Source organism: Cricetulus griseus (genome assembly GCF_003668045.3).
Source record: "Cricetulus griseus strain 17A/GY chromosome 1 unlocalized genomic scaffold, alternate assembly CriGri-PICRH-1.0 chr1_1, whole genome shotgun sequence".
Taxonomy (NCBI): Eukaryota; Metazoa; Chordata; class Mammalia; order Rodentia; family Cricetidae; genus Cricetulus; species Cricetulus griseus.
In genome coordinates this window covers 273116165-273238060 of record NW_023276807.1, presented here as the reverse complement: position 1 = coordinate 273238060, position 121896 = coordinate 273116165, and the positions used below count along the sequence as shown (strand labels likewise).

Genomic DNA, 121896 nt, shown 5'->3' with positions numbered 1-121896 from the left:
CATGCCCTCCACTTGTGGGGGTACAGGAGTGTGCTGCCACCCCTGGCTCTTTCCATGGGTTCTAGGGATCTAAACTCAAACCGTCTTGCTTGTGTAGAAGGCAATTTTCTAACTGAGCCATTTTCCTACCCCTCAAAATGACATTCAGTACAGATTCTCACAGTATTCTGGAAGATTATCAAATCAAGATTATCTCAGCAGTACTTTGTTTTGTTTACTATGATTCTGTTGTTGTCTGTTGGTTTTGTAAAGAGTGAAGTGTGAAGTAACTGGGGGACGTTACCCTTCATCTCTGTGAAGTAGAGTTCCTTCCTGAGCCCCAAAGATCTTTCTTTTCCTCCCTTTGATCAAGAGTAGAACATATTTAAGTGCGTGCTGCCCCGAACCACTGAACACAGCAAGGGCAATAATAAAATGAAATCTAACAGCATTATTTTGTTTTCCCGCTCCTGTCATAGGCAATTGGAAAATAGAGTGTTCTGGTTCTGAGGACAAAGGCATGACAATTGTTTTTTAGCCTTATGAAGTGTCTGGCAGATGTTTAATCATAAACACACACATCCATGGCTGTGTTATTTATTCTGAGGCATTAAATGAGTTTTATCCTAGACAGACCTAAGTACTAAGCATTCATGTTGGAAAGGATGTGGTTGCCTCTGTGGACTGGCGCTTCACACAGGCCATCTGCTTCTTTCTTCTGATCTTCCAAATGTATTTCCATTTTTACCAAAGACTTTCTAGTTTCTGATTGTTCATTTATTCATCAAATAGTTGGATCCTTACTATAAACAAAAAAACTGCATTAGGCTTAATGGAATCAAGAAAATGAAAATAACTTCACCACTCTGGAGTCTAATTTGAATACAAGCTGCATATCTCTTGTGAAAATGCATGAAGCCAGGAGCATTTCACACTTTGAAGTTGCTAGGATTTTGAAATATTCACATAGACTTTACTACATGAGTATCACTAATTTTCTCATCCTGTATCTCTGGATGTGATGTGACAATTTCAATTTGATGGCGTTGGTCTTAACCCCTGTGTGTTGTTTGGTGTGATTGTTTCCTCCTTCTTGATTGGCATCTATGCAATCTTTCTGGTCCCATAGGAATTTTAGATCCAGACTCTCATAAGGTCTTGGCAGATCTGTTATTATCATCTGGGAGTGAGTGAGAAGCTGGAATCCCTGGGACTGGATTTAGCTGTTCCCACTGATCCCAGGTCTATCCTTTATGCCCAACCTCTGTTCTCTTTTGCTGTTGCTTATTCTATATAGATTTTTAAAAATAAAAACCTTTAATATCTCCCTTATTCATTACTGGGTATATGCTGACACCTCCTACTTTCTCAAACCTCAGTACACAGTGCAGACAACATGACAGTCATCACCATGGGGGAAGATTTGACAGCCAGTTTAGGATGAAACGCTGGACCATGGATGTCCCTGGCTTGCTGTGACTGAGCTCTGTGTGAACAGCAGTTTCTCAGAACAGCATGAGTTTGCCGATCTTTAATTTTCTCCTTAATGAAAGCCTAGGTTGTATTAATAGATGCTATGAGACAGCTTACTTTCCATTTGAGTGTGGGTGAAAATGAACATGAAATTCAGCAAAAGCACTCATTCCTTTCCATTTGCATAATTTGCTTTCAAAATTCACCAAAAGTTCTGGAAATGAATTTCATGACTACTTGAATGCTCATGTGTATTTTTGATCGGGTCATTTTATCTTACTCCGCTGTGACAGGAAAGCTGAGAATTAAGTGCCTGGCTCTCTTGGGTGACCTACACCTGATGGGCATAGGCTTGACATTGCTGAAATGACCAACATGCTCTCATTCAGTTCATAGGCCTGGATGACCCTCCTAGTTGAGAGAAGTGACTATCAGGAAGGAAGGTGTACAGATAAGCGTAGGGAGTGCAGTGGACCTGTGGAGAGATGCTTCTTAGCAGAGGCAAGTGGCAGAAGAGCTTAGAGAAAAATCACTTCATAGATTACTGTGAAAATAAAAGGCTGGTTATATGGAAGCTTGCTGAGCTGGAATGTCAGTATCGTCACTGGATTAGAGCAAAGTAACTTTGCTGTTCAAAGACATTGACATCTTCCTTCTGGAGAACAGTAGATGAAGGCATAGTCATCCTGCCACATGTAGCCTAGATGTGACTAAAGATAAGAGCCCACCCAGAGCATCAGCAATGCTTGAGAAATAAACAACAAATATTCTAAGACTAGTCCTGGGAGGAGGAGGAGGAGTCTCTTCTAGTTTTATCTTGGATGGCTCAGAAGAGTTCTCACTGGCTACTGTGAAAAATGCTAAATGGATGTGGGAAGCCAATGGGCTGGTAAAGCATAGGGCAAGAGAGGATCCAGACAGAAAAACCGCTAGAGGAACAGCCTAAGTAAAACATGACCCACTGTCTTGGGAAGTCTTTGCTGTAGAGCATTGCAATGATAATTTCCATCATAGGGCTGGGGAGTAGAGAAGGGAGAGAACGAAGCTATGTTACTCCATCAGCAAGGCTCATCTCTTTGAACAGGGTTACACCCAGACCAAACCAGGAGGACTATTGGGACATGTGTGTAGCTTCCTGATATGATTCCTTCCCCCTACCCCTCAAACCAGGTCTCTACTCTGCAGGAGATAGAAATCATGAAAGAGGAACATGTCCCTTCCACAAACCAATACTATGAATCAGGCTTGTACCTGAGTGGGATGTGTGAGAGAAAGTTTACATCAGATAAGAGACAAAAGGTCACTAATTTATGACAACCGAGACTGAACGAGGAGCTACAGGATCTGTCTGCCAATAATAACCACTCTTTAATTTCCCCTTTACTATCATTCAGCTCTCCTGTAATAGAGGACTGATGACTTCATTGTTGACCTTTCCTCGTATTCTAGGTTAACTTGCTCATTATTAAACATAATAGGCAAACTGGTCCCTGACTTTATCATGCATGAATATTGTGTACTCTGATATTAATAAAAGAATATCTTATAGTGTTTCTCAGAAATAAGAAATATGCATGTTGTTTTGTTCAGTGTTAGCCCTATTTTCATTCTGTTTTGCATAAAATATGTTGATTAATGTAAATTTTCAGAGTGCATCTAATAAAACCTTTTATCAAAGGATGCAAAACTTTTTAACAACTCTGCCATAGACAACAGGCACTCTGAGGAATGATATTTGGAAATGTGTGATTGATATGTGAAAAGGAATTAAAGGGAAAGAGTAGTGCTAGGGTCCAGGTCAAATTTAATGTGCTTTGTTTATGTTTGATGAATATCATCATTGATATAACTTTATAGGAATGCTAAGATGAAACAAATCAGGTAACTTCCTGAAGATCAAGAGAGACAGAAAAAGAAGTTACAAATAAGCAAAGAGGAGAGCTCAAAAAGTGAGTTTGAGCTAGTGATGATAGAAGATAGATTGTAGATAGATAAGATACGTGGATAGATAGATGTTAAATGGGTGGATGATATATATATATATATATATATATAGAGAGAGAGAGAGAGAGAGAGAGATGATAGATAGATGCATATAGATATTTATAGGTAGAGATAGAGGATAGATAAATAGGTGGATGGATAGATGGATGGATGACAGATGATAGATGAGAGAGATAGGTGATAGGTGTTAAATGGATGGATGATAGATATAAAGATGATAAATGTATATAGATATAGATATAGATATAGATATAGATATAGATATAGATATAGATAGATGCATATATGCAAGTATAAGGTTCTACACTTCTACAAGATACATGTGTAATTAAACAAAAACAAAACTAAATATAAACACATGTGCATGGGGCATATTACACATATGCATGCTGTAGTTCTCCTGAGAAAAAGAAAACTTAAAAGTTTTTTTGGTTGTAAGCCTAGCCTTTTCTTTTTCTTTTTCTTTTTCTTTTTAATTAGTTCAAATTAGAAACAAGCTTGCTTCACATGTCAATCCCTTCTCCCTCTCCCTCCCCTCCTCCATAATCCTCCCCTCCAGCCCCCCAACTGTCCCTGACCCCATTCCCCCTCCACTCCCCAGGGAGGGTAGAGCCCATGACTGGGGCTCCCCAAAGTCTATCACATCATCCTGGGCCAGGCATAGGCCCTCCCCCATGTGTCCAGGCTGAGAGAGCATCCCTTCACATGGGATGGGCTCTCAAAGTCCCTTCTTACACCAGGGAAAAATACTGATCCACTACAGCCCTCATCCAGTGGCTGATGGAAGCAGAGGCAGACATCCACAGATATACACTGAACTGAACTCTAGAACCCAGCTGCAAAGAGGGAGGAAAGAAGATTAAAGGGGTCGGGACCAGGCTGGTGAAACCCACAGAAACAGCTGGCCTGAACAAAGGGGAGCACATTGACCCTAGATGCAGTCTGGGAGGCCAGTACAGGACCCATCCAGACCCCTGAACCTAGCCTGTAATGGCTGAGCCATCTCTCCCGCCCAGAAAGAGAAAACTTAATAGCAGTAATAGAGTATTCTTTCAGTAGTTTCTCTTCCCTTAATTTGAGTTACTCAAAGTCAACTGTAGACCAAAAATATTAAATGAAAATTCCCAAAATTAACAACTCATAAGCTCTAACTTGCTTGATACTCTAATGTGATAAAGTCTCTGGCCATCACACTCTACCCTGTCGTCATTCCACTGCAGGCATGGACATCCACTAGTCCAGTGTGCCCAATCTATATCTATATACATTACCCACTCATCAATCATTTAGCAGCCAATTCAGTCTTCATATAGGCCATAGACTGTTAAGGAACTTCAGTGCCTATGTTCAAGTAATCCTTACATATTTAATCAGAGGCCCAAAGCACGAGTAATGATGTTGTCAATTCAGACATCCAAGATGATCTGTGAAGTGCTTCCTCTAACTGAAAAGATAAAATGCAGTAAGATATTTTGAGTGACACTGTTGTAATTTTAAAAAGTGGCACTCGAGAGAAAGATGCCATGCAACAGAGCTTGGATGGAGGGGTTTTTATTGGGGGACGTGAATGGGAGAAGGGGGTAGAAGAAAGGGGAGACAGGCCTTTGGGAACAGGAGTGGCAGAAAGGAAAAGAGGGGCAGAGAGAGAGGGAAAGAGAAGGAAAGACAGAGAAAAAAGGAGAGAAGCAGAAAGAGAGAAAGATGGGATGTAGGCAGGGGCTTTTTAAAAGGTAAAGTAGTTAATGTGCACAGGTGGTGCTCTTAGTGGCTGCAGCTGAGGGCTTATCCTGTCAGAACCCTAAGGACAGGGCAGTACAGATGCCTAAATACTAACAGACACAATTTATACAATTTTTATACAATTTTTATTATAGTGTATTATTTTAATTGTTCCATTTCAATATTAGCTGCTATCATTTGTCTCTTATTATACCTAATTTCTAAATTAAACTTTTGCATGGGTGTGTGTATGTAGGAGAACACACTATATTAGGGATAGCTTATAAATTGACTAAAGAAGGTCTTGAAATGTATTTCTCCTTGAATGAGGGGGAATTGTGATTACTAGTAACAAAAGAGGAAACCTAATGGTAAGGTCTGGCCTCAGCATTTTGTAATATAAGAAAGTAAGAAAGAGAGAGAGAATATGAATGTGGGTAAGAAAATATGTCAGAAGAGTAGAGAATACCACTGAAGGACCCCCACACACACAACACACACACACACACACACACACACACACACACACATACACACACACACACACTGTGCCAGAAGGATGAGTGCTTTGAGCATTAAAATAAATTAATAATACTGCTTTTATCCCTAAGGGTTGAACTAAGAGTTCATGTTCATAGTTAGACTCAGTTTCAAAAACACTGAATGAATGAAAAAGCTATAGGTCTATAATTAAATAAATAAATAGAAGAGATGGCCTTCTTCCTTCTCAGAAGTGCCGAGAAACAGAAATAACCAAACAAGAAGCAGGAAGTCCTCAGGAGGATGCTCCAGCTGTTGCTACAGGCAAGACCTGCTCAGCTGGTGGATGCAAAATTCAGGGCAAAAACTCTAAGGAAAAGCCATATTTGCATGGCCTAAAAGAATACCACTCAGATTATTACAGCAATCTTCACTAGTGTCTGCAAATTCTTTGCTGTCCCTACCTTCAAAGACACAAAGCTAAATTGATCTATTCCAAGTAACAGCTAGAGTTAGTAGCTGACATATGCAACTTTATAGGGAAGGCACCTGGTTGACATCAGTTTACCCAGGTGACAGTAGATTATACCATCTATAATAAGGCATGTTAGTTTCATAGTCCTCCAAGCATGGTGAAAAGGGTATACCATTCCCATAGTATTCTGCCAAAAACAATTAAAATATTAGCAATGTCATGAGAAAACATCAGATACCCTGAAATTAAGAGGCAGGCAGATCTCTGTGAGTTCAAGGCCAGCCTGGTCTACAGAATGAGTTTCAGGACAGAGAGGGCCGTTTCACAGAGAAACCCTGTCTCAAGAAAAACTACCCAATTGGTGATCTTCAAGTCCATCAACATCAATAAAACAGGGAAAATTAGAGCGACTGATACAGCAGTGAGGAGGACAGAAGACATGGTGGTGGAAGAGAGTGCTATTCCCTGGATGGAATTCTAGAACAAGAAAGAGGCCTTCATGCAAAAGCATGGCAAATCCAAATAATTCCTTCATTGTAGTTAATGTACATAGATAGTTAAGGCTAACTTCTGGCTTTGGGAAGTATCCCATGGTTACATAAGATGCTAGTTTAAGAAGAAGATAGTTCAAGGGCATACAGAAGTTCTTTGTGCTTTTTGCAATTGTTAAAAATCATTTCAAAAATATAGTGGACATCCAAAATAGGGCAAGAATTTTCTATAGTAAATAATATAACATGACATGTCAAAAGCAAAATAATATTGCCTTGTTTAATGATAGTATATAAAGCTTTATATAAGAAGCTTTATATTGTACATGGGTCCCATTTAGTTTATTTTTTATGCACTTTTAGTCTTTAACAATGGGAATACATACTTCATTGAAATCCAGTGCTTTAGATGATCTTGTTCCTGAAAGAAAATCCAATGATTTGCCATTTTTCCTCTGACCTTTTAGAGGGATTGATGGCACAGGTCAGGCTGACTGATTTCCCATTATAAGGAAGAATAGCAGAGTGATGAGAAATAGCACAATGGCCCACCTCAGCCTGCTCATGGTCATTACTGATGTTTCATTCTCTACTCTTCGAGTCACCATTGTGTTCTTCTCATCTTCAGCATGGACAGGCTAATGTGAAGCCATGTGCTACAAATAGTTCTTCATTAAAAAGTTGTTATCTCAGTAAGAGAAAGGCACAGATTTTTAGAAAGATACACTGCAAAGCCCAGGCCAGCAGGATGGGACTTAAGACCACTGAGAAAGATGTGCCTGACTCAGATTACACTTCACAAGCTTGAAGAAATGTCAGAAATGATTACTTTTATTATTTCTAAATAAAGGGACTGGCAGGCATGAAATCGCAGAAGCCTCAGTCAGTCTGTTATGTGGGATAGTGGTTTTGAGGGAACAAGTTAGTTTGGGGAAGTTCACGTTCAGAAATCAGGAGGTTTGTGGGTGACTCAGCAGAATTGATTTGATCTCCTTGGACCTGTGCCCTCACCCACAGCATGATATGACAATGGCACTGATTGTGAATCCTACTCCTGGGAGCTTATTGTAAGGATTAAATAATATTAGCATGCAAAGTGCTGGGGCGGTATCTAGCCCACAGGGTTACTGCCCAACCCCCAATTGCTTCTCTGAGAACTATTCCTGTAGGAGATGGTTTGGGAAGGAGTTCTGAGACTTACATTAAGGAAGGAGCAGCTGCTGTAAGCAAGTGACACCCTATGAAATCACATGGAAGGAACTGAGTGGGAGATACAGCCAACAAGGTTAGGGCACAAAGGGCGCAGCATTGGAGGACATTTGAGGTCACGCTCAGTGGAGTGGCTCTTCTGCATATAAATGTCAGTCCCAGGGTTTACTTTAAGGGCCAGAGAAACACAAAGTTGTTTCTTGTAATTTGGGAGGTTCTGAAGGAGAAATTTAAAGGGACACGACTAAGTCAGAAGCCAGTGGGGGTGCTTAGGGAGCTTCATTTGGGAGTCTCTATTGCATAATCATGTGACCCAGACGCTAACTGCAAAGAAAGAGCCTAGATGAACCCTCCTGAGGGATATGGTGAGACCAGAGTGAAGAGCAAAGCAGATGGCATGTGGGTATCTCCTCAAAGCGGTCAGTTTGGAATGGTTAGGAGAATGGTGAAGGAGACAAAGTCAGGAAAAGGGCTGTTTTTGTTTGTTTGTTTGCTGTTTGGGGGTTTTTTCCATCTTTGAATTCATGTCAACAATTAGGAATCTTGAAAAATAAACCATCCAACTCATCCAAGAGGAAGAAATGGGACAGGGAGGGGAGGACGAGGAAGAGAGACAAGAGCAAGTATCCAGTCTTCTCACCTTCTTATAAAGTCCACAACTGCTTTGACACAGTGATGGTTGGTATAGAACGTCTCCCCTGATTCAGATTACAGACAACGTGCTCTCTCTCTGATGTCTCTGGCATTCGTGTAAAAGAATGATGGTCTTCACTTTCCATCTGAGAGCACTGAAATCCAAAGTTCAAAAGCTGAAGCAAAGCTCAATTCCACATGCTCTTCTTCTGCCCTTTACCAGGAAATGCTATTGCCTGTGTGACCTAGTTTATGTCTCTGCTGTTGCTGCTGCTGTTGCTGCAATAAACACATGACCAAAACCAATGTGGAGAGGAAAGGGTTTATTTCATCTTATAGGTTACAGTCAACTGTTGAGGGAAGCCAAGGTAGGAAATTAAAACAAAAAAACAGAGAGGAAAGCCACTTACTGGCTTGCTTTCCTCTGGCCTGCTCAGCTGCCTTTCTTATACAACCCAGGCCTGGTACTCTGCCCAGTGGGCTGGAGCCTCCTACACCAATTAGCATTTTTAAAATGTCCCTACAGACATGTCCACAGGCCATTCCGAAGAAGGCCACTCCTCAGTTAAGGGTGGGAGGGAGAACTTTGGTTGGAATGTAAAATGAAATTTTAAGAAATCTAATAAAAAAGATTACTTCTTCCAAGGTGTTGACAAAAACTATATTATATATTTTATATCAAAAAATGAGATAACAGTTGTACAAACACCTTCACACAAGCTCTGTGTGTGTATGGTTGTCTCTCTCTGTGTAGTACACGTATAGAGACTTTACCTTGGTTCTCCTGTCTTACTGGAATACTCATCTAGTAATATGAACCAAGTATCTCGATTACATGAAATTCTAATGTAATTTCATCTGAAGTAGAGGAAAGCAGTGAATTTTTACCATAAGACCATATTTCTATGACTCAGTCAGTTCCTCAGTGGAAACAACTGTGTCTCAGTTGACTGACATAAGAGAAATCTAATGTGAAATGGCGGTGTTAAAATTTGTAAGAGAAAACATACAAAAGCCATCTTGACTTATCAGAAATTCTCTAACAGATGATAACTAGTTGCATTAATGGGTTTTTAATGAATGATAATCTAAGGACAATTTATGCAGTCCATGTAACAAGGCAGTCTACTCTTTTAAAGTTCCCTTTTCCTCTTACCAACCAGTAAAAGCTGCTGAAAATATTTTATATGTGGTTGTTCAAAGCGACCTTCTGAAGGGCATTTAAAGTTTGTAAGATCTGAAGTTCAGTGTGAAGAGCATGAAAGTAACCATTTCAGAGATGCCCTAAGGTGATATCAGTGTCACTGCCCTTCCTAAGTGCTCCAATGGGCTTTTAAATCAGCAAGTGAAGAACCATGTTTCAGTCCCTGGTGACCCTGCCCCTCCCAAATTACAGTTCTCTCCACCTCTTCCTTGCTGGGCATGCCATGTGGATGCATGGACAACCGATCAGAACCTCTGCTGAGATAGAAAAGCAAACAATCACATTCAACTAATTAGTCCACATTATGAAATTACTGTGAGCATTCTGGGGTGCCAGCTTTACATAAAGGAGTTGCAGAGATGGCTCAGCTGGCTCAGCCATTAAGAGCACTTGCTACTCTTGCAGGAGCTCCCAGCACCCTTGTGGTTCAAAAACACCTGTAACTGCAACTCCAAGAAATCTAATGCCACTTTCTGGTCTCTGCGGGTAACCACATGCATAGACACACACACACACACACACACACACACACACACACACACACACGCACGCACGCACGCACGCACGCACGCACGCACACACACATGTAAAAAGTAAAATCAATATTAATTTAAATATATATCACATACAATTAATTAGTCTGTTTTTTAAAATCATTGTGAACATTCTCAAGTAACAGCTATCATACAGAAATGTCACCATAGGCCAAATGAGAAATGAGCCCTCCAATTTAATATGGATGGCTTGAATTCATGCATCAAGGTAATAAAAACCCCAGTTTGACCTTCGGAGTATTGAATTTGTTAAAGATTTTGTAAAGGAGAGGAAATTAGCCGAAAATATAGTTAGCACACATTTGTGGTATGTACAGTACTGCTGCCTTGTGTGTGTGTGTAAATTCATTGCCCTTTGCTTGCAGTACAAATAAAAGCTTCTCCCTGGGGGTGCTCCTTACTTCACAGAACAGGGAAAGCAAGGTAGTCCTCACATTTATATCAAGTATTTATGATAACACATATTATTAAAAGCCAGTATGTTTGTTCTTTACCCCAGCTAAACCATCTGTTTTATCCCAGAAGCCTTTTCGTTTGGGTTGTAAAATTTGTGTAAACAAATTAGTTAGAGAAGACCCTTTGAAAAATGATGATGTGTAGTTCACAAAGATTCTGCATTCTGAATCTCCATCAGTGTAATGTAAAAGAGCCAGATGCCGGGGCCAGGTAAGATGCATGGAGAATCCAGCCGTAATTTAATCACATAACTAAGAGGAGGGACTCCTTTTCATTCTGGTATAAACATAGTGTGATCATTTTTCATTCCCTGAACAGGTAACAGTAACTCTTCAGTTGTACTTACTCACACATCTATGCGCAACCCCCCTCACTGAGCAAGGATTTGGTTTGAAAATGACAATATTTTACAAGTCTAGGTATTTTCTAAATGATTTTCTTTTAGAAAAAAATCATGCCAAAAGATTACAATGAGCATTAATGTACTCCTCCAGTTTCAGCTATTCATCACGGCATTCCGAGAGGAAACGGGGTCAAATAGTATTTGAATATGTTAGCGAAAGAGAACACAGGCTGAAACAGGGAAGATGGAAGCAATGAGGCAGAACAGGGTATGTGCCATGCAGCACAATTATGCCAGTACCCTCTTGAGAGGTCTGGGAAAGCAGACTCGCAGCCACCCAACGTGTGTGCAATGATATCTCAGCGTAACAGATGCTGAGCGGTGGAGGAGCCCAAGCTTAGATTTATGTGGTTTTGGTTTTTTGTTGTTGTTGTTGTTCTTTTGTTTGTTTTTTTGCTCAAGTTTTGAAATTTGTTTCTTTCTTTGGTTGTAATTTCTCTTTTGAAAATGCACTTTTGTTTTTCTTGTGTTGCCCTGTGAGCCTGTCACAAAACAATCATCTGGTCTGTGGGCTGTAGGCAGACTTCTTGCTCGGCTGAAGCCATTATCCACTCCTCCTATGTGCCATTCTTTACGTTAAGTTCTTCAACATGAAGAGTAAAACCTTCGTGTCCTCTGCACCATGTCTTCCCCAAACAACTCCAGATCTTTTAAATTTTACCAGATACTGCAATTATAAATACTTTATTGTAAAAGCCTTGCATTGGAGAGGGAGTAGTTTAATGGCCTTAAATTCATATCTAGTCCTTTTATTGACATTAGTCATTCATCTGCATCAAAGTATACTTGCTTTTAGAAAATGTGTGTGGAAAGGAGAGAATGAGAAGTTAGGATAAGAGGTAGAATATCATTTTGCCAAATGTTAACTAACTTTGTGAAAGGTTTCAAAGTACCATGAAGTACTGCTTTCTGATCTGGAGATCCTCATCTCCTTGGACCCCAGTATACCCTGCCCCCAGCACACCCCACCCCCACGTTGGCTCCACTTCCTACCTTGTTCCTTTTTACTTTCACTTGTGTTTGTGTCTTGCTCAAGCTTGTGGATTGGGGAAGGCAGAACGGTCAAGGTTGTGATAGAGATGAAATAGGAGTTGTGTGATTTTGTTCAAATGTATCATCTATCTGCTTTTAAGCTTTTCAATGAACTGAAATAAACATAAGATGAGGCTGTTTTCTGATGTTTTGCAAAAGTAATACACCCCAACTGAACAGATCAAGACAACTCTACCTTGGAAACCATTGACCTTATGCCTGTCTGGCCATTGCTTTTTACTTGCCCCAAGAATACTGACCTCACTGAAAATTAGCAATGTAGAATAATGTTGTTACTTGTGAAAGACCCCCGGAGGCTCAGGCCCCCAGGATCTAGGTCCAGGACTGTGATGACCCCAATTACCAGGTGGAGGCGAAAGCTTGATGCAAACAGCAAGAGGCTTTATTGCAGTTGTTTAAGGAGCTAACCCCATTTTAGCTCGGGCCTTTCATCCATCCACAATGGTGGATGGCTAGGGAAGACTCTTCGAAGCCACAGCATAGAGATCTTATAGGGCAGCATAAGGGGAGTGTCTAGGGGTGCGCACAGGCTCAGGAGTGATGTGCCTCCAGGCTTGGAGGGCTTGCCCTGTGTTGATTGGTCAACTGGTTGTTATGGCCCATAGGCCCTCCCAGGGTGGTTGCTATGCTCTGCTCATCATTGCTGTGCACTTGTCCGTAAAGCACACCCAGAGCTGTAAAGCATAGTACCACCAGCTAACTTCTGATTGGTTCCTTGCCACCAGGCAGGCATCTGACCTCCTAGTGACCAAGGTCAGGCAAGCGCCTGTTAGCCTGTTATGGCTGCCGAAATGGAGAGCTGGTCCCTTCACTTGTTGACCTTACAACCTTGTCTTCCAGTATATCCTCTTTTGTTATGTCTGGCTTCCTGCCCTCAATACTGTACTATAAAATTGAACCACATTTTATATTAGGGTGCATCTCACTCATTTCAAGTGTTTAAATAGATCAAGATCTGTTTTTCTATTCTATTCATGGATAATTGAGTGATTTACAGTCAAGTCTCACAAATATCATTGCCATAGACATGATGGCATGGCTGAGGTATATATACTCCTGCCAGAACAGGCCCAAAGAGGCGCATAGGAAAAGGAGATGATTATGGAATTTCTGGAACAAGGCTGTTACTGCTCGTAGGAGGCAAAATTCACTGTGCCTATGCAAGCAGCCACTCCCCTCCCTCTCTTTGCCCTACCTGTCTGCATATCTGAGCAGCCATGGTTCTCACTATTCAAGAGAACAATTTGCAAGACCATGGAGAAGCCATTCACAAGAACTTTGCCATTGTTCTTTGTAGTTGTGTAGCTCGGTAACTACTTCCTGTTGAGCTTTAATTTGTTTCCAACCATATTCTATTTCACTCTCTGGGGGGTGCTATGAAAGGAAATTTAAAAGTGGAATCTCTTGGGAATATTAATATCCCTAATGCAAATTAGAATTTCACAAGATCCATTTTAAAAACATGGAAGTTTTTCTAAAAACAATATTACTAGCCTAATGTACTGATCACTGTATCCTCGGGCATATTTACATATAATCTGACATATTCCCATCATGCCACTGGTAGGTAAAAACGTGTCAGTCTACACACGGTCCAAACATTCATTAGCTTGTCAATGGCAAACATGGTAACTAGTTAAATCCCATAGAAGTCTAACTTTATGCCATTCTGAAAATAGAGAATACCTACACACTACACCAGAAAAAGTTAAGCTGCCCAATTAACAAATAGATACCATCTACCTCTCTGTTTGCCACACCAGGCTTTCTTTTGCTTCTATATTGTCTGTGAGAGTTTCTCTCTATCACCTACTTAGTGTCATTTATTCAGTGACTATTTTCCTAGTTGACTTCATGGTAACCACTATGCCAGGACAAGGATAGGATAAGTGTGAGGTAAGAAGCTCCACCTGACTCCCAGCCCTCTGGGCCTCATACTCTTGGGGAAAGAGCTTATGTGAGACAAAACTATTTGAGATGTTGATGTGTAAAATGGGTTTAAGTGTCTCCCAAAACCTACTGAGCTTTGAAATGAGACTTTATGTGGAAATTGGGCCGTTTGCAGAAGTAAACAGTCAGTCATTCTGGTTGAGAGTGAGTGTTGAATCTGATGTTTGCAAATCTTATTAGAAGAAGAGGAGGGAGATTCAGGGACAAGCACTGGGAAGAAGACCAGTGGCACTGGAAACAGAGGTGGAGAAATGAGCCACAAGCCTACAGAGAATTGTAAGAAGTTTTCCCTGGAGCCCTCAGAGGAAGCAGGGCTCAGGGGAAGCCTTGATAGAGAAGTTAATTCATTGATTCTGGAGGGGTTGGTACCTTCTGATTCATGGAGATACAAGTCTTGTGATAACTGCTACAGCAACCTAGAAAACTGCTAACAATGTGCATTAGATTGAACCTGAAGAAACTGAAGATTTGTCACTGTTTTGACCCTTGTGAACAGCAATTCTGTGGTTCAGCCCTGTATGCTATGAGATCCTAAGGCAAAGACTGTGGTGATCAGAGAAGGATTATCTGAAGAACTACTTGAGGAAATAAAATCCCGAAAACAAGTAGAAGTTCAAGAAAGAAATAGGGCAAGAGATGCCCAGATGAAGGGTCTGGCAGGAATGAGGGTCTGTGCATTCATGGGCATCTAAAAGAGGAGATACAACAAGAACACCCAGTAAACTAAAACTACAGAGGTAGGGAGGAGGGAAATAAGACTTTGAGACCAAATGGAAGGTTTTGATCATTTTTGTTTTATAAGAGTAACAACAAAAAGGTTTTAAGGCAAAAATTGAGATTTCTGTAACCATGGAAAGGAGAAATAGATGATAAGGGGCTAACTTGGGAGTAAAGAACAACTACAAGGCTTGTAAAAGCCCAGTCAGGGAGATTCTAGTGAGGACAGAAAGAGTTGACAGATAGAGGGAGGTTTAGGAAGATCTCAGAATTTTCATTTTGGTGAGATGTTCCAACCAAGACTTTGCTCTTGCATTTCATACTAGACTAGCATAATATACAATCCAGTCCCTGCTGGTTAGACCCTCCTTGGTAACGATCTTAGTCACACACAGTCATTCTGCTTCCTAAAAAGTCTGTAAGAGCACAGGAAATAATACCTTGACTTATTTTTATTTCTTTCTTCACTATTCTTGCCTTGTGATCCCAAGCACTCTGGTCATATCTCTTCCATGGTAACCATTATCTTTTATGGATAATTGTTTATTTAACTATCTGGGTTATGATGAGGGCAGGGGTGAGGAAAAATGCATACAGCCTTTTATTTTTGTAGCCCCCGTATTTTTTCACTGAATCTGACTCATGGGATTGGTTCTAGAAGTGACAGCACAGGAATCTAAACAAATGAGTCAGCAAACTCAATGGAGCAGGCGCCTCTCTGTGCCGTCAATCTTATCAGTCTTTGACATGCTATCACTGACTGTCTTGCTGTCTGGCTGCCTTAATAAGTCAGCCGCTTTTTCTTTCTCTGTGGACCCAAATTCCCAATGGCAGATATTTCCGCAATTGTACATCAGTGACCAGTTAGAAATCAGTGACTTTTTCTTAAGCCTTCACTCATGTTCAGAGTCATTTTTCTGATTAGTCTCATGACATAGAGATGTCTGTGCTTTTTGTTTTGTGGCCCTGGGTACTATGGCTTTGCCATCTTCATCATCATCATCATCAAAAAAACATCATATTATATACATGTCCTCTGAGTACATTGCCGTACCGAGGGACAACAAACAGCAATAGCGTCTGCCACCTGAATTGAGGTTTAGTCTCCAAATGCAGCATTTCTGCTCCTCCAGAATGATTTTCATTTCTATGTGTGAGTAAGAGGTACCTTGTCTGTCCCCTCTGTTTACCAAAACTGTCTTGACTTTTACTGCTAATGTCCACAGTCCCAATAAAAAACCTTGTCATTTTAAAGTAAAAGGACTTTTCACAAGGGGGCCATAGCAAATGGCTTTTGATGGCCTGTTAGCCCATTTGTGAATTAGTAGGACCAATCTTGGAAAGGGATAGAAATCAGAGAAGGTATATGAAGATTAGCTGCAATCCGCCTCTTAAGAGGCAAAGAGAAGTGAGGAGAATCCACAAGAAAAACTAGCATTGGAAAGATGGGGGAAAGGTCAAGAAAGCATGGACTGAATTGTAGCCAAAAACTTGTTTGTAATCCACACAAATTTTTACTGTGAGTCCATGCTACTTCTACCATGTCTGTGTATACAATTAATTTGAATATTTAATCATAAGTAAAAGGCAAAAGATAATGTGTGGGATGAAAGGAGATTTATCTTTGGGAGCACAGTAACAAAGCCTTCCTCCAGATTTTTTTTTTAAAAAAACTGGTTTAATTTGCTGTTAACGTTTGTCCTTTCCCTGCAGCAGAGAGCAATCTGAGATCCTGTTGTGTGATGTGTTGTGGGCCTTTTCTGCCATCTACCGGATTAATATGCAATTGCATGTTATTCTCTGACGCCTAAATATTCATTCCTCTTTTCTTCCTCTCTCCCCCGGCCCCCCCTTCAGCTAAAGCAAAGCGAAGCAAATGCAGACACCAAAGAAAAACTCCCTTTGCGCCTGAGAATCTTTGAAAAATTCCCAAACAGACCGCAAATGGTGAAAATCTCAAAACTTCCTTCAGATTTTACTGTTCCTAAGATCAGGTATCGAATTGATTCTTTGATTTCGTTATCTTCACTACAGGGCTCACCATCGTAAACCTACCTCAGCCCTTCTTTCAGGCTGGGTTTGGGGTTGTGCTTGAATTTGTTGTCTCCTGCTCTCCCCGCTGCCTTTGTCATAGGAAGCCTGAGTCCCAAGCAACCTCTTAAGAGGAGAGGCAGGTGGGGCACGAGCTTCTGTCCCCGCCTCCCTCAAGGGACTCCTCGGCGGCGATTACACCTCCCAGGTATAGACAGAATGGACGTTGCTCAGAGCGTGAAGGAGGGTGGACTGGGGTTCAAGCACTGCCTGCATCTGGCACGCAGCTCTGAGTGGTGTCTGTATGACATCCGCCTTTGTGTATGTGGCAGTCTTGTCACAGTGTAGTCTGCCTCCTACTGGTTAGAAGAAGCATGGCGTTTGTACCCACACTGATTCAGTCTGTGCCAGCTTCACCTTCCTACTAGACAAACACGTACCGAAGTTGCTTCGAACTGCCTGCTTTTAATAATTAAAGGCTAGTCTTCCGATGGGTAACTCCAAAATCTCCAATACAATCAGAATCATTAAAATTTTTCTATTTATTTATTTTTAGTTGTCTTTGTGAGGGATTATGAAAGTAGAGCCAAACACTGTAAATTCAAATCGATAAAGAACGTCCAGTCACATGATGACTGACATAGGTCCTGAGCGATAACTCTTTATCCGTTTTCACCCTTCTGTCAACATCAAAAGACATACTGATGCAAATCTGGGTGGTTATTACACCACTGCGGGTTTAATACAGTCTTAAGGGTCTGTTGGCATGAGGTCTGTTGGTGACCCAAGTGTCTCTATGTAGTTCATGCATATTTGTACTTCTAATCTTTTTTAAAGTTAACTGACTTTGCTTATTTGCATTGATGTTATTTAATTTTTTTCCAGCATATTTTGGAGATCAGATGAAGTCTTTTTCCTTTTGAGTCTTTAAATGTAAAATTATCTCTCAAGGACTTTATAATGAATAGAAGTTTGGAAAGATGAAGACTTTCAAGTCTTATCGGAAAGATAAAGTATCTCATTACCATACTAGGATTCAAATCACACCCTTGGATTTGATACCCTTGCTTTTAAGCTATTTCAGGGACATTATGCTTTTAAACAAGAGTTTGCAAGGATTCAGGAAGCTTTCTCTAAGTTAAATATTTTGATAATTAAATCTAACCACCTCCCTTGTTATGACACTTTATTTTTTTGTGATCTTCTACACTGCTTCATGGTCTCTATGAAATGCCACCTCTGGCTCCATTTCCTGAATAACGCCTGGTGTGTGTACTTCCTTTACAAAGGGAAAGCTTCATGAAGCAGTTCATTGACCGCCAACAACAGGACACCTGCTGTCTCTTCAGAATCCTCCCTTCCACATCTTCCTCGTCATGTGATAACCCCAAGCGGCCCACGGTCGAAGACAACAAATACATTGATCAAAAAGTAAGAGCCACTGTCTCCATTGCCAAACATCTCTAAAGCATGCATTAGAGAAAAACACGGGTCAATTATTTAGGGTGCTGTGTTCCTGTGTCTCAAGATAATAAAAAGAAGAGAAAGGTTTTATTTGCAAATAATAATAGATATTTAGGAAGATGGAGTTTCTTTCCCACCTGGTCCGGCTGCCAATTAGCCCCAAATAAACACACTGAAACATATTAATTGTTAAATTGTCTGGCTGATGACTTAGGCTTCTTATTGGCTAGCTCTCTCTTAATTATTAACCATTTCTATTACTATGTATTGCCACAAGGCTGTGACTTATCCATAGTCTGGCATGTTTCTCTTTCAGCAGCATGACATTTCTTGACTGCCTCTCTCTGCTTCTCTCTCCCCAGCCTTCTTCTTATCTGGTAGCCATGCCTGGCTACTGGACAATCAGTGTTTTATTCATCAACCAATAAGAGAAACATATGTACAGAAGAACATCCCACATCATATTTGGGTATATGTGCATACACATATATACTGTTTGTGATGCAATTCATACTTCCATTATATTTAGAAGTAGAATGCCAGAGTTCTCTCATGCTCGGGCTCCCCTGTTCATCCTCTATCCTACAGAGCTGAATATACTGTGTCTTCTGGCTTAGTCATCTTGCTCTAGCCTAGGTTATAACAGTGACTGCTGCCTTTGCAGTATGTCTCTTCTTTTTAAAGAATTTTTACTCATTTACTTTCTCTTCATCATCTACAGATCACATTCCTCATTCTTATGGGACCCAGGATTGTAGAGAATACTCTGGTGCCAATATCTTCTTTTTCATTTATTTTTTTTGTCAGAAAATAATTAGGTTTGTTCAGGCTGGTTGGATTTTATTATCTCTGGAGAAGCCTTGAGATGTTATCTATATTCTTGGGGTTCAGAAACTCTGCCAGTATGTACCTTCTCTGTTGTTTCTCACCAGAATTGCCCAAACTGGGGAAGGGACTGTTTGCAGAACAAGATACTTGCACAGGGATATTTCAACCTATGACATGCTCAAGGATGATATATTCATTTTAGGGCTGCTTTTTTCTCCCTCTCAATTCTTGTCTTTACTTTTGTCTTGTGCATTAATGTTTTCCTCCTCCCACCCCAATTTTTTTCTTCCTGGTCACAAATTTGACTTTAGGTGATACCATTCATGGCTTCCACTTTTGTAATGAAAAGTCATGCCATGTGTATGGTACTTTTGACCTCTTTTGGTTTGTTCTTGGCTGTGTTTGTTCCAACTAAGAGCTTGTGGTGTCTACTTACCAGTCACTGGTACTTTTGACCTCTTTTGGTTTGTTCTTGGCTGTGTTTGTTCCAACTAAGAGCTTGTGGTGTCTACTTACCAGTCACTACCATAAACAGGTAAAGAGCCAAATGGACAAAGGAAAGGCATGTGGAGAGAAGGCACCATGGTCCAGGCCAGTCTGAAGTCTCATTTTGCATGTTGGAAAGCAGACTGGCATTGCCATGCCAACATAATGAGATTTGTCTCATTATATTTACAAATTTGGCCATAAACCAGCAGTGAAGCAGCTAACTCTATACCCTGCCTGCTGTGGTTGTATCACCTGCCTCCAGGAGAAAGAACAAAAAGCTGAGGTTCCCAAAGTGCACAGTGTGGCAAAACCAGAACACACTTTCTAATCATTAGGAACAATGTCACACAGAAAACTGAAAATCAACCCCTTCCTTAAAAGAGAACGTGAATTTCTCACAACTCCTGGTAGAATATCGATCACTTCATGAGGAAAGGACTAAGAAAATGCTTAGCAGGTGTGGGGTGGGTAGGGGAGAGCTTGGCTGAGGCGAGTCTCCATGCACCCAAGCCTTTCCACCATGTACTATTTAGTTTAGCACTGAAAATGCTACTTCTCATTTTCTGTATGCCCTTTTTTTGGATGTGACTTCTTTTTAGCTTAGCAGACACATTGCACCTCAGGTGCCATCCATGTTGCTTAGCTTAGGGAAGCTGTAAGATTTTGAAGGTGATAATCAGTCCCCAGCCTCTGGAGCTGATTAAAGCCCATCCTGTTTGTTAAACAAAGCCAGTCATAGATAACGGTGTGTTTCTCTACATCTTGTCTCAGCCTGATGGACCTTATGCCATTGAAATGTAGGTGAGGGGGGTGCTGTTCTTCTCCCATGGCATTTATTCTAATCTGGGCAAAAATACTCAGATTTGGAAGTAAAATGTAAGTCTGCCTCCAGGTCTCATCACCTGATCCTGGTGAGAGAGAGCTACCTATAGTGCCATGTGTCTGAGTTTGCTTTCTGTTGCTGTGACTACCGAAAACAATATGGGAAGTAAGGGACTTATTTCATCTTCTAGGTTACAATCCATCATAGAGATAAGTCATGCAAGAACTAGAGGCAGGAGCTTGAAGCAGAAACCAGTGAAGAACACTGCTTACTGCCTTACTCCCTCTGGATAGCTTTCTTACATTATGCAGGTCCACCTGCCCAAGGATGGCACTACCCACAGTGGACTGGACCCTCCTACATCAGTTAGTAATCAATAAAATAACACACAGATGCTCACAGGCCAATTTGATGGGAGCAACTCCTCAACTGAAGTTCCTGCTTCCCAGGGATGTTTAGATTTGTGTCAAGTTGCCAAAAACTAATCCAGATACCATGCAACCAACCTTCAACCTTTGGCTCTATTTCAGTGATAGAAAATTAGATTTCTTCCTTTCTAAAAAAAATTGTTTGCAGCAACAGCTTCCACCTGTTTCTCGAGCTGTTTATAAATTCTTAAGATTTCTCATCTCTGTTTGAGAGTCTTTGTCCAGGGCAATATGAGACAGAAACTCCAGTGTGAGTTAGTATCCATGGTGAGGACTTCCAGTGTAGTAGAAAAACTAAAAGACTCAGAGAGTAATATTGGGGTTCAAGCTTCAAACTGAATATCAGAAAAAGAAAAGCAGCCGGCCACTAACTCTTAGCTCCACCTCAGCTCAGACCAAAGGGGTGATCCTCAGACTGCTCCAGACTTTCACTGCTCCTCAGATTCACTCAGACTGCTGTGCTGTCCCTCAGTGTGGCTAGAGACAATTCCTAGGCTGAATGCAAGCTCTGAGATCCTGCTCCTGTTTTACATACCTCCCTAATGCGGGGATTAAAGGTGTGTGATCCCAGGTGCTGAGATCACCTTTGTGTGAGCTGTTTCTTTTAGGACTGAATCAATTTTGTGTAATCAGTGTGTCCTTGAACTAACAGAGGTCTGTCTGCCTCTTAATCCTGAGTCCTGGGATTAAAGGTGTGTATCACCACTGCCTGATCTCTATAGCTTAAAACTTGCTTTGTTTTCTGAATCCTCAGATAAGCTTTAATAAATCATAAATAATGTATCATCACATTCCAGGAAGCAAAAGTGGAAGGAAAAAATGGTCCAGCATTGATATTTTAATTATACAAGTATCTACTCATGTTTCTTCATATTATTGATATCTAGGGCTTCTTATACAGAGTGCTTCCTAATAACGCCAGATGTGAACTTGACATCCTAGCAACCCAGTGATACAACCAGTTCACTCAGCCTGCAGCAATGAACTCTTCAATCCAAATTCTTGATCACTGCTCTGCAGTCTTTGTCACCTTGATGTTTCTGCCTTACCCCTAGCCAGCATGCTACTTGCTGGATCAAAACCTGCCTATGATCTAGAATCATAAGTGAGCGTTGCAGAACCTCAAAAGCTGGAACCCAAGTACAAAAATGGGAGTAAAATGATAAACATTAATTTTAATGTATTGTTAATCCTTTCCATTTCCATAAGTCTTCCACATTCATTCAGTAATTCTACAAAAATGTGTGGAGCTCCACTATTTGCTTATCTACCATTCCTCTGGATGAGGAAAGTCAAAAGAAATCAAGATATGTACTTCAGAAGATGATGACACTACGAAGAATCATAAGCAAACAGGTTAAAGTAAAAGCTATTATGGGAACAGGAGCTAGAGAGATGGCTAGAGTACTTGTTTCTCTTTTAGAGGACCCCAGTTCAGTTCCCAGTACTGACACAGTAGCTCGAACTATCTGGAATTCCTGATTCGATGCCTTCCTTTGACCTTTGTAAGACCCAGGTATGCACTAGATGGGATCTCCTGAGTCCTCCTTCCAGCACAGTTGAAAAGTATCGAAAGGGGCTTCTGGCAAATAGGGCCCTACAGAAGGCGACGCCCCATTGTCTACCCTGTGTCTTACATTCTCATGGAGTAAATTAAAGGCTTCTAGGAGATTTTTCTCTTCACAAAGCTTTGTTGATTGCCATGCAGCATTTCAGGAATTTTCTGTATGATTACAGACTGTCATATGGTTTGTTCTAGTAACTCTGCATGTAGCAAGTTACTCAACCTGATCTATAATTTCCAGAGTGAGCATTTATGCACTCAAAAAATAAATAAATAAATAAAGGCAGAGGGGGTGGGGGAACAAACTGCTTTGGTCTTTAGGGGTGTTGATTTTCTTAAATAATTCTCCCAAGTAATATTTTAGAGGCAGCTCTAAAAATCTATTTAAAGATGTGGGTGGGAGAGATAACAGGATGCTAACAAACAGCCATGTGTTGTATCTCAAGGATACCAGGCAGGGTGGTCCAGGAGGGATAGCCAGGGCTGGTGTTCACAACACCAAATACAAAAATCACACGCAGGTATCTCTCTGATAACTTAAAACTGCCTTTGTAGGTAACAAACTGACTGCTTAGTCATAATAATGAAAAGAAAACAAAAAGGTATACAATATAAAAATGCAAAGCATAGTTTCTCACTTTTATTAATCTTTTAACTTGTTGGCCTCAAAGTAAGAGGTGCTGTGTTTGGATGCACATTCTTCTATTCAATAGCTCTGTTTTGAGGACCATTACACATCCAGAATGTTCTGGAGGCAGTGGGAAAGTTGTTTACTGTCTTCAACTAGTAAGAGAGGAAATTCCTAACAAATATTCTTCAAAACTGCATTTTTTACACATGAAGATTGTATGCAGTATGTTTATGTTTCTTGGATGTATATTCATGGAGGTGCAAAAAAGAGCTATAGACAGTTGTCCCCTATTTGAAGATTTAGTTTTCCTCAGAAATATGGCCCGTGCTCCAGTAGGTTGCCGATGCTCCCATGGGCAGCCCTATACCATAACCATATGGGCACCACTACTTGAATTCAGTACCTTATATATATTTTAAGAAAAAACAATAAAAGGGTACATAAAATTGAGAGAGGGACAGGGGACCTAGAGGAGTTAGAGCAGGGGGTGAAGAGTGGATATTATCAAAATGCATTGTCATGTGTGAAATACCCAAAAATCTTTTGTAGCTAATGCAGGATTTAGACATTCTGAACTATCTCTAAAACAGGCTTCAAGGAACTAAGGTTGCTGCTAAAATATGTAGGGTACTGATGTCAATCTATTTTTTTCTCTTTTGGCTAAAGTTTCACTTATAGATCTTATCTTTCAGTAATTGCTAGGCCAATTGTTGTCTCAGTTGTTGCTAAGGTCACATTCTTGTTATTTGCACGTGAAGTTCAAATGCATTTGAAACCTAGGATCCTAGGGCTGCTTGGACTCTGGATTTAAATTCCTAAACAAATTAATGGCTCGAATCAAAGTCAATCATCTGTCTCTCCAGTCCGCATCTGTTTATAAGAGGTATAAATGTAGAGCCGTTTTGTCTTTACATCTATAATTCAAAACTTCCTGGCATATGTTTCTCGTTTTTTTTGTTGTTGTTGTTGTTGTTGTTGTTTTATTGTTTTTGTATATAGGGGTGTTTGCCTGCATGCATGTCTGTGGTCCACATGTATGCAGTGTTCTTGGAGGCCAGAAGAGGGAGTTGGATCATCCGGGAAGAGAGTTACTGATGCTTGTGATTGAACCTGGGTCTTCTGGGAGAGCAGCCAGTATCTTAATGCTATGCCATCTCTCCAAGCCCCCCAGCATCTATTTGTGACTTACCAGTTAATACCATGCATTAAACATTTTTACTTGTTTTCAGTGGATCAAGGTGCCTCATGCTGTGCATTGCAAGTCACTGTCATATAGTTGTGGCTGACTTGGCCAAATCTGTGGTGACCACCCCTCCCCCCCCAGCCATTGCTTGAGGATGAAAGCACTGTCATAAAATTCAAGTCAATTAAATTTCCAGCATTTAGTTCCCAGCGTTGTAAGATATACACATGACCATCAATGTGATTCCCTTCCAGATAAATAGTCCTTCATAACATTTACCTCATCTACAGTTATCTCATGGATTAACAAATAGGAAAACACAAACCAGAGGAGGCCTAAAGATTTAAAGTAATATTTTAGTGTAATGTTACTTCATTATCAAAATGCATTTCAGACAGCAGCTGTGTACATTGACTGTGCGTAAGTGTAGAATCTACCATCTTCAGCTTTTACAGCTTACATGAAACCCACATAAAATAGAGTTTCACACAAAATAGCAATCAACTTACATAGCACTTCCTAGAGTCCCAGGAAAGAGTGATCTCTCCCTGTCTCTGTCTGTTGTACATATTTTATTTTTATGCCTGGTGTTTATGAAGGATTCAGAATATAAAATGTGGAAATAACTAAGATTAAATCTCTCTTTTTTATTTATTCTTCTGTCATACATTACATCCAAACCAGTTTTCCTTCCCTCCACCCCTTCCTGTTCCCTCCTGCCTCCCCTCTTCGCCCAGACCCACTCCTCCTTGGTTTCACTTCACAGAAGAGCAGGCCTCCAAGGAACAGCAACCCAACATGGCAAACAGGCTACACTAAGACCAGGCACAGACCCTCATATCAAGGTTGTACTAGGCAATCCAGTAGGTTGAAAATGGACACAAGAGCAGGTGAAAGAGTCAGAGACTCAACTCCCACTGTTAGGAGTCCCACAAAACACCAAGCTACACAACCATAACATACATGCAGAGGACCTAGAGGAGTCCCATGCAAGATCCTCTTGGCCCATCACCTGAGGTTCCCTTTGCACATCCTAAGACACATTTCAAAGCTTCATAATGTGACATTATAATGGAATTCACCTTTATATGCATTGGAACATGACTATTTTAGTCTTACTGCCACCTACATTAGTCACCTTTTAAATTCTTTCTTTCCAAGCATAATGTCAACTCCATAAAAAGTTTACTTTAGAGAAACCTCTTGCTGTACACATGATCTGCCACACTGGCTCCAATATTAATTTGCAGCTCATGGGTGCATGATAAATTCAAATCTAGTCAAGTGAGGCACCACCTTCCACCTATGTAATTTTAAGTAATTGCTTATTTCCAATTACTATGTTTTACGTGGGAGCCATTCAATAGAGTGGCTCATTACAATAATTGCACTGTGCCTTCCCTGCAGAAATGATGCTCATCAAGTCCTATTCATCTCGGACCGCGGTTTTGTTTCATGGTCAGATGTTCATGTACCCACTTTCTCATATCTTATTGCTCTGTTAGTGCCTTCAAAATGAGATTAAAAAAATAAGTCCATCTGAACTTTCCATATTAGAAACAGATTTATTATTAACACTTCAAATAAAAAAGAACAAATCTTAGTCACAAAGTATAGTTTTGTTTTGCTTGTCTGTTTTACTTTTGGGGACCCTGTGTCACACCATACAGCAGGACTCACATAGGAGATTTATTGGAAGAGGAGAGAGAAGGGGCAGAAAAGGGGGCAGAGACTGGTTCCTGGGAACAAGGGTGGTGGAATAAAAAGAGAGGGAGACAGGGGAAGAGGAGAAGAGGGAGGGAGGGAGGAAGGGAGGGAGAGAGGTGGAGAGAGAGAAGGAGGGGAGAGGGAGAGGAGGGGAGAGGGAGGGGAGGGAAGAGGAGGGGAGGGGGAGGGAAGGGAGTTAGGCAGAGCCCTTTTAAAAGGGAACCTAGTGAATGTGCACAGGAGGTGCTCTTAGTGGCTGCAGCTGAGGGAGTATCCTGTCAGAAAAATCAAGGGCAGGCCAGTACAGATGCTTGAATACTAACACCCTTCACCCAGCTCCCAATAAATACAGGGAAACTTACTCTATAAATGCCAACCTTAGCTTGGCTTGTTTCTAGTCAGCTTTTCTAACTTAAATTATCCCCTTTCTCTTTAGTGACATTTTACCTCTGGGCTTTTTACATTTCTTTATTCTATGTATCTTTCTTTCCTTACTGTGTAGTTGGCTGTGTGGCTAGGTAGCTGGCCCCTGGTGTCCTCTCCTCTTTATCTTGCTCCTTGCCTGCCCCTTGCTCTTCTCTCAGGTCTAGATTTCTCCTATTTCTTCTCTCTACCTGCCAGCCCTGCCTAATTCTCTCTCCTGCCGAGGTCTGGGTTAGACCAATCAGGTGATTTAAATAGGCGAATTAACACAGCTTCACAGAGTTAAACAAATGCAACATAAAAGAAGGCAGCACATCTTTGCATCATTAAACAGATTATTCCATAGCATAAGCAAATGTAACACATCTTAAACTAATATTCCACAACAAAGTTAGTATTTATGATGTCTCCTTCTCAAGCCAGTCTCGTCATTCTGCAATCAATTGGTCCCAAGAATGAAGTGATTATTGGGCCTCTCCATTGCAAAAGGGGAATCTAACATTCCCTAAAATGTTAGTGGCTGTTCCCAAGTGACTCAATTAATTGAATTGTTCTTCTGATTAATGAAAGTCATGACAGAGCTCTGATTTGGAGGGATCCGTAAATGTAAGATGTAAGTGCTATGATCATAATGGTCCTAATGAGTAAGAAAGTCATTCTTTTTAGCTAGAAAACATCCTTTTCTGTGTTTCAGGGTTCTTATTCTAATCATTCATGACACACATGTAGAAAAGCACAAATATTGGCTCTTACATTTTTACAGTAAGATTCTGGACAAGTAAAAATTTGTCATAGGTGTGCTAACCTCATCTTTCACAAAAAGCAAGCAAACAATTTTGTTTGTTTTTTTTTTGTTGTTGTTTTGTTTTTCAACATAGTTTAGAAAGCTCATTTTATTTTCTGGGGACATTTACAAAGACATGATGTGTTGAAAAGACTTGACCCCCACACCTGTGCCATTCAGAGTTCTAATGACAATTGTAAGTTGTGCATCATTCATGACAACAAGCAACCCAATTTTTATCAGTCTCAGATTTCTCATTTAAAGAGAAAACACTAATTTTTACCCATGAGAATTGATTTGCAAATGAGGCTCAAAATATGCATATAATATCTCAGCAGAGATATAGGCACAAAAATCAATAATGATACAGAGATTTTTGAAATGTACATATAATAGTTATTGATACAATTCTTAATTTAGTGACTAAAGAACAACATTCTTTTTGTTTTGGTTTGGTTGTTTGGTTTTTATATCCCAACCAAGGTTTCCCCTCCTTCCCCTCTTCTCATCCCCCTCCACCTCCTCTCAACACCCCCTGCCCCATTCATTCCTCCACTCTTTCTCTTCAGATACAGGTGGGCATCCCATGGATACCAGCCAGTTGCAGTGAGACTAGGCACCTCCTCTTCTGTTAAGGGAGAACAACATTCTTACTCAGGAAAAGGAGAATTATCGATATAGCTTGAATATTTGATTTCTCATAAATTCTAAATATATTCCAAATAAATATACTACAGAAGACATGATTTAACCAAGGTATAATGAAATTAAAATTCCACTAACATACACAAACAAGATCTGCAAGAGTTCAAACCAGGCGCACCCCTAACCAAAGAGTTATGTGGAATTGACTGTGCTGGCCAAGGGAAAATTAGTTCTCTTCAATGGTGTGTCACTGGATGAACCAACCACACTCCAGAGCTCCGTGCCTCAGAGTAGTTGCCAACACAAAACGTGTGTGTGTGCGTGTGTGTGTGTGTGTGTGTGTGTGTGTGTGTGTGTGTGTGTGTGTCCATGCACACGTGAGCAAAAGCTTTTTGTGTTGTTTTGGTGTTTGTTTGTTTTTTGTCTTATTAGATTTTTGTTTGTACCTTCATTTTATTTATTTATTTATTTATTTCATTTAGTATTAAAGTTTTGGGAGTTTTTGAGAAAGAACTTGAGCACTATGGGTAGGTAGGTGGAGAAGATCTGGGAGGAATTGGGATAGAAAAAAGAATATGGTCAAAAACATATTGTATGAAAAAACAGTTACAAAAATTATCAGTTCCAAAAAGAAAAGAAAACATATATTTTGATGCTGAAAATTCACTTCAAATAATTCCTTGTTAAAGAAAACAATGCAAATATAATTTACAAGGGGAAGGTAATCGGCATAATGTTTATCAAGTTTGTGGTAGACAACTAATGGATCTTTTGACATTTTATTTGAAGAAAACATTCCATTCATGTGAACTTTCAAGATTATGAGCATAAAATTATTTTCAAGTCTGTGAGATCTATGATAAGGCCCAGTAAATGTTCTTGTATCTTATGACTTTGCTTTCTTTTCTTGCTCATTCTGGCTTGATCCTTATTAGGAAAGTGTCATCTTCAATTTAGGATTATATTAATTGCTATTCTTGAAGCAGTCTTTTTTTTAATTAGCAGGATTTTAAGAAAGAAAGCTATAGTTTGGGGTGCATATAATAAAGGAATAAATATTTAAGTTAACTTTCTAAACATTCAACTCAAAAGTTTACTTTGAAAGTATATCATCAAGAAAATGAAACAATCCAGTGGAGGAGTGATGAGGAAAACAGCAGATCCAGGTAAACTTTGAGGGGGACACAAAGGGCAGATGAGGGGTGGGCTACAGAGCCAGGGAATCCTGAGAGAAAGGATCCATGTTCTGCCCAGGCATTCCAACAATGGCAGGAGGAACAGGAGCTTTGGAGTTGGGAAACACTAAACTGTCTGGTGAGCCCAGTGCTAAGAATGAGCAGCAGCTAATCATCAAATATCCTGTAAATCATAATAAAAAATGAGTAAAAAATTCCATAAAGCTATATCTATAAACACTTGTACCTGGGGCACTCTATTACAAAATGAGTTAAAAGAGCTAGAAACCACATAAGGGTAAACAAGCAGCATAAATACGTTTCAGTAGAAGTCTTAAGTGAGGTACTGAGCTCAGGTAAGAATCACAAGAAAAATCAATAATATTAAAGAACTAGATGTGTTGGGTGAGCTCCAAAATGTCATAATAAAGAGAAGCCTTCTAAAATTTTTCTTGTGTATACGTGTATGTGATGTGTGTGCTCGTGTGTGTGTGTGTGTGTGTGTGTGTGTGTGTGTGTGATGTTTGTGTGTGTATTTGCATGTGTATGCACATGTGTATGGAGGCCAGAGAATCTGAGTATCTTGCTTGAACATACTCCACCTTATATTTTGAGGCAGTATCTCCCATTAGAGCTTACTGATTTGTCTAGTGCAGGCAGGCAAGCAGCTTGCTCCCAGATGCCATCTCTGCTTCTGTAGTGCTGGGGTAACTGGCTGGCTGTCATACTCACCTGGCTTTACGTGGGTGTTAGTCTTCATGTTTGCATAGCAAGCAGTTAGCTGCTGAGCAGTCTCCCAAGCCCCTGGGAAAACCTTAAAAATCAAAATGAAATAAAGATAAGGTCCACATTATTATTCTAGGCATTTCTAGTGGAGAACACCACAAGGAGATACTAGAACAAGTGACAAATATTCTAAAACAGAACATTTGAAACAAATATGGAAAGCATATGCACGTCTCTGGAAATATTGCACAAGAAGGGCCAGAAATACAATCTGTACCACATATGTTATAAGACTTTGAACTTTAAAACTGTTTGTGTATGTGTCTCCCCAAGCAGCAAGTGACTTTTAAATTAATGAGCATCAGATCATCATCAGACATTTTAGCAACAATCCTGTGGATCAAAAGAAACTAGAGTATCACATAGGAAAGACTGTGAAAGACAGGCCTTTTTTTACACCCAGGAAAACTGAATTTCTTGATTAAAGAGACAGAAAAGCTGTTATCAAGATGTCATTGTCCACACAGAGCTCTATGCAATAGTGTTCCCATGAGCTCTTCCCAGAGAAACTTGTGAAAAACCATACCTCTGACAGACATGCCACCTGCAAAAATGACTCAGACACTAATGGAACTACCAAGACACAGTGGGAGGCACTCATACGGAAGAGCTGAGATGATGTGAGGGTGGAACTAAAGAAGACATAACACCACAGCCGCAGGCAGTGCCCTTTCAATGTCTGCCAGTCGTCTTGGGTCTGTGGGTCTGTCACTCTTATAAGATTATCTGTGAACTGGGATATAAAACTAGTGAGTAATTATGAGATAGTCAAATCTGGTATCACTTGTATGGAGTATCAAGTCTTGAATTCAAGAGCGAATACACAGAAATGTCACACAGGAAAAGCAAGCAAACTTTCCTGAATCTAAATAGAAAACTATCAGAGTCAGCTCAGGTAAAGTTCCATAATAGTGACCATCTTGGTAGCAATGAACAATGCTGAAATTCTGATTATGTGCCTGAAAAAAAGTATTTCTGAATAAATGCATCAAGGCTGCTTGGAGAAAGTACTGTTGATTTGAATAGAGAGTACACATAATTGTGGAACACCTTGTCATTTCTGAGAGCCAAGAAACTGTGGCAACAGCTGCTAACATCATGCCAAAAGAAATTACAGGCCAACAGACAGTTGATCAGTCAACCTATGATAATAAAAGGAGCGTAGAGTTGAGGGAAGAAGAGGGGGACTTTTGAAGGAGTTGGAGGAGATAGAATGTGATCAAAATATATCACATTAAATTATCAAGCAATAGACAACAACATTAAAAGCAGCAATTGTAATGGAATAAAATCCCCAACAATTGAATGTCTTACCTTGAGCTCATAGTGATACTCTTTTGTAGTGATATACTACTTATGATTTATTAAAGCTTGCCTGAGAATTCAGAAAGCAAAGTCAGCCACAAACCATAGAAGCCAGGCACACACTTTTAATTCCAGCAGCCAGAAGCTAGGAGGTGGTGCTACACAACTTTAATTCTCTAGGATTAAAGTTTAGATGGATCTCTTTGAGTCCAAGGCCACCCAGATCTACACAAGATTGAATCAGTCTAAAAGAGAATTATAGCTCACACCTTTAATTCCAGGACTCATAAGAGGCATGTAAATCAATATCAGGTATTTGGTAGGAGACATTCATTCTCCAGCCACACCGAAGAGAGGCAGCAGTTTGAGACTTTTTGAAGAGCTCATTTATGGATCAGCCCCTTCAGCCAAAGCTAGAGGTGAGAGCTAGTGGCTGGCTGCTTTGCTTTTCTGAACTTCAGCTTGAAGCTTAAACCCCAATATCAGTCTCTGGGTCATTTATTCTTCAAGTTACAACTTTAAAGATTATATACAATCTATTAACTATTAAAAACTGGTATGAAAAGGTCAAGTGTCATAAACTTACCTTGAGTGTTTTCCCTGTGGACTATACTAGTAGATAAAAACTTATACAGGAGGGGCAGTTAGTTCCCCATGAAGAATCATTTCAATGAAATGCAAAGAAACAACAATTTTGGGAGTACGATGAGTCTATACAACAAACATTAATGCTATTGGTATCATAAAAAGACAAAGGGCAGTATGTGTTTTCTGGTGACAGAACATGACACCAAAGGTGGTCCTGCCAGAGAGATCAAACCAGAGCACAACTTTTGAGACCTTCGGATCAACCATTGATTCACAGGAAACAGAGGAGAGTGAAGACCTGAGAGCCACCCTGCCCATTGCCCTCAGTAGAGCCCATACTACCAGAAATGGCAGTCGAAATGCCACCATTCCTTGACTAAAAGACTTTTCTAAAAAAAAAAAAAAAAAAAGCAAGAGCCACCAACCCATTGTAGTGTCATTCCAATCCAAATTACAGTAACTGCAGAAATTGAGTTGAATTTCATGGCTTTTGAGTTCTGTGTTAAAGTGCACAATTTAGGGAATATCAGTCAGTGTGTGTGTGTGTGTGTGTGTGTGTGTGTGTGTGTGTGTGTTACTGGGGGCTGAACCTAAGATCTCACACAAGCTACAAGATTTCTACTTGATTCAAAATGTGGACATATCTTTGAAATCAAAAGTTTAAGATGCTATTATAAAAAAAACTCTATGTTTTACTTTAACACTTAAATGGAAATTTAGTGTATTTGTTTTTGTTCACCAATTCAGTCAAGGAATTGCCATTTGGTGATTTGAATACGTTAGGTTTGCAAATAAAACTAAAACATCAAAATCTTTCAACTAATCATTTGTTTCCAGTGCAAGCTCTATCTAAATGGGTCCCCTCCATTTCTTCTCATTTTCTACATATTAGGTGCACTTAGATTCAGTATGAGCTGTTACTGACTCCTTTCACTGCTACGGTTTATAAAAATGGTCTGAAACTAGATATTTTTGAAATGGCTCTGTGAAGTGCTTATTTCAGGTGACTAGCAGTATCTTTTGAAGCCAGAAGAGGGCACCGCAGAGCAGTGTAGCGCCGAGATCTTTGTGACAAACACAAAGAATATCTGTGCTAAATGAAAAAAATATAGTTTTACTACCACAGCCAAGGACTAAAGAAATAATTTAAATCTACAAACCTTTATTTACTATGAAAAGAACAGCATATATACAGATACACACATACACACACAAAAGAGAGAGAGAGAGAGAGAGAGAGAGAGAGAGAGAGAGAGAGAGAAAGAAAAAGAGAAAGAGATCTAACATATCAAATGCACATCTTATTTCAGAACAAAATAAAGCTTGATCTGCAGGTCTTGTTTTAGAACAGAAAACATACTGCTACTTCTGCTGCTAATTGTAATGCAATTTCTCAAGGACAACCTTGAACACATGACCACTGCTTTTGCTTTAATTGAGTCAAGTTTATTGTATTAAATAGTGTCCCAGATATGCAGAAGGTGTGTTTGATACCAGCTACTCCATTTCAGGGCAATTGACAAGTGATTGAATTCTAGTTGCTGCCTTATACAAAAGAAAGTTAAGACACACTGTTGGTTTTGAGCATTCCAGTCTTTGCCCTCGTTGCCCACCTTGTGCCACGACTGTACCCTGGGCCTGACTTCTGACTATATCTTTCTAGAGTCAGAGCAGAAGCCCTTCCCTGATAAGACCTTCAGCTGTGACTCCTGAGTAGCACCTTCTTGAGATGTGCTAAAAGCTCAAAGAGTTTGTATCACTTCTTTAGGGGGTGAGAGATGCAGGAAGGTAAAAGTCCTTTTATATGAAAATATACCTTCTAAATAAATAACATCCACTCTAGTCTCTATCAACATGTGATTAATTTTCCTGGGAGTGCTAGCCAATTAAAAAACAATTCAGTTTTTTATTACAAAAAGATAAAATTTTCATGGAAGTAGGTAAAAAGGTCGATTTGTTCAGTGATCCAGCACTTCATTTCAGATCTGCTGGGCAGCATGAAAACTGCATTGCACCATGATGTTACCCAGGTAGTCAGTAGTGATAGCAAGGACTGGTTTATGAGGTTAGAGAGACAGACGGCTAGGTGGGTAAAGTGCTCACTGTGCGAGCTTTCGAACCCGAGTGCAGATCCTTATTAGCCACACAAAATGCTGGGCGTGGCAGTTAGGATCTGTAAGCCCAGTGCTGACGTACAGAATAGGAGAGTCCCCAGGCCAGCCACTCGAGTTCCAGGTTCAGTGGGAGATTCTAACTCAAAAATCCAAGGAAGACACTGATAGAGTAAGATGCTTGAAGATGGGTTTGTAAATGGGAGCTCCTGTCCTGGTCTGCCTTACTGAGTTATTCAGTTCCAGAATTCAAAGACCTGGCTCCTATCTGTCTTTCGTCATCAGTGGTTACCAATATTGTGCCAAGTGGTTAGAAAGAGAATCCGATGGTGGCAGACGAGGGCTCACATTGCCATCACTGATGCCCAATGCTGACTACTGAGTTTGCTCGCTCTTAGTTCTGGGGGGTCTAGCATGGATGGAGCATACCCCCATTCTCTCTCTCTCTCTCCATCTCTCCCCCTCCTCATCTCTTTGAACCATTAGTCCCCTGTAAAGAGGTTCACCAATCTAACAGGCAACCAGTGAGCAGGACAGAACTGAGTTTACCCTCCCAGATGTTTTCTTGTTCCTCTTTTCTGGGATGGCTTTTATCATCATCACCTAGAGGCGAACTTTGGCCTTTCCTCCTTGTCATCTTCCCCTGTCCCTGAAGTTAAAACACCTCATGAACTCATGTTCAGATTAGTATTGGATCACAAACCAGGAACTGGCAGAAGTATAGTGTGGAATGGAAAACATCTCACCAAGCCGTGATGAAGACAGGTTCCATGTGTTAATTTGAACATCCAGTTCTTTAGAAAGTGGAGCACTTAACTTCTTCAGATGATTGACAGGGTCGTGACCAGCAACATACACACCATGCACCATACCATGTGGCATGCAGCCTCATAGTTAGTCAGAATCTCTGCACAAGGTTAAAAAAAATTAACACAGGAAAGAGCCTTGTCATTGTTAAGTGAAATAAGCCAGACTTGGCAAACAAATGCCAGTTTTGTCATACATGCAGCCTAGGTGAAGCAGAAGCAGACACCCACAGCTAAGCATTGAGCCAAACTTCTGGAATCCAGTTGCAGAGAGGGAGAAGAGATGAGCAAAGGGGTCAAGACCATGCTGGAGAAACCCACAGAAATAGCTGACTTGAGCACATGGGAGTATACATACCCCAGCCTGACAGCTGGGGAACCAGCATTGGACTGAACCAGGCCTCCTCAATGTGGGTGTCAGTTAGGAGGCCTGGGCAGTCTATAATACCTCTGACAGTGGAACCAGTATTTATCCCTAGTTCACAAATGGACTTTGGGACTCCATTCCCCATGGAAGGCGGGGGGGGGGGGGGGGGGGGCGGGGGGTGGAGGTCTAGGCCCTCTCCCAAAGTGACAGACTTTGAAGACTCCCCATAGAAGGTTCACCCTACCTGGGGAGTGGATGGGGGGGAATGGGGGGGGGTCGGGGCAGGGGTCATGGGATGGGAGGATGGGAGGGAGAGGGAGCTGGGATTGATATGTAAAATAAGATTGCTTCTAATTTAAGTAAAAAAGGAGGAGTAAAAGAAAATTGTATGTTTATGGAGGGGATGGGAAAGCTGTAAAGAGGATCATAAGATGGGAAAAAAGAGATAGTAAGAGAAATGTACCCTGTGACATAAAGGTCAAAGGAGGAAAGAGAACCGGTGTCTTGTGGGGTGTGAATATAACATCCCTTTACCTCCCAAAACTAAACTGGTTCTTACTTTCCAGCTCCGCAAGTCTGTTTTCAGCATCAGGGCCAGGAACCTTCTGGAAAAGGAGACTGCAGTCACAAAGATCTTAAGGTAAAACCAATAACCTTACTATAAGTGGAATTACATTAAGAATGAAACATAACTTTTCTCAAATGAATTCATTTCCTGGATGGTGCTATCTACTTTCTGCTCAGTTGTAGGACTGTACATCTTTATGCTTACAGATAATGCCAGAGACATAACTAATGTCTGTCTAGAACAAGTAGTATTTTATTATCATAATATGCCATGTTTATTTTGAATGTATTTAAATAAACTATACTGGCCAGGCAGTGGTGGCATATAACTTTAATCTCAGCACTCGGGAGGCAGAGGCAGGTGGATCTCTGTGAGTTTGATGTCAGCCTAGTCTACAAGAGCTAGTTCCAGAACAGGCTCCAAAGCTACACAGAAAAACCCTACATCGAAAATAGATAAACTATACCTCGAAGCATTTGCCAAAACAAAAGGTGAAAAGAAAGTGTCATTATTTTTGACCTTCTACATCTTTTGTGGTATCTAAAGGGAAATAATCTGAAGAAACATAGCAAAAGTACAAGTCTAAAACATAATTATGATTTCTTCTTCTATTACTAGGATCTGTTAATATTTGAAAACTGGGCTGGAAATGTGTAAGCATCATATGCTCATGCAGTGTCCATGGAGGCCAGAAGAGGGCATCCAGTCTCCTGGGACTGGCATTACAGCTATTTGTGAACCTCCATGTGGGTGCTGGAAGCTGAACCTGGGTCGTTGAGAGCACAGCAAGAGCTCTTAACTGCTCAGCCATCTCTCCAGTCCCACATAGCCACCTTTGAATGATCAGGAAATCATATTATTTTGTGTTACTTTCTAAGATATGCCTTAAAAGGAAGTAGCAATAAGGAAAATCAAACTGACCACCTAAGGATATCAGACTGTGCAGAGAGTGATAGAGAGTGAGAGGATTCAAAAGTGTATAAGCATCTGGGACTTCAAGATTGTTGCGTGTGTTATGCATATGTGTAAATGATAAAAGTGGCATGGCTGACAAAGCCAACAGGCACCTTCATATGGCAAAGTAGTCTACAAATTTATCGTAAGAGGAAGGAATTAGGCTCCTCTACCAAGTCCATTGCTCGGAATGGAAGTGGGCACATTACTGTAGCTTGGGAAGCTATGATAAGGAAATACAATGAGGTATAAATGAGGTGAGAAGCTATTTAGCTTCATAACAACTTCTCATGAAGACACATTCCATTGTGTTCTCTTTCTCTGTGGATGTCATTCAGGCACATAGTCATGCATGTATTGCAGTAGCTTTTTGAGTTGAAAATATATATTGCTGGAGCTTGAGTAGTCTCAATACAATTAGATAAACATGAAAGGTCTCAAGGAAAGAGACTTGAGTCTCGATGTGGTCGTGCTTTAACTAGGTAGGCATTCATCTCAGTGTCACCCTTGGAGTATGCCATGAGGCTGCATTTGGACAGCTCACAATCTCCAAGATTCTTGGTCAAGCTAATTACACCAGCAAGTTCACAGTAGGGGTCTGCAGAAATGCAGACACGCTTAGTAGGGAGAAAAGTATCCATCAAATAAGGAACTACTCACAGGGTAAACATCCTACTCTGAGTCTGAGTCTAATTCAGAACCTAACCTTTTCACTGCTCCCCACCCCTCCCTGTACAACTGCCCTCAGCAAATCTTCTTGCTGTGTTTGGGGTATAGAGCAAACATGCCTATACATAGATACTCAATTTTATTTCTTTGATGGAGCTACACAATGAACCAATTGTGTCCAGTTAATGACTCTGTGCTCCGGCTACCAACCAGCAAGCCGAGACCAGGGTTCCCAGTGAATGACTGCCCTTGGTACCCAGCAAGCAAGCCATGGCCAGAGTACATAGTGAATGACCCTGTTCCAAGAATATCTCAGTACTTTGGGGCTTAAAGTAGGATAGCATTATAAGGAAGGAGTCATAGACCTCACCTTCTTTGTATTCTGTGCTGGTTAATGTTGGTTGTCAATGTGACAGGATGTAGAATCAACTCGGGGCGTGTCTGTGAGGAAGTGCCTAGAGTAATACCTGAGATAACAATCCCCACCCTGTGTATGAGCAGACATTTCCATGGGCTGGTCCTGAACTATATAAAAGGAGGACGCTAGCTGAACACCATCACTCATCTCTCTTTGCTTACTGGCTGCAGATACATTGTGAGCAGCTGCCTCCAGGTTTGGCCACCACACTTACCTGTAGTAATGGACTATAACCTCTAAATGTGAGCATGAACACACCGTTCCATGCTCAAATGCTTGTAACTAATGTGCACTATTATAAAGGATGCCCAGCCACCTCCTTCCACCCATGTGCTGCTTCTTCCTCTCCCATCTGGGAATGGTGGTGAACATTGATCTGATATTCAGTCTTGAGGCAGCCAAACAAAGGGACATGGCTTTTCCTGTGGGCCAGTACTCTATTATTTATCTAGATGGCAAAATTTTCAAGGCCTCCCAGGAAATCATTTCATTTACAATTAGGCCTTGCAAAGCATCATGTCATAAGGTATATGTGAACATGTCATTCGAGTCGGGAAGAGTCACACTTTTCCCGAGAGCTGATCAGTTTAACAACGGAAAGTGACTTAATGGGTACACACTGTCACAAACCTGAATGAATTAGATGGGTGGAATTTTCATAAAATTCACACATCCAGACAATGCTGTGAGGGGTGGGGGGGTTAACTTTTTTTAAATACATAGACATTGGGGCTTTTATTTGAAAAGAAACATGATATGAGAAAAAAAAAATCTTTAAACTGCCAGGCAACATGGACCTTCATCAACTTTTCCCAAATGTTGTATAATTTGGGGACACCAAAACCCAATAGTATTTCACTACATTCCAGAAAAGCACCAAATTAAAGGACTTGTCTATATGTTACCTTGTGAATTACAGGAAATAAATGGCTACAGTTTGGAAATAGTAGGATTTTTAATGTAAATTTTTATTAATTTATTTTTTGCATTCCAATCCCAGTTCCCCCTCTTTCCTTTCCTTCCATCTGCTCCACAGAGAGGATTAACACCTCCCATGGGAAGTCTCCTAAGTCTGTCCCATCATCAAGGGACAGGCAGAACCAAGGCACCTCTCCACCCCTACACCTCTGTGTCTAGGCTGGGCATGGTATCTCTCCATATAGAATGGGCTCCACTAAGTCAGTTTGTGTATTAGTATTAGATCTTGAACCCACCACCAGTGGCCTCATATATTGTCCCAGTTGCACCATTGTCACCTATATTAAGGGAGTCTAGTTTGGTCTTATGCAGGTTCCCCATTTGTCAGACCTGAGTCAGTGATCTCTCACTAGCGGGGGTCAGCTGATTCTGTGGGTTTCCCCATCGTGATCTTGACTCCTGTGTTCATATTTTTGCTCCTCCATCACTTCGATTGTACTACAGGAGCTTGGCCCATTGGTTAGTTGTGGTTTTCTGCATCTGCTTCCATCTGTTTCTGGAAGAGGATTCAAGCTTCTCTGGGGTTATGGATTGTAGGCTGGGTATCCTTTGCTTTATGTCTAGTATCTACTTTTTAATGTAAATATGATCTTTACAAAAAGCATTCATTTTTTCTGTTCTACAAAAATGTCCTTGCTTCTCTGAGTACTGAGAGCAGAGGTCCATCATGTCTAGAAGACACGGCTTTGGCTCCAGCCCTTGCCATTCTCAGCTCTGAAAATCAGATCTTTTGTAAGAAGCCAGCTTGGCAGACTGCGTCTGTAATCCGAGTGCTGAATAAACAGGTTGATCTCTGGAACTTGCTGACTAGCCCGCCAAGCCTAGTCAGAGAAGTCTGGGTTCAAACAGAGACCATGTCTCACAAAGAATAGTGGAGAGTGACTGAGGAAGATACCAGATATCGATCTCTGACCTACACTTGCACACAAACTCATATGTGCACGTGTACTGATACACACACACCACACCGCACATACACACACTCATTTAAATCAAGAAAGAAAGAGGGGGGTTGGTGTGGTTAGATGTCACTGAGAAGGAGCTTAGCTGGTGTCTTGAAGTATTCTGATCATAGCCCAGTAGATTTTTATCAAAGATTCTTTCTGCATCTATTAAAATGATCGTGTGACTTTTATCTTAAAATCCATACATGTGGATTTTACATTTTAAATCCATACATTTAGTGACTTGTGAACCAACCCTGTCCCCCTCTGATAAAGCCAGTTTGGTCATGGTAGATAATCTTTTTGATGTACATCTTTGTTCAGTTTGCAAGTAATTTGTTGAGGATTTTTGAATCTATGTTCACCAGGGATATTGTGAGTAATTTTCTTTTTCGTAGTGCTTTCAACTAGTTTAGGTATTTGAGTAAACTGCCTATAAAAGGAGTTTGGGGGTACTCATTCTGTTTCTTTTCTTTTAATAATTTAAGAAGGATGGCTGTAGACATTCTTTGGAATTCTGGTAGAATTCTGCTATAAATCTATCCAGTTGCTTTTCCTTTGATTGGAAGATTATTTTATTACTGTTTCAAACTCTTCCTTAATTATGTCTGTTTAGGTTGTTGATCTCTTCTTGGTTCAATTTGGATGGTTTGGATGAAACATGTCCATTTCTTTTAGATTTCCTAACTTAATGGAGTACAGGTATTTTAAAGTATTCCCTTATAATCTGAATTTTTTGATGTCTGTTGTGATGTTTCCCTGTTTATTTCTGATTTTATTGATTTGGGTCCTCTCTCTTCTGGTTAATTTGGAAGGGTTCTGTCAATCTTGTTCATCTTCTGAAAGAACCAGCTCTTAAACTCATTGGCTCTTTGTATCGTTTTCTTTGTTTCTATTTCTGTTAGTTTCTTCTCTTATTTTTATTATTTATTGCCATCTGTGGGACTTGAGTTTGGCTTGCTCTCATTTCTTCAAATTTTTGAGTGGCATCATTAAGTCATTTGTTTGTGCTCTTTCTAAATGTTTAATGTGGGCACTTAGAGCTGTAAATCTCCCTTATAGGACTTGCCTTTAATGTGTCCCAGAGGCAATGTTGTGTTGTGTTTTCACAACCAGAGAGACTGATCCTGCCGTCTACAGTGCAGATAAATGAGTTGAAGGAAGGAACCTAGAGCTAAGGAAGCAAGGCTCTGACTAAGTGTAGCAGTCTCCCCTTCATAGACATGTTACTTCTTGGTGGAGGGTCTGGGTTTGCAGCCCTGGTAATCAAAGCGCTACTGTGGCCACAGTTCCCATTAGACCTACATTTCAAAATAGCCATCTTCTACCAAACAACAGATCTCTATAACCATTGCTACTAACAGGAAATTCCATCTACCAGAGAAAACATCTGAGAGCCCTGGAGGCCAATGGGAACTCCACTCTTGGGTGATGTCACCCATTCCCATCCCAAATCATCTTTAACTCCTGTCCTCTCACTGGATATTTTTATAAATTTAATTCTCATTTTGGGTAATGGAAATGTAGTTCTGGCTGTTCTGATGGGAAGAACTTTGATCATGTCTTCAAGGCTCCAAGTCAGGTAACCAAATAGCACCCACACTGTTTCCTCAAGGTATTCCTAAGGAAAGTTGGGAGAGGGATGGAGCATCCGTCCACCTCAATCACAGAATCCAAGGTTGCTGCTCATACCCAACTCCACGGCCATTCTGAATTGGATGCTACCATTCAGCTCCACTGAAGACCACGCCATTCCAAATGCCTGTGACCTTTTCTCAGCATCAGAGAAAAATAAATGGACACATGTTTTCAAAGTACTGCTACCTTTGTAGAGGCTTGCTCTAATTCAAAGCCCCCAAAACAAGCAAAAGTACACTCCCATTCTCACAAGCATCTATGAGCAGAGAAATATCACACACAAAATGTAATTAAGCATTGTTCAGTATTCCAAAAAGGTCTGTCCTTTTGTGATTTTTCCATGACTGCCTCATTAGCCAAACAACATCTTTATAATGCTGGCAAATGATCAGCTTGAGTATTTGTATCCTGATATTTGATTAAGGGCACTGTGCACTTATAATAATTGTTATTGAAAGTCTAAAAAACACCTTAGTCTCTTTAGTTAGAGCTAAGATAAAGTGTGCAAATGATAATGCTGAACACTGCCTTTGTCCCTGAATATCATTTTAAGGGCATTATTTACATTTTTAAGTATCTTATTTTATGTATATGGCTGCTTTTCTTGCATGTAAGCTTGTGCATCGTGTGTGTGTGTGTGTGTGTGTGTGTGTGTGTGTGTGTGTGTGTTGCCTGTGGAGGACAGAAAAGGGTTTGGGATCCCCTGGAACAGGTTGTGAGCCACCATGAGGATGCTGGTTGTTGAACCCAGGTCCTATGCAAGAGCAGCCAGTTTTCCTAACAACTGAGCCATCTCTCCAGCCCCCGAGATAGATTATTTTTCCTGAGAGTGCGCCTTAGTCACCCATCGGTCAAGGATTTCTATAGCGTCTCCTACATGTCAGGCATTGAAGTCTTACTTTTCTCCTTTCAGTCTTGATGCCTTACAGAACACCATCTTGTTGGCTAGCCTGTCATTCAGCGAACTTGGATGCAGCTGTGCTTTGCTCTCTGTAACTCCCAGCACATTCTAGGCGTGTCTAGCAAGGCAGCCTATAGAGCACTACAGAGAGAACTGAGTGTGTAGCTGCATCCCACCCATCCTATCTACCCACTCCCTCTGTAGCCTCAATCACTCCTTGAGACAGCAATAATTATTTGATAACCAACATTCATCAAGAATAAGTCAAAGTTTTAAGAAGACAGTATTGGGAATTAATGACATAAATATTTATCTTCATGGTCCTATTAAGACTGCCAACTTGTGGTTTTGCCTTAGCATTTCTTGACACTAGTCTTGCAAATAATAAGACACTATTTATAGATAAAGAAACTGAGGACATAGATGCAAATTAAGTTTATTCAGAAACTATAAAATAAAAAAGATAAAATGTGAAGTATGTCTGTATATTTGTGTAAAACAAAAATAGCAAATATTTCAAAGTGATAAAATGCAAATACAGTTTTTCCCTTCTGCAGTCACATGGTTTTCATTTGGAATATCAGTCACTACAATCAAAGATAAAGTAGAAAACTCCAGAAATAAGCAATTTTTCAATTATAAATTCTTCTTAATCCCCTGTTGTTCTTGCTGTCCTGCTCCATCCTGCCTGGGTACACCCATGCTGTAAATGATACCTGTCTGTCACTATGAAGTTGTCTCAGCTGGTTCTCAGACTGATGATCCCAGTATTACTGTGCTTATCACATTTACCATTAACCCCAAACCATAATGATCACACATGACACAAAGGATGCAAGGGATGCAGCAAGGCATAAAACACAGAAGCAGGATAAATTTTGGACCATGGTAGCATGACTGATGAGCATGCAGGAAAAAAAAGACTATCTGGAATTTGTATATCAAGAATCTCCTAGGCCTCTGGGAACATACCCTCCTTGTGGAAGAGGTGGTTACCACAAGTTGAATGAAAAGCATTTATTCTAAAGATATTTTATTGGGTAGTATCTTACCTATGGTAACCAAAATACTGTATTTTTCTTTTGAGATCGTGTCTGATGTGTAACTATTTGGGGAAGTCCAAATATGATAATAATGATGGTGAGATTATCAGGGTTCTGTTGGCTAAGGTCACAGAGATTAGATCTTGATACTGGTGGTTTTATTTTACTTGTAGACATATAGGGAGACATATTAATATAAATATCTGTAGTAAGTGCAGATATTTATGGTAGATTTATTCAAAAGTCTCAAACTTGGAAGCAGCCAGATGTTCATCTACATGTGAGTGGATAAATAAACCATGGCGAACCTGACCTGTCAGATGGCTCAATGGGAAAAAGCCCTAACTATGAAAACCAACATGAATTTTGAGTCCCAGAACCTGAGTAGAAGTGAACCAACTCCTGAAGGCTATCCTCTGACCTCCACACATGCACCATGATGCTGGCACACACAAAACCACAAACACTATGCATACATACATACACATATGATAATAACAACAAATGAAGTAAAACAAAAGTAAAATAAACTGTGGCAAATCCCAGCAATGGAATATTATTAACTGCTGAAAAAGAAAGACCTTTTCGGGACATAGAGCAAATATAATTGCATACTGCTTATGAAAGAATTTGGTCTGAAAAGGCTAAGTGATTCTGATTGGATGATTCTAGCTATACAGCATTCCAGGAAAGGTAGAGTTTGGATATGAGAGTTATTTTAATAGGATCTTGCCGGGTGTTGGTGGCTCATGCCTTTAATCCCAGCACTTGGGAGGCAGAAGCAGGTGGATCTCTGTGAGTTCAAGGCCAGCCTGGTCTCCAGAGCGAGTGCCAGGATAGGCTCCAAAGCTACACAGAGAAACCCTGTCTTGAAAAAAAAAAACAAAACAAAAACAAAAAAACAACAAAAAAGGATCATGCTTTAACTGTTTTGCTTTGGAGTGTGAAGTAATAATGCAGAAAATTAAAAATTTATATCTATAGGAAAGTTGGACTGTACAGGTTATATAACATTTTCAAATTTTTTATTTGTATTAAATTATAAAACATCCAGGGGATTGGCTCAGTGAATAAGAGTGCTTACTTGCAAGCATGAAGACATAAGCTGAAATCCTCAGCACCCATATAACTATCTGGGCATGACTGTGAATGCTTATAACCCAAGTATTGGAGAGGTAGAGACAGCTATATCCTGGGTAAATAGTGTAGACCATATGAACATCTACTGGTTTAGTGAAGACTTTGTCTCAAGGTTGTAAACAGTGATAAAGGAAGTCACCAGCACACTTAGATGTATGCAGCACACATATACAAGCATCCACATTCACCACACACACACACACACACACACACACACACACACACACACACACACACAAATAAGGTTATACCATTACATTATAATATGTATGTTTGTGAGATAGTAGTTGGGCTACAAAATTTGAACCCCAATAAATAGTTTGGGGCTTATTTATTTTATTTGTTGGACTTCAAAAGGTCCACCAAACACATGGATTTCACATGAGTTGATTTTTCTTTCTTGTTTATGACACATTTGTAAGATAAAGACATTGAAGTTTTCTTTTCCATTTACAATGAGGCATTGGTTGCCCATGCATTTACTTATCTATCTGTAGGAACATTTTTGTGAATGATGCAGAAATAGGAAGACTAACCTGCTGCTTCTGTTAAAGAAAATATCCTTCCACCCTGGATGGGACTGAATTAAAGAGTGGGGTACTCATTCCAATAGAAAAGGCAACTGTTCCTCATCTCAGCAAGAGCCCATCACCAGGGGCTCACCCATTACCATCTGCTGTTGCCTCCACCTCGGATGATCACACTGTCACCCCAATGTTGTCAGGTAGCAGCCAATCCCAGGAAATACCCACTTTCTCTTCTCTTGACTGTTACTCACTTGAGATTTTACATAATTGCCACTAGAGGACCGTTTTCTCATAGTCCTATGATGAGGTTACATCACCTTAACCAACATCTGATAATACTTTAATGTGTATTACCTTGTGGAGCTCAGAATGTTAGTAAAACCCCCTAACTTGAATGCCCTGAAAAGTCACATTGAGATTCCTTTGGGTGGTAATTACATTTACTACAGATGGATTTACTACAGATGGTCTCATGTAATCTAACTTTTCTATAATGAGTAAAAATAATTTGGAGACTCCTAGGCCTCTCTTTTATTACTCGGAATGTGTGGGCTTTTCCCACACCCTTGCTCTGGAACATTAAGAAAGAAGACATGAAAACAAAGAAAGGAACAGAGGACCCCCTGCTACTGTGTCTATAAACAACTAGTGGTGTTTAAAGGCTAATAAAACTCCAAAGATCGCTCTTATACCCATCATCTTTGGGCCAATTTAAAAATATTTTTGATGGAGGAATGTCAAGAAAAATAGAGACAATTTCTTAAGACACAATTCTCTACTCTGAGCTCCTAGAAAAGATTATATATGTGGCTGTCATATGAGGGGCAATTGAAATTCCACACCACAAAGGCAATGCGAGGAGGTGGAGAAAAGAATCAATCTTTCATATGTTTTTTTCAAAGGCTTGGCAAGAAACCAGGGGTAATATTTTTGCAACTGGGAATGTGTGTTTGCTGAGGAATATTCCCACATTTGAGTCATCATCAGGGGTCCTCATCTTGTTTTACTTTCAAAGGTAGAGAGGGCATAACATTAACCCCAACTGGGGAAAGGAAAATGCCTCTCTGTAATTCTCCTCCAGGGAACAGGAATAAAGAGATTACATATGCCTGCATAATGGAGGGTCTCCTCACTCACACAAGACAAAAGACTTCATTATTTTTCACTAGACAGTGTCTTGTGCCTCTCATTTCCAGAAGCCAGGCAGGCAGACTTGGGCTTTTTGTTGTTGTTGTTGTTTTTAATATTAAGCCACTAGATAGACTTTCTATTTGCAGTTTTCCACCAGTTTGCACAGAAACTTTCACAGCCTTCTTGGACTTTCCATTAGGAAAAGATTCAGGGAATTTACAGAGACTTTGGCTTCTCCACTCTGTCTAGTGTTTCCTCAAAGAAGCAGAGACTGTGCCTGAAAACTAAAATGCTTTCTTAATACCATCAGCTCTGCTTTTGCACTGAGCAACAAGTAAATGTATATTTTCTTCCTGAGACTGTTCTGCTTGTGTCTTTCAATGAGGCCAGCACATGCACACACAAAGATTAATTAAAATTTATACTGGCAAATTATAGTTTGGCATTCAAGGACATCCATCCCTCACCTAGAAATATGTGCACATTCATTTGTCAGGTTGGGGGTAACCATCCTGCATTCCTGAGTCATTTGCTTGCCAACAGATTCCTGTAAGATGAGCTACATGGGGATCCAGTTCCCAGTGATTGACCTGCTGCTCTTAGGCTGAGAGACTGAAATGAACTCAGCTCTTAGAGTCTCAACTCCATATTTGCTTTTATGTCCCTCCACCAGTTTTCACAGACAACACAGATGAAAACAAATTTTCTACTTGTGAGAAGCAACATCTGAGGTGTTCTTTCTCTTATGACTGTCTTCATGCCTTATCTACTCTAGGTATGCAGGCTTTTCATCTTCAGGGATGCGTATCCCAACTTGAAATAAAGTTAAGATTATTATTCCATCAAAAGTACCTATAAAAGCATTCTATTTTGCTTGTGACTTTCATTCTTTGTAAGTATGAAAGGGTCAAACAAATTAAAATATTTGATCTTTGCAGCATTTCAAGGTTCCATCATCAAGTATTTATGGAGCCCTTTCTTTGTTCAAGTGCTGAAAAAATAATACTCAACAACTTTAAGTACAACCTTGTTTTTCTGTCTTGGAGCTTTGAGGGTCTGTTCTATGTGTAAAGCTGAATGACCAAAGAAAATGGCATGAAAGAATGGAATCCTTTCTGGTAAAAAAGAAGAGATCAGAAAGGGTAAGATTAGGAGGAGGCTAACAAGACTTTGGAAGCTACACTGAGGTTCTGAATTAACCTTTTTCTGAAGAACAATAGGAAATTGAGGGGTTTAAGGCAGTGGAAATAACTGTTTGATACCAGTTTACTGCAAAACAAATGATTTCAGACTTGGAGATTTAGACACTATATTTTATGTCTTACATTTTTGGTGAGAAATCTGGGCACAGCACATAGCTGATTTCCTAGATTTGGGCGTCTGACAACCCTGCATGCACTTGGATTGATGGATTGTTCTCTTCCTAGGTCATTCCTATGATTACACCTACGAGTCAGATCCTCACAAGGTGTTAGATAAATTGAGATTCTTCCAGAGCCATTGGATGGTTGTTTATCTTGATTGATTGTCAACTCGATGAGACTTAGAATCACCTAGAAAACAAACTTTTGGTTGTATCTGTGAGGACAATTTTAGAATTTTAGAAAGCATTTAAAAAAAAAGTGTGTGAAGACCTACCCTGAATGGAGGTGGTACCCACCATGGTCCAGGGACTTAAACTAAATACAAAGATGAATGGAGAGTAGAACAACATCCTTCATCTTTCTATGTCCAATTGATAGAAACACCTTTTTCCCCATTATTACTGCTTTCCTTTTACAAAAGGAAAATAACAAGACCTTTTACAAGGCCAACAAACATGGCACAGATTAAGCTTAAATCTGTTTGATAAAGAAACATGTTAACATGGCATGTTTTCATCCAGTTTCTTTATTCAAATGGTCTCAGGGCCAAAGTATTGTTCTTCATGTTTTCTTTCCACCCCTGTGTTCCTACTCTACCCCCTGTTCCAGACTCATCTCCTCCTGAGGGTCTTCCTCCATTCATTAGTTTGGCTTCTGTTTTATTGTACAGTGTAATTATGAGTTTCTGTGTGCTTTTAGATGAATTAATGTATCTACAAATAAATAATTTCCTCTATGTCTTTACCTATTTCCTGGGACAATGCTGAAAGATAAATAGCCTTTATAAGCCAGAGAAGAGCATGCCTTGAAGAGACCTTAAAGAGAGTTTCACTTTTTAGTTTTAATAGAATCCTGCCATTACACTTGGGTGGAAGTATATTCCTTCAGAAACCTTCAGACACACTTCCTGTAATCTTCCCCAACCAGTGCCTTTACTCAGATGCATATTTTACAGTGCATATCTGCTACAAGAATATTAGCTCTTGGTTTTCAGCTTAGAAAGACTGACTTTTACCTTTAGTTTCTTAATTCAAATGCTATAGTCATGCCCTATGAAAGGAGTGTGATGTCAAAGCATTTAGACAAGCAGTAGGCTCAACAAAAGAGTGATGATGGGGAGGCATTAATTTTAATTTTACACAGGTGTGGAGAAAGCACAGTTGGGGAGACCAACCAGAGAGAGAGAGTGTTAGGGTCAACAATACACAGACACTGAAGTGCTGAAGATGACCTCTCAACACTGGGTGGGGGTGGAGGTGTCTATGAGCCTGGTTTCATTGTGCTCAGATTCTGTGGTAGCCTTGGAGTCAGGAAGAAGTTGAGCAGGGAACTCTGCTCAGGGGACAAGAAGTCTCAGATGGAGACTTACCACTGGAGAACCAAAAGCCTATGCTGGGCTTCAAAGAATCTCTTAGAAACTCATAGTTACTGGGCATTGAATTCTTGCTTAGTAAATAGTGCTGTGAACATAGAGGGGTATTGGGGGAAAGGAAATTAAATAAATGTTTGGCTCCTCTAACACATTTGAGCAAAGGTTTTCTGATTGAAATAGGGAACTGAAAACCAACACCCATGTTCAGTGTATGAATCATCCAGAGATCATAAGTCCCACGTGTGATGAATCTCCAGCTTCCTCTGGTATAGTTTTCTGAGTTTCTTAGATCCAAAGAGAAAGAAATTAGTCAAAAAAAGGAAGTAGGAGTCTAACTTTCTCCTTACTCCTTCAGTCACATTTTTGGGGGGAAAGAGAAAAGGGAGCCTAGTAAAAGGGCACCATGGAGAATTGGCTTCTCTGTTCAGTCAGGGAGGGCACAGAATCCTTCATAGAGGCTACCAGGGCCTAGAGTCAACAGGCACTTCCCAGCAAGTATGTCCACCACTTTCAGCCTGAGACTGAAAGTGTCAGACTGTGTGAGGCACAGTACTTAAAAGCCTGAGACTATTGCTTTCTTTTGTTTCCATTATAGCAAGGACCCTCACGTTTAAACAGGCATGTTCTAGTTGGGTTGGATGTGTTTTGTATTTAAGGCCCATAGGTCTCAATAACTTAGGGGTTGAGTATTGTGATAAAAGAGTAAAAGTTGCATGATAGTGGCTGAAAGCTAAATCCTATGGTTTACACAGATTGCTGCGCTGGGGGGGGGGGCGCATCTAGACATCTAAAGGAACATAACACTTACTCTAAATCAGAGTTCTCAAAATGATTTTATGTTTTTAAGTCTATTTTCCAAAAACACACTCTAGATATTGGGGACTTTGCTTGACTTTTGTTAGCTGAGCTGAACCTAGGAACACATCTTTTTATGCAGTATCATTGTAGTTCTAGAAACACTATAATGTGGGAAATTACCAATATGGAGTCAGGTAAAAATACCAGGGAATTTAATAGGGAAAAGCCTTATTTACAGAGCGACCTAGCCAGCGGGTGGGGCAGCCATCAGTACAGCAAGCCAAAGATGAAAGCAAAAGCAGGCTGCCATGTGAGCGTCCCTCACTCTTAAACCTTCCCTACGTCACACTGACCACGCCCTCACAGGCGTGGTCAGGCACACCTACCTATAGCCAGCCCCTAAGCAGGCGTGGCTACAGCATCCCCTACACATGTACAGTTTCCCTCTACCATTCTGGAGATCCTCTTCTGTGGTAAAATGTCAACTTGGGTGTATCCCCAGAGTGATCCCTGCTCCTCTCTAAAGTAACAGCAAGAATCTATGGTCTTTTCTCTGGTAATGCATTTATATTCATTGGATTATGAAAAATTTTTTCAAGGGTATACACTGTGTTATCTTCCTCTGAATCGGAAGCATTTTTATTGTGTGTGTGTGTTTGGTTGGGTGTGTGTGCATTGAGGTTTGTGGGTGTATTGGTGAATGCGTGTGTACAGGTGCATTGCATATGTGTGTACATGCATGTAGGAGATCTCATGTCTTGCTGAGACCTGGAATAAGAGTTGAGCTGCCATGCCCAACTGGCTGGCATTCATATGGGTCCTAGTAATCTGAATTCCCATCCTCAAGTTTACATAACAATTGCTTTAATCACTGAGCCATCTTCCCAGCCCCATCAAATTCACCCAAAGGCTCAGGAAGCATTGCAAAAGAGGAGGCAGACAAATGCAAGAGCCAGAAATAGTGGACATCTTCAGCGAAACAGTATTTTCAGGATATAACAGGGCTATTGCAATATGAATTCACAATAGCTGGGGAATACATGTGCAAGACCTATATAGTAGCAAGCCAACCATAATCCCAGAATAGATGGGGAAGGGCTTCATGAAGGTGCACCCTCACCTGAGATGCTGTTGGTAATTGATGGGTGCTGAGAAAAGGGTGGTAAGCTTTGTTCAGAGATATGAACCCCAAAAAAGCTACATATGCTCTAGTAGGTGATCCTACACCCATTTCACATATAGGCAACACTGAGTGGCATTAAACACCTTTTGAAGATGTATGTCATCATTCCAAGGGTCCAGCTGGGAAAAAGAAAAAACCTTTCCCTGAGGGCTCATAGAGACATCCATGTTTCCATGTTTAAGTTTAAAATCAATAGCGTGACTGGTCCAGCTGCTGACTGAATTCATATAGAAAGCTGCCATGGTTACTGGGAATTTGAAGGAAGAGGACAAGGAGAAGGGGCCACTTTCTGTTTATCTTTTAGCTCTTCTTGGCTTTGGAACTTCTGCTTTGTGTTTCTGACACAAAGCCTAAAGGTCATTTTCCTCTACGTGTTGTTGGCTGTATTCTGCATTATCATTGGTGTTTCCTTAAAATTAATAAGAGCCATGAGCAGTAATGTATTATTCATCCTGAGTGTACAAACCATGCATTTATCTAGGGTTTCTTTCTTTTGCAAGAGCTTGCACTCGACAGCGCATGCTGAGCGGATCATTCGAGGGGCAGCCAGCAAAGGAGAGGTCAATCCTTAGTGTGCAGCATCACATCCGCCAGGAGCGCAGGTAAATACTCCAGGAAGATGAACTCCAGAGGCACCCAGGAAAGGACTTTACATGTGTGTTTCAGTACAAAGCCCAGGTCTCTACCCTAGTTGGCAGGCAGGCATGGTTAGGACCCGTTTCTAGCTGCTGGTGGTAACAATAAAGAAATTCCCTATCTGATTCAAAGATTTAAAAATCTTCACTTCAAAGATTCTTCCTTGGTGATAGCCAACGTCTCTCTTTTAAGATCAGAAAGAACAAAAATCTGAAAACTTGTTAGATGGGATCAAAGACAGGTGGGTAGAACACAAGCTTATGTTTTACAAAGAAATGGGTCATTTCTGATATATCAGGAAAATTAATCTTTTACTCATGATTATTGACTACAAGTCAAAAGTTGGTCTTGAGATGTTTTGACAAGATGACTGTGGTTGTTCTAGGTCACTAAGACATGGATCCAACAGCCAGAGGATCAGCAGAGGCAAATCTCTTGAAACTTTAACTCAAGATGTGAGTTCTAACCTATGCCTTGGATTTTGAGAGCTTGATTTTGAATGTACATTTAAATGATTGCTTAGACAGTTCTCATGCCTGAGTTTTTCTGTCATCTTTAAATGGCTTCCTATCAGAGGGAATCAGGAAGTTCAGAAAGCAAATTGCGTGGCCAAGTACCAAAAATAGATCATTACCAGAAAAAATACAGATATCCCATGTAGAGCACATGCCTCAGTTTTAAAGAATAACACAAAATGCAGAGAACACTGTCTGTGAGTTCCTGGCCCCAACTGATACATCTACAACACAGCTCCTACAGCTAATGTGCAGGAACATTTCAGAAGAAACAGCAGAAAGATTCTAAGAGACAGAGAACCCAGATGTCACCTGTGAGATTGTGTCTTGTACGTAGGACAGTGAAACTACACCAGTGGAGTCTTACCAATGAGGTGGCATAAACAAGAGCTGAACACAATACCAGTTGGCATGCAAATGTGTATGGGGGAAATCTCACAAGGCCTCACCCTTGGATGAAGAAACTACATGCAACTAATGGCTGCTGAGAGAAGGAGAGTCTATCTTCTCTAGGGATGACACCACAGTTACTTACCCAATGCTAAGGGTCGTCCCTAAAAGCATATGCATATACTCAAGACTGAATGGGCCCTGTGGGTTGCATGTATATACTCTAGTCTGTTATGCTATGTCTCTTTTGTTGTGGAAATTGAGATCAGTAATACTGAGAGCTAATAATAAGAAGTATTTATTGATTCTGTATTTTTTGTTTAAGTGGTCTGGTAGAAATGTACAGTATACCTAAGAGTCCAGTAAGAACATGGATTTGGAGATGTATGTTGACACACACTCCACAAAAGGACTCCTGTAGCCCAGGTTGATCTAAAACTCTCTATGTCACCAAGGGTTACCTTGAACTTCTGTTCCTCTGGAACGGTGTTACCACTCTGCTGAACGTATGCAGTTCTGGAGATGGAACCCAGGGCTTTGTGCATGCTAAGAAAGAACTCCAGAAACTGAGCTACAACCTCAGCCTCTCTTTTTTCTTTTATAAATTTTATTTAGAAACAATCTTATTTTACATATCAACCCCCATTCCCTCTCCCTTACATCCTCCCATGCCCCCCACCAACCCCATCCCCCACCCACTCCCCAAGGATAGTGAGGCCTTCCATGGGGGATCCTCAAAGTCTGTCACATCATTTGGGGGAGGGCCTAGGCCCTCCTTCATGTATCTGACCTGAAATAGTATCACTCTATAGGGAATGGGCTCCCACAGTCCATTTGTGTGTTTTTTTTAATTAAAACTTTACACACCCTGTAACTTACTTATTCTGATTTAATTTTTTAATCTTTTGTTATAACCTCAGCAGTATGATAGGGCCTAGTCCACCATGAAATTTCAATATGTATGCTAAGCATTTTGTATTTTAGAAGGAAAATTCAGTTGTCAAGATGCTAATGGCCATTAAACTATATGCATATGTCATGATATATATGTATATGTAACAGTATCGCTATCACATGTTATAGTCTGCATATAGTGTGCATATAGAAATAGAAATGATTTTAATTTAAAAATAGTGTTTTAAGCCTTTAAAACATCTTCAATTATACATACACCTTTTATTTTTAGCATTCAAATACAGTGCGATACAGAAATGCACAAAGAGAAGACAGTGAAATAAAGATGATTCAGGAGAAGAAGGAACAAGCAGAGATGAAAAGGTACCATGTGGCTGTATCCCAAGGGTCTCTTTTGGGAGTTGCCTTTTCCCTTGGCCTTCTTCTCATCTCATAAATATTCCCTTGAAGGAAAGTGCAAGAAGAGGAACTCCGAGAGAACCACCCATACTTTGACAAGCCGCTCTTCATTGTGGGGCGGGAGCACAGATTCAGAAACTTCTGCCGTGTGGTGGTCCGAGCACGCTTCAATGCGTAAGTATGCGCCACTTACCACACTTGGACCAGGTGTTTGGCCTGAGACCTGTGAACAGCAGGGAGTTTGTCACAGGAAGAAAAAAAAAGGTCTGTGTATGCCTAATGGGGTCACAAAATAAACCATGGGCTAATTAATCATCTTGCTCCTCTTTGCTGATCATCTAACCAGGTGGGAAACAAAGGTTTTGAGCAGATAGCATTTGCAGGAAGCTCCCGTTGATAAAGCATTTAACAGCCCTGTATATTAGCACATTTTGGACATTTGTGTATGTCAATGTTGTTAAGTCTCAATTTTCCCTCAAAAGGATTAAACAGAAGGAAAAACAATGACATGATGAAGGATATTGTTCGAGGCTTCTGTCAGACTTGTACTTTCTGATGAAAACCTTTACTCTAGAGCAAAGTAGGGAGAAAATGTTGTCTAGTGTTTGTGTTACCAGTTGTTATGAGAAGAAAGACCACTATCCACTGTCTCTACCCCACCAATGTGGAAGAAATGGGTTAAGAACCTCTGTCTGTGTAACTCTGGGGAGACCTAAGCCAACTGTCACAGCCAACCAATCGCTAAAAGGACCTTTTGTCTAATGTTACTTTAAGTACAAAGCACAGATATTAAGAGTCCTGGCATAGGACTGGGAAGACAGCTCAGTGGATAAAATACTTGCACTTTGGGCCTGAAAACCTGCAGTTGTTTCCCCAGCATCATGCAAGATGCTGATGTGATGGCACAAGCTTTTGTAATACCAGCAACCAGAGCTGGAAATGGGCAACTTCCTGAGGCTAACTGGCTAGAGTCTTAATCAGTGAGCTTCAGGTCCCAGTGAAAGTTTCTATATCAAACTACAAAGTAGATGGCTCCTGAAGAATGATACCTGAAGTTGAACTCTGGCTTTCACCTTCATAAACACAAGTGTATTCCCCCCACCATACACACACACACCTTTATACATGAGTGATCTAGGGGAAGTGTGAAACTTTCTAGTCTTCTCTGTGTCCTCATTAAAGTACTTGGATATATTCTTTGTTAATAATTAACACCATACAGTATCATTACCTGTTAAATTCTTAACTGTTTCTATCAAAAATAAAAATCTGTATGTTGAAGTCATAACCTCTAGTATCTCATAATGTGGCAATGTTTGGGAACAGAAACCTAAAGATATAGTTAAATTAAAATGAAGCCTTCAAGATGGTGCTAATCCAATGTCTCACTTCCTTCTAAGAAGAGGGAGTTTGAACACAAATCCACAAAGAGGAAGCCCATTTGGAGACATGTAACCTGAAATAGTCTCTGCACTGCAAGGAGAGAGGCCTGGAATGGATCTTTACCCCACAGGACCCAGAAGGACACAACACTACTGACACCTCTAACTTGGACCTCCAGTCCTTCATAACCACAGCTTACACCACCTCTATGTATAATTACAGCACCTCTACAAAACCAGCATCACAGGAGACTGTGTATCACCATATATGCCCTCCAGCAATGATTAATACTGGGGGTCAGCTGGGATTCAGAGTCGTCATGGAAACAAACCTTGGGCATGTCTATGGGATGGTCTATTGGTAAATTAAGGTGGGAGATCCACTCTAAGTGTGAGTTGGCATCATTCTGTGGGCTTGAAGTCTGAGTCAGAAGTAAGTAGAGAATTTGCATTCATTGCAGCTTCTTGCAGCTGCAATGTGGATAGCAGCCCCAATCTCTTGCTACCATGACTTTCCCTCCTTGATGGTCTACACCTTGAATGAGCCCTTCATGTCTAAAGTTGCTTCGGTCGGTCATTTTGTCACAGTGATAAGGAAGTAACTAATAGACTTCCCCACCAACCTAGGAAGAAATTTAGATCTGAGGAGGCTGAGGGTTTTACTCAAGGACCCCATCTAGGGTGTGTCTCCCTCCCAATCACCACTAAACTGTCCCTCTGCTGTTCTAGAAAGATCTTCACTATTTAAAGTAGGGAATAATAATTTTAAAGCTTCCCTGAGAGTTGGCTAAGTGAAGAAAGATGGTGGAAGTTGGTCAATGCTCAAGTGAGGTTTTCATCTTGAATTACCCTGTTGGCTGCCTCCATGTTAACATCTAATTACTAATTCTCCATATAGTGTAATTGCCATTTTGTCAGCAACACAGCTGAATGGGCTGATGAAGGCCTTGTTGTAATTGGAAATGAACATAAAAAGACTACTGGGTCCTCACTGACAACCGCTCACAAGATCCCTAAAACTAAGCCTTAGGAATCCACCTCCAGTGAAATGAGATATTAATTCTTCCACAGGACCGAAGTGACGTGGGAAGTGAAGAACTCTCTTTAATTGATGGAGTGTCTAGATAAATAATTATGAAAACATCTTCAAACCAGTAACACAAGCATCTTAAATTAGTGTTTAACTTTGTGATGTCATGGCAGAAATCCCTAAATGGAGTCTCAAATCCAAAACCAAGAATTTGAGAATTCTTTTCATTTTTCTTTTAGCCAGTGTTCTCTGCCCTTCACAGTGATGTACAGTTAGCATATTTCATCAAGTAATTTTATAGAAGTCATAAAAGAAGTTCAGATACTTGTGATTACTAGCATGCTTGTTGTGTTGAAGAATTTTATATGCTGTTCTCTCTTACAGATCAAAAACAGATCCTGTCACCGGAGCTGTGAAAAACACCAAGTACCACCAACTTTAGTAAGCATGACAAGCTCTCTCTTCCCTGTGCACTTGAACTTCACATGTGCTACTTTCTGTTTCATAAAAATATAAAATTTTAGGTTGGGGAGTTGACACAGTGGGTAGTGCAAACACAAGGGCCTGAGTTTAAATCCCCAGAACCCTTATTTTAAAAAGCTACATATGGTGCCATGTGCTTATAACCCTAGAATTGGAGGGCAAATAAAGGTTCAGTGAGAGACTCAGGTTCAAGGATATAAAATGGAAAAGAATCCAGAATCTACCTCAGACCTTCCCATGTGCAGGCACATGTGCACATAGCTCTCACACACATGAACACATAAGCATGGTAACACAAACACATACACAAACAATACCATCAAAAACTTGTTTTTAGAAACACCAGTCGTGACAGAGCCACCAAATCCATGGTCACTGGCCCTTGCAGACATGGGTGGAGCCTTTGCCCTTCTCAGTTATGCTTGTTCTTTGACAGTGACTTACTGGGACTGGTCACTTACCTGGACTGGGTCATGATCACCGTGACAATCTGCTCCTGCATTTCCATGATGTTTGAATCACCCTTCCGGAGAGTCATGCATGCACCCACTTTACAGGTACTGTGGAGAAATCTGAGCTCCCAGCTCAGCAGAAAAACACTGCCTTGTTTTTCTGGTCTTGTCACAACCAAAGTGTCATTTGCTCTTTTCAGATTGCTGAGTATGTGTTTGTGATATTCATGAGCATTGAGCTTAATCTGAAGATTATGGCAGATGGCTTGTTTTTCACTCCAACTGCTGTCATCAGGGACTTTGGTGGTGTCATGGACATATTTATCTATCTTGTAAGTTTTTATTCTTTTCTAAATATAAAAATGTGATAGTTTTCTGCAACCCCTAGTTACAAGAGTAGGTTTCTGAGGTCTAGTTGTTGTAACTTAATTCTTTAATAGATTATAGTAACCTACTATGTGTAAATAAGAGGAATAATATGAAATCTAAGCAAATAATCTATATAAGAGGTATTACAATATCTAAAGATGTAGTTAAATATAACCATCACGGTTTTATGTATGGATGAGACTGCCTTAATAAAATCTAAAGCATCAAACTAGTTTGCATTCCGTAATTCTTATGGGTCTTATAATACAAAAATATTTTTGTCTAATAAATCATGATAGTAATTATTGAACCTCTTGTTATCAAATCCTTCCCAATTCTGGCTGTCACTGGTAGCCATCCAAGTGTTCTGTTCAGTTAATTTGGGAGTTATAGGAATGGGCTTGGAAACTTCATAGATTCAATGCAATAAAAAAAGAATTCCTTTGAGTGGTTGCATGTTGATAATCATCAACAACGTAGTAATGTCCTTGGTGAAAGGAATTCCATCATGGTATAGGATTGGGACAAAGTTCAAAGAACACTAAGATAAAACACAAGGTGGAATTAGGAGGGAGTACACAGACACAGAGGGGGTACCCTCTACCCCATACACCAGAGGCCTTTCTATGGAACCCTCTGCAGGCATAGGATCAACTCATTGTTGAATGGAAGGAAATGTGCTCAGCAGAAGAGACAGTATAAATTCCAGAGATTGTTTTTCCCTCTAGGTGAGCCTGATATTTCTTTGTTGGATGCCTCAAAATGTTCCTGCTGAGTCAGGAGCCCAACTCCTCATGGTTCTTCGGTGCCTAAGACCACTGCGGATATTCAAACTGGTTCCCCAAATGAGAAAAGTTGTTCGAGAACTTTTCAGTGGCTTCAAGGAGATTTTTTTGGTATGTGAAGCTCCCATCTGCTTCTTGTTCACTACAGTATAGTTGTCATTGACTGGTTGATAAAGGGATACTTGGAGAGCAAGGGCAAGTTCACACAGCTTTGTTCATTGCCAGAAAATTAGAAAGGAGACAAGGAAACTCCTTCTGAATCTCCACCCACGGATGTTCTAACTTACTTTATTCTAAAGAACATATGTAGGTACAATGCATGGCAACCCAGAGAGCTAGGATTTACTCTTTCATTCCACATTTGACTCCAATTTCTACTTTGGGATTTCCTTTATATTTCTAAACATTAATGATAACACAATGCAATCCCATCTACTTCATGAATGCAATAGAGAATTGGTGCATTTGGGTTCTGTGTGTCCCATCGAGCGTAGAAAACAGAATCTGTCCCTCCATCTTAGAACTGTTCACAAAACAACACTTAAAAACACAGCATATAGATTACTTTCATCAGCCTCAATAAATAGCATGTAACACTTACAAATATGATTCATGGGGGAAAGTGATCTTCAGACGGTCAAGGATCATATCAGTGTCTTCTAAGAACGGGGCTGGAGAGAAAACAAAAAGTAAGAGGTTCATTGCTCACATCTGTTTCAGAAATATCTTCATCTTTCAGAAGAATGACCACACAATTCCTTTATTATGGATGAGTTTGGCCTGTGTGTGAGGATCAGGGAATGATGGACAGATGTTTGTTTTCTACAAACAGTAGTGTTAGCTCAGCTGCAGTTTAGGTTGATATGAAAGCACCGGACAAGTATGTTGTGATGTTTCCAGAGGTGTGTAGCTGCTCATATTTTTAGAGGTGTGTTTGTTTAAAAGACCCAGTTTCTTTTGCACAAAGCTGTAACACTGTGACTTTTCACATGGATTCATGAGAAGGAAAAGACATTGTCACCGCACCAGGCAGTTCACATACATGAGTCTGGATTACTGATAGGGTTTGGAAGGGAATCTCACTTTGTCTTTCTCCTGAGAAGGCCTTTGTACAGCTTTAGATTACTTAAGACATCCGTTTAGATTATCCATCGAGTACAGTTCTACAGGTGCTGCAGTTAACCTTTTACCTCTTTTCTCTGCTTAGACAAAAGCAGCAGCCAGCAGAGGGAGCCCAAGACAGCTAATAGTTTTAGTCATGGCCCAGTGTGCTCTCTATCACAAGTGCCCTTGCTCATAAGAGAACAAAGCCACCATCTCTCGAATTTATGCTCAGCTAGTAAAGAAGTGACTCCATTTTGGGAAAATGTATAACGGAATTACTTTAACATTTTCTCTTGTTCTTTTAAATGAAAAGTAATGATTTTAAAAGACATATAAAAATGCCTTGTCTCATTCTCCTGCATGATAGCCATATGATTTTACTTTAAAATTTAAAAGCTTGTTGTTTCTCCTTTTCTCATTTCAAGAAGATGAATGGTCAAAAGATATCATTAAAAAGCAAACAAACATGAATTTTACACAATATGCTCTAAAATGTCCCTTTTAAAAAATATATGATTTAAACCTAATACTTAACCTAACTTTCACCAAGACACTTACTTTTTCATCAATTTCTTTCAGGTCTCCATTCTATTGTTGACACTGATGCTTGTTTTTGCAAGCTTTGGGGTTCAGCTCTTTGCTGGAAAGCTAGCCAAATGCAACGATCCCAACATTATTCGAAGGGTAAGACCTTCTCAACTGTCTTGAAATTAAAACCAAGGTAGTTTTGCCATTCCTTGTAATACATGTGTACTAGTGGCTGCCAGGAGCTCCCTCACAAACTCTAAGCATTCTCTTCCCACAAGTTCCTTTTTGCTGTAAGCATGTAGTATGTATGCCTCTTCCTGGTAGAAGGTCTGTGAGATTGTAAACACATCTCAGAGGATCCTCCTCCTTCCTGTTCCTTCCTGTCTGCTTCTGACAATGAACATGCCCACCCAGGATTTAACGTTTTTATAGTTAAGATCCTCTGAAGCTTCTCTTTAACTTTATCCTCCTCTCTGGGCATGCAAAACTCACCAGCAAATGGCACTCACTCCACCCAAGATACCTTTCCCTCTCCCTTTCCCTCTCCCTTCCCCCTTCTCTCTCCATCCCACACTCCTTTTATTTCTTTTCCATTCTGGGCATCCTATCCATGAGAAAATCAGTGTAAACATATTCACAGGTAACTACCCAGAGGTGTCTTATTTATGACAGTCTACAAGGTCCCCAACAAAGATCTTATCTTTCATAACCTCAGAACATTATTGTTTTCTCTTTATTCAGTCAGTGCCAATAAGTGGAAATTAGCTGCAATTGCCTCCTATCCTGGTAACATTAAATAATGATATGTATGTATTGCATTTTGGATAAGCTACACAGCTCTTTTCCAAAGTTTGAGTTCCTTCTATCTGATGGATCTATCCTTCACTAGGTCTTATCTGATATGGCAGATAAGAACAAGATATTAACTCTGTCATAAAGGGCTTTGGGTCCACATGGCTACAACCTATATTCTGATAGAAACAGCATAACCTTCCCATGCATGACTAAAGGCTAGGAAATGTAGTCTCATGTGTTCTAATAGAAAATAAAGGGACATAGTTTGGTTAACTTTAGCTCACCTCTGCTATGCTTCCCATGCCCCATTCTCTTGAGAGATAATTTTTAATGTGACAAGTAGATGAATAAAGCAAGCCAAATGCTGATGGTGTACTGTTACGATAAATCTTTCTGCCAAAAGCCGCCGAGCCCCACCGCCACGTGTGAGCTTTTCGCCAACCGCCCACCTGAGTTAGGCCCAAATGAATACACAGAAACTGGTTTTAGGTTCAAAGCTGCTTGGCCAATGACTAGGATTTCTCATCTGCTAGCTCAGTCTTAACTATCATAAACCTATATATTTTATAAGACTTATCTTATCGGATGCCTTATTGGCATCCCTCTTTGCCAGTGAATCACATTGTGCCACTGGAGCAGGAGCTGAGGAGAAAAGAGGGATGCTTCCTGTTTCGCCTTCTTTAAATATGAGTTTCCTTGCTATGTCACTTCCTGCCTGGATCACCACTTTTCTACTACATTTCCCAGAATCCTCTTTGACTCCTAGTCCTGCCTAACTTGCCATTTCATTGTCCAAGCAGAACTTGATTAAACAATCAATAAGATAAACTTACACAGAAGTACTTCCCCCATCAGTGTACAAACTAAAGCAAAATTATTTTCTCTCTCATCCAAATAAAGTGGTGTTTTCACTCCATTAACGTGTATCTCCCAAAGGTGTAGTAGTACTAAATTTGGCATTATACATTCTAACAAATATGGCCAATATGGATTCAATATGATAAAAACTATAAATTCTCTAGTGTAAACAGATGTGTCCCTCCTGCTCATCAGCTCCAAGTAACCACTCTGAGGCTTACATTAATTGTAAATGCTTGGCAAATAGCTCAGGCTTATTACTAACTAGCTCTTACATTTAAATTAACCCATTTCTATTAATCAATGTATTGCCATGTGGATTGTGGCTTACCTGTCCTCTAGCATCTTGCTTCTTGGGAAACTCCTGGTGTCTCTCATGATTCTGCCCTTCCTCATCCCAGTCCTCAGTTTAACTGTCCTGACTAACTTTATCCTGCTTTGCTATAGGCCAAAGAGCTTTATTATTAACCAATGAGAGTAATACATATTCACAGAGCACAGAAGGATTATCCCACAGCACCCTAGTTATTATCAAATGTAACAGGAGTCTTGTCCAGGCAAAATATTATAAAATATACTAATATAATAGAATTTTAGACATGCCAGAGGGATAGAGGTATTCTAGAAGCGTTCATTAACCAGAGAAGACATTACAAGGAGCATGGTACTGGTATAAAAGTCATGATGTACCATATCAGCAAATGAAGGAATTAATGAAGAGCTGATGCTTTCATCCACAGTCTTATGTAAGGATCAAGGGTTATTTTGGACTCAAACTGAACAAAATCCAGAAAGATAATAACAACATTTCAAGTTGAAGCATTGTAGGAATCCTGGGTGACTCACTGTATTAATGATGGCCTCAGAGCACCATGATATTCTATTATGTACTTATATGCAGCCCAAGCTAGGACCATGGACTTGTAGGGGGATGGAAAGAGCTCTGTAGATGAGCAAACACAAAGAAAATGCTTTTGTCATCTTGGTGAAAGCAGTGAGGTCCATGGGAGACTCAAACAGAAAACTTAAGGATACAGCCATTGTGCAGGGAAAAACATCCAGAAGGAACTGGCATCATGAGAAGTATTCTCTCCTTACATGTTAACTGATTCTAGAATAAATGACTATGGTGGTTTGAATAGGAATGTACCCCAGAGACTCATGTGTTTGAATGCTTAGTCCTAGAGAGTAGCATGGTTAGGAAGTGTGGCCTTGTTGGAGGAAGTGTGTCACTGGGGGCAGGCTTTGAAGTCTCTGAAGCACAAGCCAGGCACAGTGTATCTCACTGTCTTCCTGATGATTGCTGATATGGATGTAAAATTCTCAGCTACCTCTTCTGCATTATTTCTGCCTGCATGCCACCATTCTGGCTGTCATGATGACAATGGGCTAAACCTCTGTAAGCCAGCCCCAGTTAAATATTTTTCCTTTTTAAGAGTTGCTGTGGTCATGGCTTCACTTCACAGCAATAGAAACCCTAACTAAGACAAAAGTTGGTACTAGGAGTAGGTATTGCTGTGCTAGGCCTGACTGTGTTTTTGTTTGGAGGAATGTATATGATGTGGTATACTGCTCTTGTTCACTGTAAAGATTTGTCATTCATGTTTGTTCAATAAAACACTAATTGGCCAGTACCTAGGCAGTAAGTATGGGTGGGGCTACCAGACTAGCAGAATTCAGGGAAGAGGAAAGGCAGAGACACAGTCGTCAGCCAGATGCAGAGAAAGCAAGATGAGAATGCTTCACTGAGAAAAGGTACCAAGCCACATGACTAAATACAGATAAGAATTATGGGTTAATTTAAGTTGTAAGAATTTGTGTGTGGGGGGCCTCTATGTAACATACTACAATACAGCCCTTAAAAATAATGATGTAGATAAAGAATATTATAAAAAGTAACCAGTATATTTTTGGCTTGAAAAGATTAAAAAAAAAAAAAAACTGTGTGACCTCATGTGTGCATAGGAAAAAGACTCCCTCCTCAAGAGAATGTTTCAATTTGAAGGAAACTACCATGCAACAGAAGGTTGCCTGTGCAATAGGTAGGAAAACTGTGATTCACCTGCAGGCATCCTGTCCCCACATGCTGTGCTTCCAGCTAGGCTACTGGGGTGCCTTGTATGGTGAAAGGTGGGCTCAGAAAGACAAAACTGGAAGGGCAGCAAGGTCAAACACATTGTGGGGCCTCTATGTAACATACTACAATACAGCCCTTAAAAATAATGATGTAGATAAATAATATTATAAAAAGTAACCAGTATATTTTTGGCTTGAAAAGGTTAAAAAAAAAAAACTGTGTGACCTCATGTGTGCATAGGAAAAAGACTAGAATATAAGGAGAAATTCAACTGTGTGCGTCTCTGGGCAATTATAGGTAAATTTTCCTTTCCATTATTTTTCATACTTTTGCAACTTAGGTCAAAAGTAGTCTGTTTTTATTTTAAAGAATTTCACTGGAAAGAAGTAATATTGTCATTACTAAACTAACTGAGATAAAAACAGAGATGCGGGTGCTAGGGAAATGGTTTGGTTGGTAAAGTGCTTGCCGTGTGAAATGAGGACCTAAGTCCAAATCCTAACTCTCAGTTAAATGCTAGCCAGAAAGCCTGCATTGATCATCCCAGTGTGGGGGAGGCAGAGACAGGAGGATGCCTAGAGCTTGTTGGCTAACCAGAGTAGCCTCCTTGCTTAGTTACTAGTTTTGTGAGAGACCCTGTCTCAAAAAATAATGATTATAGAAGACACTAGATGTCACCCTCTGGCCTCAACATTCACAGGAACACACACACACACACACACACACACACACACACACACACACACAGGAGAAATGGTCCACAGAGGACTAGAAAATTGAGACAATTCCAAATCATGATGCAGAGAGGAATGGCGTGCTAACCCAAGGACATAACGCAGATCCAGGAAGAGATGTGTTTTACAGTCCAATGATGATAAAAAATGTTACCAAACACAGGTTTGGGCTCAAAATATAAACCAAGCCAAAAGTAACCAAAGAAAGATTGAGCAGAAAAATGAATCAAAACTTCAAAACTTATGTTTTTTTCTTTTTATAAACCTTTTTAACAGCTCTTTATAGAGACATAATTCAAACGCTGCATAATTCACCCCATTAGAGTGTGCCATTGAATGGATTTTGACATGTTGAGAGCTCCGCTACTGGAGAGTGTGGTCACTTTTCTATCATTACAAAAAGATTCCCTGTACATGCTTGAAGGTGGGGTTTACCCAAAGCTCCTCTTTCTTAAAGGGGCCCAAAGGGTGTGGCCACTACTGCAAGTTTGCTGGTAGGCAAGATGTCACTACACATGCTGACTGCCTCATCACTCTACCTCCAGTCTGACTGACCATTGTTTCCTCAATAGAGTTTCCTGCCCTAGACCATCATATGAAAGGAGTCATATCATGCACTGTCTTTTGTGACTGTCTTCTTTAACCTAGCATATCTGTGTTGACAATGGCCATCTATGTATCACTTAGTACTCCATCCTGTTCTGTGGCTAGTCCACTGTGAGAATGAATATACTATAATTTGTTCTTGTGTGTCCAGTTACAGACATTTGTGCTCCTACCTTCTGGCTATTATGAACATTATCAGTTTAGACATCCCTGTAACAGTTTTTTTTTTCTTTTTATAAATGTGTTTCTGGATATGGTGTAATAGTCTGTATACCATGGCCATAACAAATACCCAATGTTGGATATTTTTTAAAGAAAATATCCAATAGTGGTTTACTCCACTAACACATGTGCAAACTAGGAGTTCACAATTGGACAACTCCATCTGTTTAATCTTTGGTGAGGGCCCTCCTAGCTAGTTACATAATGGCAGATGACCGTGAGAGTATATGAAAGAGAGGCATGCAAACAGTGAGACAGAAACCAGATACCAGGATAGGACCTGCCTTGCTCTTTTTTAACAGCCTTTGGTTTTTGTTGTGGGAACTAGAGGTCAGGAATTAGCATGTATGCCTGTGGGAACAGCATCCCCACTGACCTAACGACTGACCATCACTGGGTCTTGGCTCTTATAAGACCCTCTTTTTCTCACTGCGTGCTCTGGGAACTAAGCTGCCCACATAGGATCCTCAAAGTATGAAGACAAACCACATCCAAAGCATAGTACCCACTGGTCTGTTAAATCACTGAAGAGAAGGCTAGACTATTTCCAACAGTGGCTGAACCTAGTTTTATGGTTCGTGTTGGTTCCAAGTGGGAAGGTCTCTGTTCCCCAAAGCCTTTTTAACCTTTTCACCACAGAGTTCTCAGTGAGTATAAAATAATAATTAACAGTGGCTTTGAGTTGCATTTCCCTGGTGACTTATGTTAGTGAGCATCTTTACTGGTCACTGTGTGACTTCTTTGAGGAAACATGCATTTAGACCCTTTGCTAGCAGCATCTTCTTTTACCTCCTCAAAGCCATCATTAGGATAGTCATAAGCAATGAATCCTGTCTTTGCTCAGACTTCACTTCTGATCAGGTTTCCCTACTTCCTTTCTTTTTCCTACTTTAGGAAGACTGTAATGGCATCTTCAGAATTAATGTCAGTGTGTCCAAGAACTTAAATTTGAAATTAAGACCTGGAGAGAAAAAGCCTGGATTCTGGGTGCCCCGTGTTTGGTAAGCTCATCAGAAATGCATCCTAAGCAATGCTACACTTATTCATATTGGGATTTAAATCAGGATAATTTGCATGAGACTAAAATAATCCTGTTTAAAATACTGAATTATTTTAAATAATATATGGAAAAGCATTGGGTTATAGCATGTTTTTTGTTTTTTGTTTTTTTGTTTTTTGTTTTTTAAAGACCAGTAAGAACCAAGTGGTACAATGAGTCCCATTTCTGTTTGTGAAACTAACGAAACAATACTTTGGAATTTTTCAAATGAATTCAAGTACATAGCTGGATTCAAATAGCTTTCAAAATTAATGAGGCTTTAAAACCAAATATTTCCAATCACATTAAAGCTGAATTCATTCTGGGCTTATATCTTTAAGAGAGGCATGCAAACATGCCTCTCTAAAAAAAAAGAGAGAGAGAGAGAGAGAGAGAGAGAGAGGCTGATGTCCTTACAACAGTTGCCAAAAACTCTAAATTATAAAGCTACTTCAATTACAAAGCTCATGTACACTGATGATGGATCTCTGTCACTGGCACTAAAGAAGAATAGTTGGTAGTGTAGTTGATTAGACTCAATTCTTTTCTTAAAATCCATTTTTCAAGGAACTGAGTTTTCAAAGTATTTGCATCAACATTGGGGCCTGCTCATTGTCTTCTTTCTTGTCTGCTTTATTAATTATTATGAATAGGATTTTTTTGCTTCATTGATAAACTCAGTGTTGCACCTATATCCCTTGACCTTTCAATTACCTTTTAAATTTCTTTTTACCTTAAAAACTGATTATTGATCTCCAGAAACCCTGTTTTTGTCATGACAGACTTTCTTTTCTATTCATCAAAACTTTTTCAAAGGAATAACTTTTCACCCAGCTATAGCCCTGACTCAATTCTATCTTATTCTGGCACTTCTCTGATATAAAATTCACTTTTATAAGAAATTCAGTATGATTGCTATTGGTTTCTTTTCTTTTTTAACATCTAAAAACTGTGGAAAACAGTTTATTTAGGATGTAGGGTTTGAGCATGGAAAAGAGGGATTTAACTCATGGGGAAAACCTTACCCAACACTCACTTAGAAAACTGGTCTAATTTCCATTAAAATAAAATTCTGAAGAGGTATAAAAGATTTATTTTTGGTGAGATGAATATTCATTTTACCATAAATAACTTATTTATATCAAGACATCAAATGGGATTCTCCTCCCTGCTGTTTTGAGATTTCAGCTAAAGCCTCAAACTGATCTTAATTCTAAATACAGAAACTCCCCAGAACTCACCAAAACCTTGTCACCCTCAGCAGCCAACACAAGCAGAACATCCTGAGAGTAAATGAGTCTGGGGAAGAATGCTATAGTGCCCTCACTTCTCACTATGGAGGAGACCAAGGTGCTCCCCACCCAAGTTAAAAGAGACCCCATAGGAGGACCCTTAGTATTAGAGCTTGGCAGAGCAGTGAGAGGCTTCAGGGCAAGGCTGCCTTTCCCCCTGCCAAAGCCAACTATCCCATCTACCTGGTGGACGATGTGGTCCTTGCTTAGAGCCACATGGACTGGACTATCTTGGATGGAACTCTATTGCAAAGGGCTATGTGTAGGGGAGAGGAAGGCTCCACTGAAGGAAGCCCTGGTGTGTTTCTAGGTACAGGAGCTGAGAGTCATAGCAGGAATGGAGCCACTGAGCATTCTTGTTTCAAAATGCAAGGGACTAATAAGAAATTTGAACTGTAAAAATAGCCAATTGATCTGTTGATGGCCACCATTGAAAAGCTAGCTTGTCCTTAACAGTGTTCAAGAGGAGAGTTGCCACACCTTGCGGAGGTACACTCAGGGAAACACCAAGGCTAGTCACAGGCAGAAGAAAGTTGTAGGGAAAGGCTATGTGTTGGATTTTCTGGTTCCTGGGAAAGCACAGGAAGACAAGGCAAACTAATGACAATCCCACAAGGATCTGGAACATAGATATTAGAACAGAGATATATAGAACCCCTAGTGTTCCCAAACTAACCTTAGGGTGATAGGAAGTATAGGTTGAATGCTTCATACATGAAAACCACATCCCCATGAGAAAGACTCTAACCTTTTGACAATGTGATCAAAAAGCTTTGCCGCCTCTGAAGATGTCAAAACAGGAGCCAGAACTTACTGGAAGGCAATGTTTAGAGACAAACAAACCTGTCCCAGGTAGTTCTATGCAGAATTCAACTTGTCCATAAAAGCTGCTATATGGTAACTTTAAAAATCAACTTTAGCTTAAATGTAATATTGCATTATTGCTGGGTGGTGAGGGAGGTCAAATTTAACACATTTTTAAATCCCAAGCAAATAGAAGGGAATCACTTGGACATCATTACACATCGTTACATTTTTGTCTGTTTGTCCTGGATTGTAGCTTGGGTTCACTGTGAAACAAAAAAACTTTAGTCTAGTAAATACCAACAGTAGTTTTGATAATTTTAAAACTCTCTTTCTTTAATCAGAGTTAAAAGCTGAAAATTTAATTTCATACCAGCTAAATTATAATTAAGAAAATAACTTAATCTGAGACTATGCCTGGAGAAATGTTTTGATGATTAAAATTAAGATATAAATATGCACTGTCTAATTCAGGAAACAAACTAACTCCATAGTGTTTCTTCAGATAAATACATGCATTTTCCTCTGAATCACTCAGAGTTGATGAAATTAAAAATCACCTTAGCAAAAAGGATTAAGCATACATTACATCATGAACATCCTGTGCTTTATTTTAAACTTGGACCTATAATATAGGAAGTAGCATGCATAGGTGGAAAAAAACCCAAAGTATTCTGCTTTTTGTTACTTGTACTTACTCATTGCTTACAGTCACTAGGAATGCTTGGCATTTTCTCAGCTGTAAGTTGTGGCTTTTGTGCTTTCAAAAGCAAATTACAAATAATTTCATATAACATGCTAAGGGTTTTGCTATGTATCAACAAAAGATGTTGGGTCTTATGGGGGCTCAAAATCAAAATCTAAGACACAAGGGTTTGAGAAGTGATCAGTAGTAAAAAGACCAGTTCTCAGTTTTGTTTTCTGCACTATCTATTGCTGTTTTCTACAAATGGCAGAAGTGCATTGAGTGCCACACAGGAGAAGAACCTAGCCCAAAATGTCTGTTGCCAGACTGAAGGGTCAGAGGAGAAAGCACATCAGCTTTCTCAATGACATAGGACAGACCAGGGACAGGTGACTAGGGAAAGGGAAGGGCCAGGGATAGGTGGGTAGGAAAGATGGAGGGGCCAGGTATGGAAGGACTGGCACAGGCCAGAGGCGGTCAAGACCACATTTTCCATTGTGCCCATCTTCCTCAGAGGAGGCTCTGGTAGCTTATCCTGATCTCTAGGACCCTGGATCCTGTTCTTCAGGAGACAAAAGAATGACCAAATTCTGAGGTTGGAACCAGTCTTAGTTTTATGACTTGGATAGACAACATTGAAAATTTTAACCAGAAATTTTTAAAAATTTTAAAAATTAACCAGAAAAGATTTTTTAAACAGCTTTTCAATTCAAATGAGGACAGCATACGAAATGACGATCATGGTTTATGTTCAGGACTTACCGAAACCCTCTGAAGTTACAGATCACATTACAAACTTGGCATTTTTGATAGCACAGCATAAACGAATACTTCATGATTATACTGGAAAAGTCTTATTTTTCTAAACGTGTTATATTCTTTCAACTGTCTGCCTTGTTTTTCTTGATTTAGCCTAAAAATATTTTTCTTAGCATTTTCCAACCTCTAAAGTATGTGGGACATGAAAGTAGTTTAAGTTGCTGGAAATTTAGCTGGGAAAGCACTTTCAATAGAGAAAACAGATGAGTCAGAAAGACTGACATTGGATCTGAGAGCTGGCTCCCTTGATTTTTTTTCAGTCCTTATGCAAGCAAACCTTGAGTATATATAGTCCTTAAAACCACTGTCCACTCTAAGAGACGGGAAATGTAATTGATACCCTCCCCAAGGAAAGAGTATTGTGAAAACCCAGGATGGTATATTTGTACTTTCATGCAAAAATATCAATCAGAATTCTAAAATGTGAGTATCTGAGTGGAGCTTCTACATTGATACCAACCTCAAACCCCGAGGACCAAGTCAGCTACAGACTCGGGGTTTCTCATTAGATCCCATGTATTACAGAGACATGTCTTACAATTGTTCCTAGAGTTAAGAAAGTGCAAAAGATAGTTGAAAATATTGAACCAAGTGCCTCTCTAAGGTGCTGACTTCATGAAGGTTAAATTTTGATAGACGAGGCAGCATGGGAAAAACCTATGGAAACGTAATACAGAAGGAGGCAGTGGGACTGACTGTGTTCAACAGCTCAGAGCTACATTCTCCATCAACCTCTGAATGGGTAGCAATCATCAAAATCTTTTAATTCATTAAATTCATTAAGATCTCTTGAATCTTTTAATTATATAAGATAGCCTCTCATAAAAGAAATAGGGTGGAAATACTGAAATGTATTCTACTAACAATGAGAGTCTGTTAGCTAAGACCCACTAAGGTAATAAAAAGAAACACTTTCACAACTGAGAAACGAAAGGTATAAATTACCAGAAAACACAGATTTGGACATCCTTCCCCACAAAGAAAATGAAGAATGATGGGCCAAGTGTTTAAGGGAACATGTGTCAGTGATGGATACTGATAGCAAGCTAACTAACACATTGCTGTGACTTAGAAAAGGAATGCTGAAGTGCCCAACTTCCCCCAGGTTAAAGACTCCTCACCCAGAACTGGAAAAGGTTATAGGGACTGTCTCACCAGGTGTGCCTTGGCCCCTCATCTAACATCCTTCTTTCCTAATTGCAGGGCGAATCCTCGGAACTTTAACTTTGACAATGTGGGAAATGCCATGCTGGCATTGTTTGAAGTTCTGTCTTTGAAAGGCTGGGTAGAAGTGAGGGATGTCATTATTCATCGCGTGGGGCCGGTAAGCAGCACATAGAATTTTCTAAGTACATCCAGTGTGGTTCCCATTGGCTCTGATAAATGACATGTTTCATTTACACAGATCCATGGAATCTACATTCATGTTTTCGTATTCTTGGGTTGCATGATCGGACTGACCCTTTTTGTTGGTGTAGTCATTGCTAACTTCAATGAAAACAAGGTAAGTCTTCTCAGATTAACAGCACAGACTTAGTTTTTGTTCTTGCCTTTGCTTTAAGCTAATTTTTTTCATACACAGCATGGAGCCACATTAAATTGAAATGTAACTCATGTAACTAACCTGTATAACTCTTTTACAGTCCACATCAATGCTGCAGCTAGGGTCCATTACTTAGGAATATAATTCTTTTGCTAAATTTACCCTATGGTAGCAGTAATTCACCCAGTTGAGAAGCACATCTCCTATTGTTCAGATGGGAAGGATGTACAGTGGGTTGTTAAAATGTGGTAGCTTGAAGTCATGCTCTGATTGTAGCCCATACTGCCTTTATAAAAATGTAAATTGTGTGCTTCTTTGTCACTACTAAGAATTTTTGACAAGGTGGGTAGCATCCATATAAAATGGAAAGGCCAGTTCATATAATAAAAAAGTTTTTTCTGAATTAAATAAACTTTACTTTCTTCCCAAATGCAGGAAGTACCCTCAGTTTTAACAGCTGTCATGATGGATACAAGATGGTGGTTAGTAAGACAGCAATGTGGTTTCCTACAGAGCACAAGTTTAAGAGGGAGCATTCTATTAGTGTCCCCTGGCTACTGTTTTTCTGGAAGAGACTGGTTGAACTATCTCTTGGGGGAGGTTTTGTCTGCAGGAATCACACTGAAATGCATACATACTTTGAGAGCCACTGCACAGAAAAGGCTTCTGCCAGCTTCCCAAATGCTGTGATGTGTGGATGAGAAAGCCACCACTATGAGGAATAAACACTTGGGCCCAGACTTAGACTCTCTTCCTATAACTGCAGGGTCTGTGATTCTTCGAAGGCAAGGGCATGAAAACCTCTAAACTGCAAAGCTCCATTTGCCTGTGAAGCACCTGCTGTTCACTTGTGCACAGTGATGACTGATTCCCATGCATTCATGCCAGAGCTCTTTGGTTTGTGTAGCTTACATGTGAGACGATAGCATTCACCGTCCCCAGGCTCAACGTGTGTGGTCCCACTGACTCAGTCGATTGCCACCTTTGATATGTGCCTAATGAGCATTTCATTCCAGTCAGCCTTTCAAAGACTACAACTTAAAAATCCCCCTCTGGACCCCAGTGCTACTCTAACCCTCAGAATCGTGGACTCCTAGAGCAGTAGCAATCCTGTCACCCACCCCTCTATTTTACTTCCCAACACGTTCATACATGAGACACTCTAACCCTTCAGTGTGTTCAGTTTAATATCAGGCAGAAAGAGAAAGATGTGTCTTTTTAGGTACCTTTGAGACGTGTGGTGGAGCAGACACTGGGGATTCCAGAATACAGGAAGAAGTTAATCAGTCCATTACTAGAGAGATGAGTCACTGCTGGTCCAGGATGGTTTACAGGTCCCTTTGCAGGCCCCTGGGTGCAAGAGGACTGGTCTCCAGGGCAGCTCACAAGTCAGCCGCATAAGTGACCCAGCATACAATGCTCAATAATGGGAAGAACTGTATAATTAACTGTCAGTCTTGAAACAGCTGTGAATTACTGAGGATTGTTTGCCTCCAATACCATAGTTATGTCCTAAAAGAGTCAGGAAATGACAGCTTGTTTGGGAACATGGTGTGTTAGTCCAAACAGATGCCAAGAGGGAGGCAGAAGTTAGCAGCCACTTTACCAGATGTCACAAACTTGATTTTTTTGGTTGGAGATAAAAGGCTCCTGAGAGAGAGAGAGAGAGAGAGAGAGAGAGAGAGAGAGAGAGAGAGAGAGAGAGTGTGTGTGTGTGTGTGTGTGTGTGTAACTCAGTTTCAGGGGATTCAAACCTTCTGAACCTCATGCGCAATGCACATGCATGATTTACACAACTACAACATACAGGCAAAACAAAATAAAATCAATCTTTAAAAAAAAGTGGGCAGGTGAGATGGTTCTAGTGAATTTCTCAGAATCCATCAGGTAGAAAAAAGAGAACAGACTCTGGCAATGTTTCTGGCCTCTAAGTTTGTGCTGTGGCATGTGCTTGCACATGCTTGCATGTGCGCACGCATGTGCGCGCGTGCGCGCACACACACACGCACACACACACACACACACACACACACACACACACACACAAATAATAATTGTAATAATAAGACTTGGTTTAAAGACAAAAATTCATAAATAGATACAGAATGGATACAATTCATACTAATTTAAAAATTCCAAACAAATTTATTCTTAGGTACTTTTATAGTCAGAAAGCAAACATTTCTGAGAAACAAGTTAGGAGGTTATTCTCTGGAAGGACAGCCATTATCTCTACAGAAGAAAATGAAGAAAGGGAATGATATTCCCCCCACAACCCTAGTTTCTTATATTATACTTATGCCCCAATAACATAGTATAATAAAATCAAATGTAGAATAATACAATGCAATATAATTCATGTGCATTTTTATCAAGTACTCTATAACACAGAATATCTGATCCCATCTAGCAAATTATCATAGCATTCATTTCTGAAGAAGGAAAATTCTATGACTTCTTATCTTCTGAAAGTAGCCTTGCAATTGTATATATTGGAGTATCTAAAAAGTGTGTAAAGGACAAAGTCCCTCATCCAGCATGCCCTCATCTGGCAGCCGCACTGCAGACAAGCTGTGGTTGGCTACTATAAAACTAAACTAGCTACAGTTTGTCACTATCCTTTCTGGAGATGTAATTATGTAGCAAATATTCTTGAAATTTTCTCAAGCCCAGATGTTACCTTTCTTCACTCACACACACTGGAGGCTGCTGAATGCCCTGGGCATGCACCTATCCCTGTTGGAAATAACTCTCAACGTGAGTTGCTAGTTCTGACCATGTGTCTCCAACTGCTATGGTTCTTTCGGACTGTCTTTCTGTCATGTCTCCACATTGGTCCTTTCCTTTCCTTCCACTGTTTCCAAGGGGACAGCTTTGCTGACGGTAGATCAGAGAAGATGGGAAGATCTCAAGAGCAGACTGAAGATTGCACAGCCTCTTCATCTCCCACCGCGGCCTGGTATCAAAGAAGCTCTGATTTTATTCATGTTGGGCACTAGTGTTCCTGATTCCCTAAGAGCCTCAGACTGAAATTAAAATAATAATCGTGAGGCCACTAGGGGGTTGTGCATAAGTTAATACAGAAACAGACTCCAAACAGCTGATCTCTCTGTAAGGTTGTTAAAATCAGCCACCTAAAGACTGTGCTTCATCGCTCTCTGAATAAGCCTTAATGAAAAAAAAAAAACTAAATTTTTAAATAAAACACATTTGTGCTTGCCTTTTAAAAATATGAAGGAAATGTATTAAGCTGCCAGAAATTGAATGATACAGTTCTCCTTCTAATATGGATGATGCTGTGTGCTGTCATTTTAATATGGAGTGCCAGCCATTCCTGCAAAGCACTTCACAATAGAAAGAATTGGAGGGGGGCTGTAATGGGTTTAAAGATGAACATTAAAGAACACGAAAGACAAGAAAGTAATCTGGTCCATGTCTAAAGTGCCCTCACCTATACCTTTCTCTTTCAGATAATGATGGCTTTAGAGCTAAGATGTATGACATAACACAACATCCCTTTTTCAAGAGGACAATTGCATTGCTTGTTCTGGCCCAGTCTGTGTTGCTCTCTGTCAAGGTATTGCTTCACCCTGAGACTTTTGGAGTAGATTCCACACCTCTGGTGTATCCAGGAGTATTGCCATTGGGCATTGCTATTTGCAGCCTCTGACCTTTAGTAAAAGTAAAGATTGGTATGTGTGCTAGGATGAGTAGCAGGGAGGGAAAAGTCATCTGTCTGGTGCATTTTACAGTGACATGTGCTCTGGTTGCAGTGGGACGTCGAGGACCCCGTGACTGTTCCTTTGGCAACAATGTCAGTGGTCTTCACCTTCATCTTTGTCTTAGAGGTACAGTAATGAGTCTCCTGGAAGCTAAGGACACCGAAAGCAAAACAGTCCCCTCCCTTTAATGGCACCTACTTCCAGCTCTGTGTTCTCTTGTTTTAAGGGGTGGATTTCATGGGCATCTCCTTTCTGGCTGTACTGCTTAACTTCAGCAGGGACTTTGCTTTATCTTCCCAATTTTTCTAACTGCTGAAACATCCCTGACAATTGTTGCATCTGAGTGTTGGCCTGCCTAGTAATGGGGTTTTTGTGTTTAGAGCACAGGACACAAGCTGCTGTTACTCAGGGATTCAGATTACAGCACAGATGCAAGCATGCCAGCCGCACAGCCTAGATTATCTAAAACATTTTCCCTGTGTCATGTCTATCTGCCATTCAATCTCCTTAGAAATTCTAAGTGGATTATCATTTTTCTGTAAAATGGCTGATGTTTCCCAAAATACAGTTATTCATCCAAGGTAGAAAAGTAGCCTGCAATGAGGACTTAACTATCAATCCAGGAGAAAGAATATGGAGAATAGAGATATGCAGCCTGTGTGGCTTTAAAAACATGTATCTTTGTGATTAACTCCTTTATTAACTATGTCCTTAATTATATATATATATGTGTGTGTGTGTGTGTGTGTGTGTGTGTGTGTGTGTGTGTGTGTGTGTGACAACTCAGCTAATTGATTTAAACATGCCTAAGCTCTTGCCTATGTCCTTATTGCTTTCTCTAGGTTACAATGAAGATCATAGCAATGTCACCAGCTGGGTTCTGGCAAAGCAGAAGAAACAGATATGATCTCTTGGTGACATCTCTTGGTGTTGTATGGGTGGTGCTTCACTTTGCTCTGCTGGTAGGCACATCATTAAACTTCATTTTAGCTGATAGCTCAGTTTTCCTTAGTTCAGCTGTTAGTATTCAGGCATCCGTACTGGCCTGTCCTTGGGTTTCTGACAGGATATGCCCTCAGCTGCAGCCACTAAGAGCCCCACCTGTGCAGATTCACTATGTTCCTTTTTAAAGGGGCCCTGCAAATATCCCATCCTCCTCTCTCTCTCTCTCTTTCTCTCTCTCTCTCTCTCTCTCTCTCTCTCTCTCTCTCTCTCTGTGTGTGTGTGTGTATCTCTGTCTCTCTCTGTGTCTCTGTCTCTCTGTCTTTCTCTGTCTCTGTCTCCCTCTCTCCCTCTGTCTCTCTGTGTCTGTCTCTCTGTCTCTCTGTGTATCTCTGTGTGTGTGTCTCTCTGTCTCTCTGTCTCTGTCTCTCTCTCCCTCTCTCTGTGTCTGTCTCTCTGTCTCTCTCTGTCTCTGTCTCTGTCTCCATGTGTCTGTCTCTCTCTCTGCCTCTCTCTGCCTCTCTCTGTCTCTCTCTCTCTCTCTCTCTCTCTCTCTCTCTCTCTCTCTGCCCCTCTTTCTTTTCTCCTGCTGCTCCTGTCCCCGGAGGCTGGTCTCTCCCTCTGCTTTCCCCGTTTTATAGTCCCTTTTCTTAATAAAAAAAAATCCTCTGCTTGAACCCTGTTGCATGGCATCTTTCTATCATGGACTGCTTTTCTTAAATTACAACACTGGTCTGTTTCCAGTCTCTTTATTCCACATTAGTTGCTCTGGAGTGCAATATCAAATCCTTAAACCGCAGCTTTGATCATGAAAGTCCTGGGGCATGCTTGGAAATTGCAAATGCAAACACATATATGTGTGCATGTGTACACACACCAACACTTCTCACACAGGCAAATCCTGGATCTTCAAAGGCCTATGGCGTACAGCTCTGGAAGAAGGCTCTTAAAGACAGTCTAATTTAAGTCTTCATTTACCAAAGGAGACACTGAAGTAGACACGAAGGCACCTGCCTAAATTCACACAGCAGACTAGAATCAGAAGAGTCAGATCTTGCACTCTGAGATAGAGCAGCATCCACCCCACCCCTATCACAAGCAAGATTTACAATGTAATCCTTGTGTACTTAAGGCACTCTTCTCTCTCAGACATCTCACACTGATTCTTTGAACCCATCAATCTCCATTTGTCTGAGGTCCAGCCCCAAATCTACAGCCATAGGAAAACTTGGCTCATTTACAGTCGTGTTGCACAGTGGATATAAAACATGGTGCGTGGTTGATGCTGGCTCACACTGTACACTCCAAGCCAGTGCTTCGCAACCTTCCTAACGCTGCAACTATTCAATTCAGTTTCTCATGTTGTTGTGACTTCCAACCGTAAATTATTCTCATTGCTACTTCATAATTGTGATTTTGCTACAGCTATGAATCATAGGGTAAATATTTTTGGAGACAGAAGTTTGGCAAAGGGGTCATGACCCACAGATTGAGAACCATTGCTCTAAGCTTGACAGCAGCCTATAAGGTGTAAGCTATAAGTACCATCTTTTCATTAGTCTTCTACTGGCCCAGTGATTGGTGTTCCACATTCTCCCATCCTCATTAATATCAGAGGGCTCACAGGAAGTATCCAGGACTCATAGAGCCCACTTGCATATCAGACAGGGCTTGCTCTACTTTGGATCTGACATATTCATAAGCATGCTGAATGGCCTTCTTAAACCAGTGGTTGCCTTCAGCAGTAGAAGCTCTTTAGGTCCCCAAACACCTGTACTCACCTCTCAATTAATAAATGACTTACAATATGCTGATGAGGAAAGCGCTGTCAGAGGATTAACAAGGAAGTGATAAACAAAACAAAGACATCCACAGGTGTCATAAGCCTGAAAAGCTAGAGAGACCTTCACAGTGTGCTCACTAACTGGTAAGAACTATGGGTGTGCTGGGAAGGATGAAGGAGGTCCCATGTTCCCATGACAACAGCAAGGAGTGGGAAATGGCTTCATCATAGAGGTCCTGGAAAGCATTCTCCTGGAGAAACTGAGCTCCATTTACAGAGCGTTTCAGTTGCCTTGGGTAGGATGAAATGATACAGGGACTGGACAAAGGTGAGGTCTTGTGGCTGAAGTAGACGGAACCAGGGCATATAATACAGCACAGGGTTTGGAGAAACGGAAATATAAGTCTTTCCAGGTCTTTTGGGTCCATGTGAAAATCACCCAGTCATTATCCCAGGGGAGGTGGTTGACTTCTAGAACATAGGGACTTACGGTGTCTACAATAAATCCTGAACTGGTGTGGAGAGAAGAGGCAGAGAACATGTTCTGATTGTATTTACATTACCTAGAGAAACTTGACTAAATGCTACTCACTCTAAATGGAAGAATACACGGCTTCCTAATCTCAAATGCCCCCACACACACACACCACAGAGGAAATTCTAAACCATAAAAACATCTTCCCTCTTCTGCTTGACTGCCTTTGCTCTTCCCCTAAGAGCATCTTGGTCTGAGAAAAGCAGCCGTTCTTTGCCGTGTTTCACAGTGGACTGCTGGGAAGGAAGGCACAGTCCTTGTATTCCATCCAACAATGCTATGTGCCCACATTCCTGTCCTTTTGCCTCACCAAGGAGCTCAGTGGACCCCCTTCCCAGGGACCCATCTGGGACTGTTGTCATTTGGCTAGGCAGCTCCTGGAGAATGCTCAGGCTTTGGCATCAGCTGAATGTCACCGTTGTTATGGTGTGGCCAGTGGCATCTTTGTTTCTCAGAAGAAGCTTTGTGAATCATAAGGCACAGAGTGGTCTCTGGCCCTCCGCACACATTTGAAGAGCAAGCTGATGCAATCCTCCAGAGCTGGGGGATGGGTGCTTTTCTAAAATGAACAGAGGAGTGATCTCAGAAAAAGCTGCCTTCAAGCATTGCTGTTATTGAAGTAAGGCCCCCTGTAGCCCAGGCTGGCCTTAAAGTCACTATGTAGTCAAAAGCATGACCTTAAAATTCTGATCTTTCTCTACTTCCCAAGTGCTGGGGTTATAGACATCAACACTACTCTGGGTTTATGCAATATGGGATATTGAACCCAGGGCCTTACACACTTGGCTAGACTTCTACCAGCTAAGCTACCTTCCCAACCCCTTCAAGCACTTGTTTTCAATATCTGACTACTCTTTCCATGATGCCTTTATTCCCTATCTCACTCTGCTTCCTCCCATATCATGATTACCCTGTGTTTTTCTTACCTTGTCCTCAAAAGGGCTGGTCACTGCCTTATGTGAAATCAGTTTCAAAATACAGAATTCATTTGAGCAAAACAGAACCCAAAGTTTCATCTGAGATCTGATTTTAAATCTAATATTTATTCATGAGTTTTTGCAGTGACCTTTTCAGCACCTTTATTTTAGATAAATTTCTTATAGGAATTTTCACATTTTATTAAACTAATTATTCAGTAGACTTCACAGAAGACAAAATGAAAAATGGAACCATAACAAGATCTTTTGTGCAAATTGTAAACACCTGTCTTCTGTTTAAATTTCAGAATGCATACACCTACATGATGGGAGCCTGTGTGATTGTCTTTAGATTTTTCTCCATCTGTGGAAAGCATGTAAGTCTATGATGCAGAATCTTTTCAAAGGTCACATAAGCATTGAATCACTGGTGCTAACTGACCTCAGCCAACCTGGTTGTTACAGCAACAAAATACTAAACATCCTAAGCCAAGATTAATAAATATTAAATATTATTGAATTAATAAATATTAAATATCACAAATTGTCTTAGACTATGCTTCTTGTTGTTATTCTTGTTTATCATATCTGCTGAGTAAGCTCATTCATAAATGAAAGCCAAAAGCCAATGTCATTCCTAATGTGTCTGAATTTATGTTTACTTAAATTAACTTTATTGCAGAGAAAATTCATAATTGATGATAATGTTTCCATTATTCTGGATTCCTTGTCAGCACTTATGAACACTACCTGTGTTCTCCTTTATAAAGGGATATTGTTTCTTTTTTGTCATTATTTCATATATGGATTCCATGTATCCATGTAATTGGTAGACTTAATAATTGGTTATTTAACACGAAACCATTATTGCATTTAGTGTTTTAATATGTCTTTGGGGGACAAATAAATTTACCTGCTATAGATCAAAAGCATGTTGACCTTACAGAGGTCTGGGCAGCAAAGGAAGAAGTGGAAGGCTGAGAGGCTTGTGATGCTAATTCAATTAATGTCTCTGCAGTGATGAACTGTTTGAAGTGTGAATAAGATTTATCAATGCCAGATGGTTTTTGAATAATATTTAGATTTAATATCTAACAGGAAACAACTTTCAAACAATGTACTTGGGAATCGCTACACAGACAGCCTGCTTTTAGATTGTTCACCAGGCAGTTCCTCTCCACAGTGAACTGGCTCTCCCTCCCCTTCTCCTCCTCTCTCCATCTGCCCTGACACTGCACCCTTCCTCACCCACAGGTGACATTAAAGATGCTCCTTCTAACCGTGGTTGTCAGCATGTACAAGAGCTTCTTTATCATCGTAGGGATGTTCCTCTTGCTGCTGTGCTACGCCTTTGCCGGGGTTGTTCTGTTTGGTACTGTGAAATACGGAGAGAACATCAACAGGTCAGCATGTGTTTCTCCTTCCTATTTATTTACTAAGCAAACTATTTCATAATAAAATCATGGACTTGAACTAAGTTTTTTGACTGTTAAAGACTTAAGTGTTGTGCAAAGGGGAAGTAATCTGTTGAAAAATAAAATAAAACACATATTTTAAAAGACATTTTACAATTGACAAAGGCAGGCATTTTTATTTTAGAATCCTTAGAAAATGCAAAAAACAAAACCACTCCTAATTTCAGAAGTTTTTCTCTCATGTATTTCTCTGAAATGCTCTATTACTTTATTGAGAGTGAAACAGTTTTGAGACGACTTTCTTTTTCAGCAAAGTGTAGAACATTAGAACCTACGAAATCACTCTCTATGAGAAAATCATTTCCAAAAGCTCATCTTCCACATATGGAAGTGTCTGCTGTTGTTATCTTAAAGGTTCTAATACAACAAAACGCATGCAAATGCCTCTCTGGCAGGTGATTTATTTGGTAATGGCTGAGTCTTCTTTTATGACCAAGCAAAGGGAAGGATGACTTCTTAGTAGCCAAAGCTCACTCAATCATTCAAGATGAGAGCCAGTAAGTTGGTGACCCTGTGAGAGCTGGCTTGTCAGGCAGCCATACCGCCAGCAAGAGGCTTTAAGCGTTGGTAATCGGAACCTGGTAACCAAGCTTGCAAAAGCCACCTGTTTGGTGGTGACCACCCGTATTGCTTCATGGCAATGACAACTCATGCAATCCCCATTCTGTTTTCTTTTCTTAAATTAGGCATGCCAATTTTTCCTCAGCTGGCAAAGCTATTACTGTATTGTTCCGAATCGTCACAGGGGAAGACTGGAACAAGATTATGCATGATTGTATGGTAAATATCCCCTCATCATTTTCAGTGCCACAACATAAACTCACGTGCACATGGCAGTGGTATCCTTGTTAGCATAAAGGCCTTGTGTTTAAAATAAAGAATAATCTGGCCATCTCGTCCATAAGTTGCACTTTTTAACATTACAAGATCTGAATATAAAGACCAAAATATTCACGTAACATAACTTATGCTATTATAATAGTAATTAACAGTGAGCATTGTTCTTTGACATGGGATAATACTCTTGTACACTCTAAAGATTTGTCACTCCCATTGGTTTATTATTGTGCCTGGGCTTTGACTGTGAGTTGTCACATGAACTCAGGTGTGAGTTCTTCCATTTGTGGTATTGTGTTGGTACTAAAAAGAATTCAAAGACTGAAGCATTATTTTGGACTAGGGATACTAACCTGTGCCATAAGTACCATTTCACCTTGATGGGTTGCCCCTCCTTTAGGCCATAAGATCTATGAGCACAGGAACCTTGCCATTTGGGAATTGCTTTACCTCAGTGCCTAGATTAGTAGCCAGGCAGGAAGTATAGGTGGGGCTACCAGACTAGGAGAATTGTGGGAAGAGGAAATGCAGAGATGAAGTTTCCAGCCAGCCACAGAGGAAGCAAGATGAGAATGCCTTACAGAGAAAGGCATAGAGCTAAACATAGATAGAATTATGGGTTAATTTATTAGTAATAAGCCTGAGCAATAGGTCAGACAGTTTATAACATGCCTCTGTGTGTTTATTTGGGACTGAATGTCAGCTACAGGACCAGGCAGGACAGAAACTGTGTCTACAGTTCTTTCCTTCCTATCCTTCATAGATTAGCCATCAAAACAAGGACATTTATTTAACACATTTGTCAGACACTCACCAAGTACCTGGTTTGTCCTGGGCAAAGGCCTTCTGCTGGTCCAGAGGTTCCTCAAGGCATGTGTGCCTTGTGGTCTGAGCCACTCCTCCCTTTGGTAGCTGATTTTCTGTCCAATAAGTCTGTATCATCCTCTGGTCATGGTATTAACACTTGCTTCTTCATGCATTTTTTGCCCACATTTAAAGCTATGGGTCATATATTCTTACAGCATTCTAGTATTTCTTGTTTGGACATGCATAACAGTTCTAGGGAATCATGGAGTTAAACTTTCTTCCTTTCCCCTCCCTCTCACCTCATAGATATCAATGATGCCCTACAGACATCCAGTGAGGGAGCCTGTGCTGTCCAGGCAGGAAGTTGCTAGGCATGTGTGGCTCAATATTGAGCTACTGAAATGTGACTAGTTGCATCTGAAGAACTGTTTTACATTCCATTCATCTTCGTTTAATGTTAATTAATATAAATTAAATTTAAATTATCACATGGAGCTAATGGCCCTTTTGCTGGCAACTGTGATGTTAAAGTGTGGTCAGCATTCAGGGAACAGGGGTGTGTCTTTGTTATTAGTCTGTCCCTAACCCTTGGCACAAATATAGCACCTAGTAGTGTAGGCTTAGGGAATTTTAAAAATGAAAACTAGAATCCCAATTTATCAAGTCAGGTACAACACAAGACAGAGTTCAATAAATCCTACACAGGAGACCCAAAAGAGTATGTAGGAACACAGAAGAAAGAGCCAGTTATTCTGGTTAAGAGAAACCAGGACAGTATCACAGAAAGGTTTGTGGATCTGACAGAATGCACGGCTTTTCATTACCGAACCTAATATGTTTCTGTAACATTTCATTTTGGTGCCTCGGATGGGGGATTAGTCCTTACACAACTTGAATGTGAATTTGGCATGTGCATTCTGCTTATGTACAAACTGATCCCATTGCTTAAGTCAGAAAAAAAATTAAGTTTCTCTTTATTTGACTCTCTAAAGTTTGACCCTAGGGACTCCTGGTGAGGATGGGAAGGGTATCTCCCATGGGAAGCCTGTTCATTTCCATTTTGCTTCTATCAACAGCACTGAACTGGGGCATCTACAAGACCAAAAACCTAGCACAGATGAAACACTCTTGTGGAGTCCTGCTGCAAATGGTCTGTGTGTGTGTGTGTGTGTGTGTGTGTGTGTGTGTGTGTGTGTGTGTGTGTGATGGCTTTAAATTAACCACATCCCATACTGTCAAGAATATGTTCACTAGGTACTGCAGTCAGAAGACATCTGTGCCCTTCCATTCCTTCACCCTTGCCTTCGTGTCCCCCACTGCCTTACAGGTTCAGCCTCCATTTTGTACTCCAGATGAATTTACATACTGGGCAACAGACTGTGGCAATTACGCAGGGGCACTTATGTACTTCTGCTCCTTCTATGTCATCATCGCCTACATCATGCTGAATCTGCTTGTAGGTAAGAGATGTTCGTGGAATTATTTTTTCATCTCTTCAAACTCAGGTACTTAGATAATTATGTACAATTTTCAAGTAATTATTCTGGGTTGCTTGGGGCGGGTGTTTCATGGCATTAATTATAAATTGTTGCCTCTCAACCCAGGAGCTGAAAAGAGCTTTGAAAGGCATGGAAATGGCAGTTGATTGCAGTTTTGAGAGTTGTCCTATTTATTATGCTCATTAATTCCCAAAGAGCTTTTCCTATGGATTGGGCTGAACACAAATCAGGGAGGGCTACTTCCATAGCCTCAAAATGTAATATTTTTTGTTTTAAAAGATATATTTTGTCCACCCAGCTGTGGGGCAACCCAGATCCCAATATGACCTCTTAAAATGCCCTGGAATGCTCAAGTAAGAGCAGAGGCAGATGGTATGAATGTCTACACAGAGTGTTTTTGAGGTGATAACCATTCTGTTTTGGAAAGGCAAGTGTCAAATAAATAGCTTTGTCCAACTGAGAGATAGGCCAACTTGGAAACTGTACTGAAATCACTTTGGAAAAAATTGGCTTTATAATGTGAGTGATAACATCTATTATTTATAATAGATGTTTTACTTTTTCTAAAAAGTGACATATTAGCATACTTGTCTAACCCCTGAATTTTTTTCTCCTTAGCCATAATTGTGGAGAATTTCTCCTTGTTTTATTCCACTGAAGAGGACCAGCTTTTAAGTTACAACGACCTTCGCCATTTTCAAATTATATGGAACATGGTGGATGATAAAAGAGAGGTAAGAACTATGGGTGTGGCTCACTTGCTTTCCAAGCACACATAGGATCCTGGTTTTGGTCCCCAACACCACATAAAATTGGGTGTGGTGGTTCATGATTGTATTCCCAACACTTGGGAACTGGAAGCAGGAGAGTCAGATGTTCAAGGTCTTCCTCAACCTGGAAACCTGGTCATTGTTTCCTGCTCCATCTCAAAGAGAATAAATGACCTGTTTCAAGAGCCTTCAGGCTAAGAACTGATGTAGACTAAATTTGGAACTGTCACCGCTGCATTGCAGAAACATGCTATTGAGTCAGGATGAGTACAAAAGGACCAGGAGCAGAATGGCCTCATCTCATGTTCCTTCCAACCACGAGCAGCCTAGTCTTCAGACTTTCAGGAGGTCAGCAAAGGAAGAAAGCTAAACGGCATCTGTCCTGGCCTTGAGCAGAGGGAAGGAATTTGCAGCTCCCAGAGGGAAAGCCTACCACAGACTTACCATCCCCTCAGCCTTCAGCAGCCATCTAGATGAAATACACATATGAGTTACAAGTGATGTCTGAGGATGTAGCTCAGGGGTTGAGTGTTTGCTGAGCATGCATGAAGCCTGTCTTAAATAACCAGCACCAGCAAAATTTAATTAGTTACATGGAGGCCTGTTTATTTTGAACAGTTTCTATGTTAGTATGTAAGTATCTTAACCAGTATTTCCAAGAATTAGACAACATACAGACAACTTCCTTGTTCTCACTTTCCTTCTTTCCCTCCCCTTCCTTCCCCTTTCACCTCGTCGGCATTCTGCATGTTCTTCTCTTCTTCTTCCTGTACCTCCTTTTCATCTTTACCTTACCAAAGTCTGGCACAGTTCTAGGCACTGAGGTAAGGCAATTCCCAAATGGCAAGTTTTCTGTGCCCACAGATCTTATGGCCTAAATGAGGGTGACCCACCAAGATGAAATGGTGCTTATGGTGCAGGTTAGTATCCCTAGTCCAAAATAATGCTTCAGACTTTGAATTCTTTTTAGGACCAACACAATACCATAAATGGAAGAACTCATACCTGAGTTCATGTGACAACTCAGTCAAAGCCCAGGCACACTAATAATATTATACAAAATTACTTCCAGGATATGTGTATAACGCATATTTGAAACATTAATTCATGGCACCTGCACCTGTAATCATAGTACATGGCAGGCAGAAGCAGGAAGATCAGGAGTTTGACAACCTTAAGTTTAAGGGTGACCTGGGATACACAAGAACTTGTTTTGAAAAGATTAAAATTTAAAAAAATACATGAATGAATTTTATGAATAGACTTGAATCCTATTCCCAATATCATTCATTCTGTAGATGAAAATATTCCAAAGTCCATAAACCCAAAATTTGAAACACTTCTGACCCTAACATTTCGGTAGGAGACATTCAACTCAATTAGTTCCAGAAATTCTGAGTGTGTTGAAGAAGGCAAAAATCGGATGGGTTGGGGTAGATCCTTTAACTAAGAAGGTCATGAATGTGTGGGTGAAGAGGAGATGGTTGAGCTCACATCAATAAATAAGGAAAGTTCAACCGTGGAAAGATCCATCCTGGGAAGACCCAGACATAGTTCAGGAAGACTTTCGAGTAGAAAGGCAAGGACTGGCATAGTTGACATAAGTAAGGGTCTGGAGGACAAGGTGTGGTCATGACCCAGGGTCTGCAAAACAAGGTGTGGCCTCTTCATCCCACTTTACTTTCTGCCTATGTTAGTACTCCTTGGCCCCCAACTGAGCTCCAGTTTCTTGTGAACTTGTAGAGAACAGGGATATCTGGTCTGGTTCTTCTGTGTCATCTAGATATGTATTTGTCTCTGTAACTGTTACCCACCCAAACTTGATCTCACCTGATAAGTGCAGGAAAGACCCCACACCCATTCACACTGACATCCTAATGACTATTAATAAGCCCTAGACCACCAGGTTCATTCAAAGATACAGTCAGAGTTGGTGTATTCGGCTGTGTTACATGGAATAAAGTGATAGCTTTTAGAGTCTCAGTGTCCAGATTTATCCTAGAAGGAAAGCAAAACTGAAGCCTCATTGTCATATATGAAAGTTGTTCAGATACTTCCCAAAGAAGCCTTTCAGTGGGAACAAAATAACAAATGTTAAGAAGTCCCTAAGTCCTAAATTAAGTGAGGAGGGTTGGGTACATGTATACTGCCTACTCTTAGGAAGATAATTCTCCAAGGTTTCATGTGCAGAGGTGGGTAGAATGCCAAGCATACGGACTAAGGGCTGTCCCCAGGGAAAGCTGCATGGGTTTTCCTCACCCTCACTGGCTGAAGTTTACACTATGAAAACCCATTGGGCCAGAGGAACAGAAGGCTATTGACCAGTACTTCACATCATATGCTTAGCACACATCAACTGCCCAGCTTTCAAAGAGACTAATGACTTTCTTCCTATCTGGTGCTATTTACCCTAGTGATCCCCCTGCCTCTGCCTCCTTGATATTTGGATTATAAGCCTGAGCTACCAGTCTTGGCTCATAGATTTATGTTGTTGTCTGGGTTTCCATGTAAAAAAGATATCCCTTCCCAGTGAATCCCTAGGATCTCCTGATGACTCACTTTGCTGGCCCTTGTGCTGCCTCACTCAGGGTGTGATCCCCACTTTCCGAGTGAAGTTCCTGCTACGGCTGCTGCGTGGGAGGCTGGAAGTGGACCTAGACAAAGACAAGCTCCTGTTTAAGCACATGTGTTATGAGATGGAGAGGCTACACAATGGTGGTGATGTCACCTTCCATGATGTCTTGAGGTATGCAGCTGGTTTTATAGCCCAATGTCACAGAGATTTTCTGAGGTCAGAAATGAAAGATGTGGCATACAGCAGCCCACAAATTCAGCTGCCAATGATGTTTAAAGCCTTTGCTGCCATAAAGTCATGGTGATAAGGCAAGTAGTCTTCTCACTGCCTCATAATGATCATGTCTGATCACTACCTCACATGAAAAGTATAGGAAGCAGTGGCCTGCTGTCCCAGAAGGAAAGAAAGAGAAGACCCGGAGGGAGTGGTTCTGTGTCTTTGCTTTGGGATGAAGGTGTGATCCTGTAAGAGTTAAGTGACTTGGTCAGGGTCACTTGGTTCCATGACAAATATGGAGCTGAAATCCTTATCTTCTCATTCAAAATGGTCTGGTAAGAATCTGTCCCACCTGCTCCTTCACAACTGCCCCTGCTGCTTAAAACTTTACATTTTCTACATATTTTATGAGCACAAAGGCTCAAACTCAGCTCTACCTTTCAGTATTTCTTAGGAGTCCCTCTGTGTTATCTTGCTAGAGCCAATGTTCTCAAGTCCCAACAACAGAAGTTTATTGCTCATGACTCTAGAAGCAAGAAACCTGAAGTCAAGGGCAGTGTTGGTTCTTTGTGAGACTGTGAAGAAGAATCCATTGCAACTTTCTCCTAGACTTTGAGGGGCTTCTTGCAATTTTTATCTACCAGTGTGATCTACATTGTGATCTCTGCCTTCATCTTCAAAGGCCATATTCTCTCTCTCTCTCTCTCTCTCTCTCTCTCTCTCTCTCTCTCTCTGTGCGTGTGTGTGCGTGCGTGCGTGCGTGCGTGCGTGTGTGTGTGTGTGTGTCTGCCACATCTTAACTGGGTCTTCGGTGATCTCCACACATAAGGTCACAACCTCAAGCTCTTGACATATATCTTAAAGTATCATTTATGTTCCACAAGTCCTTTCAAGTTACAGTGTCATTTGACCTCAACTGAGTATTATTTAATAAGCTAACATAGAACTTATGCCCCATATCAAAGAAATATAGAACTTATGCCCCATATCAAAGAAACTAGTGGAAAGATCTATTTCAATATAGCTGATTTCCTTCATAATAGCATGTAAAACTTCATTGTAGGACACCTTTCACAAACTTCCCTGTCAGAGGTATCTGTGACACAAAAACTGGCTAGAACATTTGACCGACTGTAGCTATTTTACTCATGTTGCATGTACCTGTCAGGTTCAATGTTGGGTATTGTCACAAATTTGGGGAGTCATTCAAGTAAATAAAACTCTACTTATGCCTAAAAGTAGAAGGTCAGGCCAGCAAAGGAAGGGCTCGGGGAAAGTTCCCTAAAGTTACCAATTTTGCCTCTTGCTGTCATTTTGTCGATGGGTAAGCTAAGGAGCACAGAGAAAGATGGGGCAGGATCATGTGTGAGAAAGAATGCCATCCCCTCAGAATGCTGATCTCTCCTTGTGGTGGCACAGTGTTTTTAGGTTGACCATGAAGCCCCCAGACCTACAGTTGTATTAATACTTAACATTTGGCCTCTCTGGAGCATTGTAGTGCATCTGATTACAAGGGCAAAGCCAATGGTGGTGACGTTGGTCCTCCATGCCCCACAGAAGTTAAGTAATAGTAAAATTGCTGATGAGTCTGGAGGACTTAGAAGCATTTTATGAAACACAATGCACAATTTTCCTCCACAATGGGAGTTCACTTAGCAAAGAAGAGAAAGTCAATGACCCAGTACTCCTGAAGTTACTATGCTATGATTTGGGATCTGGTGGTGGCCTCAAGCTCACAACAGAGGTTGTATGAGAGTCCAAGGTGCTGAAGCTACACTCAAGTGTATAGTACTACAAGATAGGTCTATATTCCCCTTTGGTCAGTCCCTGCTAGGAATTATCTAACTGCCCCTCCGCACAAAAATGTTAGTTTTACTTACCATGGTCTGGACCTGTTGAGCCAAGGTCTAAATGAGAGTTGTGATTAGTCAGCTTTAGCTTTGTGTCTTCTGAAATTAATAAAGAAGACACAGAGTGATAAATGAAATAGACAGGGAAGTGCAGTGGGGCACACACAACTCACAAGCAAGGATATCAACCATCTGTAATTAGAGCTAACCACAAAGAAACAGTGGAAGGAATAATCTTCTTTCTGCAGAGAACATTCTAGAGTATGTACTTGACAGCTAGAGCTGTCAGAGTCTTCTTCAGCATAGGCACTTAGATACATTCACTGTTCGAAGTATCTCATAGATATTAGCTTGCCAGATTATTCAATGAGATAGGTGCCAAGACCATCCTCAGCATTCACACAAGAGAAAGGAGCCACAGAGGTGACACAACCAGCCCCTCATCCAATTACAGATGGCATCAAATGTTACACTGAGTGTCTGGAAAGATGTGTTCTCTGCATTTTGAACACCAGAGGCTCTAAACACCAGAGGACTCTAACCAGTGTCGCTGCTGTTCCTGTATTCTAGCATGCTCTCCTACCGCTCTGTGGACATCAGGAAGAGTCTGCAGCTGGAGGAGCTGCTGGCAAGGGAGCAGCTGGAGTATACAATAGAGGAGGAGGTGGCTAAGCAGACCATTCGCATGTGGCTGAAGAAGTGCTTGAAACGCATCAGGGCTGTGAGTGAACCACGAGCACCAGGGCTGGTGGCTTTCCTTTCCTGTTGCTGTGATAAAGTACTCTGGCAAAAGCAGCTTAAATGAGAAAGGCTTATCCTGGCTCACAGTTCAAGGGTACTGTCCATTATACAGGGGAAGTCAAGATGGTAGGAGTTTAATCACATGACATGTGTTATGTAATCACATCACATCGAGGATCAGGAAATGGAGGGAATGGATATATGCCAGTATTCAGCCCACTATCCACATTTTGTATAGTCTGGGATCCCTTTCTCATAGAAAGGTCCCACTCACAGTTATGGTAAGTCTTCCCACACCAGTAATCAAGATAATCGCCCACAAGCATGCCCAGAAACCCATCTCTCAAACGATTCTGGCTTCCATCCAGTTGACAATTAACACCGACACACACACACACACACACACACACACTCAGAACAAGAAGGGCAAAAGATAAGAATGTCCTCAACAGAACAACCCTCCAACAACTGGCCTGATACCCCTAAAAGTGCACCATCTTCATCCACTCAGGGTGTCTGGTGCTGCTACAGCCTTAACTCCACTCCAGCTTCAGGCTCATTCCCCTCAGCAGGCTCCACCACACATCTCAACTGAATCAAATTTGTATAGCATGAAGGTTTAAAAAGCAATTTATGGATATTAAAATATTTATGATCTCCATTTATTAAACTCAACTGTAGAAAATCCCAAAATATCTACTGGGATAAAATCTGCAAAACTACTTTTAAATTGCTGCAGAAAGTTCCAACATATGGTTTATCATGTTGCCTGGTCTCTGAAGACCATCTCTTATGGAATTTTAATGATGTGCCTGCTGCCTCCTCAACTGTAAGTTTGTATGAGACTCTCACTTGTTAGTGACTGTATACTCCATTAGAATATACTGTGTTTCTAATGAGTACTTCTATTGGGCAATTAATGTTTATGAATGCTTTTGACTTATACTTCACATACAGAGAAGAAAGGCAAAACAGTCAGTAAATGCTTTTTACAATGCAATTAATGTTATGTAAGATTTGTTTGATCCTGTCCTTCAGAACAACACCCACCACAGAAACATGCACTTCTGTTAGAGGAAAATTAACTCTAAGAAAATAAACACTCTAACCCAACCTTCTAGAGCAAGGCCAGCTGCCGACTGCAACCCAATCATAGCAAGGCCACTATAGCTCTGCTGATTATATGGATTACAAATGTCCTGCTCAGACCCTACGAGAGAAGCCATGGCCAGGGAAAAAAAAAGCTACTGCTGAATTGGCCTACCAGGCTGCCCTATAAAGTCCAGAACCAAGACAGAAGTACGAATTTCCTCCTCATCTACTAAAGACTCTCTGGTGCTTACAACTTTCAGGAAAGTGGGGGAAGGAGGCTGGTATTGGTTAAATAAGGATAGAATTAAATAAGAAGGGAAAATAAAACACATTAGTGATTTTAAATGACATATAAACTAGCAGAGATGAGCATAACAAGTCCAATTGTTCTACAAATATAAAAGGTGGGAGATGCCTCTAATCTACAGGGCTCATATGTCAATCTAGCAGTCTCAAAACTAGTTTGAGATTCTTACTTGGAACTTACTAAAAGGGCAGCAAATCCATGGGTCTTCAGAGAGGGTAGAAAACACTGTGATGGGTGGGAGTGGGGCAAAGAAGCCAGGCACCTACCTTTCCTCCTTATGAAAGCACAGCATCTTCCTGCAGAAACAGCAGCAGTCATGCAGCATCATCCACAGCCTGAGGGAGAGCCAGCAGCAAGAGCTGAGTCGATTCCTGAACCCTCCCAGCATCGAGACCACCCAGCCAAGCGAGGACACTAATGCCAACAGCCAGGACCACAATACGCAACCTGAGGTAGGAGATGAGGTACCCTTCATCCAAGGATCTTCTGTGGCAGTTGATTCTGGCCACAGACATTTCAAAGTGACAGCATTTTTTTTTTTTTTTTTTTTTTTTTTTTTTTTTTGGTTTTTCGAGACAGGGTTTCTCTATGTAGCTTTGGAGCCTATCCTGGCACTTGTTCTGGAGACTAGGCTGGCCTCGAACTCACAGAGATTCGCCTGCCTCTGCCTCCCAAGTGCTGGGATTAAAGGCGTGTGCCACCAATTCCCGGCCAAGTGACAGCATTTTTAAGGCGACCTTTCGTTGCAAAAGAACCAAAAATAATGAGAACATGTACATCCAGATATTTTTATCACTTAGAATCCAGTTGAGGGTTTTGCTTTGTTTTTTGTTTTGGTAAAATTGTGATTTGTATGGTGTGTTAGTGAACTTTCTGTTAATAAACAAAATACCTGAGATAATCAACTTAGAAGCAGGGAAGGCTTTCTTGGCTCTCCGTTTGAGATGTTTCAGTCCAGGGGTGGCTGACTCACTATATAGGACTATAGTAAAGTAGTACACCATGATGACAGTGTGTGGGGAAATGTGGTGTCCAGGGAGCATGAGAGAGAGGAAGGGGATGGAACTCCAAATTCCTCAAGGACAGCCCCCACCCCACCCCCATAATAACTCAACTTTCTCCCACTAGGCTTTACATCCTAAACATTTTACCACCTCCCATTAGTATCTTAGGCTGGAGAAACAAACCATCAACTTATAGGCCATTCAAGATCCAAACTACAGAAAACATATACTAAAAGCAGTTAACATCCTGAGTGTTAATTACTTGTTTCTTTTTGTCATAACAGCTAAGCTTGAGCATAGAAATATGTGCTTTAAATGATTATGATTTAAATGAAGCTTTGCCATAAATATTTTCTTCCCCTCAGCACACCATGGAAATTTTCAGTAAAATGAGCAAAATACATGCACTTGGCTTTCAATCTTCTTCAATAATCAAATGCATTTGGAGATTTATCCTTTCTTATTTGGGCAGCAGAGGAGCATATAGAATTAAGAAAAAAATATTTGAGTAGCTTCTGTCTACTAAAACACAGCTAATTTCATTTTCAAAGTTTTTCTACATGTGTATTCAGAAACAAAACAACAACCACAAAAGCCAGAGAGCCTTGTGCTATGAGAAGCAGCTGTCAGGGAGACCCCACACCTTTATGTGGCTGCAATGATTTGATGCTAATCACCTGGAATCCATCCAGCACACTGTGCAGTGCCTCCAGTTTCGATGAGCCCATGATGCTCAGCAACATAGGGACAAATTGGAGCATAAGGCTCCATGGCCCAGAAGAGGCTCCAAATGGACCTGTTATGTTCTGGTACAGTTTTGTGTGAGTTTCATGATTCTCTACAAGAAACCAGGAATCACTCTCCTACTTCTTCACAGACTCTATAGGAGGAGTCAGTGGCCCTGCTGCAGGTCTGACCCAGAGACATCTGGCAATGCTTTATGAGGAGGAGCCAGATCAGGTTGAGACAGACACTTGAGACAGGACCAATAAAGGGGAAGTAATTATTTCAGAGCTCTCACAAAGGTATCCAAAAGTCGAAGTGGGGGTTGGTGTTTAAGGGTTTAAAGTATTGTGAAAAACCAAGACCGTAAGGGGCTGGAGGGGCAGCTGTCATTCCAGATGACCCAAGGACAGTTTGCTATACCCACATCTGACAGCTCAAGAACACCCATCACTCTAGCTCCAAGGCATCCAATGCCCCCTCCTCACCCCTATGGGTACCTGTACATGTATGTCATTCAGTTTTGCAGATACACACACACACACAGAGAGAGAGAGAGAGAGAGAGAGAGAGAGAGAGAGAGAGAGAGAGGGACGGACAGACAGACAGACAGACAGACAGACAGATAGGTAAAGTAAATCTAACAAAAAGAAGATGACAGTGGTTAGGAAAGAGCAAGGTATCAGGTGAGTTAGAAATGGAGGCAACATGCCTACAAGTCCTCAGCACCAGGTAGTCATCAGTTTGGGCTTCCCCAGGGCCATCAAATTGACAGTGAAGATAACTGTCACATGTAGTCTCTGGTATATTTCAAAACAACCAGAAAAGTCACAGGTTCCAAAAACACAGAAATGGTAGATATTTGAGGAGCCAAAAGTGGGAATTATACTGATTTCATCAGTGTATGTTATAAACATGTGATAATTACCATACTATACCCTATAAAGCTTTACAAATATTTGTGACAAATTAAATTGATTTTTTTAAAGAGAAAGACCCACAACTGACTAACTCTTCTCCCATGTAGACAAGCAGTCAGCAGCAACTCTTGAGCCCTACTCTGTCAGACAGAGGAGGAAGTCGACAGGATGCAGCAGATGCGGGGAAACCCCAAAGGAAGTTTGGGCAATGGCGTCTGCCCTCAGGTAGGTCCATCAGTCATCTCTCTACCTATTAGGGGCACTTAAGAGGCATTTGCTCTCTTTTTAAATTTTGGGTCTTAGATTTTATTTAATATGCTGATCCATATCAGTCCGTCTTCTGTTACCATAACTTACATGGGAGAAAAATCCACTTTAAAAAGAAGAAAGGTTTATTGGCTCCCTCTGTTGGAGGTTTCAGCCCAGAGTCAGTTGGTCTATTGCTATTGGGCCTGTAATGACACTGCATAGCATAGTGGGAATGTATGATGAGGGAGCCTCTCACCTTATCACAACCAGGACAAAGAGTAAGAGGAGAAGATTGGTGTCCCACAGTCTTCTTCCAGGGCATGTCCCCAGTGACCCAAGACCTACTAGGTACCACGTTTTTAAAAGTTCTACCACTTCCCAATAGCATAGGCTGGGACCAACCCTCCAACACCCAGGGCCTTTGGAGACATTTCAGACCCAAACAGGGTGTGTATCTGATTATCATTGACAGTGAAACAATGAAATGTATTCCCTTATCAGAAACATTCTCCTCAAAGTAACTTCTCTAAACATAACTATATCGGCCCTCATTTTCAGCTGCCATCGCTGAGAAGACGGCACCTGTTAACAAAATGAGATGTTACAGCCAAGATCCAGAAAGAGAGGAGGAAGAGGTTTCCAAGGGCTTCCTGGGTACAGTCAAGGCATCTCAAATATGGGCAAAACTTACCCAAGAAGGAATGGGTAGATATGATCTTCAGAAAATGCCATGGAGTTATCAGAAAAGGCTCAGGTCCCACTTCATCCCAATACATGCAGTGTAACTGAGCTTGTCACCACCCTGACATGAGTTTCTTTATCTCAATGACAGCAAGAATGACGACAAATCTCCATGTACTGCTCATCACTGTGTGCCAGTCACCAGTCCTACGGCAGTTCTATTATTTCCCACATTTCACTGATTCAGTAACAGTTTTCTTCCAAAGACATGTGAGGTACTAAAAAGCAAGGAACACTTGGGAACTGGGGAGGAGAAATTCTGCACACACCCCAGTCTCCTCTCCATCAAGATCTAAGCCTGTGGTGAGACATTTTCTCCTTTCACCGTGCTGAGCTTCAGCCCCACCCAAATGAGAATGGGTGACCCTGGGGCATCTTCTGCCACATGTCTGTTCACAAAGCAGATGGCAGTACAGTTTACATTCTGGGTCTTAAAGCCACCGGTAAGGAAGGACCTGATGAGAGGTCAGAGAGGTCTAACTTTTGTCTGGTCTAAGCAAAGCTAGGAATGGCAGGAAGCAAGGTTGAGGAGGCACAGGGGCCACAGTGTGAAAATCTTTAAATGACAGACTGGACAGTTTCAATTTCATACTGTGGGCAAATAGAAGGGAAGAAGTAACATCTGAAACCAACGCTTTTGAGAAAGACTGGTGTGGCAACACAGCCAAGAGTGCGCTTGCCTCTGGCAGTGACTGGCAGTGACCTGGAGGCAGGTGACAGGCTACAGAATATTACAACAGGCTGGACACAAATGATAAGGGCACGGGTCCAACACTACAGGGCAGATATGAGAGATGACCCAAGGAGAATGTCCCTCCTTGGTATTCACTTACATGGGTGACAGAGGAATGCTGTCATGATATCAACAGTAGTGCTTGTCTGTGTAGCCTCACTGTGAGAAATGGTGATAAGCAGAGACAAGCTACTAGGGGCCTACAAAGTATGAGGGGGGGGAGGAAAGTGTAGAGCACACTTTAAGGAGGTGTCATGTATCACACTGTCCACTTTGTCAGGTCATCTCAGAAAACCCATCTTCAGCCTCCCAGCACTACAGTGAGCACATTCGCATTCTCTTAATTTTACAGTGGAGAAAATTTAAGTTCAGAGACATGAACTTGCCGGTGACTTCATATCTACAGATTACACATGGGACACACTTCCTCTTTCCACACCTGCCCTCTACCCATCTCTCTACCCCCCTTTAGAACTACACTGTCACTCTTTGTTTCCCTAATGAGCATCAGCTTAAACATACCACTGTAGAGCTTCTATTTTACACAAATTGGGACTGCTTGTGGTTTCTACATTTTCCTTAAAGTAAAAGGCACCCACAGTATACTTTCCCAAGAGTGTCTATTAACTTCCCATGAGCATAAGTTTATTGGAAAGAATCAAACACAGAAAAGGTTTCTTACTTAACATCTGGAGATAGGAATGGGGAGAGCCAAAAGCAACACTTCTCAGAGTATCATGATTTTCCAGGAATGGCTAAAACACACTGAAACAACAACCAGTTAATAATGGGACTCCTCTTAAATCCACAGCTCCAAAACCACTAAGCCATTCGGTGTCTTCCGTTAACCTACGGTTTGGAGGACGGACAGCTATGAAGTCTGTGGTGTGCAAGATGAACCCCATGCCAGACACAGCTTCCTGTGGCTCTGAAGTTAAGAAGTGGTGGACCAGACAGCTGACTGTGGAGAGTGATGAGAGCGGAGATGACCTTCTGGATATTTAGACAGGAAGCAAGACAAAGGCAGTCACAGGGTGAAAACTGTTGTCTAATAGTTTCCTTCATCATCCAGAGAGCAATGAACTGAATTTCACCTTGATAGGGGATTCTCTCCATTGATTTTTGTCTGTTTGTAGGAATGGGCTACCAAAGCAGCATGTGTTGTGGATTACTGTAATATATTCAAGAAAATTTGGGACTAAGGATACAGGTCAGTAAAAGATCACTTACCCAGTATGTGCAAAGCCCTGTGTTTGAATCACAGAAACACAAGAAAAGGAAGAAAATGTATATAATGGCAGTGTTGCTAATATTAGAGTTGCATCAATAGCAGATTATATCAAACATTTATGTGTTCTGTGTGTGAGAGCTAAGATGTATTCATCTGTAATCTTGTATGCTGTTACTTCCCCTCCCAAAAAGTGCTAAGTCCATATTCACAGTACAGGGGATATAGTCTGATTCATGCTCCCTCCCTCCCCCATTTCCAATAGAAATACTTCCCTTGAAAGAAACTATTTATGAGTGATCTAAAAAAAACGTCAGCAGTGAACTCATGATATTCTTTTTCTCAAGTCATTTTTTTAAAAAAATATGCATGAGGTGTTCAGAAATCAGAGCAACTTCTGTCTTTGAGTACTCTAATGAAAGTGTTTCCTGCTTCCAAGAAAATTGTGTGTGCAGGTCCCATGTAAAGGAATTGGCCCCGATGCTAATTGATGTAAAATAAACCAGTAGGCTGATTACTTCAGGTACATGAGGAGATAAAAATATTTTGAAATCTTGAAAAGTCCTTTGGATTATGGAGTCTAGAAAACAGAAAAAAGTGCCAGACTCAACTTAGTTAAAAGGTTTGCATTTGAGAGGTTATCATGAACTTCATGTTTTATCCTTGATGCAGCCGTTTTGCTATGAGTCAACAGGGCATTCTGAATTGGCTCTGATACACAATTACTATTCTAGATTCAAAATAATTTCCCTGCTACCAGAATTATGTATGGAAATAATAGGAGGGTGGGAAAAAACACCTCACTCTGAACCCATTTTGGGAGTACCACAACTTAATTTATTTTTCCCCCACATCAATGGTCCATGTCCTCAGGGAAAAATTAGAAACACAAAGTCGCTGGGGAACATTAGTGGACCCTAGGATGGACAGGGCCTCCCCTGAGTTGTCACTTTTAATTGCAGATTTGGTGTTCAGATTATTTTAAGAAATTGAGTATGTAAACAATTATCCATCTCCTATGTTGCTTTATGATATCCTTGTCTCCATTTAACATTCTTCAAATAACCAAACATTGCATCCCTTCTATATAAAAGGTGTGACATTATGTGACCATCCATTGCTTACTTGGTTACTTGTGCCTATAAGATAATAGGTAACTCAAGTTAGTGTGGGGGGATTTTTATTTGATTTTATGTTCATTTGGAATTTAAGTTTTGTATATAAAGACAAAATAAATATTGGATTTGTAAAAAAATTAACTGTGACATGGTTTTCCTTTTTAACCCCTTTCCTTGTATGTGTTTGGGATGGAGCACTGTGTAGTTGGCATTTTGCAAACCCTATATGGAATATTTAATCAGTACTTAGTTGGCAAACACTCCATCCTTGGTAATCATTTTAGGTTAATTTCCAGAACTGGAATGTTCCTTTTTAAGGTTGTTCTCATAAGGTTGGGTGAGCATCACATGTCTTTCAAACCCATGGTGAAACAGAGAAGGTAATCATGGCCATAGTCTGGTTGTCACTAATGAAGAAAGAAGGAAATAAACTTTTTTTTTTGGTTCATTACATTGAGTAATAGAGCTTCACTCCCACTAGGCACTGGGCCCTTCCTGTAAAGTCTAGAAGGAATACTTGGGAAAGTATCATCATTACTCATTCTGTGGCGAAGCAAAAACAAAATAGCAATGTATTCAAAGCTACAGCACCCCTAACACTTAGTTAAACTAGCAAATGCCTCCTGGGTAGCTGAAGCATGTGACTTACCTGAAGCAAATGGAGGAAAGTTCAGTTAAAAATAGGTACTACTTCTTATGGGTTTTACCCAATGGACTATGCAGGTTGGGTGATACAGATGGAAAACTAGGGCCACCCATGTTCCCTAGTCCTCGGGGAACCAGTCACAGTGACAAACTTATCATCATACCACCTACTGTCTTTAATTAAGGGAGCTGTCGGGTCCAAGGACACAGGAACTCTTGAGGGGTGCAATACTTTATGCAGAACCCCTGAGAGAGAACAGACCACACAGACATTGTCCATATGGCAACTCAAAGGAGCTCAGCAGGAATAGGATGGGACAGAAAAGCTGTGTGATGACATTCAGATATTCCTGGTGATATTTCTAGAACAATATTTCATGATCAGTAGCTCTCTAATTACACCCAAGATGGTGTATTCCATAAGAGCACATAGAGTGAAAGTGACTATTAAAAAGCCTTGCACACATGTGGTGTCTAAGCCAGACATTCCTGCCTGTATTTCATTGCTGGGTGTGGCTAAATTGGTGGGTTCAATATCTTATGTGTCAGTGGTGGTCTTTCTCACAAAGCTATTCAAAGTATCCTAAAATTTGAATTAAGCTGTGGTGATATATTGTTTATGATCTAATAAAGCCACTGAAGATTAGAATGCAAAGTTAGCCACAGCCATAGAAGCTGGGCAGTGGTGGCACACACCTTTAATCTCAAGACTCAGGAGACAGAGGCAGAAGGATCTCTGTGAGGTCAAGGCCAACCTAGGCTTCACGAGAGTGGATGAGTCTAAAAGAGAAACAGAGCTCGTGCCTTTAATCCCAGCACTGTATAAGGAAGAAGCAAAGGGTCTCTTGTAACATTAAGTCTCCAGCCATGTTGAGGACAGGGGAGATTTAGTTTTCAGTCACAGGGAAGAAAGGGTCTCCGTTTCAGCTTTGGTAGAGGTAAGAGCTAGTGGCCAGCTGCTTTGCTTCTCTGATCTTCAGCTTGAACCCCAGTATCTGTCTCTGGGTTTGTATTATTCGTGCTACAGTAAGGAAAAGGAGCATTTCCCTAGTTGAAGTTGGGGTGATGATAAGGGGTGAAGAAAACCCTTTTCCTACCTACTATTAAAGGCTGGAGTTTCCCACAAAAACAAACAAACAACAAAATAACTGAGGTTGAAATCTGAGCCTTTGGAACCTGTGAATGTGATCTCTTTGGGAAGCACAGTGTTTGCAGAGGCAATTAGTTAGGACCTCATACTTGAGTAAGGCAGCATGTTTTAGTAAGACTGGTCTTCTGGGAATAAGAAACACACAGTGAGCAAAATGCACTGTGAAGACACAGACGTACAGGGAAGGGGGCATGTAAAAATGCAAGAAGAGGCTAGAGGGATGCTGACATTGGCCAAGGAACACTTGAAGCCATGAGAAACTGCAAGAGTAGAGGAAGCTGCTCCTAAATGGGCTTCACGAGGAGCCTAAACTACTACCACCTCGAATTTTCAACTTGTAGACAGCAGAATTTAAGAGAACCAACTACTTTTGTTTGCAGTCACCTAGTTTATAATGTGTTATGATAGTCACCCTAGAACATTAACACACAACCTCCATTCACCCCAGCCCCCCAAGGTTGCTCACATTATCCTAGTGTTCCAAGAAACTCAGTTTTGAAAATACCAGTATAGATCAAAGACTTTTTGTTGTTTTCTTATTCAGCCAGAGTCTTATATAACCCAGGATGACCTTAAAGTTTACATGTAGCTTAGGGTGACTCTGAACTCCTGATCTTCCTGCCTCAGCCTCTTGAATGCTAGAATTGTCAAAGATAGTAAGTCTTGGAGTACCGCTGATCTTTCAAGCCCCACATTTACTCATTTCCCTCTATGGAATCTTTCGTGAATTTCAAACACACTCTAGGCTGCAATTTAGTATCTTACCTTTTAAAAAGGCAGTAGAAGAAATTCCTTCACTTTGTTTACTTAAGGGTTGACAAGTCTATTAGATAGACTTGGTCTGGGCTGACTTGGAGCATCCTCTGAATCCTTAACCAACTAGCTATTCTCCCTTCTAGGATCCTCAGTGGGCCAATAATTAGCCTTTCATTTCCTCAGCGAAGATTACTGTCAGGTTTAGCTACTACCTCAGGTTGACAGTGGATTTGGAGGACCACTGTTTTCTTTCATGAGGCTTAAACCCAAAGAGAGCACTTCTATAAAATGATTCTCTGGCACCACTACTGAAATATAACGTAAAATTATTGTTAAGAGTTCTTTCCCTTATTACTTTGTCCTCTTTTTCATTCACTCTTAGAAAAAAAAGCAGATATTTTTATAAAGGGAAGTGTCCTGAAACCTTAGCATTCAATTTACTGTATGAGCCCTTCAAGTCCTTGCTAGAAAATCCAAGTTGCAAAACCACCTGCATTGATCTGTCCAGGGACGGGAGAAACATTGATGCAGATGACAAGTTGGATGCTGCCTCAGCCTGTGCTAGGCTAGGGTGCAGTTGCAGAAGCCATCTCACCCTTCCCATAGCCTTACTGCTCAGCTGGCCGGGGCTAGGAAATGTTCAGGGTCCTTCTGCCCGGAGAGCCCATGAGACATGGGTTCAGGTTTTGTGCTTACTTTATTCCCAGTTCTTTGTCCAAGCTGGAAAGTGTCCTAGTGAGTGACTTTCCAAGATTCCACATCACGGAGGCTGTGAAGGACGGAAAGGAGAGCATAAAGAACCAAATGGCCATGCTTAGGATGAGCAAGCTGTCCTGCTTGCCCTCACCTTCCCAACACATCTTCACATTTGAACTACACTGAATTCCTTGGAGCGTATGGTAATGTGAGTCATGTGGGGTGGGGGAGTGAGTTAGAGGGTGTGTATTAGAGAAGACAATGTCTCTTTCATAAGCCATGTGAGGACGTAACCATTCCTACCTCACAGTGGAAAACTGCCCCCACACAGATGTTCCCTCCTTGAGATTTTTTTTACGAATCATCTTCCTTCAGAGCACCTCCCTCAAATAGACCTGGCATTTGACATATCCTGGGTGTAAGCTCTTTTTACCCACCCCACTGCAGCCCTGCTGGCTGCCTTTGATTTTCCTCCAATGGCAAGCTACTAATAACTCTGGGGACCTTCTCTTATGTGGATCATCTTTCTCCATATCCTGGTTTAAATATCTCCTCCACCCTTCAACACTCAACTCAATTTCATTGCCAGAGAGAATCATCCTTATCGGCCCATATGTCTTTTTTTTTTTTTTTTTTTTTTTTTTTTTTTTTTTTTTTTGAGACAGGGTTTCCCTGTGTAGCTTTGGTGCTTATCCTGGCACTCGCTCTGGAGACCAGGATGGCCTTGAACTCACAGAGATCCGCCTGCCTTTGCCTCCCAAGTGCTGGGATTAAAGGAGTAGGCCACCAACGCCTGGCTGGCCCATATGTCTCTACAGTATTTGCCTATCTTGTGCAATCACTTGTGTGAGTTGTCCTCATTAGTGATTGCCTTCATAGGGCATTGTCTTCATTACTTTGACTGTTATGACAATAAAATACCCTGACAAAGTCAACTTAAGGGAGAAAATGTTTGTTTGAGTCCACAATTTGAAGTTACAGCCAATTGTAGTGGGAAAGTCATGGCAGCAGATCACATTGCCTCTCTGGGAAGTGAGCAGTCCTGCTTTTTCTGGTCCCGACTGTTGCTCCTCCTATGTGAGGCACATGAGTCATCTGGTCACATTGTATCCTTAGTCAAAGGCACAGAACAATGGGTGCTTCAACTTAGCTCTCTTAGCCTAATCAGGATCCCCCCCCAAAAAAACACATGCTCAGAGGCCCATCTCTCATGCTGCTCTAGATTCTGTGAAAGCGGCAAATGAGACTAATTGTCATGGGCACTGAGATACAGCATGTCCAGGCACTATGCTTGTTTTGTCTGTTAGTGCTGGCAAATGTGAGGTACTTGACAAAAATTTGCTGAAAGAATAATTAAATAGATGGGTGAATGAATGTAAGGACAGGTAATCTCATATGTACCACTAACTGACAATCTCTCCAAAATCATAGTAGATGTCCTGACATCGATGTTTGTAGTGATATATTACGATTTAATAAAGCCACTGGAGATCAAAATGCAAAGCCAGCCACATCCATAGAGCCAGGCAATGGTGATACACCTTTAATTCCAGGACTCAGTGAGTCCAAGACTACCCAGCGCTACACAAGAGTGAATCAGTCCAAAAGAGTAACGGAGCTCACGCCTTCAATTCCAGCACTTGGGATCACACACCTTTAATCCCAGAACTAGGGAGGTGGAGACAGGAGTGGTATGGCTGGGCTGAGAGAGGATTATAGGGTGGGAGGAGATAGAAACTGGGAGCATTTGCCTCTGAGGATTCATGAACACATGATCACCCATTTAGGTCTGAGGTAGAAGTAAGAACTAGTGACTGGTTGCTTTACTTTTCTGACCTCCAGGCAAGCTTTATTAAATCATAAATATCACTATAACTGCTTGTGCTTATTCCCTATGAATGTATTTACACAGCTCATGTGCCTCACACAGGAGGAGCTACAGTCCAGGACCAGGAAAAAGCAACCCAATTTAATTTCCCATTGCCTTTACTAGGAAAATTGTGGTCTAATTATAACATATTAACCCCCCTCCCCGCACACACACACACACACACACACACACACACACACACACACACACACACACACACACACAGGTCTGATGAATCAGCAGCTTGGTGTCTGTTTTCTAACTTCTACTCAAGAAAACAGGGATAAGTGTGACTTAGATGCTTGTCAAATTTCATGTTATGTGTATTTTATCATAATAAGATTCTACATTTAGTTTAAAGGAATCCAGTTATATGAGTCCCAAAAACTAGTGAGCAAATTGGGATAACAAACCATTCCAATGCCATCCTTAAATCATTTTTCCACATCTTTTTATTTTCTGTATGGTACCAGTTCTCCTGATTTAAACTCTGTATTTTAATGGTCTGACTAAAAAGATACATATTGTCATATAAACTCTTATATAGTATTATTTAATTACTAAATTCCATTTGAACACTAGAGGGCTGGCAGTCCTATCCTTTGAATTCAGACATGGACTGTCTGTTAGCAGTAGAATTGAAAATTATTCTTTTGTAGTCTCCCTTCATGGGCAAGTGGCTTGATGTCACTGTCCACTTTTTGCAGTTGCAAGAAGGATTGTATAATATTATTGTGTTGCTTTCTCAAAATGATATTGGTCACTCTGTTTCATACACAATATGGCTAGTGACCCACATAATAACACTGTTGGAAACTTTGTTTTGCACAACTTGTTTTTTAAGATTTATTTATTATGTAGGCAGTGTTCTGCCTGCATGTATGGCTATACTGCAGGCCAGAACAGGGCACCAGAATGCATTATAGATGGTTGTGAGCCTACCATGTGGTTGCTGGGAATTGAACTCAGGACCTCTGGAAGAGCAGCCAGTGCTCTTAACCTCTGAGCCATCTCTCTTTGTTTTGATGATCATTCCTGGCAGGTGCTAGTGCCTGACGAACCACTGAGATGGGACACTAGTTATTTGGTTGTTGCTATGACAAAAACAACTTAAGGAAGATAGACTTTGTTGTAGCTCACAAGTTTGAGGGAACTTGAGTCCATCATGGAGGAAAAGGCATGGCAGCAGGTCACATTGAGTCGACAATCTTTTTTCAGAAACCCTCATCATGTGCATTTATTATTCTTTTCACTTTTTGTAATTGGTGAATATCTTGTACAGAGAAGTCTTTCTGAGGTTAATTTGCTTAATGTAGTAATCTCCAGAAGTATCTACTATAATATTAAACAGCATATTCATGTTCCCCTTTGTAGCCAGATAAAATTCCATTTTGAGTATAAGCCAAATTTTTCCTATCCATTTATCTATAGATGAATGCCTGAATTGGTTCTATACCTTAGCTACAATAAACATTAATATGCAAAGGGCTCTGTGATAATATTGATTTAAAGTTTTTTAGGTAAATACCTAGGCATTGTATAGCTATGTCATAGGGCAGATATGATTTTAGAGTTTTGAGGAACCTCCATATTGATTTCCATGTTAACTAGACTAGCTTACATTACTATCATCAGTATGTAAGGAATAGTTCCTCTTTCTCCACATCATCAGCAGCATTTGTTGTTATGTGTTTTATTAACAACTACCATCTGACTGAAGTAAGATAGAATCTCTAAGAAGTTTTAGTTGGAGTTTCTCTGATAGCCACTAATGTCAAATAGTTTTTCACTTAATCATATTCAAACTGTTCATTGTGTTAGCCCATTTATTGTTTGGGTTGTTTGGTTTCTCTTTATCTAGACTTTTAAAAATTCTTTGAATGTCCTAGATATTAATCTTCTGTCAAATGTGTAGTTATATTGATTTTAAGACTGATTTGTCTAGTTTTATGAAGATTGGCATTGGAATTTTAATGGAGATTATAGTAAATATGTAGATTGATTTTGGTAATATAACATTTTCCTAATATTAATTTCATTGATCCATGAAGATAGAGTTCTCTCTATCTTCAGTGTTTTCTTTGACTTCTTTCTTTAGTATTTAAATTTTTCATTGTAGAAGTCTTTTACTTCCTTGGCTTGGTTTAGTCTAATACAGCCATTCTCAAGCTGTGGGTCATGCCCCTTTGGAGTTGTATAACAGATATCCTACATGTCAGATATTTACATTATGATTCATAAAAGTAGAAAAATTACAGTTATGAAGTAGCAATGAAATAATTTTATGATTGGGGTTACCATATAAAGAACTTATTAAAGGGTTGAAGCATTAGGGCAGTTGAGAACCATCGGTCTGAGTTTTTTTGTTTTTGTTTTTGTTTTTGTTTTGTTTTTAGACAATTGTCAATAGTATTATTTTCCTGATTTCTTTCTCAAAATGTTTGTTACTGGTATATGTGCCGGCTATTGATTTGTTAACCATCTGTGCTCCCAAAGTCTTCTGTTATGAGGAATACTAACATTGACTGCCACCTACTTCAGTCAGAGTCTACTGATTTAAAACATAGCCATATCTAAATATACTATCACATTTGCATGTAGTGCATGAGAAGCAAATAGGTTACACAACCTAGCTGAGTAGATACAAAATTAATAAATGGCTATCATGTTATTTATGCCCTATAGTTGATGGTTAGTGCAAACTTTGATGAGGATATTCTTCTCCTTCTTTTCCCCCTGATGAAAGAAGTAAAGAATGCTGGTGTTTCTTTTCTTCAGGGAAGAAATAAAATCAAATTTAAAAAGAAAGGAATTGTTGTGTGTGTGTGTGTGTGTGTGTGTGTGTGTGTGTGTGTGTGTGTGTGTGTTTTAACATGTCTGTTGTTTGTCAAGGCTGCCAGTGGCCTTGAGAGATGTGTCACCTACATCAAGCTACAGTCTTAACCTTGGTGGCTTTCCTATGTGCAGAGGAGCAAACCCATCTCGGTGCCTATGTGGGCCAAGACGTGTAAATGTGTATCTGTAGGAAGGGGTCTTGGTACTTGAGTCCCTCGATACCATCCATGGAGTTTGTGTATTAACTGAAGTACCGTGGGGACTCACTGTGAGATGTATCAACCTCTTCCCAGAAAGTTTCTCTTCCTGACTTTTATTGGGGTCACCGCATTGCACACCAGGAAAAGCTTCTTTGCCACCATGGTGATAGACACTCACCCTTCCTGTAGCCACCACTCACGCCAAGAGTGCATCGTTCTGATTTCTAACACCTTCCCATCGACACCAAACCCCTTTGTATTCTTTTTTTTTCTTTTCCTGTCAGTTCTCTTCTCAAGGTACTGGAAAGATGCCTGCTCCAGACCAGGTCAAAAGATAATTGGGAATTTTGTGAAGTCCTAATGAGTGTGCCTGAAGGGTTTGCTGCATTCTCTCTTCCAATAGCCACCACTCAACAACATGTCACACCAGCAGCACCGGCTTCCCTATCCAGGGGTTTCCCAGCCCAGGCAGGGTCTCTATTTCCCTTCTGCAATCGCCTCACACCCTTGTCTAACTGTTAATTAGACGCCTCATTTCTTGGCATGTGTATGGGCTTGGGCCATCTGCTTATTGATCACATCTTTCAGAATATATTGGATTTTAAGGAAGCCAGTTACAAAAGCTGATGATGTTGTAAGTGGTCCTCAGAGAAGGTTTCTCTAAGCTTGTGAATGCATGATGGTGTTGACCCGTGGTCCACGCACACACAAATCAACAAGCTACAGACACATTGGCTGCAAAGTTCATGCACTGTCATCAACATAACACAGTGTGAAAACAAAATTCAGAATTTCTAGCAGAAGATCTATTCACTGTAGTCCACAATGAACAAAGGACACGAGTGTAAGGTGGGCCAGCATGCTGTGTGGATCCTGACACCTCTGTGAAAGTCCTAAGGAGCTGACTCCCCTCCCCTTGCAGATGGTGCTGAGGCTTGTGGTTATCTACTCTGTAGTGCATGTCTGGACCCTCTACCAGCCCCTGCATGTGTGGCTCTCAGAGCTACTCTTCAAACCAAAGAGCTGAAATATTTCAGTGAAAATGTTTTTTTTTTAAGTCATTCTCAAATAAAAATAGATAGTATCATTGACATTTATCAAAAACAAAATGATAAGGCCTGGGGAGATTTCTCTCTTTTTTTTTTTTTTTTTTTTCTGTCCCGAACCTGATCCATCCTCCTTTTGTTTTACATCTTGAGGACCATACACTACTTGGTTTCAGGCTAAGGTAAAACACCAGAATAAAGACAGCAGCATACACTTTCCCAGAACACATTCCAACCTGAGCTGTTGTTCTGATCGAAGAGCTTCATTCCAAACCCTCCAATGATACTGTGGGAACTCACAGAGAGCAAATAAGTAACCAGGAGGGGAATGAGTAAGTCCTGAGATTGGGACCACAGTTCAACCACTCACCTCCTACAAGACACAGAGTGGTCACAGCTAGGGAATAGGAGACTTCCTTTTGATCCCATCCTATGGCTTACGTCAGATGAAAAACTAAATCCCAATTTAAATAAGGAGACTGCAAGATTGTATGAGTTGCTTTTCTCCTCTCTGTAACCAAACACAGGGTAGACACAACTAAAGAGAGGAAGAATTGATTTTTGGCTCATGGTTCAGAGATTAAGTTTGAAAAACACCAATGTCATTATTAGTTCTGACCATGGATGTTTGTCTCTCCTGTCCACAATATGTTTCAGATATGGATCTGTTTCTAATTATCTTCATAAAACTTCTATACTTTGATGAAAGATTTTAGCATCAGTAAAAGGGTCTCCATTCTTGGAAAGCATCATTCTGCAATCACTTCTCCTCCAAGGGTTTTCATGGCCAGTGTCACTCAAATAAAGGAGCACCTAGCAGCAGGTGTGACACCGGCATGGTCACTGGAAACGTGTGAATAATGCTTTGGTCAGCATCCTAAATGAAGATGCCCGGGGAGAAGAGCTCTATCTGAAACCCAGGTAGAAAATCAATGTTCCTGGAAAGATGAGAGGGGGAAATCTATAGGAAGGGAAGTGAGTGCTGTGTAATACAATTTGGAGTTTTTTTTCCCTCCCCCATGCAGTTGGCCTAATAGAAAGTAAAATCTAAAAACTGCTTGTTGGAAGGTGAAGGCTTAACTAGGAAGAACCAGCTGGCTCTCAATCGACTGATTGCTTGGCTTACGGGGCCACTGCTGGTATCCAAGCCTGCATTTTCATTGCTTTGTGGGTTTTTTTCTTCTGATTTGTAATAACAATGTTGATATGTATATTTCAAAAATGGGACATCAATTTCAGAGTTGGAAAGACTTGTATGTCAATTTATCAATTCTTTTCTCTGCTATAGTTGGATAGATTTTTGTCTGAATTCACAAGTAAATAAGCAAGCAACTTTTTCAAATGGGTTATGAGCAAATCAGGACCTGATTTTTAGTACAAACATTCTGCTGAAGATTGAAGCTTTTCATTTATGCAAATTTCCCTCTGAGATGTATATTATGACCTCATTTAAGTGAACAGAGCTAAGATATTAACATAATTATTATAATTATTATATTGCTATACTAGATATTATGATGTCATATCTTTGTATACTGTCTACTAAGAATGGATATATTAATTTTTCAGGCAAGGAAGTAAGCATTCCCATCATCATACAGACTACTGACCACTCTGGTTCCCTGTTTCCCCATTCACACCCACATTGTTCCTACAACTAAATGTCTGTCAAATAGATGACTGAAATACATCATATACAACTGGGGGGACTGGAGCTTTAGCTTAGTCTGTAGTGGGCTTATCTCACATGTTTGACCCTGAACAATGCATAAAACTTGGTGTGGTGGTGCAGACCTGTAATCTCAGCAGTGGGGAGATGGAGGCAGGAGAATCAGAAGTTCAAGATCATCTCCAGACTGTAATAAGGTCAAAGCCTGGGATATAGAAGATCTTTCTTCAAACCGTCAAGCCAATAAACAAACAAAAATACATGCAGTGTACATTTCTAGTACTTTTTATCCAAAACACTTTTCAATGACAGGATTTCATATTTTGTGGTTGCTGAGATTTTAGAATCCTTGCATATACATAATAAGTGATTATGGGAATGGAACACTAGTCCTCATATACAAATTCACCTGCTGCACATATATCCTGTACATTCAGCCTAAAAATAACTCAGTACAATAGCTTTAGTGGGCCTGCATTTGTAATGTAATCTGTTACTAGAAGTCAGATATAGAATTTTCCATTCATGACTATCAGCACTCAATGTGGGTTAGATTTCCAAGCATTTGAAATTTCTGAACTTGGGTTAAAGATGCTCACTGTAGATAAAAGGCACAAAATCACTAAGCTCTCGATTTCTCCCTCACATCTGCCTGGCTTTACTGCCTGTGAGGCCTCTGTAGTCTGTGGAAACAATGGGCAAATATCACTCACCATCAAGTCTACTGAAAAATCCCCTCTCCTTCAGATGCATGAAGGTTAAATCATAACTCATAGATTGAATGCTAACTGTTGTTAGCAACACTCAGTGTCCCAATAGCTCACCCCACAAACAATAGAGGACAGGCTGCTGGGTAAACGGCTGCCATGGAAGACAGTTACCAATCCTAACTCTGGCATGATTCTTACTTCACATATCTGCAAGTCCACTGAGTCCAGCCACATTCAAAGCTGACCAAGGGAACAATGGCTTTTAATTCCGATTTCACTTTGATGTATTTGCTCACCACCCAGGAACCCTGTGAGTTAATCTTTCTCTGGTGTCTATTGATCCTCTAGAACTGAATACTATAAGTATAATTTAACAAGCTCAGATCTAATTTGTATATAGTTTTATTAAACATGGACTGCATCTTAGATTGTTACAGAACCCCATATATTAACAAATGATGACAAAGAAAGAAATGCAATTCAATATTGAGTTTCTGATTGTTTTGTATTTGAACAAATAACCAGGCTATTTTTTAAGCAGAAAGTTGATGGGGGAAGTCCTTTCGTGTATATGTTTGTCTTATTGGTTGATAAATAAAACACAGTTGGCCAATAGGGAAGCAAGTTAGGTGGGGCTAGGAGTCGAGGAGGATTCTGAGAAATGTAGTAAAGAGGACAGTCGCCATGTGATCCCAGGAAGAGAGGGCACATGTTGCTGGCATCCTCGATGACATAAGTCTTTATAAAATATATGGATTAATGGTTATGGTTGATACTTAAGACAGAGCTACTATTTGTAATAGCCAGAAACTGGAAGCAGCCTAGATGCCCCTCAACTGAAGAATGGATAGAGAAAATGTTGTACATTTACATAATGAAGTACTACTCAGTGGGGAAAAAATGAAATCTTGAGATTTGCAGGAAAATGGATGGAACTAGAAGAAATCATTCTGAGCAAGGTAAACCAATCACAAAAAGACAAACGTGGTATGTACTCACCCATATGTGGATTTTAGACATAGAGTAAACGATTACCAGCCTACAATCCACACTGTCAAAGAAGCTAGGAAACAAGGAGGACCCTAAGAGAGACATACATTGTCCCCTGGAGAAGGGGAAAGGGCTCAAGATTCCCCTGAGCAAATTGGGAGCACGGGTAGAGGGGGGAGGGAGCTAGGAGAATGAGAAGGGAAGAAGAGGAGGGATGCAGAGGACATGAGGGAGCAGAAAGGTTGAGTCATGCGAAGAATAGAAGATAACAAGAATGGAGATGCCATAATAGAGGGAGACATTTTAGGTTTACAGAGAAATCAGGCACTAGGAAATGCCTGGAGATCTACAAAGATGACACCAGCTAACAATCTAAGCAACAGAGAAGAGGCTACCTACCTTAAATGTCCTTCCCTAATAATGAGATTGAGATTGATGACTGACTTATATGAGGCCCGATGCCCTTATCCAGCAGCTGGTGGAAGTAGAAGCAGACACCCACAACTAATCACTGAACTGAACTGGAATCCAGATGCAGAGAAGGACAAGTAAAGAGCAAAGGGGTCCAGACCAGGCTGGTGAAACCCACAGAAACAGCTGATCTAAACATTGGGGAACTCTTGGTCCCCAGACTGATAGCTGGGATACCAGCATGGGACTGATCCAGACCCCAGGAACATGGGTTTCAGTGAGGAAACCTCAGAAATATATGGGACATCCTGTAGTAGTTCAGTACTCATCCCTAGCATAGGTGTGGACTTTGGGAGCCCATTCCACATAGAGGGATACTCCCTGAGCCAAGACACACAGGGGTGGGCCTAGGCCCTATCCCAAAGGATACTATAGGCTCTGATGACACCCTATGGAAGGCCTCACCATCCAGGGGGAGCAGAAAGGATATGTGATAGGTAGGCTTTTAGTTGGGGGGGTGGTAGGGGAGGACGGGAGGGAGAAGAGAACTGGGATTATCATGTTAAACAATCTTGTTTCTAATTCAAATAAAAAATCTGCAAAAAAAAAAAAAGAAAAACAAAAAAAGACAGAACTAGCAAATAAGAAATCCTAGTCATTGGCCCGCAGCATTGTAACAAATATTAATCACTGTGTGTTATTTGGGGGCCCTAACATGGAGACTGAACTCAGGCAGCTGGCGGAAAGGGTTATCATTATAGAAAGTAACTTCAGAGTTTCTCACTAGCTCTGACTTTTGCCCCAGTAATAGGGAGATGACTAACGGTAGAAGCCTCAGGTGAGGTGATGGAGGCTTCATATGTGGCCTCTTCCCTGACCACACCAGGAAAACTCAAGCTTCCAAGAAAATACAAACTTCTCGATTTTAGGTACATTTCATCAAACCAGACAGGCTGTTCTCCACTAGAAATAAGAAGAAAATAAAATGTGGGTTGTCTCAGTAATATGAATGACTCTAGAACTTCTGCTTAAATTTTATCTTACCTGCATTTACTTATTTAAAATAGATAAACTCTAATGTCCATATCACACATACAAAGGTATCCCTACAATCCCAATGATTTCTCAAAACTCATCAAAACATTGACTTTTCCTTTAGCAAAACACTGCTCTCTTTATGAACTTGCTTTCTGAATGATGTTTAAGAATCCAATAACAATCTTCACAGAGAACAGAGGTTTGTAAGAAGAGAGAGAAGCTTCTGCTCACAGGAGAACTCATCTATCAATTGACACACCGTGTCTGTTCTGCACAGGGCTCACTGAAAAACCCATATCTTCACCTTCCACCTAAAATGACTTCCTAGTTATTATTATTATTATTATTATTATTATTATTATTATTATTACTATTATATCCTGGAGAGTATACTTCTTAATCAGATAACAACAATGAACTAAGTAGACTTTTAAATAAAGAGGCTTCTGTGTTGTAGAGGGATTTAAAATTAAAAGGAAAATCCTGAATTGCTGGGGTTTTGCCTAGAATATCTGAACAAATAGTTATATATTCTTAATCTCAGTGTAATCACCCTTCAGAAAAGAGTAATAAATCCTGTAAAGTATTTTTAATGAGGCTACATGAAAGTTTGATAATTACAAAACTCTTTAATACATCAAGTGGGTAAAGTATGTTAATATGTTTTTTATTGTTAGACAAACCTAGTTGCAGAATTATGCTCTAAGACTGCCATTATACTGTGAAGTCTGAGGCAGTGAGAAAGATAGAATTTTTAACTGCCCCACAATGCATTTAGCCCTAATTCCTGGGGCTAGGAATATGATGGGACAACATATCCAGACTGAAAAGGATGTTGTATTCCATTTCTTCTAGATTGAAATGTTTTGTTTTGTTTTGTTTTGTGTTTTGTTTTGTTTTTGTAGAGGGATGTGGGAAGACAGGATGAAGGTAGGAAGGAAAGAGACTTGTAGAAGACAAGTAACAAATCTCTGGAAATGTGGAGGATTCACAAGCCTTTCCCTGAGGTTACATAGGCAGCAAACATCCACTGAGTAAAAGGAAACTGTTCAGTGATAGAGCTGCTCAGGACACTCCAATGTTGTAATTTTGGTAAGTCATTGTCAACACTCAACCAGGCTTTTCATGTTGCAGCCACTGAAGAGTCAACTGGGGATTAATGAAGTAAAAATTGGCCATCCTACCAAAAGCAGTCTATAGATTCAGTGCAATCCCCATCAAAATCCCAATACAATTCTTTACAGATCTTGAAAGAGCAATTTTCAGCTTTATAGGGAAGCACAAAAAACCCAGGATAGCTAAAAACAATTCTGAACAATAAAAGAACTGCTGGAGGTATCACCATCCTGATTTCAAGTTGCACTATAGAGCTGTGGCAATAAAAGCAGCATAATTGGCATGAAAACAGACACCTAGATCAATGGAATCAAATGGAAGGCCCTGACATAACTCCACCAACTATGGACACCTGGATGTCAGCATGTAGAAGAATCCAAATGCATCCATACTTGAGCACAAAACTCAACTCCAAATGGATCAAAGATCTCAACATAAAACCAGATACATGGAACCAATAAAAGAGAAACTGTGAAATAGCCTTGAATGCATTGGCCCAAGAAAAGACTTTCTATACAGAACATAGTTAGCACAGGCACTAAAATCAACAATTAATAAATGGGACCTCATGAAACTGAAAACTTCCTGCACAGCAAAAGACACTGTCTTTTGGACAATAGGAGGGCACAGAATGGGAAAAGATTTTTACCAACTACATATCTGATAAAAGGCTAATATCCAAAATATAAAAAGAACTCAAAAAATTAGATATCAAGAAAACAAATAACCCAATTAACAAATGAAGTACAGATCTAAACAGAGAGTTACAAAAGAGGAAACGTAAATGGGCTGAAACCACTTAAGGATGTGTTGAACCTCCTTAGCCATTAGAGAAATGCAAATTAAAACTACTTTGGGATTTCATCTTATATTTGTCAGAATGGCTAAAATCAATAAAGTAAGTGGTAGCTCTTACTGGTGAGGATGTGGAGTAAGGGGAACACTCATCCCTTGCTGGTAGGAGTGCAAACATGTACAGCCACTATAGAAATCAATGTGCTGGTCCCTCAGAAATATGGGAATTGACTTGCCTCAACATCTAGTTATACTACTGTTGGGCAAATACCCAAACGATGCTTCATCCTACCACAGAGACACTTGCTCAACCATGTTCATTGATGCTCTATTAATAATGGCTAGAAATTGGAAAAAGTTGATGCCCTCAACAGAAGAATGGATAAAGAAAATGCTGTACATTTATATAATGGAGTATTACTCTGCCTTTTAAAAAATAAACAATCATGAAATTCACAGGTAAGTGAATGGAACTAGAAAAAAAATCATCCTGTGTGAGATATCTCAGACTCAGGAAGATGTTTGGATATTAGCTGTTAAGCCCAAGCTATAATTCATAGAACCACTGAGGGAGTAAAGGGGTGGCAGATAGATCTCTCCAGGAAATGGAAATAGAATAGATATTTGTGGAGGGATGGGGAAGGGAATGGACAGGAAGATCAAGAGGGGAGGTAGAGGTAAAAATGGGGACACAGGAGAAAATACAGGGAGGGACAGATAAAATAATGGGCCATTTGAGGGGTAGTATAGAAACCTAATACAGTAAAAGTTTCCTGAAGTTTACATATATGAAGGTAATCTAATTGAAACTGCCAAATAATGGGGGAGACAAAGCTCCTACTGGCCATCTCTAGTCACCAATTGAAGCTTCTAATACCAGAATTGGTTTGCATCTAATTGAGTTGTTAGCCAAAGGGATCCCACAGAAATCCATAAACAATCCCAGCTGTTGTCAAGACTATTATAAGTTGCTCTCCACAAAGTGACAGCGAGGCCTCATTGCTGAAAACAGTATCCACACAAACCATCGAATGGAGAAATCGAGCTGGTTCCTACATAAAGTCTATGCCCTATGTTCTAAAGTCTTTGTTATAGGAAGGTAGGAAGGTATTCTGAAAGCTACCAAAAGAGAAACATAACTACCACCCAGTCCCAAACCCCTTGATCTGCAATGGCATCCTGTCTGCAAAATATGCTAGGAAAATGGTGAGATAAAGCTCCTATGAGTAACCAACCAATATCTGATTTGACTTAAGAACCACTCCACAACATGGAACCCATATCTGACGCTGCTTGGATGACCAAACAGTTGAGACTAGATGGCCCAGAGACCTAGGGTAAAACCAAATTCCACTGTTCTTTAAAAAAAATCAATAAACTGACTCCTAATGACACCCTGCTATACTCATAGATCAATGCCTCGCTCAGCCATCATCAAAGAGGCTTCCTCCTGCAGCAGATGGGAACAAACTACAGAGACCCATAGCAGACATTATTCAGAGAGTGAGAGACCTTGGAACACTCGGCTCTAAATGGGATGTGTCCACCAAATTCCTCCCTTCCAGGACTCAGGGAACCCTGTGGGAAAGGAGGCAGAAAGAGTGTAAGAGCCCGAGGGGATGGAGGGCACCAAGAAAACAAGGCCCTCTAAATCAACATGATTCATGTACATATGAAATCATAGAGACTGAGGCAGAATGCACAGGGCCTGCACTATGTCTTCTGCATATATATCATGGCTTTCAGTTTATTGTTTTTTATGGGATTTCTGAATATACAAACAACTGGTCCTCTGTTTCTCATACCCTCTCCTGAGCCCTTTTCCTTCTCTCTGTTTGTTTTTATCCTATTCCAATGTGCTAGTTTTTGCCTTAGCCTACATTTTATTTAAGCTATTATTATCCCTTATAACCTCATTTTTTTCCTTATGAGATACATAAAGTAAGTGGATCTGGATGGGAGGAGATTGGGAGAACTGGTGGGAGTAGAAAGAGGGGAAAAAATAATCATGATATAATTGTGTGAGGGGAAAAAAAGAAAATGATAGGAACTTACAAATTTGAATTCCATTCCTCTCTAGGGGACTCCTTAAGTTCTCTTCCACGGAACTTTGTGTGTTCTTGGATCTCAAGAGGGTCTAGTTACAGTGAGGGTTCTGATTCAGTGAGCAAGGTGGAGCCTGAGGTTCTGTCTCTAACAAGCTCCCAAGCCACACTGCTGCTGTACTGGAAATCATACCTGGAGATCAGGACTTGGAGGTCACTTCTTCCAGTGGATTTGAACCCTGATCTTGTAGGAACTGCCCTTGGTGAACTTCTCAAACACCCGAAGCCTATGTGCTCTTTCTCATTTAATTGGTCTCAGGTGTAACAGAGGCATCAGTGTGTGTGTGTGTGTGTGTGTGTGTGTGTGTGTGTGTGTGTGTGTGTTTAACTAGTTCTTACTATGAGCTTCCTCTGAAGCCACAGATGGGAAGGAGCCTCTCAGACTTCTGAATCTCATTGTGTTCCTGGACCGGCAGTGTGGAGTTCATCTGGGAGTACACGAGAAATTCAAATCCTGACTCCAGACTTGCGGCTGGATGCAGTTCCCAGAGAAATCTCACACAGAAAAATTTCTAGTAAAACTCTCACCCACACGCCTAGTCCTCAACACTGCAGCTTCAGTCACACCTTGGTGAGCTTCTGCCTCCTATTTGGTAAACTCTCGCCTCCCGACAGGAATTCAAAAGCAAAATAATCCCAGTAACAGTAGAACTCAGAGCACGCCAATTTTCTGTGATTTCTCTGGGTACGACTGAGCATGGTTTTCTCTTCATTTTTTAAAGAATGTTTTTATTTTTATGGTTTGAGTATGTTTTGTTTGCATATAATGTGATTTGGTCAAATCTACCCCTACCCTACCCCCCCCCCAATTCTCTTTTCTCTCTCAACTTCATGTGCTTTTTTTTTTAACCCTACTGAGTATTCTAAATAGCAGTTACTGCCAGGAATTCTTACATAATATGAAAGCTAACTGTTTTCAAAGGAATGTGTTAAAAAGGCAATGTGTGATTCTAACAACCAATTACCATGAGAAACTCCCTTTTCTTTGCCCCTTTGACTCATCTCATTAAAAAAGGCAGTTGATGTGCAGCATCTTCCAAATTTTTCTAAATTAATTATTAGTGCCTGAAGGTATTGAAGCCCCAAACTTCTACAAGACTGGGGGACTAGACAAAAACAGAAGGACTGCTGACTTCCTAACCAGGCAACTTGATTTCCCAATTATCTTTCCTGGGCAAATTACAGATCTAAATATAACATTGTAACCTTTGCCATTTACCCACCAGGCTGATGCATCCATGCCTTGATCTCTTGTTTTCTCTCTTCTGTTCAAGAAAACAGAGATGGGTGAGGGTGCACTAGATGCTTGTCAAATATGACACTGCTAAATTAAGGAAGCCCATGTGATATCACCCAGCCAGCATCAAGGAGAGGAAATGGGAGGGCTTGGGTTCCTTTGCCCTGACACTGGGAATGAATTAATTAGTAGTTCTGAATTTAGACCCTTCAGGCAGCATGTGAAGTGAAGTGATGTGGTTGACTCACAGGAAACCCTTGCTTGTTATTTCAGGATAATACCAATTGACAGACAGTGGGGACTCCAATCAACATGGTGTTTATAGGAGATGATCAGTGCTCTGAGGCAGACTGGAAGAGGTCTACTTCCTGACAGGGTCCCCCTACTCTGCTGGGGGTGAAAGCGGGAGCCAGCAACATCTGAATGTGAACACTGACTAAGCTGTGCTCATGGGATGACCTCGATAAGGGGTTCACCCTTGATAGCACCAGTTTCTTGCCAAGTCCCTGTGTGTCTTTCTTTGATGGAAGTCAGGATTGCTATTCTTCTCAGTTCCATATCCAAAGAATTCTTGAACTTTTACAACAGGAGACCATTTAGTATCTATAAGGCCTTCTCCAGAGCACCTCCATACTTCTTATTATCAGATAGTCCTTATTTGCACAAGGACAATCCTATATACCCTAATATCACTGTTTCCTTTAGAATTTGACAGAAGTAATCCCATTTTGATTCTGACACCGTTTACATGAGACAATCAGTTCAAAACAGAAAGTATGGCATGAATAAAGGTCAGAAGCCTGTTTAGTAACTGTAAAGGATTTAGTAAGATTGTAAGATACAATTCAAGACCTAACAGTAAAAAGGCAGCAGGCCACTATTCCCAGAGGTCCTTTGACTCCTGCTAAGCAGAGTTAACTCATCCCAGTGCAGTAGGATCCAGAAGGGTCCCCGGAAGGACATACTGTAGTCATCTCTGCCTTCTGAGAGGAGTATCAGGGCCTAAAGGAGCATGTGCCTGGGAGGCATATGCACATCTTTAAGAAGACTTGATCAGGGTGGGTAGATGTGGGAGTTAATGGTTAAAGTCTTCCAAATTTGAGAGGCACAAGGAGTAAGATCTGGGTGCACGCTTTCTGTATAACCAAGAGAAAACCCTGCACCAGGGGTTCTCTAATACTTCAACCTCAGAAACAAAACAGTTTTGCTGTGTCCTAGAAACCACTCTTGTCTGAATTGTGCTGGGGCTATCGGGGACATTTCAGAACCACAATGGATGCCAGAGCCTGCTAGAGCCACAGAGAAGGAATGGCTGCTGTCTGGGTGATCACCCAAGACAAAAACTTGAGGACAATCTCCCTGGCTTTTCCCTGTCTCCCACTCTCTTCCTTCACACTAATAACCCCATTGGCCATTTAAGGCAAGGCTGTCAACCTGCAGGATTCTCTGAGTATAAAGAACAGAGAGGAGTGAGAAGGGAACCTCAAAGCAAACAGCTAGTAACCAACTGCCAACTATCTGGTCCATCAGCATCAGTACTTTACTGTCAGTTCTTCTCCTCTGACAGAACCCCAACTAACACTGAGGTAGAAGCAACAGAAGGGTTTCAGGTGAGGAAGAGCTTTACAGTGTCCCAAAGGAAGTGTCACAGTATCCATAAAGAGGCTACCTGTTTGTATTGCTATTTTCAGACAGCTTCGCTAACCATTTATCTGGGTACTTCATGTCCTATTCCAGAAGGCCAGGGGCAATGGGGCTCCTTGGGCAGGTTGGCATGCTTCTTCACTCCAAACCAATCTCAATCATTCTGTCCTGCAGCCACTTTTTGTACCTGTCGGACCCTGGGCTCTTCCCTGGAGAGTGCAACATTACCCACTTTTCTGCCCTGGGTTGCAATTTCTGAACCCTCATCCAGGATCCCCCATGATGCTAATGACTAATTATCAAGATTAGATATCATTGCTCTATTTACCTGCCATTTCCTTCTCTTCTGTGTATGTTTAGGTATCATTTCCTCTTCTAGCCCCCAGGCAGGACCTAACATTTTCATAAATTCTTACCATCCCAAGAAAAAAATATTATCAAAGCCCCCAGTTGCTAATACCCAGCTGGTCACAAGATGAGAGGAACACTAGTTCTGGGCAGGCTGAGAGCAGGGCCAACAATCTAATTTCATGTAAGGTACAGCCAGGGCTTTCCAAGCCTGTGACGGTAGTAACTGAGGGGTGAAGCTGGGAGTCAGTAGCTTTTGTCATTGTTTAACTAGTCGTCCTTTGCCTCTGAGAATCAGGGCTTCAAATATTCCATGATGCCCACAAACAAGCTAGCTTCCTGCTGTTTAGTTGCTGCCTAATAGAACGCAGGAAGTCTGCTTGGAAACTGTAATGTATTTTGGCTGCAGCTGGACCATGCTACAAAAAAAACGGACAGCAACCAAAGTGGGAGGATAATTTTGGTCTCAGTACCAACGAATTTAATGAAAGAACATTATTGTCCCTTTTCCATGAGAGCAGAGCATAAAAGACATTTGCAGGAGCCCTGCTTCTGTGTCATTTGAACATTTCTGGGATGGATATTGCTTTTATTGCTCAATTATGGTTGCTTCCTTCTTAGATTTGTGATTGTAACTAAATACGCTCCAGTCAGCATTTGCTTTAGTCCTCCTTCAGTGAAATGCACAGGCAGAATTCGTGTTTTTGCCAAACATGTCTATATAATCAGATATATTTTTTGAGAAGAGAGCAGTAGAAAGGCAAAAGCTTCCTGATTTCTTCCTCCATGATTCTTGGGAACAGGAGTTCTTTTGTCTTGAGAACAGTATCTGAATGTTCTGTTAGCATAACAGCATTTCAACTCAGGAAACAACAAAAATGATGGCAAATTTCTGCACCTGTTTCTCATTTATTCCTGGGAAACAATATTTCTATTACATTTTTCTTACTCAAGAGCAGCATAATCAATGTCACACATGGCTGTTGCTGTCAACAATGCATGGCTCATAAGAAGGTGCCCCCTCCAAAATTAATTAAAGTAGAGCTGAAAAATGCCTATTGCCTAGTGACACGGCACATCCGTCTTTGTGGTGGTGATGGTGTTAACAAAGCTGCTGTGCCAACAGTGGCATAAAAGGATGGCTATGCAAGTACATAAGCATCATACCTGATAAAGAAAGGCAACCACAATCTTAATTAGCATATTTCCTATGCTAATCTTTATCACTGATGCACCTCCTTCCACTTAAAAAGCTACAAATGCCCCATGTTTTTGTCAGCAATAGTCTCAGCTACCACCTACTCACCATCTCTCTTTGTGTGTGAGAGTAGGTTTGTATGAATGTAGTCATAGTATGCCTATGTGTAGTGATATTTTGTTTATGGTCTAATAAAGCTTGCCTGAACATCAGAGTGCAGAGCTAAGCCACACACCTAGTCAAGAATTAAGTCACTAGTTAGTCATAGAGGACTGGCAGTAGTGATTAAAAGTAATCTCAAAACTCAAGACACAGAGGCAGATGGATCTCTCTGAGTTCAAGGCTACCCTAGGCTACATGAGAGTGAATCAGTCTAAAAAAAGAAACATGCCTATAATACCAGCACTAGAGAGAATATAAGGCAGGAGCTCAGTGCAGTCTCAGAGAGCAGTCTGAGGTTTTTGGTGGAGAGCATTGCAGTCTAGCATTCTGAGGAACACTGCAGTTTTGAGCTGCAATCAGAGGACATGATTGCCCCTTCAGTCTGAGCATTTGTGGAGGTGATAACACTATAGTGGTTGGCTGCTTTGCTTCTCTGGTCTTCAGGCAAACTTTATTTGTGAGATTACAAATAATATGTCACTACACATATACATACATGTACAAATAGAGGCCTGAGGTCAACCTCAGGTATCATTCCTCAGGTATTATCTCACCTGATTTTTCAGACAAGGTCTCTCCCTAGTCTGAAACACACTAATTAGGCTGGTCAATGAGCCCCAGGCACACCACTTGTGATTTCGACCTTGGCACTGTAATTGCAAGCTTATGTGTTACCACACCCGGCTTCTGGATGTAAGCGCTTGTTATTTAACTCAGGTCATCATGCTCACAGAGCAAGCACTTTACCAAATGAACCATCTCCTGAAGCCTCTTCATCACTCATCATGTCTCTTGATCTAACTATTCTCTTTTGTGCCAGAAGATGTCTTGATGTGGTGTTGGGTATCAAACCAGGGCCCTTGTGCATTCAAGACAAGAAAGAACTCTACCACTGATATGTAACTCCAACCGCCATGTACTTTATTTAAACTCCCTTTATTCATCACAGCCCTGGGACTCAATGTGCTTTATATTGTATAGCAATAGTATATAGTAAATCTATGCTGGTGTTGTTGGTGATGTTCAGACATTGATCACATCACCTAATGACAGTTTTCAGAATGTTTGCCTGCCGTTAAGTTGTATACAACTACAACGCACTCTTTCCCCATAGAGAGTGTAGCATGCAATTTCATTGTGCACAGGTCTCAAAAATTATGTATTTTTCAGAATATTCACCCAAACCATAGTGTTTCAGTGATGTCTAGAATAATGACATGTGAAATGCTAGAAGAATCCAAGACAACAAATTAAGGTGCTATAGAGTAAAGAGTGCTTGAAACAAAATTTTTAAGTCACAACAGGATTTTTGCCTTCAGATAAGAATTACGTGTGTGAAAAGAGAATACCAAGGCTTTGCATGGAGATGCATAAAAGGTTTAAATTAAGCAAAAGGAAAAAGCAAAGGCACATTTAGGAAATATACCTGTTATGAGCAGTTTTGCTAACAGTGATAGTGGTGA

At 40.6% G+C, this 121896-nt stretch overlaps 1 protein-coding gene across 1 annotated transcript; it reads left to right on the top strand.

Annotated features, from left to right (window-relative positions):
• Positions 1–16657: 16657 nt before the first annotated feature.
• On the top strand, positions 16658–97918 carry LOC100761462 (sodium leak channel non-selective protein). Its single transcript, XM_035453371.1, has 29 exons — positions 16658–16794; positions 18121–18262; positions 35505–35578; positions 51067–51168; positions 51588–51657; positions 53294–53385; positions 53473–53595; positions 56218–56274; positions 56753–56873; positions 56969–57100; positions 57866–58033; positions 59606–59710; positions 65741–65847; positions 70689–70809; positions 70891–70989; positions 73894–73987; positions 74499–74605; positions 74802–74876; positions 75593–75712; positions 79236–79304; positions 80182–80330; positions 81089–81182; positions 83374–83506; positions 84164–84279; positions 86904–87061; positions 89527–89677; positions 91399–91548; positions 93851–93968; positions 96278–97918. The coding sequence occupies exons 1-29, from the start codon at positions 16745–16747 to the stop codon at positions 96469–96471; spliced, it is 3291 nt and encodes a 1096-aa protein (XP_035309262.1). The 5' UTR covers positions 16658–16744; the 3' UTR covers positions 96472–97918.
• The last annotated feature ends 23978 nt before the right edge of the window (positions 97919–121896 follow it).

Bases quoted from the DNA above. Each gene is read 5' to 3' on its own strand.
- LOC100761462 (XM_035453371.1), top strand. From the start codon at position 16,745: ATGGTGAAAATCTCAAAACTTCCTTCAGATTTTACTGTTCCTAAGATC. The intron at 70,990-73,893 runs GTAAGTCTTCTC...ACTGTTTCCAAG, and splicing joins CTAACTTCAATGAAAACAAG to GGGACAGCTTTGCTGACGGT. The intron at 89,678-91,398 runs GTGAGTGAACCA...ATCTTCCTGCAG, and splicing joins GCTTGAAACGCATCAGGGCT to AAACAGCAGCAGTCATGCAG.